This window comes from Bos indicus x Bos taurus, chromosome 8, assembly GCF_003369695.1.
Source record: "Bos indicus x Bos taurus breed Angus x Brahman F1 hybrid chromosome 8, Bos_hybrid_MaternalHap_v2.0, whole genome shotgun sequence".
Lineage (NCBI taxonomy): Eukaryota > Metazoa > Chordata > Mammalia > Artiodactyla > Bovidae > Bos > Bos indicus x Bos taurus.
In genome coordinates, this window is record NC_040083.1 from 85,445,154 (window position 1) to 85,589,332 (window position 144,179).

General features: G+C 41.1%; 2 protein-coding genes and 2 pseudogenes across 4 annotated transcripts; 2 read left to right on the forward strand and 2 right to left on the reverse strand.

Annotated features, from left to right (window-relative positions):
- The first annotated feature begins 14,920 nt into the window (after positions 1-14,920).
- On the forward strand, positions 14,921-69,686 carry ZNF169 (zinc finger protein 169). Of its 3 annotated transcripts, XM_027550348.1 has the most exons (6): positions 14,927-15,010; positions 27,474-27,559; positions 33,269-33,390; positions 50,028-50,154; positions 50,713-50,808; positions 67,663-69,686. In XM_027550348.1, the coding sequence occupies exons 3-6, from the start codon at positions 33,373-33,375 to the stop codon at positions 69,210-69,212; spliced, it is 1,791 nt and encodes a 596-aa protein (XP_027406149.1). In that variant the 5' UTR covers positions 14,927-15,010; positions 27,474-27,559; positions 33,269-33,372; the 3' UTR covers positions 69,213-69,686. The 3 variants fall into 3 exon arrangements, with proteins under 3 accessions (XP_027406148.1, XP_027406149.1, XP_027406147.1); XM_027550347.1 differs by lacking the exon at positions 33,269-33,390 and having other exon boundaries at positions 14,921-15,010; XM_027550346.1 differs by lacking the exon at positions 33,269-33,390 and having other exon boundaries at positions 67,666-69,686.
- Positions 69,687-82,012: 12,326 nt separating this feature from the next.
- On the reverse strand, positions 82,013-85,647 carry LOC113897562 (annotated as a pseudogene).
- Positions 85,648-95,545: 9,898 nt separating this feature from the next.
- LOC113897563 (spermatogenesis-associated protein 31E1-like) lies at positions 95,546-105,445 on the forward strand. The gene is made up of 3 exons (XM_027550349.1): positions 95,546-97,015; positions 97,592-97,652; positions 97,906-105,445. Exons 1-3 carry the CDS (start codon positions 96,922-96,924, stop codon positions 102,314-102,316), a joined length of 4,566 nt encoding a protein of 1,521 aa, XP_027406150.1. The 5' UTR covers positions 95,546-96,921; the 3' UTR covers positions 102,317-105,445.
- Positions 105,446-113,409: 7,964 nt separating this feature from the next.
- Positions 113,410-113,924, reverse strand: LOC113897869 (annotated as a pseudogene).
- Positions 113,925-144,179: the final 30,255 nt, after the last annotated feature.

Consider the following 144,179-nt stretch of genomic DNA (forward strand, 5'->3'; position numbering starts at 1 on the left):
AAGTCAAACAAGTGGAATCAAAATGTCGTAATTTTTTTAGCTGGGCAAAATTTCATGGAAAAAAGGTGAAAAAGTGAAAGTGTTAGTCACTCAGTCATGTTTGACTCTTTGTGACCCCATGGTTTGTAGCCTGCCAGGCTCCTCTGTCCATGGAATTCTCCAGGCAAGAATACTGGAGTGGGTTGCCATTTCCTTCTCCAGGGGATCTTCCTGACCCAGGGATTGAACCCAGTTCTCCTGCATTGCAGGCAGATTCTTCATCATCTGAGCCACCAGGCAAAAATTCATAAGTTTTCTGAAATACATGTATTATACATACTATTTACATATATATATACAAAAGATTTTCTACTCTGCTTGATAAAGGCTTGAGAACAACAAAAAAGAGAGAAATTAGAAAACATAAATGAAATGGGAGGACTGAATATGAAATAGAAAAGGTGAAAAAAGCTAGATAAAAGTAAAAGATCATCATATGGTCCAGTTGTTTCTAAACATGGCTGCTCACTAGAAACACATCTGGAGCTTTGGAGAAAAAAATACCTGGGCATTTGTATTCTTCAAAAAATTCCAAGATAATTCTGATACACATCTTGATTTTAAAGAATGATTGCATGTTTTTCTATTAAATGGTAGCTTTAGTGAAATAGAATTGTGTTATTTTTTGTTGACCAATCATGATACATTAAGTGAATAATAGTTACATAATCACAATAGTAAAAGATGTTTATCAGTTTTCACAATCAATAGCCAGACAAAAAAATAAGAGATAATTACAATTGCAAGCCACTATGGAAACATGATTAACCTAACAATGTAAATTAATTACATACAGTTTAGGGCTTAATAGAGTGATAGGGTAAGTGGGAGTGCATACATGCACATATTTTCATATGTGCCAGCCAGTCTATGTCTTTTGGTGCATTTAATCCATTTACATTTCAAGTAATTATCAGTATGTAAGATCTCCTTACCATTTTCTTAATTGTTTTGGGTTTATTTTGTGTAGGTCTTTCCCTTCTATTGTGTTTCCTTTGTAGAGAAGTTCCTCTAGTAGTTCTTGTAAAGCTGATTTGGTGGTGCTGAATTGTCTTAACTTTTGCTTGTCTGGAAAGCTTTTGATTTCTCTGTCAAATCTGAACGAGAGTCTTGCTGCATAGAGTATTCTTGGTTGTAGGCGCTTCCTTTCATCACTTTAAATATATCATGCCACATTCCCTTTTGGCTTATAGAGTTTATGTTGAGAAATCAGCTGATAACCTTATGGGGGTTCCCTTTTATTTTGTCATTTTTCCCTTGTTGCTTTTAATATTTTATATTTGTCTTTAATTGTCAGTTTTATTACTATGTGTCTTGGTGTGTTTCCCCTTTGTCTGCCTAGGACACTCTGCTTCTTGGAGCTGGTTGACTATTTCTTTTCCCATGTTAGGAAAGTTTTCAGCTATTATCTCTTCAAATATTTTTTCTCTGGTCGTTTCTCTCTTCTCATTCTGGAACCCCTATAATGCAAGTGATGGTGCATTTAATGTTGTCCCAAAGCTCTCTTGGGCTTCCCAGGTGGTGCTAGTGGTAAAGAATCCACCTGCCAATGCAGGAGACATAAGACACTTGGGTTCATTCCCTGGGTCAGGAAAATCCCCTGGAGGAGGGCATGGCAACCCACTCCAGTATCCTTGCCTGGAGAAGCCCATGGACAGAGGAGACTGATGGGCTGCAGTTGACGGGGTTGCAAAGAGTTGGGCATGACTGAAGCAACTTAGCAGGCACGCACACATTGGAGGGGGATTATGTGGAATAAATGAGATAATCATAGCACAAGGTCTGGCATGAAGCCAGCCCCCAACAAAGTCTTATTTCCTGGTCTTCTCTTGGGACAGTCTTCCCTCTAGCACTAACCATTCACAGGTAGTATGTCTGAGGACATAAGCCAGCTGTCTTCCACTTGTCCAGTGTACGGGCATCACCTGAGGGGTAGGGCACTCAGTGTTTGCCTTCAAGAACACACAGGCAATCCATGAACAGAACAGAGATGACTGGCAGTCCAGATTTCCAGTACAGTAGTGAGCATGTAGTTCCTTTTTCTTTGATGCCTCAATGTGCCCATGAGGATAGCAGTGTGACGGAGAGGAAGACGCAGTCTGCAGCCAATAGTAGTGGTGTAGTGTTAGTCGCTCAGTTGTTTCCAACTCTTTGTGACACCATGAACTGTAGCAGGCCAGGCTCCTCTGTTCATGAGTTTTCCCAGGCAAGAATACTGGAGTGGGTTGCCATTTCTTTCTTCAGAGGAGTCTGCATCTCGTTACATCTGATTACAACTCTTAAGAGTCACCAGCTGCAGGATTCAAGCAGGTCCCTCCACTTCTCTGATCCTGTTTCTTCATTGAAATTGGTTTAACATGAGGGGTCAGTGAGAGAATACAGGTGAAGGGCTGCATATTGTCTAGTACTGCTAGTGCTGGATGAGGGTTGCCTTCTCCCACATGGATTCCTTATAAGATCCAGTGGAGGGGAGAGCAGTCAGGATGGTCATAGAAGCTCCTTGTTGCTGTCAAGGCCTTACTGTGGCCTGGACCTTTGGGACTGAGTCTTCTGTGATGATGAAGCAGTTCTGTGATATCCATGTGCCGTGTGTCTCTCTGTCTTAGGGCATAGGCAGAGGCACCAGGATCTTGACTCTGTGCCACTTCTCTTGGGAGGTTTAACAGAGGGTCTAGCACAGCACTGTCCAGTAGAAATATAAATCACGTGTTAAGTTTAAATTTTCTAGTAATCACATTAAAAAGAATGAAAAATAGGAAAATTTTATTGTATTTATTTACATTAGTATACAGGAGACTTAAGAGACACAGACTCAATCCCTGGGTCGGGAGGATGCCCTGGAGGAGGAAAAGGCAACCTACTCTAGTATTCTTGCCTGAAGAATCCCATGGACAGAGGAGCTTGGTGGGCTATGGTCCATGGGGTCGCAGAGTCAGTTGGACATGACTGAAGCAACTTAGCATGCACCTAAAATATTGTTTCAACATGTAACCAATATAAAAACATTTATTAATGAGATAAATTGTTCTTTTTTCATACTAAGTCTTCAAACTGCCATGTGTATTTTACATGTACTGCTACTGCTACTGCTGCTAAGTCGCTTCAGTCGTGTCCGACTCTGTGCGACCCCATTGACAGCAGCCCACCAGGCTTCCTGTCCCTGGGATTCTCAGGGCAAGAACACTGGAGTGGGTTGCCATTTCCTTCTCCAACGCATGAAAGTGAAAAGTGAAAGTGAAGTCGCTCAGTCGTGTCCGACTCTAGCGACCCCATGGACTGCAGCCTACAAGGCTTCTCTGTCCATGGGATTCTCCAGGCAAGAGTACTGGAGTGGGGTGCCATTGCGTGTACAATAATCTTAATTAAGACTAACCACAGTCCAAGGACCCTAATATTAGGACAGATAATGGCAACCCACTCCAGTATTCTTGGCCTGGAGAATCCCAGGGATGGGGAGCCTGATGGGTTGCTGTCTATGGGGTCGCACAGAGTCGGACACGACTGAAGCAGCACCAGCAGCAGCAGCAGCAGCAGTGGGACGTGACCTCCAGGAAATAGAGCCATGCTGCCATCTCGTGGTTATGCTATCAAATAGCATCTGAGCACCCACAGGCCAGGTCTCGTGCTGGCACCAAAGGCACAGAAGTTAAATGCTTCTGGTCCTGGAGTGCCTTCATCATCCTAGTGAGAGAAAAGGCACTAACCTTCCGAGAGTCCAAAGTTCCAGAAGAGAAGGCTTTTACAATGCTCTGGGATTTGGAAACACCAGGGATGATCAGTTCAGTTCAGTCGCTCAGTCCTGACGGACTCTACAACCCCATGGACTGCAGCACGACAGGCCTCCCTGTCCATCACCAACTCCCAGAGCTTTCTCAAACCCATGTCCATTGAGTCGGTGATGCCATCCAACCATCTCATCCTCTGATCTTTTCCAATGAGTCAGTTCTTTGCATCAGGTGGCCAAAGTGTTGGAACTTCAGCTTCAACACCAGCCCTTCCAATAAATAGTCAGGACTGATTTCCTTTAGGATTGACTGGTTTGATCTCCTTGCTGTCCGTGGGACTCAAGAATTTTCTCCAACACCACAGTTCAAAAGCATCAATTCTTCGGTGCTCAGTATTCTTTATAGTCCAACTCTCACATCCATACATGACTACTGGAAAAACCATAGCTTTGACTAGATGGACATTTGTCGACAAAGTAATGTCTCTGCTTTTTAATATGCTGTCTAGGTTGGTAGATCCGTGGTAGCCCACAGCACCAGGGGTGATAGTCAGCCAGAGATGTGAGAAGCCTTTAGGGACAAGGAGGCACTTCGTTTGCTTTTTAAAAACAACTTATCTCATTGCTCAGATTTTCTATTTTTTCATTTGTTTCAAAGACTTTGTACTTGCTTCTTAAAGTGTTTATATAATCAAATTTCATTATTTGATTCATTCTGGGGTTTGATTGTCTTGGCATTTGTGGATAATTGATACTAGATAGGAGCCTCTGGATTCTATCTTCTTTTTCTTCTTTTTTTAGGAGTTGGGGTTTAAAATAAGGACCAGCTGAATGCAGCTGTTCAACTTCCCACTGGGCCCCGGAAACACTTCCTTGGCAAAATGGAGCACTTACACTGTGCCATTGCAGTGGATAGGTACCTTTCAAGCCTATGTGGGTCACCAGTTCACATCTGCTTACTGCCTCTGAGTGAAGGTTTTGGTTGGCACCACTGACACTTGGAGAAAGAGGGGCAAGCAAAGTGCTAGTTAGACCCACCACCCATCATCTTACTTTACCTCATTAATCCCAGGGGAATGGAAACTCACTTTCCCAATTGACCCACTGGTACCAGGAGAGTACTGAAGCAGAGTGATGACTACCCTCCCTAGCACCATCTTGTTCTGCCTTACTAATGCCACCTGGGGTGAAGGCTCAGGTTCCCTAGGGGTCCTCTTGATGGGGTTTTAGGGTGAGTGAACTGCTTACTAACTGTGCTTTACTCTCTGCCTGTTTAATCTCATTGCTGGCAGGTGGAGGTGGAGGTTTAGCTCCGTCTTGGACTCTGCTGATACATCGGGTGGAGTGGGGGAGAATGGATTACTCACTGGATCAGAACTGAACTGCATTGCTTTGTTCAGTGTGGATGCTGGATATGCGTGCAGACACTAGGCCTTGCTGATTGGCTGTGGGATGGGGTAGGGAGGGAGCAGGTATTAGTGTAGTGTGAGTAGCCTCATTATTGTATCTTGTCATTAAGTTTTGTTACTGTCAGGTGAGGAGGAGGTTCAAATTGCTGTAGGACTCCACTTAACACTGCTCTAGGTGTGAAGGTAAGAAAGTGGGGGGATTGGAGCACTACCTGTTTACCCTAGTGAAAGATGGAAAATCAACTCTCCACCCAGCCTACTGATACCATTTGAAGCTGGAGGGCAGCTTGTAAGGTGGAGGATGATAAGTGGAAGATCAGCCTCTGCTTGGCTCTATGAAACTATGAAGCAGGATGAAGTTTTTTCATCTGTTCTTGGTTAGAGGAGGGTGAGTATTGCCAAAAAAGTTTTCTTATGTTAAACAAATGTTTTCCTAGTCTTTGGCTAGGGGGAACAAAGTTTTCTTTTTCTTGGAGGTTTTTTGGTCCATGCCTTGTTGGGCTGTTCCTGCTTGGAGGCTTCTTAAGCAATCTGTCCCAGTATATATAAGGGGCAATAGAAACAGAGAATCCACTACTGTATGGAGCCTCACATCCCATGGCCCAATGACAGTCTTCCTTCTTCCTGTTACATTCAGATTCTGCCTATACTTGTGTTATGTCCAGTAATTTTTAGTGGTAGGAGGAAGAATGTGGGAGGAAGGTTTTGCTGAAATTCAAAATGCTTTTTTCCCTTTATTTTACTGAATCATAAATGTACAATAGCATCCTAACTCTGTGGTGGTGGTTGTTGTTTAGTCGCTAAGTCATGTCTAACTCTTTTGTGACCCCATGTGTCGGGGTCCAGCCTCAGCAGAGTCCAGGGATACCCTCAGGATGAATGGTGTCAGCAAAAGAGATGACACGGGGAGACCAAGCTTAGGTGAAGCGGGTCTGTAACTTTATTTTCAAAAGGAGCTTTTATACCCTGAGTTACACATTTCCAGAAGTGAAAGATGCAGAGTCATGCAGAAAGTACTAAATAAAGTTACATTGTTATGGAGCAAAAGTGTAGTGGGTTACAAGGAAGAAAGAACTTATTAACTCAAAGGTCTAATGTTGCTAATGCCAAAGCTATTACTTGTTTTTTCTACATTCCAACTATATCAACTAATGCACTCCCAGGCGCACAATGGGTAAGCAAGCATTGGCTCAACAATGCAGTATTCTAATAAAACTTTTTCACCGCTCGAAGGTCATGGTTGGGATGTTGCGTTAGTTGCAAGAGTATGGATAAACCTGCCAAGCAAGCTAGAATGCCAACAGAGGGATTTGAATGGAAATACTCCTTTCATGCTCAGACTCATTAACTAGAGCCCTAAGTTGATTTTCTTCAGAGAAAGGTGGTCGGGGATAGCCCCCTGTTAGTGTCAGAAGAGTTGGTGAAAGGCATAGTAAACAGTAGACAGACAGATTTTGGTTTCGGGATAGATGCTTGAGCAGGTCCAGGGAGTCCCTTGAGTCCTGATCCGCCTTGCCTGTCAGGTCTCCTCCGCATGACCTTGTCATGGGTGGGATCTCCTGTGCTGGCTCCCGGCACCCATGGGCTGTGGACTGCCAGGCTCCTTTGTCCATGGGATTTTGCAGGCAAGAATATTGGAGTGGGTTGCCATTTCCTTCCCAACCCAGGGATTGAACCTGCATCTCCTGCATTGGCAGGTGGATTCTTTTTTTTTTTTTTTCATGTAAATTTATTTTTAACTGGAGGATAATTGCTTTATAATATTGTGTTGGTTTCAGCTATATATCAACACGAACCAGTCAAAGGTATGTGCTATGCTGTGCTTAGTTGCTCAGTCATGTCTGACTCTTTGTGACCCCATAGAGTGCAGCCTGCTAGGCTCCTCTGTCCATGGGGATTCTTGAGGCAAGAATATTGAAGTGGGTTGCCATGCCCTCCTCCAGGGGATCTTCCCAACCCAGGGATCAAACCCAGGTCTCCCGAATTGCAGGTGGATTCTTTACTGTCTTAGCCACCAGGGAAGCCAATCATAGTGCTCTGTGGCAACCTAGAGGGATGGGATGGAATGGGAGGCAGGAGGGAGGTTTAAGAGGGAGGGGGACATACATATGTATACCTATGACTACCTATGACTTCCCTGGTGGCTCAGATAGTAAAGAATCTGCCTGCAATACAGGAGAACTGGGTTCAGTCCCTGGGTTGGGAGTATCCCCTGGAGGAGGACATGGCAACCTACTCCAGTATTCTTGCCTGGAGGATCCCATGGACAGAGGAGCCTGGCGGGCTATAGCCCATGGGGTCACAAAGAGTCAGACATGACTGAGTGACTAAGCACAGCACATCTATGACTACATACGTATGTCCCCCTCCCTCTTAAACCTCTCTCCTACCTCCCACTCCATCCCACCTCTAGGTTGTCACAGAGCACTGGATTTGAGCTCCCTGAATCATACAGCAAATTCCCACTGCCTGTCTATTTTACATATGGTAATATATATGTTTTAATGCTACACTCTGAATTTATCCCACCTTCTCATTCCACCCCCCACTGTGTCTACCTGTCTGTTCTCTATGTCTGTGTCTCCATTGCTGCCCTGAAGATGGGTTCATCAGTACCATCTTTCTAGATTCCATATATATGTGTTAAAATGTGATACTGGGTTTTTTCTTTCTGACTTACTTCACTCTATATAATAGACTCCAGGTTCATCCACTTTATTAGAACTGAGTCAAATGCATTCCTTTTCATGGCTGAGTAATATTCCATTATATATATATATATATATATATATATATATATATATACACACACACACACACACACACATATATATACCACAGGTTCATTATCCATACATCTGTCAATGGATATCTAGGTTACTTCCATGTCCTAGCTATTGTAAATAGAGCTGCAGTGAACTTTGGAGTACATGTGTCTTTTTAAATTTTTTGGTTTCCTCAGAGTATATAGTTAGTAGTGGGATTGTTGAGTTATATGATGGTTTTATTCCTAGTTTTCTAAGGAACCTCTATACTGTTCTCCATAGTGGCTGTATTGTCTTCAATTCCCACCAACAGTGCAAGAGAGTTCCCTTTTCTCTACACCATCTCCAGCATTTATTGTTTGTAGATTTTGATGATGTCAGTTTTCACTCCTATCCCAAAGAAAGGCAATGCCAAAGAATGCTCAAACTACCGCACAACTGCATTCATCTCACACGCTAGTAAAGTAATGCTTAAAATTCTCCAAGCTAGGCTTCAGCAATACGTGAACTGTGAACTTCCAGATGTTCAAGCTGGTTTTAGAAAAGGCAGAGGAACCAGAGATCAAACTGTCAACATCCGATGGATCATGGAAAAAGCAAGAGAGTTCCAGAAAAACATCTATTTATGCTTTATTGACTATGCCAAAGCCTTTGACTGTGTGAATCACAATAAACTGTGGAAAATTCTGAAAGAGATGGGCATACCAGACCACCTGACTTGCCTCTTGAGAAACCGGTATGCAGATCAGGAAGCAACAGTTAGAACTGGACATGGAACAACAGACTGGTTCCAAATAGGAAAAGGAGTATGTCAAGGCTGTATATTGTCACCCTGCTTTTTAAACTTATATGCAGAGTACATCATGAGAAATTCTGGGCTGGAGGAAGCACAAGCTGGAATCAAGATTGCCGGGAGAAATATCAATAACCTCAGATATGCAGATGATACCACCCTTATGGCAGAAAGTGAAGAAGAACTAAAGAGCCTCTTGATGAAAGTGAAAGTGGAGAGTGAAAAAGTTGGCTTAAAGCTCAACATTAGAAAACTAAGATCATGGCATCCAGTCCCATCACTTCATGGCAGATAAATGGGGAAACAGTGGAAGACTTTATTTTTCTGGGCTCCAAAATCACTGCAGATGGTGATTGCAGCCATGAAATTAAAAGACGCTTACTCCTTGGAAGGAAAGTTATGATCAACCTAGATAGCATATTCAAAAGCAGAGACATTACTTTGCCAACAAAGGTCCATCTAATCAAGGCTATGGTTTTTCCAGTGGTCATGTATGAATGTGAGAGTTGGACTATAAAGAAAGCTGAGAACTGAAGAATTGATGTTTTTGAGCTATGGTGTTGGAGAAGACTCTTGAGAGTCCCTTGGACTGCAAGGAGATCCAACCAGTCCATCCTAAAGGAGATCAGTCCTGGGTGTTCATTGGAAGGACTGATGTTGAAGCTGAAACTCCAATACTTTGGCCACATGATGCGAATAACTGACTCATTGGAAAAGACCCTGATGTTGGGAAAGATTGAGGGCAGGAGGAGAAGGGGACGACAGAGGATGAGATGGTTGGATGACATCGTTGACTCAATGGACATGGGTTTGGGTGGACTCCGGGAGTTGGTGATGGACAGGGAGGCCTGGCGTGCTGCGGTTCATGGGGTTGCAAAGAGTCGGACACGACTGAGCGACTGAATTGAATAATGAAGGATGCCAAGCATCTTTTCATGTGTTTATTATCCATCTGTATGTCTTCTTTGGAGAAACGTCTGTTTAGGTCTTTTCCCCACTTTTTGATTGGGTTGTTTGTTTTTCTCGTATTGAGTTGTATGGTTGTTTAGTCGCTAAGTAGTGTCTGACTCTTGCCACCCCATGGACTGTAGCCCACCAGGCTCTTCTGTCCATAGGATTTTCCAGGCAAGAATATTGGAGTGGGTTGCCATTTCCTTCTCCAGCTGAGTTGTATGAGCTGCTTGTATATTTTTGAAATTAATCCTCTGTCAGTTTTCTTTGCTATTATTTTTTCCAATTCTGAGGCTTGTGTTTTTACTTTGTTTGCAGTTTCCTTTGCTGTGCAAGAACTTTTAAGTTTAATTAGGTACCAGTTGTTTATTTTTGTTTCTGTTACTCTAGGAGGTGGGTCATAGAGGATCTTGCTGTGATTTGTGTCATAGAGTGTTCTGCCCCTTTTCCTCTAAGAGTTTTATAGTTTCTGGTCTTACCTTTGGGTCTTTAATCCATTTTGAATTTATCTTTTTTGTATGGTGTTAGGCAGTGTTCTAATTTCATCCTTTAACACATAGCTGTCCAGTTTTCCCAGCAGCACTTATTGAAGAGACTGTCTTTGCCCCATCGTGTATTCTTGCCTCCTTTGTAAAAAAATAAGGTATCCAGAGGTACATGGGTTTATCTCTGGACTTTCTATCTTGTTCTATTAGTCTATATTTCTGTTTTTGTGCCAGTACCATACTGTTTTGATGACTATAGCTTTGTAGTATAGTCTGAAGTCAGGAAGGTTGATTTCTCTAGCTTGATTCTTCTTTCTCAAGATTGTTCTGCCCACTTTTTGATTGGGTTATTTATTTTTCTGGTACTGAGCTGAATGATATGTTGTGCAGTCAAAAAATAAAAAAGAAAATAATAAACACAATGCCTCTTTTCTTTCCAAACTGCCTAACGGTAATTATCTCAAATGACATCAACTTTTCCATACTCCTTGCCGTAATCTCTAAGCTGATGTTCCTTAGTATCTTCTTTAATTCCACCAACAAACAGTCTCTTCACAGTGCCAGATTTTCCAGATTCCTCTTTGGCTATGGCGCATTATGGCTATCTCACTTGTTCATCAGTTGAATGAGATTTTGCAGCCACAGCAGGATCAACCTCAGTTATGGATGAAAAACTTACAAAACCAGATACTCTTGATCCTTTGGTGACAGGATCCCTCATACCACACAGTCTGTAAGTTTTCCCTGTGGCTTAGAGTAGCTCCTTAAATTTTCTTCTGTGGTTTCAAAGCTTGGTGGTGGTTTAGTCACTAAGTTGTGTCTGACTCTTGCGATCCTATGGACTGTAGCCTGCCAGGCTCTGTCCATGGGATTCTCCAGGTGAGGATACTGGAGTGGGTTGCCATTTCCTTCTCTAGAGGATCTTCCCGACCCAGGAATTGAATCCTGGCCTCCTTCATTGCAGACAGATTCTTTACCAACTCATCTATGAGGGAAGCCCCTTCAAAACTTAAACCACCAATAATGTTTACAGTAATGTCCTTTTCTCTCTAAACAGGAGACTTAGTCACTTCAGCTGGATTTCAGTCCAGACAGATGAGAGATATCCACCAAGGAGTATGAACATACTTGTCCTGGCACTGTTGCCTTGAAGACATTCGTTTTTTGATGGTCGCTGCTTTAGTGTAATGCATGTAAAGATCTTCCATACCACAAAATGGTTTTCAAAATAATTTACATTTCACATTAGATCTCTGATATCTCTTTTATTTTTTTCAATTTGCAAAGATTGTTTATTTTCCAATGTGCTGGTACATGGCAGTGTTTTCTCAGTGGATTTATTAATCAAGGTACTATCCAATTAAAAACTTTCTCCAAGAAGTCATCTTGGCAAAGATAATTTAACTTCGACATTTCTACTTAACCTAACCTTGCATTGTGACTTGTGAGAAGACCCTGCTAGTGAGAAAAAAAGATCATTAGTTGCTATTATTAATCACAGGAAAATAATTCAAATATGCCTTACTTTATCAATCAGTGGGTCAAAAACACATTACTGTGGGTAGATACTAAAGTTCTATTTAACAAATTTGTAACATTAATTCCCAGGTGTTAAAGCTTTGTATTTGTTTTGTGAGTTAGCTTAATTTCCCCCAAATAACTATTTTTCTCAAGCTTACCAAACTGATTTGAAATCACCTTTAAAAATTTTCTTCCCTCTCTCCCTTCCTGGTTACTTTATGACTTTCCCTTTAGTACCATTTAGCTGACTTGCATTACTGTCACATTACAGTTTAATATTAAAATGCTAATAATAGAGGAAATTGGGTTTTATTATTTACTACCATTTTTGTTCTTTTTAAAAAATTTATTTTGTTATTGAAGCATAATTGCTTTACAGAATTTTGTTTTCTGTCAAACTTCAACATGAATCAGCAGTAAGTATACATATATCCCCTCCCTTTTGAACCTCTCTCCCATCTCCCGCCCCATCCCAGCCCTTTAGATCAATACAGAGCCCCTGTTTGAGTTTCCTGAGCATACAGTAAATTCCCGTTGGCCTTCTATTTTACATATGGTAGTGTAAGTTTCCATGTTACTCTTTCCATACATCTCACCCTCTCCTCCCCTTTCCCCATGTCCATAAGTCTATTCTCTGTGTCTGTTTCTCCATTACTACTACTACTACGAAGTCACTTCAAATGTTTCTCCATTGCTGCCCTGTAAATAAATTCTTCAGTATCATTTTTCTAGATTATGTATATATGCATTAGAATACTCATATTCTAGATAATTATAAATATTTATAATATAAATAATATATTCTATTATATAATATTATAAATAATGTAATATTATAAATACATATTTATCTTTCTCTAACTCACTTCACTCTATAATAATAGGTTCTGTGTTCATCAACCTCATCAGAACTGACTTAAATATGTTCCTTTTTATGCTGAGTAATAGTCTATTGTATATATGTACCACAACTTCTTTATTCATTCATCTGTTGATGGACATCTAGGTTGCTTCCATGTTCTACCTATTGTAAATAGTGCTGCAAAGAACAATGGGATACATGTGTCTTTTTCAGTTTTGGTTTCCTCAGGGTATATTCCTAGGAGTGGGATTCCTAGGTCATATGGTGGTTTTATTCCTAATTTTTTAAGGAATCTCCATACTGTCTTCCATAGTGGCTGTATCAATTTACATTACCATCAACAGTGCAAGAGCATTCCCTTTTCTCCACACCCTCTCCAGCATTTATTGTTTGTAGACTTTTTGATGATGGCCATTCTGACTGGTATTTACCACCATTTTTAAATAAATATCATCAGTATAGTTATCCAAATAAATATTAGAATTACTTTGTGGTGTTGAAATATATGCAAATACTCTTTGAATTACTTTAAAGTTACTGCTTATTTTATGGAAAACCTTGAATTGAGCCTTCTTTGAGATTTTATTTATATAAGAATATGTATATTTCTGCTTATAGGAGTCATGTAAAAATGAAAGTGACTTTTAAGATTTTTGAAACATATTTTACATACTTCTCCCCTAAATTTAACATAAAGATTTTCTCAATCAAGCATTTTGGCCTAATTTTGCCCCTCTAATTGAGGCAAAAATACTTGTGAGTACTTTGATTCCTCGCCATGTGAATATGAAGATTTCCATTCTGTCTGGCAGGTACAGGCACTATTCCTGGCCTTATGTGTGCTCAGGCATTTTCCACTAATCTTTTTCAGTTTCTTTCCTGGGAGTTGCACTCAACTGTTGGTAGGCACTCAACTGATACTTGAGGAAGAAGTTCCTCCACTCTGAGTGCCCTTTTCTGTCCTGTTACCTGAAATTTCTTAAGGCTCACCTGGCTCCTTACCCGTTTCTCAGGGTCCATTGCTCTTCATTGTCTTATGTCCAATGTCTTCAGAAGTGTTATTTCACATATTTCATTCTTTTTAAAGTTGTTTTAGGCAAAAGGTTAAATCTGGTTCCCATTACTTCATTTTGAGTATTGAGTAAATAGGAAGTAATTTGAAAACATTTTTGTCAAATTTCTAGAAAAACAGTATGTCTATTTATAAATACTTCAAAATGTTTTTAAGCTTCCTACTCTGTTACATCTAATCAGATTTTTTGTATTAGTAAAATAATTTTAATTTTAGTTATTATAGACTTAAATGTCTTCAAGCTTAGTTTTTCTTCGTTTTCTTTTAATAATTATTATTAATAAACCAGAATTTTCCTGTTTAAAAAAGGAAAAATCCCAAGACTTTTGGCATATTTTAGAAGTACATTCATTACATGCTGTTATTAAAATATAAAAACAGTTGGGTGAATCTGTAGTATGAAGGACAGGTACACATCCAGGTGACTAAAAACTAACAGGACCCTTCGTTTAAAAAAACAAAGTTAAAAAAGGAAGATTTTAGTGCTCACTTGAACAACCCTTCTCATCTACCTGAAAGTCACTTTGACTTTAATTGTGCTAAATCGTCAGGCGAACTCTGTGCGACACTATGGCCTGCAGCCCGCCAGGCTCCTCTGTCCATGGAATTCTCCAGTCAAGAATACTGGAGTGGGTTGTCCCGTGCCCTTCTCCAGGGAATCTTCCCAACCTAGGGATGAAATGCACGCCTCTTACATCTAACCTGCACTTACAGAGGGTTCTTTACCACTAGCGCCACCTGGGAAACCCCATGAAGATGGAGGTGCCAGGGATTGAAACAGGGATCTCATAAATGCGAAACACACACTCCACCACAAAGCCATGCACCACCACCCCCACATCTTGTCTACTCTGTAAACTTACGTGCTGTGCTAAGTCGCTCAGTCGTGTCCGATTCTTGGCGACCCCATGGACCGTAGCGCGCCAAGCTCCTCTGTCCACGTAGATTCTCCAGACCAGAATACTGGAGTGGGATGCCATGCCCTTTTCCAGGCGATCTTCCCAACCCAGGAATCGAACCCAGGTCTCCCGCATTGCAGGCGGATTCTTTACCGCCTGAGCCACCAGGGAAGCTCTTGTCTAATTTTTCACAATTTCTCCAAGGGCACAAGTGACTGTAATTCTGAAACTTGAGCAAGAAAGTACTACAGTTGAAGAGTCAGGTCCAGTTGGGAGGCATGCCCTCTCCCCGGGGCATTGTGGGTAGTGTAGTCCCGCGCCCCTAGCTCACTGAGCGCGGTCTTGAGCTCTGGAGCGTTTAGGGTTGTGCGATCTCGCGCCCCGGGGAATTTTGGGTATTGTAGTACCCACCCCGAGGTGTTGTGGGTAGCGTACTTCTGAGCCGCGCTGTCGTATTTTTGGACGTGGTGACAGTTTTTCAGTGCTTGTGGTGAGCTATCCCGCCTCTGGCTGCTGAGTCCAAGAGAGAGAGGCTCCGGAAAGCCGGGAGAGGGCGGGCGGGTTTGGTACGCCCTGTCCGTGGGGTCTTTGAGGTTTGATTTTATTTTCCCCTCGGGGTCAGGCGCGGTCCACCTCAGAGGAGCTGTTGGCAGAGGTCTCGGGTCGCTCAGTGTCCAGCGGTGCTGGGTACTCAGCGCCCTTCCTGAGGGGTCAAGACTAGTGCGGGTGGCTTGGGGGACACAAGTAACCTTTGTCCGGGGCAGACATCCCCATTGCTGAGCGCGTGCCTTGGACATTCTTCCTGGGTGTTAACTGGGGGAGTGTGGCTGGATGATTCCTACCTGGCGATGGAGGCAGCGCTTGGTCCCAAGGACCTAGGTTTTGCAGGGAGGACTCGCATGGGGCAGACACTCAGACTTACCTTGACTGACAATGGTGGTGGGGGAAACTTGGGTCAGCGGCCTCGGGCCCCATGGGCTCATGGGGGAGTTGGAAGGGCCTGGTGGGAGTCAGACACCCCGGGTTTGCATGGGGCACCCTTGTGCTCACATCTGCGACTCCTCCCGAAGTTGTCTGACTCCTCTGGTGCTGGGGCTCTTCCAGCAGCTTGGAGTGGAGCCCACAGGGCAGAAAGCTTTGTTCAAGCCATAGGGGACTGGTGGGCTGACTCCCTGAAGTAATGGGGATGAGAGAATGAGAAGAGGGTGGTAAGACGTCCAGACTTAAGTTTTATTTTAAATTTTGCTTTATGAAAACGTTGTAAACATGCACAGAAGTAGCTGTGAGGTCTCCTGGATTCATCACACAGATTCACCACTTCTCAACAAGAGCCATGTTCTTTCTCCCCCAAATCTGCAACCTCAAGTGTATATCTCTTTGGGCATTTCCTCTCCCTGGGGGCCTATGTCAAGCCTGTTGTGGGAGCCCTGGCCTCGATAGGGAGAGTTCACATACAGGTCTGCCTGTATGTGAGTGTCCTTGGGCAAAGTACTGAATCTCCTGGAGCTGTTGGGAGTGTGGAAAGAGGTAAAACAGGGGTCTGGTATGTGTTAATATAGTGTTCATTCCTGTTTTTACTAACCTTTATAGGCACATAGAAGATTAATGTCATGCTGGATTATCAGCATAATGTTAGAGAAGGCTTGTTCTAAAACCCACTTCCCAATTCTGTTCCTTGTATTGTTCTTCTTTCCATGCCTGTATATGATACCTTACTTTAGAGAAGTGCTCCTCAACTGCAGGCTTGGGGGTTTCCAAGAACTGGGAGAGAACACTGAGGCTGGAACTACTTCTCTCATACCAGGTTTTGCCTTGGAGCAGTCTGCTCCCTCACATTCAGAGGCAACTGCCTGTTAGGGAGGAGAGGGTTCCTAGGGGCCTGGCCGACCTGCCTCAGATGATAGCACTTCCTTGTTATATTCTTATGGTGTCTTTGGTACTAAATGAGGGTGTGACTTTGATATCTTATGCCTAAGTCATATCTCCTCTTGGGCACAGAGCTGCAAGTGATTTCCCAGGAAGAGAGTTTTGTTTTTGATGGAGTACATTCCTGCACAGCTGTCCTAGGGCACATTCCTCTGCCCTCATCAGGTCTTTCCATCTTCGCAGTTGTTCCTGCATAGTTTCTCTCCATATCCATTCACACTGTTGTATTCTCAGGGCCTTGGAGTGGTGGCAAAACAGTGATGGTGAGAAGTACTGTTTTTAGAGCAAGAGTCCTGTGTGGTCAGTGTGCTTTCTAAGTTAGTGTTAGTTGTTCAGTTGTGTCCGACTCTTTGCGACCCCATGGACTGTAGCCCTCCAGGCTCCTCTGTCCATGGAATTCTCCAGGCAAGAATATTGGAGTGGGTAGCAGTTCCCTTCTCTAGAATCTTCCCAAACCAGGGATCAAACCCGGGTCTCCTGCATTGCAGGCAGATTCTTTACCATCTGAGCCACCAGGGAAGCCCAAGTTTTTTTTTTTTTTAGTTTAATGATTAAGTTAAAATGATTTAACTTAGTGATTATGCTTCTTTGTCTCTTTTCTACTCTGACATATTTTTTACTTCATGTATTTTTTCCAGACTGTGACTTGACTTTTTATTTTCTTGCTAGTATCTTTTACAGAACAGAATTTTAAAAATCTTAACAGAATCCAGCTTACCTTTTTTTTTTTCATGAATTGTGTTTTTGCTGTCATATGTGAAGAGACATTGCCAAGTCCCCGGTCATCTAAATTTTTTCCCATGTTATTTTCCAGGAGTTTTATAGTTTCATGCTTTGCCTTTAAGTCTGTTATCCATTTTAAGTTGATTTTTGTGGAAGACATAAGGTCTGTGTATGTGGAAGTTCAGTTGTTCCAGTACTGCCATTTAATGAAAAGACAGTCTGTTCTCCACTGATTTTTTTCTTGCTCTGTTGACTTTATTTATGCGTGTCTATTTCTGTGTGCTCTATTCTGTTCCATTGATCTGTTTGTCTATTTTTTAAAATTTATTTTTTTGCCAATACCACACATTTAATTCTTGTAGCTTTATAGTAAGTTTAGAATCTAGTCATGTCAGTCTTCTGACTTTGTTATTCTTTAGTATTGTGTTGTCTCTTCTTGGTCACTTGCCTTTCCATATACACTTTATTTATTTATTTTTTTTAAAGGCTTAAAATGTATTTTAATAAGTTCATGTTGCATTATTTCATTTCTCAGAAAAACTTCAAAGGTATTAGGGACAAATCAAACATGGTACACCAATAAAAAATGCACAGCGTAACTACCTAAGATAGGCAAAGCTAAGAGCTACTGTCTGACATTCAGCATACAGCAACCCTGTTCTCAAGATTGTACTAGGCCTATCAAGAAAGCTGTGAATGGCAACATCACAGACACAAAAGGGCCATTTCTGGGTTGTCCTTACCCAAGAAAAAGATGGAGGCAAGTTTAACACAAGATTTTTTAAAGATACACTAAATGAAAATCTCTAAGAGAAAATGTCTTCCTTGGGACATGAAAGGGTAATATACGGGACATAACAGAACCGTATGTATGTTGTCTGTGACCTCTGTGGACATGTGCCTGAATTCCCACCTGGGAGTGATTGGAACAGTGGGGCCAAGGTCATTGGGGGATGTTTGGGTTTTGTGGTATATGTGGCAGGATCTCTAGGGTAAGACAGTGCACTAAATCGTGTCTGACTCTTGCAACCCCACGGACTGTAGCCTGCCAGGCTCCTCTGTCTATGGGATTCTCCAGGCAAGAATACTGGAGTGGGTTGCAATTTCCTTCTCCTCCATATACACTTTAGAACCAGTTTGTTGATACCTTCAAAGTAACTTGCTGGAATTTTGATGGATTGAATGTATAGATCAAGTTGGAAAGAACTGACATTTTAACAATATCAAGTCTGCTGCTGCTGCTGCTAAGTCGCTTCAGTCATGTCCGACTCTGTGCGACCCCATAGATGGCAGCCCACCAGGCTCCGCCATCCCTGGGATTCTCCAGGCAAGAACACTGGAGTGGGTTGCCATTTCCTTCTCCAATGCATGAAAGTGAAAAGTGAAAGTGAAGTCGCTCAGTCGTGTCCGACTCTAGTGACCCCATGGACTGCAGCCTACCAGGCTGCTCCATCCATGGGATTCTCCAGGCAAGACTACTGGAGTGGGGTGCCATTGCCTTCTCCGAATATCAAGTCTACCTATCCATAATATGGACGATCCATTGTTTTAGACCTTTGATTTTTTTCAGCAGAGTTTTGTAGTTTTCCTCATGTATATCTTCTACAAATTTTTAAAAGACTTATATCTAAGTATTTCATTTTTCTGGGTGCTACTGTAATGTTTTTGATTTCAAATTCCATCTGTTCATGGCTGGTATATAGGAAAGCAGTTGATTTTTGTATATTAACCTTGTGTCCTGAAGCTTTTATATAATCACATGTTCTAGAAAGAAATCTTGGATTTTCTACATAGACAGTTGGACTTCCCTGGTGGCTCAGTCAGTAAAGAATCCACCTGCAATGCAGGAAACCTGGGCTTGATCCCTGGGGTCAGGAAGATCCTCTGGAGAAGGCGATTGCAACCCATTCTAGTATTCTTGCCTGGAAAATTCCATGGACAGAGGAACCTGTGGGCTATAGTACATGGGGTCACAAAGAGTCAGACATGACTTAGTGACTGAACGCCACCACCACATAGACAATCAAGTCATCTTCAGAAAAGACAGTTTTATTTCTTCTTTCCTAGTCAGTATACCTGTTATTTCCTTTTCTTGTCTTCTTACATTATCCTGGAATTCCAGCTTGATGTCGAATAGGAGTGGTGAAAGGTGACATTCTTGCCTCGATTCTGATCTTAATGGGATAGCGTATAGGTTCTCACTTTTTTTAAAAATTTTATTTTATTTTTAAACTTTACAATATTGTATTGGTTCTGCCGTATATCGAAATGAATCTGCCACAGGCATACATGTGTTCCCCATCCTGAACCCTCCTCCCTCCTCCTTCCCCATACCATCCCTCTGGGTCATCCCAGTGCACCAGCCCCAAGCATCCAGTATCGTGCATCAAGCCTGGACTGGCAACTCGTTTCATATATGATATTATACATATTTCAATGCCATTCTCCCAAATCATCTCACCCTCTCCCTCTCCCACAGAGTCCAAAAGACTATTCTATACATCAGTGTCTCTTTTGCTGTCTTGTATACAGGGTTATTGTTACCATCTTTCTAAATTCCATATATATGCGTTAGTATACTGTATTGGTGTTTTTCTTTCTGGCTTACTTCACTCTGTATAATAGGCTCCAGTTTCATCCACCTCATTAGAACCGATTCAAATGTACACTTTCAAATGCTGTTAATTGTAGATTTTAACTTTTTTAGGCACAGCAACAGTTGTGTGCAGAGAGTATCAACACAGCCTATCTTTAACCTAAGCCTAACAAAATTAACATTGATTCTTTAATGTCATCTAATATCTCATCAGTGTTCATATTTCCTTGATTGCCTCCAAAATGTCTAAATAAGGTCCACACATGGCATTTGAATATCTCTTCAGTCTCCTTTTATTCCATAAGACCTTTCTCTTTTTATACTATTAACTTGTTGAAGTCTTAACAACAACAACAAAAAAAATTGCAAATTATGTCATTTTACTCTCAGCACTTCAGCTTCATTTCTTAATAATGATTTTTCTCTGTATCCAGAATATCATGATCTTACCTAACAATATTCACAGTAATTCTCTAATGTCACCTAATACCCAGTTCATTTGAATTGGCCTTCATAGTTCCCAAAATGTTTTTCAGTTCGTTTGTGCAGATTCCTAGTGGCTCAGATGGTAAAGAATCTGCTTGCAGTGAAGGAGACTGGGTTTGATACCTGGGTTGGGAAGACTGCCTGGAGAAGGGAATGGCAACCCACTCTAGTATTCTTGCCTGGGAAATCCCATGTACAGAGGAGCCTGACGGGCTGCAGTCCATGGAGTCGCAAAGAGTCAGACACGACTGAGCCACTAACACATTCACTTTCACTTGTGCAGATTAGTCAGTTGAAGCTAATAGATGACACCTGAAGAATGATGTTTATTTCTTAAGTGGATTTGTGTTAAGGAAAATCTCCCCTCTAAAAAATTTTGTCATGAAATTGACTTGCTGAAGACCTAGGGTATTTTATGACTGTCCATTCTTACTTTCAAATATCATATTTCAAATCTTGGGTATATAAGTGGAGGGGAAGGAAGAGCCAGGTTATGGCTTCTATCCAGCTTCAGATTTCTCTCCAAATCTACATTCTGTTTGAACTGTAGTGCCCTTTCTGTTTTGAATTTCCTAGGCCTTGTCCTTAGGGCTGATGTAGATGGAGAACTTCTGTTTTTACTATGATAAGTCACCATTTCTCACCATGAATGCTCACTTGTGGGCACTATGAGACCCTTTCCTCTTAATAGAGTCCATTCAGTGACTTAATAGAGTCTTACCCAGTTGGTGGGGCTGTGGGCTTCATTTGCCAACTAGAGATTGGGGCTGAACCTGCTACTGGTCCAGCTCTGGGGGCCTTATGTACAGGACACTGGTTAAGAATGGGCAACTCTCTCTGGAGTGGGAGCACTGAGTCCAGGACACTAGACTGACAGAGAACTCCTGATCCCAGAGAGTACTAATTACTGAGAACTCCCACGAAGGCTTCCACTTCTGTCCAAGACCTGATGCCACCAAGCTGCTGGCAACATACAGTGCAGGATGCCTCACCCAAATAAGAAGCATGACGAAAACACAAACCCAGTCATCAGCAGACAGGCTTCCCACAGACACTCCCCCAAAAGGCATTTCACATAGCCCTTCCCATCAGAGGGAAAAAAAACTCACCTCCTCCCACTAGAATGTAGGTACAAGTCCCTCCAAATAAGAAGCTTATCCAAACTTCTGGACCAATCTCAACCACCAAGGGAAGAGACCAAAAGGAAGAACTATGACCCTAAAACCTGGGGAAAGGAGACTTCAAACTAGTAAATTAGAAAAAAAAAAAATGAAAAGACAGAGAAATATTACACAAATGAAGGAGCAAGTTCAAAACTCAAATAAACAAAGAGGAAATAAGCAAACTACCTGAAAAGAATTCAGAGTAATGGTAATAAAGATGATCCAAAACTTTGGAAATAGGATGGAGAAAATGCAAGAATCAGTTAACACATTCAAACAAAACAATTACTGAAATTAAAAATACTCAGGAAGGGATCAATAGCAGAATAACTGAGGCAGAACAATAGATAAGTAAATTGGAAGATAGAATGGTAGAAATAATTGCTGAAGAGCAGAGTAAAGGAAAAAGAATGAAATGAATAGAGGATAGTCTCAGAGACATCTGGTCAAATAGTAACTGCATCAACATTCAAATTATAGGGGTCCCAGAAGAAGAAGAGAAAAAGAAAGGGTCTGAGAAAATTTTTGAAATGATTATAGTTGAAAATTGTCCTAACATGGGAAAGGAAATAGTCCATCAAGTCTAAGAAGCCCAGAGAGTCCCATTGAGGCTAAACCCAAGGAGAAACATACCAAGACATATACTAATCATACTAACAAAGATTAAACACAAAAGCAACAAGGGAAAAGCAGTGAGTAACACACAAAGGAAACTCCATATGATTAACAGCTGATCTTTCAGCAGAAACTCTGCAGGCCAGAAAGGAATGACAGGATACATTTAAAGTGCTGAAAGGGAAAAATATACAACCAAGATTACTTTACCCAGCAAGGATCTCATTGAATATTGATGGAGAAATCAAAAGCTAAAGACAAGGAAAAGTTAAGAGAATTTAGCACCACCAAACTAGCTTCACAACAAATGTTAAAGGGACTTCTATAGGCAGGAAACATGAGGGAAGGAAGCCTACAAAAACAAACCCAAAACAGTTAAGAAAATGCCAACGGGAACATATATATATCAACAATTACTTTAAGTGTAAATGGTTTAAATGCTCCACTCAAAACACACAGACTGGCTAAATGGACACAAAAACAAGACTCATATGTATGCTGTCTATAGGAGACCCACTTTGGACCTGGAAACACATACAGACTGAAAGTGAGAGGATGGAAAAAGATATTTCATGCCAATGGAAATCAAAAGAAGAGTAGCAATTCTCAAATCAAATAAACCATGAAATAAAGAATATTAATAGAAGAGATAAGGAAGGACACTATATGATGATCAAGGGATCAATCCAAGAAGACATAACAATTATAAGTATTTATGCACCCAACATAGGAGCATATCAATACATAAGATGAACACTAACAGAAATTAAAAGTTGCTTACTCCTTGGAAGGTTGTTATGACCAACCTAGATAGCATATTAAACAGCAGAGATATTACTTTGCCAACAAAGGTCCGTCTAGTCAAGGCTATGGTTTTTCCAGTTGTCATGTATGGATATGAGAGTTGGACTGTGAAGAAAGCTGAGCGCCAAAGAATTGATGCTTTTGAACTGTGGTGTTGGAGAAGACTCTTGAGAGTCCCTTGGACTAAAGGAGATCCAACCAGTCCATCCTAAAGGAGACCAGTCCTGGGTGTTCATTGGAAGGACTGATGCTGAGGCTGAAACTCCAATACTTTGGCCACCTTGTGCAAAGAGTTGACTCTGGAAAAGACCCTGATGCTGGGAGGGATTGGGGGCAGGAGGAGAAGGGGATGACAGAGGATGAGATGGCTGGATGGCATCACTGACTCAATGCACATGAGTTTAGGTGAACTCCAGGAGTTGGTGATGGATAGGGAGGCCTGGCGTGCTGCGATTCATGGGGTCACAAAGAGTCGGACATGACTGAGTGACTGAACTGAACAGACATAAAAGGGGAAATTGACAGTAATACAATAATTGTAGGGGACTTTAACACCCCACTTACGCCAATGGACAGATCATCAAAACAGAAAATTAACAAGGGAATATAAGCCTTAAATGACACATTAGACCAGATGTACCTGACTGAAATCTCTAGGATGTTGTATCTACATGCAGAAGAATACACTTCTTCTCAAGTGTACATGGAACATTTTCCAGGATAGACCACATCTTGGGTCAACAATCAAGCCTTTGTAAATTTAAGAAAATTGATATAGTATCAAGCATCTTTTTTGATCACACTGCTATGAGACTAGATACTAATTACAGGGGGGAAACTGTAAAAAGCACAAATATATTCAGATTAAAGAATATATTTCTAAATAACCAACAGGTTACTGAAGAAATAAAAGGGGAAGTAAAACAATCCCTAGAAACAAATAACAACAAAGACATGACTCAAAATCTATGGTATGTAACAAAAGCAATTCTAAGAAGGAAGTTTATAGCAATACAGTCTTACCTCAAGAAATAATAAAAACATCAAATAGACAACCTAATTTACACAAAGAAGAACCAAAAACCTCCCAAGTTAGTAGAAGGAAAGAAGTCATAAAGATCAGAGCAGAAATTAATGAAAAGAAGGAAACAATAGTAAAGATTAATAAAACTAAAAGCTGATTCTTTGAGAAGATAAACGAATTTTACAAACCACAAGCCAGACTCATCAAGAAAAAAAGGGAGAAGCCTCAAATCAACAAAATTAGAAATGAGAAAGGAGAGGTTACAGCAGACAATGCAGAAATACAAAGAATTATAAGAGACTATTACAAACAGCTATATGCCAGTAAAATGGACAACCTGAAGAAATGGACAGATTCTTAGAAAAATTTAACTTTCCAAGACTGAACCAGGAAGAAATAGAAAACTATGGACAACCTATCACAAGCACTGAAATTGAGACTGTGAGAAGAATCTCCCAAAAAACAAAAGCCTAAGGCCAGATGACTTCACAAGTGAATTCTGTCAAATATTTAGAGAAGAGCTAATGCCTGTCCTTAAACTCTTCCAAAAAATTGCAGAGGAAGAAAACGTACAAACTCATTCTATGAGGCCACCAATACCTTGATACCAAAACCAGATAATGACATAATCACACAGAAAATTATAGGCCAATATCACTGATGAACATAGATAAAAAAATCCTCAACATAATAATATCCACATATGATAAACCCACAGCAAACCATTTTCACCATTATCCTCAATGGTGAAAAACTGAAAGCATTTCCTCTAAGACTAGGAACAAGACAAGGGGGCCCACTCTAGCCACTAATATTCAACATAGTTTTGGAAGTCCTAGCTGTGGCAAACAGAGAAGAAAAAGAAATGAATCTAGAATTGGAAAAGAAGTAGAACTCTTACTGTTTGAAGATGACATGATACTATACATAGAAAAGCCTAAAGATACTATCAGAAAATTGCTAGACCTAATCAGTGAAATTAGTAAATTTGCAGGATATAAAATTAAGACACAGAAGTCAGTTGTATTCCTATACACTAACAATGAAAAGTCAGAAAGAAATTAAGGAATCAATCCCATTTACATTGCAACAAAAAGAACAAAATACCTAGGAACAAACCTACCTAGGAAGACAAAAGAGCTGTATACAGAAAACTGTAGGACACTGATGAAAGAAATCAAAGATGACCTAGACAGATGGAGAGAGATGCCATGCTCCTGGATTGGAAGAATCAATATTGTGATAGTGACTATACTACCCAAAGCAATCTACAGATTCAGTGCAATTCTGATCAAACTACCAATGGCATTTTTCACAGAAGTAGAACAAAATGTCTCACAATTCATATGCAAACACAGAAGACCCTGAATAGCCAAAGCAATCTTGAGAAAGAAGAATGGAGCTGGAGGAATCAATCTTCCTGACTTCAGACTATACTACAAAGCTATAGTCATCAAGACAGTATCGTGCTGGCACAAAAACAGAAATACAGACCAATGGCACAAGATAGAAAGTCCAGAAATAAATCCATGCACCTATGGCACCCTACTCCAGTACTCTTGCCTGGAAAATCCCATGGATGGAGGAGCCTGGTGGGCTACAGTCCATGGGGTCGCTAAGAGTCAGACACGACTGAGCGACTTCACTTTCACTTTTCACTTTCATGCATTGGAGAAGGAAATGGCAACCCACTCCAGTGTTCTTGCCTGTAGAATCTCAGGGACGGCAGAGCCTGGTGGGCTGCCGTCTATGGAGTCGCACAGAGTCGGACACGACTGAAGTGACTGAGCAGCAGTAGCAGCATGGGCACCTTAATTTTGATAAAGGAGGCAAGAGTATACAGTGGAGAAGAGACAGTTTCTTCAATAAGTGGAGCTGGGAAAACTGGACAGCTATGTGTAAAAGAATGACATTAGAACACTTCCTAACACCGTACACAAAGATAAACTTGAAATGGATCAAAGATCTTAAGGTAAGACCAAAAACTATAAAACTTGAAAACATAGGCAGAATGCTCTATGATGTAAATCACAGCAAGATCCTCCATGACCCACCTTCTAGAGTAATGGAAATTAAAAGAAAAAAATAAACAAGTGGGGCCTAATTAAACTTAAAAGCTTTTCACAGCAAAGGAAACAGTAAATAAGATGAGAAGACAACCCTCAGAATGGGAGAAAATAACTGCAGATGAAGTAACTAATAAAGGATTAATCTCCAAAATGTATAAGCAGCTCAAACAGCTCAGTATTAGAAAAGCAAACAGCCCAATCAAAAAGTGGGCAGAAGACCTAAACAGACATTTCTCCAAAGAAGACAACTGGGTGGCTAATAAACACATGGAAAGATGCTCAACATCCCTCATTATTAGATGAGAAATCAAAACTATGATGAGGTATCATCTCACACTGGTCATCAAAAAAATCTTCAGTCAGTAAATGGTGGAGAGGATGTGGAGAAAAAGGAACTCTCTTGTACTGTTGATAGGAATATAAATTGATATAGCCATTATGGAGAACAATATGGAAATTGTTTTCCATATTGTTTTTCCTTAAAAACTAGGAATAAAATTACCATATGACCCAACAATCCCACTATTGGACATACAGTGTGAGAAAGCCATAGTTGAAAAAGACACATGTACCCCAATGTTCATTGAGCACTATTTACAGTAGCTTGGACATGGAAGCAAAGTAGATGTCCATTGACAGATGAATGGATAATGAAGTTGTGGTACATATATACAATGGAATATTATTCAACTGTATAAAGGAATGCATTTGAGTCAGTTCTAATGATGTGGTTGAACCTTGAACCTATTATGCAGAGTGAAGTAAGTCAGAAAGAGAAAAACAAATGTTACATATTAATGTGTGTATATGAAATCTAGAAAGATGACACTGATGTATCTGTTTGCAGGGCAGCAGTGGAGACATTGACATAAAGAACAGACTTGTGGACAGAGTGGGGGAAGGAGAGGGTGGGGCAAATTGAGAGAGTAGCACTGAAACATGCACATTACCATATATAAAATAGATACGCAGTGGGAGTTTGCAGTGTGACTCATCAAGCTCAAACATAATCTGTGACAACCTAAAAGGATGGGATGGGGTGGGATGTGGGAGGAGGTTCAAGAGAGAGGGGACATATATATACCTATGGCTGATTCATGTTGATGTATGGATGAAATCAACACAATATTGTAAAGCAATTATCCTCCAATTTAAACAAATTTAAAAAAAAAAACTGGAAAATGTAAATGTAAGAAATCTTTGATGACAAAATGCAGATCAATGGCTGTTGGGGAGGGGAGTGAAAGATTACAAAGGAGCACATTAGTCATTTTTGGAAATGACTAATAAATTTACTCTCCTCGGTGTTGTGATGTTTTCACAGGTGTATAAGTATTTCAAACTTACTAAGCTGTATACTTTAAATACGTGTATAATTGTGTGTCTAATATATGCCAATAAGATATAGTTTTTTAAATTAAAAAAAGAAGGGAGGCCTCTGATACCATCTTCAACCTGCTTTCCTTACCTCCTTCTTGCCTCTGCTAAACTGTGAGGCTGGATAGATGGGTACTCCTCCTACACATCCCTTTCTTTTCTTTCTCCAGCTCTGCCTATGCGACGAGTCTTCTCTAGGAAGAGCACTCACCAGACTAAGAACATGGCCCCAGGGCTCCTGACTACTAGGGATGAGGTGAGTCCTAAAATTTCTTCCTAGCTCTTATAGGATGGACCCATTTCTTTGGTCGTGTACTGGAGCCGCCTTGATGGTGTTAGGCTGTACCTACCTCTGATCTTGGAGGTGTGACTTGTCTTACCTGGAGCCTTTTCTTGGACTCCTCTGGTCCATTCATGAGCTATACATTCATCAAGTAGTAAATTGTCATCAGCACAGTTGAAACACAATTATGGTTATGTGCCCAGTGATTCCAGGGCCTAAAAGAGTGAAGGAAGACTTTCAAAGGAGGAGCTGCCTGAGCTGACCCTGACAGATATGGCAAGTTGAAGAGCTGAAGGAATGTATTTCTGTGAGAATGTGACTGGAAGCCTAGCACGTCTCTGAGACCAGGGGATCTGCAGGCTGTCCCTCGTCATATGGGAAGCTTGGAGCCATCCATGGCCTTTTGTTACATCAGTTTTCTCTGTGTAGAGGTGAGGATGCTGACTTGCTGTCTGCTGGTGATTCATGGGTAGCTATAATTTGGCTGGCCCCATGCTTTATATTTAAACGAGTTTTCCACACTTAAAAATTGGAAGAATACACCTAAGTCCTGAGTCCACATTCTTGGTGCATATGACAAGTAGCTGGAACCAAACAGCATCCCCATGGTGTAGTCACAGCCTCTCGTGCCCCTTGACCCCATGGCTGAAGTGCCTGCTTCATTCATTCACTACTTGCCTCGGCTCTGAAGGTTTTGCTTTTACCCACTCTGAGTCTGAATGGAGATAGTTCAACCAGAATCCTGAAATCCAGGCTGAGGAGTTTGGGCTTGAACTTGGAACAAGTTAGGTTTGAAGGATTTTGAGAAGTTTGCCATAAGTAGTAATTGAATGAATATATGTCCTAAAGGAAAGATTTTCTAATCCCTAAGACTAGGCAGCTTGTGACCTTGACATAATCAAATGGAGTTAACGTTTACTGACTGCCTAAACAGACGCCAGGTGGGATACTTCTATTGATTATTATCATTTACAAAAAATAGTGTCAGTTGGTCTCATTAAATTTTGTGTTGCCTGTCATAAAAAATATGACAAGTATAAAATTTTTTTGTTAGATCTGAACTGCTGAGCTCATATGGTAGGTATTTGCCTGTTACTGTATAAGTTAAAAATACTTGATTTTGATGTTATCAGATAACATTGAGGGCTGTATGTCCCTCAATTGTCAAATCTTTTGAGAGAAAGTGTTTATGCAGTACATGCAATTCAGAATGTTTCCTAAGGTGTTTGTGGGGGGAATTTCTTTTATAGGTTTCTCTTTACCATTACTGATATTAATAGAGAGACATTCTTGGCCAAAATGAAACATTATTTTCCTGCCCCTTCCTGTGGGATCCTTGGCACACCCTGAACTATATCCTGTCTATGACCATCATCTCTCAATATACATTTTTTCCCTTTTATTCATTAATTAAAAATTGAACCCAGGGCATGAGCATCTGAGTAGCTTTGTTTTTATTTTTTAATTTTTTTAAATTGTGAAAGTGTGATAACATATTCACAGGAGACTTGGAAAATACAGAACAATGTTACATATAGTTCCATTATAATTATTTTTTTAAGTAGAAAAGTTAAGATTTTTAGTTGGAGTTTCAAACTCTCATAAATTAATAGAATATAGAGAAGTAGAAGGGTATAGTAGACCTGAAAAGCACTGTGAATGAATTCAGCATAATTAAAATTTATACAATTTTCACACAATAGTAGGATACAAATTCTATTCAAGTTCCTATAGACTGTAAACTAGGAGACACTGGAACATATCCAGGGACATAAAACAAGGTGCCAAAATTTCATGGTCTAAAAATGTTGAAATCATGCAGTCTATTCTCTTATCACTGTGAAATTATATTAGAAATTGATATCAAAGATATTTGAAAATAGCATATTTTCAGGTGCCATGTGACATTTATCAGGATAGATCTTCGACTTAGCCATCAAGAGCCTCAATAAAGTTAGACTGAAAAAAAACACAGAGGATGATTGCAGAGAAGAAACGTTGCCTATCTCCTTCATTTGGTTGTTTTTCTGGAACTTTATCTTGTCCCTTCATCTGGGACAAAACCCTCTGCTTTTTCATCCTGGTTAACTTTCTAGCTACTAGTGGTTTTCTAGCTACTGTGGGATTGTAGTTCTTCTTGCTTCTTCTGTCTGCCCTCTGATGGAAGAGGCTGAGAGGCTTGTATAAGCTTCCTGATGGGAGAGACTGGTGGTGAGAAAAACTGGGTCTTGCTCTGGTGGGCAGAGGTATGTTTGCTGCTGCTGCTGCTAAGGTGCTTCAGTCATGTCCGACTCTGTGCGACCCCAGAGATGGCAGCCCACCAGGCTTCCCCGTCCCTGGGATTCTCCAGGCCAGAACACTGGAGTGGGTTGCCATTTCCTTCTCCAATGCATTGAAAGTGAAAAGTGAAAGTGAAGTCGCTCAGTCATGTCCAACTCCTAGCGACCCCATGGACTGCAGCCTACCAGGCTCCTCCCTCCATGGGATTTTCCAGGCAAGAGTACTGGAGTGGGGTGCTATTGCCTTCTTCATAAGAGGTATGCTTAGTAAAACTTTAATCCAATTATCTGCTGATGGGTGGGGTTTGGCCTGAGGCAGCTCAGCCCTGGGGTCTGTGGACTCTATTGTAGGGTTAATGGAGACCTCCAAGAGGACTTAGGCCAAAGAACCTCTTCCAGGACTGCTGCTGCCTTTGCCCCCATCCTTATGGTTAGCCACTGCTAACCCACACCTCCACAGCAGACCCTTCAACACAAGCAAGTCACTGCTCCTTTTCCCTGGGTTTTGGCATGTACAAGATTTTGTTTGTGTCCTCCCAGAGTGGAGTCTTTGAATCCTCCAGTCCTGTGGAAGTCCTGTAATTGAATCCCACTGACCTTCAAAATCAGATTCGCTGGGGATTCCCAGTTCCTTTGCTGGATCCCCAGGCTGGGAAGCTGGATGTGGGGCTCAGAACTGTCACAACAGTGGGAAAACTTCTTTGATAATATCATTCTCCTGATTGTTGGTTGCCCACCTAATGGGTATGGGATTTGATTTTGTGTTTGTGCTCTTCCTACCATCTAGTTGTGGCTTCTTCTTTGTCTCTGGACATGGGATATCTTTTTTGGTGAGTTCCAACATCCTCCTATTGATGGTTGTTCAACAGCTAGTTGTGATTTTGGTGCTTTGGCAGGACTGAGTAGCTTTGCTTTTAAGAAGTTTCCATACTTGCAGATATACGGTACTCATAACATACTTGTTTCATAAAGGGACAAGATCTTAACTTACTCTGAAAGAAAACAGAACAATGGATTTGTTAGGTTTGTTTGTTTTGCTGTTAGTTATTTGAGACATAGAAATTTACGTATTTTCAGTTCAGTTCAGTCGCTCAGTCATATCCGACTCTTTACGACCCCATGGACTGCAGCATGCCAAACTTCCCTGTCCATCAACAACTCTCAGAGCTTACTCAAACTCATGTCTATTGAGTTGGTGATACCATCCAACCATCTCATCCTCTTTCACCCCTTCTCCTACCTTCAATCTTTCCCAGCATCAGGGTCTTTTCCAAGGAGTCAGTTCTTTGCATCAGATGGCCAAAGTATTGGAGTGTCAGTTTCAGCATCAGTCCTTCAATGAATATTCAGGACTGATTTCCTTTAGAACTGACTGGTTTGATCTCCTTGCAGTCCAAGAGACTCTAAAGAATTTTCTTCAAAACCACAGTTCGAAAGTGTCAATTCTTTGGCACTCAGCTTTCTTTATAGTCCAACTCTCACATCCATACATGACTACTGGAAAAACCATAGCTTTGACTAGATGGACCTTTGTTGGCCAATTAATGTCTCTGCTTTTTAATATGCTGTCTAGTTTGGTCAAAACTTTTCTTCCAAGGAGCAAGTGTCTTTTAATTTCATGGCTGCAGTCACCATCTGCAGTGACTTTGGAGCCCCCCAAAATAGTCTCTCACTGTTTCCATTGTTTCCCTATCTATTTGCCATGGAGTGATGTGACTGGATGACATGATTTTGGTTTTTTGTATGTAGAGTTTTAAGCCAACTTTTTCACTCCCCTCTTTCACTTTCATCAGGAGGCTCTTTAGTTCTTCGCTGTCTGCCATAAGTGTGGTGTCATCTGCAAAACTGAGGTTACTGATATTTCTCCCAGCAATCTTGATTCCAGCTTGTGCTTCATCCATCCCAGCATTTCACATGATGTACTCTGCATATAAGTTAAATAAACAGGGTGACAATATACAGCCTTGATGTACTTCTTTCCCAATTTGGAACCAGTCTGTTGTTCCATGTCCAGTTCTAACTGTTGCTTCCTGACCTGCATATAGGTTTCTCAAGAGGCAGGTCAGGTAGTCTGGTATTCCCATCTCTTTCAGAATTTTCCACAGTTTATTGTGATCCACACAGTCAAAGGCTTTGGCATAGTCAATAAAGCAGAAGTAGATGTTTTTCTGGAACTCCCTTGCTTTTTCCATGATCCCGAGGATGTTAGTAATTTGATCTCTGGTTCCTCTGCCTTCTCTAAAACCAGCTTGAACATCTGGAAGTTCATGGTTCATGTATTGCTGAAGCCTGGCTTGGAGAATTTTGAGCATTACTTTACTAGCATGTGAGATGAGTGCAATTGTGCAGTAGTTTGAGCATTCTTTGGCATTGCCTTTCTTTGGGATTGGAATGAAAACTGACGTTTTTCAGTCCTGTGGCCACTGCTGAGTTTTCCAAATTTGCTGGCATATTGAGTGCAGCACTTTGACAGCATCATCTTTTAGGATTTGAAATAGCTCAACTGGAATTCCATCACTTCCACTAGCTTTGTTCACCACTTTCTAATTCCATAATGTTTTCAGACCCCTCCCACCCTAGAGGTGGAGAAGGAAATGGCAACTCACTCCAGTATTCTTGCCTAGAGAATCCTGTGGATGGAGGAGCCTGGTGGGCTGCTGTCCATAGGGTCACACAGAGTCAGACACAACTGAAGCGACTTAGCATGCATGCATGCATTGGAGAAGGAAATGGCAACCCACTCCAGTAGTCTTGCCTGGAGAATCCCAGGCACAGAGGAGCCTGGTGGGCTGCCATCTGTGGGGTTGCACAGGGTCAGACATGAGTGAAGTAACTTAGCAGCAGCACTCCAGAGAAATCCTGCACTCATTAGGAGTCACTCCCCATTCTCCCCTCCCCCAGCTCTTGACAACTACTAATCTATTTGTATACATTTGGTTGTTCTGGATGTTGCATATAAATGGAATCATGTAATATATGGTGTTTTGTGGCTGTTTTCTTTCACTTGGCATAATATTTTCAAGATTCATCCACACTGTAGCCCAAACCAGTAATACTTTATTCTTCTTTAAGGTTGAATAATATTCCATTGTTTGGATATAAGCCATTTTGTTTACTCATTTATCAATTGATGGATATTTCAATTATTCCTGTCACTATAATTTAATTAAGATTTTTGGTCTGTCTGTGTGCATCTGACAAGTTTTAATGATAAAATTATAGTATTTTAAAACTAGTTACTACACCACTATCATACCTTTTTTCACTTTAAAAAGTGAAAAAAATCACAAACATTTACATTCAAATCAGTAACTCTACTGGTTAAATCATTAATAGATTTTCACTATTCCATCCCGCTGTGTTTCTCAGTCATTAGAAATTTAACCTGTTCTCAATGTTTCAGAATTGTTTCTATGGGAAATTTTATTCATGAAGTGAATTTTGGACTTACCACAGAATATGGCCAAGTGAAGAAAGATGCCACCAAATATGGCCAGGTGAAGAGAGATGAGTGTTTTAGATCATGTGAGTTACAATTCTATAGTAGAGCATCTGTGGGTTTTTGTCTGCTTTTAAAACCATTGACAAGATGCTCTAACACCTTTGCTCTCTATTCTACTACCACTAGCTTTCCTTTCCCTCCTGCCAGATGTTTTTCCCTTCCCGTATCATAGGTTTTCTCCCTTTCCTTCTTATGGCATCTGTGTTCCCTTTCTCTCTACATGCCTCATCTTGATTTTTAGCCCTCTGCTTTTTTCATGTCTATTCTGAATCTTACTCATGTTTTCAATTTAATTTTTCTTTTACTTAAAAAATTTTTGTTTTGGCTGTACATGGATTTTATTGTGGTACACAGACTGTTTGGTGCATTGGCTTTCTCTAGTTGCAGAGCATGGGCTTAGTTGCCCTGAGGCTTGTGGGAGCTTAGTTCCCCAACCAGGGATCAAACTTGTGTCCCCTGCATTGGAAGGCAGATTTATAACCAGGGAAATCTCTAGATTTCTACTAGACCACCAGGGAAGTCCCTAAAGTTTAATTTTTTTTTTTTGATGTTACAAACCATAATTCACCCTGTGGATTAAATTTCCAGACAAGGACTTTAAAGTCTCTAATATTAGCTATACTCAGTGAGGAAAGGAAAATAGCATTATCAACTATCAGATAAAATCAACTGCTAGACAAAGGGAAAGAAGAACATTTTGGAATGATAAAGAGGTCACGTCATCAGGAGGACATAACAGTTAGGTGTGTATATACTTATTCAAAATAGCAAAACTTCAAAATAATTGCCAGAATTAAAGGGAAAAAAAGACTCCCCTCTGAGTAATTGATAGGACAACGAGGTAAAATTTAGTAAAGATGTAGATAATCTGAAGAAAACTAGCAACTGTGTTATCCTGGTTGATAGTTATAGAACACACCACCCTACAACTGTGGAATACACATTCTTTTCGAGTACATTTGGTATGTTCACCAAAATAGACTACATGGGGTTCTGTAAAGGAAATCTTAACAAATTTAAAAAGATGCAAAGAATACAAAGTATATATTTTGTGACTAAGAGAATTGTGTTAGAAGTCAACAGTAAAATATCTAAGTAAATTTCAAATATTGGAAATTAAACAACACAGTCCTTACTATCCTTACACCAAAGAAGAATAGGGAGGCCTGGTGGGCTGCTGTCTATGGGGCTGCACAGAGTCGGACACGACTGAAGCGACTTAGCAGCAGCAGCAGCAGAGAATATTTCAAACAGACTGATGATGGAAATACAACTTACCAAAACTTGTGGGAGGCTAACTGAGTAGTTCTGCCTTGCCAGCCTTCCAGCAGTGTCATCCATCACTCTTGGGGCTAACCCATGCCTAGTGTCCAACTTGACCCATGAAGTGTCCCTAGAGGGCCTGAGAGGAAGACAGTATTGCCGATTGGGCCCGCATATTTTCGCTTCCATTTCACTTTCTGCTCCTTATTGTGAAAGCTCAGGGTCTGTAATAAGCACTGAGGACATGCAAGTAGGCTTAGTAGTTGGGAATTTACTGAAACAAATATCCCAGAGCTATCACCTGCTTGCGTTCTTAGACTTGGATAGAGGCAGCTTATTGTAGCTACAGTGCTACCTTGCCAATTGGCTGATAAGCCACTTTGGACTTTATCTATATTTCTTGTTATCAGGCACATTGGGCCAAAACCCAAGGTCTTCTTTGCTTAATGAGGAAGATAACTTCAGGACAGAAACATCATAGGCTCTGCCTTTAATGGACTAATGTTGAATAGAAAATTCATGTATATAACATAAAACAGGAAATTCTGCAATAAAATGAAGACAAACCATCTTATTTTGTGAAAGAAGAAATCTCAGATATTGGGTTTCTTCATGGTACTGGGAATGCTCTTGCCGCATTGTCCTTGGGAGCCCGGTTTGGGGAAAGCTTGTAACACTGGCTTAGGTTGCTGCTGCTGCTGCTGCTAAGTCACTTCAGTCGAGTCTGACTCTGTGTGACCCCAGAGACTGCAGCCCACCAGGCTCCCCCGTCCCTGGGATTCTCCAGGCAAGAACACTGGAGTGGGTTGCCATTTCCTTCTCCAATGCATGAAAGTGAAAAGTGAAAGTGAAGTCGTTCAGTCGTGTCTGACTCTTCGAGACCCCATGGACTGTAGCCTACCAAGCTCTTCCATCCATGGGATTTTCCAGGCAAGAGTACTGGAGTGGGTTGCCATTGCCTTCTCCCTGGCTTAGGTTAGGTTTCTCCAATACCTTCCCTGAGAAACTAATTTATTTCTGGCAGGTGACCATGTCTCCCAAAATTCTTCAGTAACAAGAACCAAGGGATTTGATGAGTATAAGATCAGTCTAAACTCAGAATTTCCTACAAAGAGAGTGATACTTCAGGAAGAAGAACCCACATTTGTGGAAATGTGTCGTTTATGGCAGAGGCTTCAGATTCAGTTATGAGCTCAGGCAACATCAGAAAATTCATTCTGGTGAGAACCTTATATGTAGGATAATGGAAGTAAATGCTTCATTGAAAGCTCAAAACTTACTCAATATCAGAGGATTCATTCTCACTTGTAAAGAGAGAAACTTTACAAGTGTACTGAATATTTTAAAAGCATCAGTCAAAATTCTGATCTTTCACATTAGCAATTTCACACCAGAGAGAAACCCTATGGATGTCACAGTGTAGGAAAAGAAAGGATTCAAATCCATCCCAGATCTCTTTCAGCACTGGGTTGGCAGGGCCCCTTGAGCTCAGAGGGGTGACCCTGCCTCTGTGACTCTTTGAGAGCTTCTGATGTAAGCAAAGAGTGGCAGCCTTGTCCCTTGGCTTGTGGTGGAATTGGCAGCCCTGACAACTTATGAATAGCCTTTCTTTCCTTAGCCTAATGATAGCCTAATCATTCCCCATGGCTCAGACAGTAAAGTGTCTGCCTGCAATGCAGGAGATCCAGGTTTGATCCTTGGGTCGGGAAGATCCCCTGGAGAAGGAAATGGCAACCCACTCCAGTATTCTTGCCTGGAAAATTCCATGGACGGAGGAGCCTGGTGGGCTATAGTCCATGGAGTCTCAAAGAGTCGGACACAACTGAGCGACTTCACTTCACTTTCTTTCCTTGAAGGATAATGCATATTCACATTCTTCTTATCCCATCCCATTTTAAACTGCCTGCCTACTGACTATCCATGAGGAAGCCCTGGCACAAAAACTTTAAATCAAATATCTTAAATATGCATAAAGACCTAAAGGAAAATGAGGACATGGAATGAAAAGAACTAAGTCAACAATATTTGAACAAATAGAGTATCAATAAAGAGAATTTATAAAAGAGGACCATATAGAAGTCTTGGTGCTGCAAGCTCAGTAACTGAACTGAAAAATTCATTATAGGGATTCAACAACATATTTAAACAAGGAAAATTAAGTCTGTGCCACTTGGAAATACTTCAATTGAAGTTACCCATTCTGAGGAACAGAAAGAAAAGATTAGTAAAATGTGAACAGTTCTTGAAAGACCTGTGCGACACCATCAGGTTTACTTTACATACACATAATGGAAATTGCAGAAGGAAAGAAGAAAGAAAATTCCAAGAAATAATATCCAGAAACTTCCCATGTTTGATGAAAGACATAAATCTATACATCCAAGACACTCAACAAACTCCAAGTAAGATAAACTAAAAAAAAAAAATCCACATTAGGACATATTAGTCAAATTGTCAAAACCCAAAGACAGAATTTTGAAAACAGCAAGTAAGAAGTTGTTTGTTACCTGCAAAAGACCCTAAAATAGATTAACAGACAATTTTTCATCAGAGCCCATGGAGGCCACCAGTCAGTGGGATCACATATTTTAAATCTTGGAAGAAACACTGTGAACTAAGAATTCTATATCTGGCAAGTTATTCTTGAAGAATGAAGGATAAATCAAGATGTTAATTTAAACAAAACCTGAGAGAGCTCATTAATGATAGACCTGCTCTATAAAAACCCTGAACCAAAAAAACAAAACTTCAGGCTGAACTGAAAATACATTAGGTAGTTACTCTAAACCACTAGAAAGAGAAGTGAATGCTAGTGCATAAGCTAGTATAAAAGCCAATATTATTTTGCTTTTTTGTGTAGTTTATAACTTCTGCTTTTTCTATGTGGTTTCAGGCAAACACAGAAAGTATACATCTATATTAGTGAGCATACACGGTATAAAGATGTAATCTTGGACAATTAGAAAATAAGGGGAGTGGGATGGAAAAATATAGGAGCAAGAGTGCTGGTATACTATTGAAACTAAGTTAGTAGACTTTTACAAGTTAAAAATGTTAACATGTTAACCACTAAGAAACTACTTAAAAATACACAGAAAATTAAAGAAGGGGATAAAGGTGAAAAAAAACCACAAGGGAAAAAAATATTTTAAAAGGCAGCAATGGAGGAATTGAGAAACAAAAGACATACACAGAAAACAAATGGCTAAATGGCAAAGGTAAATCCTTCCTTTTCAATAAACACATTCAATGTAAGTAGTATAAAATCCCCAGTCAAAAGGCCTAGGTTAGCAGTTTGGATTTTAAAAAGAAAAACAAGATCTGTGTGTGGTTGTCTATAGGAGACTTACTTTAGATATATAGATATAAAGAGGTTGAAAGTAAGAATGGAAAGAAGTGAAAGTAAGAGTGAAAGAAAGAATGGAAAAGATGTTTCATACTAATAGTAACCAAAAAAGAGTTGAGATAGCTGTACTGAGACAAAGTAGATTTTAAATTAGGAAAAGATAACAAGATGAAGAAAGATATCATATATTGATAAAAAGCTTACTACAGAAAGAAGATATAATGATTATAATATATATCAATATATAAAAAACATATGGAATGACAATGGACAGAATTGAGAAAGAAAATAGTTATACAATAATGGTTGATGAGTTTAATACTCAGCTTTGTATACTGCATAGGGCAGCCAGATAGGAGATCAACAAGGAAAAATAGAACTTGAATCACACTATAAATCAATTGCACCTAACATGTACAGAACACACCACCCAACAACAATAAAATATATATTCCACTTAAGTGCACATCAAACATTTTCCAGGACAGACCATATCTTAGGCCACAGGTAAGTCAGTAAGTCTTAAGTTTGAAATGATTAAAATCTTACAGAGTAACTTTTCTGTTCACAGTGGAATGAAACTAGAAATGAATAACAATTTTGGAAAATTCACAAATATGTGGAAACTAAGTAGGACACTCTTAAACAACTAATGTATCAAAGAAGAAAAGTCACATAAAGAAAATACTTTGGGAAAAAAATGGAAATTAAAACATGACATACCAAAACTTATGGAATATGGTGAAAGCAGTGCTTAGAGGGAAATTTATAACTGTAAATGCACATATTAAAGGAGAACTTAATAACCTAACTGTATAACCTGTATAACTAGAAAAAGAAGCACCAAGTAAACCCAGGCTAGCAGAAGGAAGAGAAATAACAAAAGTTAGAGCAAAGACAAATAGAGAATAGAAAAATGACAGAGAAATCAAGAAAACCTAAAGTTGGTTTGTTAAAATGATCATCTAAATTGACTAACAAAAAAATAAAACTCAAGTTACTCTAATCAGAAATCAGAAATTGAAAACTTTATTATCAATTTTTTAAAGATATAAAGGATTGTAAGGGAATACTATCAACAGATATGCTGCCCAAGGTGAAATTAACACATTTTGAGGCATATACATTTCTATCTAAACTTCCTCAGTAAAGAATAGAAATTATGAATAGATCTATAATTAATGAGAATATTGGATCAGTAATTAAAAAAAAAACTCTCAACAGAGAAAAGATTACAGTGAGATGGCTTCAGTTATTAATTCTACTAAATATATAAAGAAGAGTTAAGACAAATCTTTCTCAAGCTATTTGAAAATATTGGAGAGGACACTTCCTATCTAATTCTGTGACAAATTACTCTGACTCCAGAGGTCTCAGACAAACAGTCTTCAAGAAAAGAAAACTACAAGCTAACATTCCTTATTAATATAGGGACAAAAGTCCTCACCAAGATGCTCTCAAAGTGAATCCAGCAGCATATTAGACCAATAGAGGTTTACAATGTGTTTTAGAATATTAATATCCTGTAATACTGCATTCAGAGAATAAAGTATAAAAACTGCATGAACATTTTCGTTGATGACAAAAAAGCATTTGACAAAATTCAGCATTCTTTTCATGATAAAAATATTCAGTAAACTAGGAATAGATGTAAACTTCCTCAACATGATAAAGGCCTTATATGCAAAAATCTACACTAATATTATTCTTACTGGTGAAAGACTGAAGAACAGTGCAAGATAAGGATTTCAGCTTTTGCCACTTCTGTTCATCATAGTACTGACAGTTCTAGCCATAATTAGGCAGAAAAAGAAAAGATCCAAGTTGGAAAAGAAGTAAAATTATATCTTCACTGAAGACATTATCTCAAATCTATACAACAATCCACAAAACGTTGTTAGAGCTGATAAATTAATTCAGTTTCAGGACACAAAATCAACACAAAAATGACAGTTGTATCTATTTGTTTCCAAAGACCTATTCAAACAGGAAATATATATTTTTTTAATTCCATTTGTAATGGCATCAAAAATAATGTTCTGCTATAAACTTAACCAAGGAGTCAAAATAAATGTTCACTGAGAAGTGCAAAACATTGCTAAAATTAAAGAAGACCTAAGTAAATGGAAAGACTTCCCATGCTTATGGATTGGAAGACAATATTCCTGCAAAGACAGTAATATCCAAAGTGATCTATGGATTCAGTACAGTCCCTCTCACAATATCTTTCATGTTTTATATAAATAGAAAAAAAAATCCTAAAATTCATTTGGAATCTCATAGGACCCTGAAGTCAAAAGAATCTTGAAAAAGGAAAAGAAAGTTGGAAGACTCACTCTGCTTGGTTTCAGTACTTAGTACCAAGCTACAGACAGTGACAGAAGTGTCAAACTGCCATAAGTATAAACATATAGATTAGTGGAATAGAACTGAGAGCTTAGCAAAATATCTCTTATATATGGTCGATTGATTTTTGACAAGGATGCCAAGACTATTCAGTTGAAAAAGAACAGTCTATACAAGTGGTGCTTGGACAACTGGATATCCACAACTAAAAGAACACACTTGAGATAAATGAAAAATTAAAAATCCTCTGCAAAGAAATAGAAGATACAATGAATCAGCATGTAGAAATTTCAGAACTGAGACATATGTACCTAAAAGAAAAAGCTCAATAGATTGACTTAACAGCAGGTTAGAGGTAACAGAGAAATTATTGAATTAGAAGACAGAATAATATAAATTACCCAGTCTGTGCAACAGGGAGAAAATGTAGTGGGAAAAAGATGAACAGCCTCAAGAACTGTGAGAGTATAACAAAGTATCTTAACATTTGTGTTACCACAGTTCTAGAAGAAGAAGCAAAGAAGGGCAGGGTTGAAAAAGTATTAGAATAATTAATGGCTGAAAAGTTCCTAAATTTGGCAAGGGACCTACAGATTCAAAAAGCTTAGTATATCCCAAACGTGATAAGCCCACTGAAATCCATGCCAAGACACATTATAATGAAACTGTTGAAGACTAAAAATGAAGAAAACATCTTGAAATCAACTGGAGAAAAATAACACATTTCTTACAGGGGAAGAAAACCGTTAGAATGGTAGTGAATTTCTCATCAGAAATGACAGAGGCTAGATGGAAAGTGATGCAATTTTCCAGGTGCTGAAAGAAAATAATTACAAACCCTGAATCCTATATGAAATAAAAATATTTTTCAGAAATGAAGGGAAATCAGGGCATACTTAGATAAAGGAAAACTCAGAATTTGTCTCCAGCAGATGAGGAAAGGCAATTTTATAAACAAAAAGGAAACAATAAAAGAGGGAACCTTGGAACATCTGTGTGCAGTAAAAAGTTAACATAGCAGTCTGTCCTTAGAAAGTCCTGCTGGTAAGACTATCTTTTGGCTAGAATGGGAATCTTGTATTTTAGGTGGATTGGCACCATTCCCGGAGCTAATAAGAATGGCTCTCTGTGCCTAAAACTATGCAAACAATGGGTTTATGCTTTTCTTCTAGTATCTTGAATTTTGGTATGTGCTAGGCAGAAGGTGCCTGTGTGACCAACCCACCATTTAAAAAGCTGGGCAGTGAGCTGCTAATGAGCTTCTTTGTGAAAACATTTAGCACATGTTGTTATAAATCCTTTTTGAAAGAATTAAGTGGGGTCATGTGGGGACTCCAATGGGAGAAAGAAGATTTGGGGTGTTTATTCCTGGTTTCCTCTGGATTTAATCTCTTGTATCATTTCCCTTTGCTAATTTTGCTTTGTATCATTTTGTTGTAATTATAGCCACTTGTGATAGGTTTTGTGCATCTTCCTAGTAAATATCAAACTTGGGGGTGGTCTTGATGACCCTTGGCACAATCAGGAAGAGAGTAAACATCATAATGAAAAATAAGCACTTTGCTTATGTATGAATTTTTCTAAACCTATTTTGATGGTTAAAGTAAAAATTATTACACAGCCTGAGGTGATTCTAAATGTATATAGAAGTAAACACTTAAGAAAATGACAATTTAAACAGAAAGGACAAGAGGATGTAATGGGAGGTAAAGTTTCCATACTTCAAACTGGTAAAATGACAATACAAGTAGACCAATAAGTTATGTGTGTATATATATATATATATATATATATATATATATATATATATAATGTAGCACCTAGAGCAACTACTAAAAAATCTACACAAAGAGGTACACTAAAAAACAATATAGATAAAAGAGAATGTTAAAAAAAAAATTCAAGTAACTGACAGTAAGTCAGTAATAAGAAAACATAAGCAGAGGGAACAAAATTAAAATGGTCTAAATACACCAACTAAGAGAGACTGGACTGGAAGAAACACAAGCTGGAATCAAGATTGCCGGGAGAAATATCAATAACCTCAGATATGCAGATGACACCACCCTTATGGCAGAAAGTGAAGAGGAACTAAAAAGCCTCTTGATGCAAATGAAAGTGGAGAGTGAAAAAGTTGGCTTAAAGCTCAACATTCAGAAAACGAAGATCATGGCATCCGGTCCCATCACTTCATGGGAAATAGATGGGGAAACAGTGGAAACAGTGTCAGGCTTTATTTTTTTGGGCTCCAAAATCACTGCAGATGGTGACTGCAGCCACGAAATTAAAGGACGCTTACTCCTTGGAAGGAAAGTTATGACCAACCTAGATAGCATATTGAAAAGCAGAGACATTATTTTGCCAACAAAGGTCCATCTAGTCAAGGCTATGGTTTTTCCAGTGGTCACGTATGGATGTGAGAGTTGGACTGTGAAGAAGGCTGAGTGCCGAAGAATTGATGCTTTTGAACTGTGGTGTTGGAAAAGACTCTTGAGAGTCCCTTGGACTGCAAGGAGATCCAACCAGTCCATTCTGAAGGAGATCAGCCCTGGGATTTCTTTGGAGGGAATGATGCTAAAGCTGAAACTCCAGTACTTAGGCTACCTCATGCGAAGAGTTGACTCATTGGAAAAGACTCTGATGCTGGGAGGGATTGGGGGCAGGAGGAGAAGGGGATGACAGAGGATGAGGTGGCTGGATGGCATCACTGACTCGATGGACGTGAGTCTGAGTGAACTCCGGGAGTTGGTGATGGACAGGGAGGCCTGGCGTGCTGCAATTCATGGGGTCGCAAAGAGTCGGACGCGACTGAGTGACTGAACTGAACTGAACTGAAGAGAGACTGACATCAAAAAAAGACTCTATATGCTATCTAAGTGAAGCATCAAATGTAACAGCATAGGCAGATTAGAAAAAGAAGGATTAAAAAGATTAAAAAGATTTTAATAAAGATAATGAAGATTTTAATTTTAATAAAGATTTTAAAAGATTAAAAAGAAGATGCAGACATTAGTCAAAGGAAAGCACGGGTTCCTATATTAATATAAAGTAAGATAAACTTCAAAGAAAATTCTCAGACACAAAGAACGGTAAGTGGGGTCACTTCACCAGGAAGACATAGGGGTCCTTAATGTGTGTGCATGGGCTTCCCCCATGGCTCAGTGGTAAAGAATCCACCTGCAATGCAGTGGAGATACCAGTTTGATCCCTGAGTTGGGAAGATCCCCTGGAGGAGGAAATGGCATCCCACTCCAGTATTCTTGCCTGAAACACCCCATGGGCAGAGGAGCCTGGTGGGCTATAGTCCAAGGGGTTGGAAAGAGTTGGACACAACTGAGTGACTAAGCACCAATGTATATGCATCAAATAACTGAGCTTCAAAAGACGTGAAGAGAAAACTGAAAGGAGAAATAGACAAATCAACAATAAGAGATTTCAACACTTTTCTGTCAAAGTTAGAGAATAATTAGGCCCAAATCAGTAAGAGCTCCACACTGTCAACCAATAGAATCGAATCAACATTTATAGAGCATTTCACCTTAGCACAATAGCAAAATGCATATTCATAAAGTTAACCTGGCATTTCCAAGGGTTCCATATCTGCAGATTCAACCAATTGCTGATCAAAAAGGTAAAAAAAAAAAAAAAAAAAAAATTTTGGAAAGTTCCAAAAAGCAAAATTGGAATTTTCTGTGACTAGCAACTGCTTACATAGCATTGACATTGTGTTAAGCATTAAAAGTAATCTAGAGATGACTTAAAGTATATAGGAGGATGTGTGTAGGTTACATGCAAATACCATGCTGTTTTATATTAGGGGACTTGGGCATCTGTAGATTTTGAGGGGAGTTCTGGAACCACTTCTCCATGGGTGCTGAGGGATGACTGTACCAACATAGACATTTCCTGGGCTCAAAACAACACATAAGACACAATAATTTGTTTACCTTAAGAAATTTTTAAAAATTTAAGTTGAACAAAATATGTTGTTTGACCACAATGGAATCAAATTTGACATCAATAAGAGAAAGTTAACAGAAAAATCTCTATAAACACTTAGAAAATAACAGACTTCTAAATAATCTGTTCACCAAAAATGATGTCCCAGGAGAAATCAAAACATGCATAAAAGTGAATGAAAAGGAAAATATGAGATATCAAAGTATGTGGGATGCAGCTAAAGCAGTCATGAGAGAAAAACTTGTAGCATTAAATGTATATGTGAAAAACAGGAAATCTCAAGTCAGCAATCTAGGCTTCAAAATGGCTGTCTGAGGAGGCCTTACAAATAGTTGTGAAAAGAAGAGAAGCGAAGAGCAAAGGAGAAAAGGAAAGATATACCCATTTGAATGCAGAGTTCCAAAGAATAGCAAGGAGAGATAAGAAAGCCTTCCTCAGCAATCAATGCAAAGAAATAGAGGAAAACAACAGAATGGGAAATACTAGAGATCTCTTCAAGAAAATTAGAGTTACCAAGGGAACATTTCATGCAAAGATGGGCTCGATAAAGGACAGAAATGGTATGGACCTAACAGAAGCAGAAGATATTAAGAAGAGGTGGCAAGAATACATAGAAGAACTGTACAAAAAAGATCTTCACGACCCAGATAATCACGATGGTGTGATCACTCACCTAGAGCCAGACATCCTGGAATGGGAAGTCAAGTGGGCCTTAGGAAGCATCACTATGAACAAAGCTAGTGGAGGTGATGGCATTCCAGTTGAGCTATTTCAAATCCTGAAAAATGATGCTGTGAAAGTGCTGCACTCAATATGCCAGCAAATTTGGAAAACTCAGCAGTAGCCACAGGACTGGAAAAGGTCAGTTTTCATTCCAATCCCAAAGAAAGGCAATGCCAAAGAATGCTCAATTGCACAATTGCACTCGTCTCACACGCTAGTAAAGTAGTGCTCAAAATTCTCCAAGCCAGGCTTCAGCAATATGTGAACCATGAACTTCCAGATGTTCAAGCTGGTTTTAGAAAAGGCAGAGGAACCAGAGATCAAATTGCCAACATCATCTGGATCATTGAAAAAGCAAGAGAGTTCCAGAAAAACATTTATTTCTGCTTTATTGACTATGCCAAAGCCTTTGACTGTGTGGATCACAATAAACTGTGGAAAGTTCTGAAAGGGGAATACTAGACCACCTGACCTGCCTCTTGAGAAACCTATATGCAGGTCAGGAAGCAACAGTTAGAACTAGACATGGAACAATAGACTGGTTCCAAATAAGAAAAGGAGTAAATTAAGGCTGTATATTGTCACCCTGCTTACTTAACTTATATTCAGAGTACATCATGAGAAATACTGGGCTGGATGAAGCACAAGCTGGAATCAAGATTGCCGGGAGAAATATCAATAACTTCAGATATGCAGATGACACCACCCTTGTGGCAGAAAGCGAAGAAGAACTAAAGAGCCTCTTGATGAAAGTGAAAGAGGAGAGTGAAAAAGTTGGCTTAAAGCTCAACATTCAGAAAACTAAGATCATGGCATCTGGTCCCATCACTTCATGGCAAATAGATGAGGAAACGGTGGCTGACTTTATTTTTCTGGGCTCCAAAATCACTGCAGATGGTGACTGCAGCCATGAAATTAAAAGATGCTTACTCCTTGGAAGGAAAGTTATGACCAACCTAGTTAGCATATTGAAAATCAGAGACATTACTTTGCCAACAAAGGTCCATCTAGTCAAGGCTATGGTTTTTCCAGTGGTCATGTATGGATGTGAAAGTTGGACTATAAAGAAAGCTGAGCACTGAAGAATTGATGCTTTGAACTGTGGTGTTGGAGAAGACTCTTGAGAATCCCTTGGACTGCAAGGAGATCCAACCAGTCCATCCTAAAGGAGATCAGTCCTAGGTGTTCATTGGAAGGACTGATGCTGAAGCTGAAACTCCAGTATTTTGGCCACTTGATACGAAGAGCTGACTCGTTTGAAAAGACCCTGATGCTGGGAAGGATTGAAAGCAGGAGGAGAAGGGGACGACAGAGGATGAGATGGTTAGATGGCATCACCAACTCAATGGACATGAATTTGGGTAAACTCCAGCAGTTGGTGATGGACAGGGAGGCCTGGCATGCTGCAGTTCATGGGGTCGCAAAGAGTTGGACACGACTGAACGACTGAACTGAACTGAATCTAGGCTTCTGCCTCAAGAACTTAGAAAAATGAGAGCAAAATAAACTCAGAGGAGCAAATAGAAGGAAATAATTGTGATAAAGGCAGAAATCAATGAAATTGGAAATAAAAAGAATAGAGAAAAATCAGTGAAATAAAGAGCTGATTCTTTGAAAATAATAAAATTGACAAAACTTGTAAAGAAGACTAAAGGAGTAGGCACAAAATGCCAGTATCAGAAGTGAAACAGAAGTTATTACTACATACTCTGTAGCCATCAACAGAATATCCACCCATACATTTGGCAACTTAGATGAAAAGGGACTGGTTTCCTTGAAAAACATAAACTATTGTACTTTAACTCGACCAATATGGAATAGATAATTTGAACAGGGCTATAATTATTAGCCAAACCACAGAAACAACCTAAGTTGTTGACAATCTAAATGTCCATCAATGGATGAATGGATATCCATTGATGAATATATGTATATATGTATGAATGTATGTATATGTGTACATACATACAATGAAATATTATTTTCAGCCATAAGAAATCTTGTCACTTGCAACAACATAGATGGATCTTGGGGGCATCGTGCTAAAAGAAAATAAGTCAGAGAAAGACAAATACTATATGCTGTTATATATCTTTAGAAAAGAAGAAAAGGTTACATATAGAGAACAGACAGGTGTTGGTGGTAGCAGGAGGTGGGGGGGGGGGGGAGTAAATGAGTAAGGGGGGTGAAAAGGTATAAACTTCCAGTTAGAAAATGAATGTCATGGGAATGTACTGTACATCATGGTGACTACAGTTAGTTATGTTGTATATATGAAAGTTGCTAAGAGAATAGATCTTAAAAGTTCTCATCACAAGAAAAAGAGTTTTGTAATTATGTATGGTGATGCATGTTAACTAGACTTATTGTAGTGATCATTCTGCAATGTCTACAAAGATCAAGTCACGTTGTACACCTGAAACTAATATAATGTGATATATCAGTTATACCTCAATTAAAAATATGATAAAAGAAAAAAGATAATCCAATTTATAATTTTAAAAACTCCTACAAAAGAAATTTATAGGCCCAGGTGATTTAATGCAGAATCTGCCAAATTTTCAAAGGAGTCTTAAACACAAATGCTACATGATTTTTTTTCAGAAAATAGGGAGGAACACTTCCTAATTCACTTTGTGGAGCAGATATTATGCTGGTAATAAAATCGGACAAGAACAATAGAAAAAAGAAAACTACAGTCAACATTTCTCATGAATATAGACATGAAAATCCTTAAATTATTATGCAGATTAAATTCAACAATATGTAGAAATAATTGTACACCGTTATCAAGCATGGTTTATTCCAGGGACACAAGACTGGCTCTGTATTTGTAACTTAATCAGTATAATCCCCCATATTAACAGGCTAAAGAAGAAAAAGCATGTGATTATATCAGTTGATGCATTATAGTCATTTGGCAGAATACAATAAACATTTGTGGGAAATGTAAAAAACACCTTAAGATAGAAACGGGAACTCCTTTACTTGATTAGGGACATCTACAAAAAAATCTGTAAGTAGGATTATTCTTATTTTTTTTTAATTTAATTTTATTTTTAAACTTTACATAATTGTATTAGTTTTGCCAAATATCAAAATGAATCCATCACAGGTATACATGTGCTCCCCATCCTGAACCCTCCATAAACATATACTTAATATAAAATTTTCACCATTTTAAAATGTCCAGTTCAGTGGCATTGTTTATTCACACCGTTATGCAGTCATCACCATTCATTTCCAGAACTTTTTCATCTTCCCAGGATAAAACTATCCATTATATAATAACTACCTGTTCCTAGCCCACTCCCCCTCCCAGCTCCTGGTAACCTCTGTTTTACTTTGTCTCCATGAATTTGCCTATTTCAGGTACCTGCTCTAAGTGGAATCAAACAATATTTGTCATTTGTGACTGGCTTATTTCACTTAGCATAATGTTTTTAGGGCTAATCTCTTGATTTAACATGTATCAGAATTTCTTTGCTTTTTAAGGCTGAATTATGTACAGTTATGTGTATATATGTACTGCATTTTCTTATCTGTTTGTCTGTTGGTGGACATTAGGGTTGTTTCCACCTTTGGGCTATTGTGAATAATGCTGTTATGGACATTGGTGTATGAGTCTATTGAATTCTTGCTTTTGATTCTTTGGGGGTATACACCCATGATTCAAATTGCTAGATCATATGATAAATTGAAATTTTTTTAATTGATATATTTAACTTTTTGAGGAACTGCTAAGCTCTTTCCCACAGAAACCACATCATTTACTTTTCCCACAACAATAAATAGAGGTTCTAGTTTCTCCATGTGTGTGTGCTCAGTCATGTCCGACTCTTTGTGACCCCATGGACTGTAGCCTGTCTGGCTCCTCTGTCCATGTAATTTTCCAGGCAGAAATACTGGAGTGGGTTGCCATTTCCTACTCCAATTTCTACTCCAGTTTCTCCACATCCTCCCCAAATGTTCTTTCCTGTTTCTTTGGTAATAGCTATCCTAATGAGTGTGATGTGGTATCTTTGTGGAGCAGTTTTTTTAATGCTTTGAGACATTATGTTTCCTTCTCATATCAAGTACAAGGCAAGGATGTCTGTTCTTACCACTCTTATTCATTACTGTGCTAGAGGCAAGAACAGGAAATAAAATACATATAGATTATAAGGAAAGAAATCTGCCCCTGTATGCAAATCCTCTGATTGTCTACGTAGGAAATCTTAAGGAATCTAGGAGAAAAAAAACCCCCGAGAGTTAGTGAGTTCCACCAGGTTGCCAGATTCAGGATAAGCATACAGTTTATTACTGTATCCTGGCAGTTGTTCTGTATCATGAACAATTGGTCACTGAACTAAAAATACAGTATCATTAAAATCACTAAAAAAAGAAAAACAAAAGAATTTTTAGGTATCAGTTTTTTAACAAAGCATATGTGGATTTGTATACTGAAAACCACAATAGCTGTTGAAAGAAATCAAAGAACATCTCGGTAAATAGAAAGACATCTCATCTCATGTTCATAGATTTGAAGAGTCAACATGATAAAGATGTTGGTTCTTCCTAAATTGATATACAGCTTTAATGCAAATCTTGTCCAAATTCCAGAAACATTTTTTAGTAGATACAGGTGAGATTATTCTAAAATTTTTTGTGAAAAAGCATATGGCTTAGAATAGCTAAAATAATCTTTTAAAATGAAGACTAAAGGAGGAAGAATCCATTTATCTGATTTCAAGACTTATGGTATAGCTACATTAATCAAAACAGTGTTTTCCACAGCATCATAGATTTAGAGATTGATAGAACAGAATAGAGAACCCCTGAATAGACCCCCAGCAATGTGGGAAGAGGTTTAGTAGTCTTAAATACGTGGCAAAGGATTCTGGTTGAAAGCAGGGTCTATGGATCTCACCTGATGTTCCATGCCAGCCTTATTGCTGCCTCAGCCCTGGTTGGTAACTTAGGTTAAGTTGACTGGTGAGCCTGTGTGTTTTCTGGGTGAGCAAGGATGTGTTTGTGTTATAGGCATTAATGGCCTTCAGGGATGTGGCTGTGGCCTTCACCCAGAAGGAATGGAAGCTACTGAGTCCTGCTCAGAGGACCCTGTATCGGGATGTAATGCTGGAGAACTACAGCCATATGGTGTCTCTGGGTAAGGATGACCTGTCCCATGTCTCAGACTCTGCCTGTAGGCCTCTTAAGATTTAATGGAGTAGCCACCATGCTTTTGGCTCAGAAAGAAACATGTGTTTTCTCTATACCTCAGAGAATGTCTGGATTCTGTAGAGTTGGAAATGGTGAAGTTGTGCATGTGTGTGTATTTGTGTGATATGACACTGCATTTCTAGGCCCCTTCTAAGGCCAGGCCCTCCTTAAAACATGTACAATATCATAAAAAAAAAATAACCAACCACAATAAATGTAGTCCAGTTAAATAAAATAAAATTAAAAAAAAGTGATCTTACTTCAGACGGCAGAGTATTTATATTCATTCAAGCACAGGGGAGAATCATACACTGCCTTTAGATCTGGGATTCCTCCCGCCCCTTAGTCATCTTTTCTCAGCATTCAGAGAATCTTTGTCCCCATCCATGCCCCCTGCCTGGCTTTCCTACCCGCTTCTGAGTCATTGCATTCCCTGACTGAATTCTGTGATAGCCTCTTAAGTCACTAACCGAAGGTCACCTTGATTTTTTTCCCCTGTGAGTAGGAATTGCCTTTCCTAAACCAAAACTCATTATACAACTGGAACAAGGAGACGAGCCCTGGAGAGAGGAGAGTGAATGTCTTCTGGACCTTTGTGCAGGTAAGTGGAAAACAGCAGGCAGACAAGGATCAGGGCAGTGAGGTGCTCAGCAGGTAAGGAAAGAGGAGCATTTGTAAGCTTCTGAGGAGGAAGCTCTTCCTCAGGCCTGCCTTCCATGCCATCCTACTTGGCCCAGAAAGGGCTTCCCTGGCCACCCCCTCTTTCCTTCCCAACAGAGCAACATCCACTCACTTGGTGTCCCTTGTCCAACACTTCTAAGATCTTCCCATTCTTGAACTTTTGTTAGCTGACCTGATCTTGAACATAACACTTGTCCTCTGAGACTAAGTCATCTATCCCTGCTAGATTCTGTCCAGTTTTTGTTTTTAAACTGGTAATGTTTTCATGTAGCAGTTCTACCCCATAAGTTCCCATAACTTTGTTTCTTTTATGATGTGTTATTTAAGATTATAACAGAGAGTGAAGAATTACACAATGAGTGCCAGTTTGCCTTCCATGCAGCCTAAGTGGTGGTGGTGATTTAGTCGCTAAGTCATGTCTGACTCTTGCGACTCCATGGACTGTAGCCCACCAGGCTCCTCTTTCCATGGGATTTTCCAGTCAAGAATACTGCAGTGGTGTTCTGCTGAAAGTTTTCACTTTTGTCTCAGGTTCAAAGGATTTCTTAACAAAATAAGCCATGCATTATATGCAAATAAATAATAAAAATATTTATTAGAGAATTATCTGGCTTACTTTCAATATACTAACATTGAAAGAAAAATGAAAGAGAGCAGAGAATACATCACCAGTTTGGATTTTCACCAACATTCAGACTTAAACAGTGCTAGGAAGTCCCATGTCACAGCACATCTGGAGTCCCAGTTGGGAAAAGGTCCCAGGTAGAGTGTCTGCTCTGTGGGTGAGACTTCAGAGATTGCAGTTTGGGGTTCCCGTTTATAATCCCAGGATGCAAACAGGATACTCATCATCAATCTGTGAGCAAATTGCAGGTCTGGTTTCATGTTATGCTGTTTGTTTTGTCATGTAAAACTTGGAGTGTTGTTAAGCTCAGGGCTTGGTTGGCCAGGCCCCCTCCAGGAGCTTAATAAATTCCAAGATCTGCTCCCTATAGATATCTATTGTGTTTCTCTTCTGACACTCACCGCAGGTGTGGCTGACACCCACAGCAGCAGTCAGGGCAGTGTCCAGGTAGGTCAGAAGCAAGGTCAGAGGCCCGCTCTGCTCTTTTGCCTCTGAAGCCTGGACAAGACTACTTCTGTTTTATTTCTCTAACAAGTGGGTTGCCATTTCTTTCTCTAGAGAATCTTCTTGACCCAGGGACTGAACATGGGTCTCCTGCACTGCAGGCAGATTCTTTACTGACTGAGCTACCAGGGAAGCTTGCAGACTAAGAAATATACCATTATATAAGACCAGGTGATAGCCAATACCTTTCCTGGTTGTGTCCTGCTCCTTCGCTCCGCCTCTGGGAATTCGACTTGTGCATTAGCATGCCTGTGACTGCCCTTAGCTTTTTTATCCCTTCAGTGGATCTTTTAACCATATAGAGAGTTCTTTTGCATGTTGGTAAACTTTTCTGCACATAATACCATATTGTATACCTCCTTCACCAGCTATATGTGAGATTCGTATTAAAATGTGCAAGTTTAGTTTATACTTTTAACATTTGTTATATATTGATTTCATTATATGGATATTTTAATGCAGTTGAATTATCATTTCTCTTCTTTTGGACATTTGAGTTATTTCTAATTTTTGTCTATGAAATAATGTTGCTGTATATTCATATTTCTTCTTTGGAAATGCATGCAAGGGTTTCTCTCAAGATGCATACCTAGGAGCACAGAGACTAGTTCATGGGTGTGGGTAGCCTCAACCTGATTAGGTTATACTACATGTGTTCTGAAGCTGTTCAATGCCATATTACACTCCCAGCAGCAGTGATGAGTTCTTGTTCCACATCCTCACATTTTTCACCCATCTGTTTGGTTTGTGGTGAAGTATCATAGGGATTTTGCTTTCCAGAGAGCATGAGCATCTTTTCCTGTGTTGACTTGGTCATTGGTGTTTCCTTTTCTGTGACTTGTCTGTTCAGGATATGTTCCTACTTTTGATTTGGGCTATTTCTGTTATTGAACTGTAGAAATTCAATATACATTCTGGGAATATTTAGATCTTTAATCCAGGTGGAATTAATTTTATGTGAATGTTGGGAGGTAAGGATAAATTTCTGCCTTTTTTTTCCATTCTTTTATTTTCAACATTCTTGGCATTTTATTTTTTGTTATTTATTTTTGCTTCTAAATACAACCATATATCTATAATTATACTTTATAGCAGACTCAATGCTTTTTTCTTTTAAAAAAAGAACTATTATTAAACTATAATTATAATACAATAGAAAAATATTATTATGGTATAAGGTATGATACCTTATACTAGGAGGTATAAGGTATGATGCCTTATGCTAGGAGGTATAAGGTATCATACCTTATGCTAGGAGGTATAAGGTTAAATTTGTTAAGTTTTGATATCTGCACAGTCATAAAACCATCACGATAATCCAAATTCTGAGCATACCTATCACTGCAGAGTTTCCTTGTGCCTTACTATAACTTCTGTCTCCTGCCCTTCCCTGTCCCCTCCTCCCTCCCTTACCCAGGTAGCCATTGACTGCTTTCTGTCATAGATTTGTTTGCATTTTTAGAATTCATATAATTAATCATGTTAATTCTTTCACCCAGTATAATTATTTTGAATTTTATCCATAATGTTGGGTGTGTCAACAGTTCATTTCTTTTGATTGCTGAGTAGTAATTTAGATATCACAATTATTTAGCCATTCATGGGCTAAAGAAATTTCAGTAGTCTCTAGTTTTGATGAATACAAATAAAGACTATATGAACATTCATGAAAAGTATTTGTGTAAGCATATGCTTTCATTTCTTTTGGATAAGCACCCAGGAGTGGAGTGGCTGGGATGAATGTTACAGGGGATATTTAATTTTTAACAAAACTCACCAAGTAGCTGCACTATTTCACATTCCCACCAGCAGTGTGTGAGTTCTGAATGCTTCACATATTTGTCAACACTTGGTATTATGATTTTAATTTTAGACATTTTTATAACTGTGTAATAGCATCTTATGTGGTTTTACCTGACATTTTCTTAATGACTTGTGATCTTGATAGTCTTTTCAAGTGCTTATTTGCTGTCTGTATATTTTCTTTGGTGAAATGTCATCTCAAATCTTTGGCCAATTTGAAAAGCTGGTTTCTTATGTTTTTATTGAATTTTGCAAGTTCTTCATATAGTCTGTATAGAAGTCCATTATTTGATTTGTAAGTATTTTCTTTGTGGCTTGCTTTTTATCTTCTTGGTTGTTGTTGGTTGTTTAGTCACTAAGTTGTGTCCGACTCCTGTGATGGACTGTAGCCTGCCAGGCTCCTCTGTCCATGGGATTCTCCAGGCAAGAATACTGGAGTGGGTTTCTATTTCCTTCTCCAGGGGATCTTCCCGACCCAGGGATCAAACCCAGGTCTCCTGCATTACAGGCAGATGATTTACCAACTGAGCTATTATCTTCTTAGTAGTGTTTTTCAATGAGAATTTCTTAATTTTGGTGAAGTCCAAGTGTAAATTTTTCTTTCATGAATTTCACTTTTGGTGATTTATTTAGGAAATCTTTCCAAAATGAAGGCCAAAAAAAGTTTCATATATTTTTCCTTTTAAAAGTTTTATAATTTTTACTTTTCATTTAGATCTAAGTCTTATTTTGAGTAAATTTTTTTACTTGATACCAGGTCTGGATTTAAGTACAATTTTTGTTTTTTCTTCTTCTTTTGTATACAAATATCCTATTTTTCTAGCACTATTTATTGAAAAGACAACCCTTTCTTTGAATTTCCTGTGCACCTTTGTGTAAATTAATTGTGTATGGGTCTATATCTAATATAAACTCTATTTTTTTCCACTCTTCTCTTCATCCATCTTGATGCCAGTACCACATAGTCTTGATTACTGCAGCTTTGTAAGAAGTCTGGAACTTAGTATACATCCTCAAACGTTTTTTCTTTTTTAAAGTCGTTTTACTTGTGCTGGATTCTTTGCATTTCCACATGGATTTTAGAATCAGCTTGACAGTTTTCAACAAAATGCCTGTTGGAATATTGATTAGGATTGAATTGAATCTACATCAATTTGAGGAGAATTTACATGTAAATCATATACTCTGTCATCCAGAACATGAACGCAGTCCCTCTATTTTTATGGGACTTAATATTTGTCAGCATTGTTTTGTAGTTTTTCATACAAAGGTCTTATGCATCTTATCAGATTTATCCCTCTCTGTTTCATATTTTTCATGCTATTTAAAGTACTTTAAAATTTCAATTTTTTGTTGATAGCATATAGAAATAAAATTAATTTATCTATACTGATCTTGTGTCTGGTAAACTTGCAAAACTTCATCCTAGTAGCTTTGTAGGTTCTATATGATTTTCTACACAAATGACTAATTATTTGTAAGTAAGTATACTTCACTTCTTTCCATTCTTTGTGTCTTTAATTTCGTTTTCTTGCCTCATTGCACAGGCGAGAACATGAGTGCAATGATGAATTTAAATGGTGGCGAAAGGGGACATCCTTTCCTTGCTCCTGATCTTATGGGGAATGCTTTCCTCCTAAGTGTAAGTTTTATAGCTACTCTTTATCAGCTTGACAAGCTTCCTTTCTATTCCTTGTTGATGAGTTTTTACTGGGAATGGGTGTTGGATTTTGTCATTTTTTTGTGGCATCTTTACAGATGATCATTGTGTTTTTCTTTTTTAATCTTTTATTATAATTTAGTAAATTATACATTTTTGTTGTTAAATCAGCCTTTTATTCCTGTTAATACAATGCACTGACATTCATATTTCATCAGTTTTACCTTCATTTTGTGTGTATGTGTATATTTTTTTAGTTCTTTGAAATTTTATATATGTACATTTCTGTAACTACCACTGTATTCCAAGATACAGGACAGTTCCATCACAAGAATCCCCCTTCTGCTACCCTTTTATAGTCAGAGCCTACACCCTCACTCTTCCCCTCTCTTCATCTGGCAACCACTAATCTGTTCTCTGTCTCTATAGTTTTGTCATTTCAAGAATGTTATATAAAAGAAGTCACATCATATGTTACCTTTGGAGATTGTTTTTTTTTCCTTTTGATATCCATACAAATTGTTGTATGTATTAGTATTTTATTCCTTTTATTGCTGAGTAGTAGTCCATGGTATGAATGTATCAATACTACAGTTTGTTAAACCATTCAGGAACATTAGAGTTCTTTATATTTTTGGCTATTAAGAATAAAGTTGCTGTGGACATTTGTGTGTAGGTTTTTGTGTGAATGTATGGTTTTTGTTTCTGGCATACATGCCCAAAAGTGCAAGTTGCTGGCCTATATGATAAATATAGGTTTAGTTTTATAATAAAATGCCATACTCAATTTCCAGAATGGCTATCCCATTTTATATTCCCATCAGCAGTGTTTGAGTGATCTGGTTTTTCTGCGTTTGTGTCAGGATTTGGTGTTAACACTATTTTTTTTTTTTAATTGTAGCCATCCTATCAGATATCTAGCAGTATCTCCTTAGTTGGTGGGAGTAAGAAGTTTAGTACAAGCAGTTCTTCTCTGAGGAGAGCTGAGTTGCTCAGTGTATCTGAGTAAGTTCACTGTAGCAAGGCTTTCGGAGAAGGCAATGGCACCCCACTCCAGTACTCTTGCCTGGAAAATCCCATGGGTGGAGGAGCCTGGTAGGCTGCAGTCCATGGGGTCGCTAAGAGTAGGACATGACTGAGCGACTTCACTTTCACTTTTCATTTTCATGCATTGGAGAAGGAAATGGCAACCCACTCCAGTGTTCTTGCCTGGAGAATCCCAGGGTCGGGGGAGCCTGGTGGGCTGCTGTCTATGGGGTCGCACAGAGTCGGACACGACTGAAGCGACTTAGCAGCAGCAGCAGCAGCAGCAAGGCTTTATTCTTCTTGCAAAGAGACTTGCATTCTCCACATGGATAGATTAAGAGCTTATGAGGACCTGTTCATAGGTGGTTATTGCTGTCATTTTGTGAGGTCTTCCTGGCATGTCCTTAGCATCTACTTATTCTCCTCAGACAATCATTTTCCCTGAGTGGTTGGCAGGTGTGAGTGTGTCTTAAGATCTAATCTAATCTGATCACCAAGTGGTTCGGGCAAAGACAGTCTAACAAGTGGTGAGAGGAAAGACATAGTTTCTTCCTAGGTTAGCTCATACTGGTGATGGGCAGGCAGGGACCTACAGACTCAAGTCCAGGGTGTCCACTTCAGCATCTTTGAACACTGCAGTTTTAAAAGGGCCAACTTCTGATAGTTCATTTCAGCTTGGTGGGTACCATGAAAGTTGATTGGCCCCAGGAATAATGGGTAGCATGAATATTATTAACTAGAGTTGTTTGTTTCTTTTAAGGTAGAATTTACTGGAAATGCAACATTTTAAGTATACTAGTCTGTGAATTCAAATAATGCATACATCTCTATAACACAAACTTTATCAAAATGCACATTACTGTTATCCAGATAGTTCCCTTGTGGCCCATCCCAGTAAACCCCTGCTCCCACCCCTCAGAGGTACCACTGTTTTTTGATTTTATTTCACCATAGATTAGTTTTGCCTGCTGTACAATTTTGCATAAATGGAATCATATAATACTTTCTTTTTTGTGTAAGGCTTCTTTCACTCAATATATTTTTTAAGTGTCATCCATGCTGTGGCATACATCAGTAGTCTGTTATTTCTTTAACATCAAATAAGGTACCATCATATGAATATATATATATATGACTGTTTATCCATTCTCCTTGAGAAACACCTTGATGGCTTCCAGTTTTAAGTTGTTTTGAAAAAGCTGCTGTTAATATTCTTATGGTAATTTTTTGCTTGTTTTCAACAAACTTTTGTTTTCCATTTGCTTTGGATACATACCTAGGATGAATTAGTTTCCTAGAGTTGATTTAATTAATTACCACAAACTGAGAAGCTTAAAAAAAGAAATTTATTCTTTCACAGTTCAAAATCAACTTGTTGGTGGGGTTGGTTCTTTCTGGAGGTTCTGAAAGGGAGTCTATTCTGTGCCTCTCTCTTCGCTTCTGGTGGTTGTTGGCAATCCTTAGTGTTCCTTGTCTTATAGCAGCATCAGTCTAATCTCTGCCTCTGTGGTTATACAGCATTCTTCCGTCTAAGTGTCTGTGTATCCAGATCTCCCTCTCCTTGTAAGGATACCAGTCATTGGATCAAAACTCAGTCTAATTGGAGTATAACCTCATCTTAACTTGATAACATGTGCAAAGACTCTTTCGAAATAAGGCCACATTCATATGTTCCAGGTTGACATTCATTTTGGTGGGATACTATTTAGTGCAGTACACTGAGTCATAGGGTAACTACGTGTAGTTTTATAAGAAATAACTAGACCTTTTCCAAAGTGGTTGTACGGTTTCTCATTTCCATGATCAACAGACATGTGAGAGTTCTTGTCACTTCACGTCCTCCCCAACAGTTTTCATTTTATCTTTGGTGATGGATGTGTCGAGTTATCTCATAGGGGGTTTCCATTTTGCTCATGGTTAATGACGTTGAGTCCTTCTGTGTGCTTTTTGATGTTTTATATATATCATATACTTTGTGAAGTATACATTCAAATATTTCTTCCAGTTTTTCTGCATTGATTTTTATAATTAAATTTATTTATTTTTAACTGAAGGATAATTGCTGTACAATATTGTCTTGGTTTCTGCCAAACATCAACATGAATCAGCCATTGATATACCTATGTCCCCTGTCTTGAACCTCCCTCTCACCTCCCTCCCTGTCTCACCCCTCTAGGTTGTTACAGTGCTCCATTTTGAGTTCCCTGAATCACACAACAAATTCCCATTGGCTATCTATTTTACATATGGTAATGTATTTGTTTCCATGGTACTCTCTCAATACATTCCACCTCTCCTTACCGCCCTCCACCACCCATGTTATTTTTCATTATTGAGTGTTATGAATTCTTTATTAATCCTTGATACTACTGTCATTTGTACATTTTGCAAATATCCTCTCAGTCTGAAGCTTTTGTGTTCATTTTCTTAATAATAACTTCTGATATTTTAATATCGAGGAAGTCTTTTTCTTTTCTTAAATTTTTTTGTCATCTATATTTTCTTTTAAATGCTGTTTAGTTATAGCTGCTTTTATACTTAGATTTACAGCTCATCTTGAGTTAACTTTTGTATATGGTGTGAGGCAGGAATCAAGGTTTTGTTGTGTTGTTTTTTTTCTCCCATGTGGCTACACAGTGGCTCCAGCCCCATTTGTTGAAAAGTCTTGTATTTCTCTCATTGGATTGCTTTGTTGAATATCTAATCGCTGGCTAAGATTGGGTTTATTTTACACTCTCTCTGTTCTATTCCTTTGATTAGTATGTCTATCCTTAAACCAAACCATACTGTCTGTGCTACTGTAGGATCACTGAAAATCTTGAAGTCAGGTAGTGTAAGTCTTCTCCTTTTTTTTTTCTTTTTCAAGGTTGCTTTGGATAGTCCTCTGCATTTCCACTTATATTTTAGGATCACTTTCTCATTTGCAAAAAGAAAGAAAAAAAGAAAACCTGGGTAGTGTTTATTTTGAGATTTTACTCTATATGTGGAAAATTCTGAAAGAGATGGGAATACCAGACCACCTGATCTGCCTCTTGAGAAATTTGTATGCAGGTCAGGAAGCAACAGTTAGAACTGGACATGGAACAACAGACTGGTTCCAAATAGGAAAAGGAGTACGTCAAGGCTGTATATTGTCACCCTGTTTATTTAACTTACATGCAGAGTACATCATGAAAAATGCTGGGCTGGAAGAAACACAAGCTGGAATCAAGATTGCTGGGAAAAATACCAATAACCTCAGATATGCAGATGACACCACCCTTATGGCAAAAGTGAAAAGGAACTAAAAAGCCTCTTGATGAAAGTGAAAATGGAGAGTGAAAAAGTTGGCTTAAAGCTCAACATTCAGAAAACGAAGATCATGGCATCTGGTCCCATCACTTCATGGGAAATAGATGGGGAAACAGTGGAAACAGTGTCAGGCTTTATTTTGGGGGGCTCCAGAATCACTGCAGATGGTGACTGCAGCCATGAAATTAAAAAACGCTTACTCCTTGGAAGGAAAGTTATGACCAACCTAGATAGCATATTCAAAAGCAGAGACATTACTTTGCCAACAAAGGTTCGTCTAGTCAAGGCTATGGTTTTTCCAGTGGTCATGTATGGATGTGAGAGTTGGACTATGAAGAAGGCTGAGCGCCGAAGAATTGATGCTTTTGAACTGTGGTGTTGGAAAAGACTCTTGAGAGTCCCTTGGACTGCAAGGAGATCCAACCAGTCCATTCTGAAGGAGATCAGCCCTGGGATTTCTTTGGAAGGAATGATGCTAAAGCTGAAACTCCAGTACTTTGGCCACCTCATGCGAAGAGTTGACTCATTGGAAAAGGCTCTGATGCTGGGAGGGACTGGGGGCAGGAAGAGAAGGGGACAACAGAGTATGAGATGGCTGGATGGCATCACTGACTCGATGGACGTGAGTCTGAGTGAACTCCGGGAGTTGGTGATGGACAGGGAGGCCTGGCGTGCTGCGATTCATGGGGTCACAAAGAGTCAGACACGACTGAGCGACTGATCTCATCTGATAGATAACTTGAGGTAGAAATTGCATCTTACCAATATCAACTCTTACAAGCCACTACCTAAATCTTTTCAAATTCATCTCAGCAAAATAAACATTTGTGAGATGCAGCTAAAGAGGAGTTTAGAAGGAAATTTATAGCCTTAAGTGCTTATTTTTAGAAAAGGTCTATGATCAGTGACTTAAGAAGCTAGAAAAAGAACAAAGTAAATGCAAAGTGAGTGCAAGGAATGGAATAAAGAAAATAAGAACAAAAATCTGTGAAATATAACACTTTATTAGCAGAAAAATTTGCCAAGAAAATGTTGAATGTCTGAAAAGAATATTATATATTGCTACTAAATTATATATTACTGCATAGACTAATCAAGAGAAAAAGAAGACATAAATAATTCAAGAGTGAAGGGGAAGTTACTACATCTTCTTGATACTTTAAAAGGATACTAAGGGGATATTATGAACAAGTTTATACTAACAAGTTTAACACCTTATATGAAATGAATCAATTTTTGAAAAATACTACAGATACGGAATGGGACAAAATCTGAATATAGTACATTTTTAAAGTAATTAAGGATCCCCGAACCTGCGCAACTGATAAAAACATTCCATATTTTAAAAGAATTACACACCATGCCCAAATGAAATTTATTCTACTTATGCAAAGCTCAGCATTAGAAACTCTGTACTACAGATTAGTCAATTTATGTATCCTCTGATAGAAGCTTTCTCTCCAGCTCTCTTCCTTTCTTTTTAAGTCCTCAACAAAGTCACATTTACCATCCATATTTCTACCAGCAGTCTCTTCTTGCTTTTTCTAGTATGTACCTCAACTCTTTCAGCCTCTAACTGTCATCTAGTTCCAAAGCCACTTCCCCAAATTTTAGGTACTGGCTATAGCAGCATCCCACTTTTGGTATCAAAATCAGTCTTAGGGTTATTGAGTAACAGAACCCTTTGGATGTATTTGTATACACACACACACATACACACACACAAACACAAGATGTATTATGAAGAATTGGCTCATGTGACTATGGAGGCTGAGAAGTTCCAAGATCTGCAGTTAGCAAAATGAAGACATATGAGAGCCCATGGTTCTCTCAGGCTCTCAGTCTCAACACCCAGTAAGAACTACTATATCAGATCAAGTGTGATAGCAGGAAAAACAAAAACAACTCCATCTGTCTCCTCTCCACCACCCACCCTCCCATGTCTCAGCCAGAAGGCAACTAGCCTGGAAGAATTCCCTCTTATTTTGGAGTTGTTGTTCAGTCACTAAGTCATGTCTGACTCTTTGAGACCCCATGGAATGCAGCACACCAAGCTTCCCTGTCCTTCACTATCTCCCAGAGTTTCCTCGCACTCATGTCCATTGAGTCAGTGATGCCATCCACCCATCTCATTCTCTGTCACCACCTTCTCCTGCCTTCAGCCTTTCCTACCATCAGAGTCTTTTCCAGTGGATCAGCTCTTCGCGTCAGGTGGCCAAAGTATTGGAGCTTCAGCTTCAGCATCAGTCCTTCTACTGAATATTCAGGATTGATTTCCTTTAGGATTGACTGGTTTGATCTCCTTGCTGTCCAAGGGACTCTCAAGAGTCTTCTCCAACACCACAGTTAAAAAGCATCAGTTCTTCAGTGCTCAGCCTTCTTTATGGTCCAGCTCTCACATTCGTGCACGACTACTAGAAAAACCATAGCTTTAATGTCAGCAAAATGATGTCTCTGGTTTTTAATATGCTGTCTAGGTTTGTCATTGCTTTTTTCCAAGGAGCGAGCCTCATTTAATTTTGTCACTGTCTGCAGTGATTTTGGAGCCTCCAAAATAAGATGTGTTACTATTTCCACATTTGCCCCATCTATTTGCCATAAAGTAATGGGACCGGAAGCCGTGATCTTAGTTTTTTGAATGTTGAGTTTTAAGCCTGCTTTTTCACTCTCCTCTTTCACCCTGATCAAGAGGCTCTTTAGTGCCTCTTCACTTTCTGCCATTAGAGTGGTATCTGCATATCTGAGGTTGTTGATGTTTCTTCTGGCAATCTTGATTACATCTTGTTGAGTCATCCAGTCCAGCATTTTGCATGATGTCCTCTGCATGTAAGTTAAATAAGTAGGGTGACAATATACAGCCTTGACGTACTGCTTTCTCAATTTTGAACCAGTCTGTTGTTCCATGTCTGGTTCTGACTGTTTCTTCTTGACCTACATACAGGTTTCTCAGGAGACAGGTAAGGTGGACTGGTATTTCCATCTTTTTAAGAATCTCCACAGTTCGTTGTGATCCACACAGTCAGAGGCTTTAGTGTAGTCAATGAAGCAGAGTAGATATTTTTTTTGGAATTCCTTTGCTCTTTCTATGATCCAACAGATGTTGGCAATTCGATATCTGATTCCTCTGCCTTTTCTAAGTCCAGCTTGTACATCTGGAAGTTCTCGGTTCATGTACTGCTGAAGCCTAACTTGAAGGATTTAGAGCCATTACCTTGGGAGAGAGTCAGTCTTTTGTTCTACTAAGGTCTTTTAACTGCTTTACTCAGTCTTCCTATTTAAGTGTTAAAGTCTTCCCAAAACACCCTCACAGAAACACCCAGCTGCTGCTGCTGCTGCTGCTGCTGCTAAGTTGCTTCAGTCGTGTCCGACTCTGTGCGACCCCATAGATGCCCAGAATAGTGTTTAAATGTTTGGGCAGCCTGTGGCCAGAGCAGTTAATGCATAAAATTAACTGTCACATATTTTAATATTTCTTTTATATTGTCTTAAAATCATGGAGATGGCATATTATGAAAGTTGTCTAGTTTCCAGGGATTAATTCAGATTCTTATCAAAAGAGTTCTCTTTTTTCACATGTGGACCAAGTCTTAAAATTCTTTTAATTGTTTAAAAGCAGTGAATGCCAAGCATTCTTTCTTCTATTGTATGGTATCTGTTTAACTCACTGCTATAATTTTATTCCTTACAATTACAGCTGCAGAAGGGAAAATTTCTTTAAGAAGCCATTAGGCGTGGATTTTTTTTCTGTTTCCTTCAGGATGTTTGTTGAACATCCCAATATGGACAGTTGTTGAAATACTTATTGGTCTGAAAAATCAATTGGCATGAGAATAGCTGTAGGTTATAGATGAGTTTATAAATTGATCATTTTTTTATATATCTTGGCAACTTTTATGACTAACTGAAAAGAATTACCTTGGTAAAATTTTATTTCTTCTTTTATTGAGGAACTTGGATGCTTAAAGCCACAGTGAACACTGTAACTCTTAATCATTTTTAGTTAAAATTTGTCACATTACTAGATAGCATAAAAATGATGATGAGTGAACAGCCTTAGTAGAGACTAAGGCTCCCATAAGGACAGTGTTAACTGTATTTAAATCAGTCATTGTATTTAATACAAAAGACACTGAACAGCATACCTGTAATGGAGTAGTTTACCACTGGCCTTAGACTTTTTGCCTAGCTGGGAGTAAAACAGGTCAAGGAGAAGGCAGCGGCTGCTTTTCTCTTCCTGCTTTTCTCATAGATAAGGAGACAATAATGCAATACTGAAAGCTTAGCTTTCAGAGCTTTAGAATTACAACAAAAGTATTTCTTGGAAACTGCTAGCCAGAAATGTACATGCCTGCCATGAGTTTTGAAAATGTGGATAGCCTAGCTTAACAAAATAAACTCACTCACGGTTCAATGGACTGAGCTAAAGACCAACCATGATGGGACCCTTGATGGCCAGAACTGTATACAAAGACTGAAAGGATATTCACTTTCATTGGAAGTCCAGTAGGGTCAGCAGTTGAGTGATTCAGTTCAGTTCAGTTGCTCGGTCGTGTCTGATTCTTTGCGACCCCATGAATCGCAGCATGCCAGGCCTCCCTGTCCATCACCAACTGCTGGAGATCACCCAAACTCATGTGCATCGAGTCAGTGATGCCATCCAGCCATCTCATCCTCTCTCATCCCTTTCTCCTCCTGCCCCCAAGCCCTCCCATCATCAGAGTCTTTTCTAATGGGTCAACTCTTCGCATGAAGTGGCCAAAGTATTGGAGTTTCAGCCTCAGCATCAGTCCTTCCAATGAACACCCAGGACTGGTCTCCTTTAGGATGGACTGGTTGGATCTCCTTGCAGTCCAAGGGACTCTCAAGAGTCTTCTCTAGCACCACAGTTCAAAAGCATCAATTCTTCGGCACTTAGCTTTCTTCACAGTCCAACTCTCACATCCATACATGACCACTGGAAAAACCATAGCCTTGACTAGACAAACCTTTTTGGCAAAGTAATATCTCTGCTTTTTAATATGCTATCTAGGTTGGTCATAACTTTCCTTCCAAGGAGTAAGTGTCTTTGAATTTCATGGCTGCAATCACCATCTGCAGTGATTTTGGAGCCCCCCAAAATAAAGTCTGACACTGTTCCCACTGTTTCCCTATCTATTTGCCATGAAGTGATGGGACCAGATGCCATGATCTTCATTTTCTGAATGTTGAGCTTTAAGCCAACTTTTTCACTCTCCTCTTTGAGGCTTTTTAGTTCCTCTTCACTTTCTGCCATAAGGGTGGTGTCATCTGCATATCTGAAGTTATTGATATTTCTCCCGGCAATCTTGATTCCAGCCTGTGCTTCTTCCAGCCCAGCATTTCTCATGATGTACTCTGCATAGACGTTAAATAAGCAGGGTGACAGTATACAGCCTTGACGTACTCCTTTTCCTATTTGGAACCAGTCTGTTGTTCCATGTCCAGGTCTAACTGTTGCTTCCTGACCTGCATACAGGTTTCTCAAGAGGCAGATCAGGTGGTCTGGTATTCCCATCTCTTTCAGAATTTTCCACAGTTTATTGTGATCCACACAGTCAAAGGCTTTGACATAGTCAATAAAGCAGAAATAGATGTTTTTCTAGAACTCTCTTGCTTTTTCCATGATCCAGCAGATGTTGGCAATTTGATCTCTGGTTCCTCTGCCTTTTCTAAAACCAGCTTGAACTTTTGGAAGGTCACGGTTCACATATTGCTGAAGCTGGCTTGGAGAATTTTGAGTGTTACTTTGCTAGCGTGTGAGATGAGTGCAGTTGTGTGGTAATTTGAGCATTCTTTGGCATTGCCTTTCTTTGGGATTGGAATGAAAAGTGACCTTTTCCAGTCCTGTGGCCACTGCTGAGTTTTCAAAATTTGCTGGCATATTGAGTGCAGCACTTTCACAGCATCATCTTTCAGGATTTGAAATAGCTCAACTGGAATTCCATCACCTCCACTAGCTTTGTTCATAGTGATGCTTTCTAAGGCCCACTTGACTTCACATTCCAGGATGTTTGGCTCTAGGTGAGTGATCACACCATCGTGGTTATCTGGGTCATGAAGATCTTTTTTGTATAGTTCTTCTGTGTATTCTTGCCACCTCTTCTTAATATCTTCTGCTTCTGTTAAGTACATACCATTTCTATCCTTTATCGAGCCCATCTTTGCATGAAATGTTCCCTTGGTATCTCTAATTTTCTTGAAGAGAGCTCATTAATCAGGGCTACTTCACAGGATCCTCTAGATTTAGCACCACACACACACACAATGAAGTTTACTGAATAGTTTGCTGAGGAGGAAGTTTAGGGCCTTTTAAGTGTTAGGAAGGTTTTTCATGGTAGCTATTATTGTTAGTATTAAAAGCTGGCATCTTAGACAAGACAGAATGAATAACTTCCTGTAAAAGGGTTAGATAGTAAATATTTTAGGCTTTGTAGTCTTTATGTTTTTTGTTGCAACTACTCACCTTTGCCTTTGTATATGAAAGCTGCTATAGACACAACATAAAGATTGAATGTGGCTGTGTCCAATAGACTTCTTTACAGAACACGTGTTTGGCTGTAGTTTGCTGACCAATGTTGTTGATTGTTCATAAAATACATCTCAGTTTTGATTGGTGAAGAAAGAAACATGTATGTCTGGAAAGGCCTGGTGTACTGAGTTTATTTAAGGTTCATGGTATTTTTCATCAGCTTCAGGTGGATAGAAGCAGGGTGATAGAACAAGGCATCCAAATTTGATATCTACAAGTTATTTTAGGTGGAAAGTTTCCATGTACAACAATTTGTATTAAAAAAAAAAGCAAAACACTGAGAAGAGCAGGTCTTAGATTGATTGGGGTCACTGGGAGCCAAAATCATTTAAGGGGTTGTAGGCCTAGACTATGTCTCTATGTTTCACTTGCAAACCCACACACCATGTTAGAGGACCCAGCACTTAATCCTCTAGGAAATACTTGTTTAACTTCCCACATGGATCTCTGACCTGTCCTCTGTACTGCCTCCACTAGTTAGTTCAGTTCAGTTGCTCAGTCGTGTCCGACTCTTTGCGACCCCATGGACTGCAGCACGCCAGGCTTCCCTGTCCATCACCAACTCCCGGAGCTTACTCAAACTTATGTCCATTGAGTCAGTGATGCCATCCAACCATCTTATCCTCTGTCATCCCCCTTCCCTTCCCGCCTTCAATCTTTCCCAGCATCAGGGTCTTTTCAAATGAGTCAGTTCTTTGCATCAGGTGGCCGAAGTATTGGAGTTTCAGCTTCAACATCAGTCCTTCCAATGAATATTCAGGACTGATTTCCTTTAGGATGGACTGGTTGCATCTCCTTGCTGTCCAAGAGACTCTTAAGAGTCTTCTCCAACACCACAGTTGAAAAGCATTAATTCTTTGATGCTCAGCTTTCTTTATAGTCCAACTGTAGAGGGACTCCCTTTTTTGACCCCATCTTTTCTTATAGGAAAAGTCCCTAAAGAAATTTGTAATGTTATGTATTTTAACTCTCAGTAAAAGCATGTATTTGTAGATATTGTTTACACTGGTGTTAATGTCTGTGGCTTGTAGGATAATTGTATTTGGGGCACATGTATAACTCTGATGGCAGTGATTTATAGGGCTAGAGCTGCCTGTGATGCTTTCTTAAACCTCCTTAAGCTGGGCTGATACTTAGAGCTGGCTCATTATGTGGGTTTTATGTGTTGTAAAAGGTACGCATCAATATGTCACCATGGGTTGGAACGAAGGTCTTTGAAGGAAGTCTTTGTGTGGGAGCATCTGAGGAATGAGAGCTAGACAAGTGTTAACCATCCACAAGATACCTTTGGTGATTTTGACTGACACTTTCTCTCCAGCAGAAGGAAGAAAAGAATTCCAACCCTGTCTCTCCTGCCCGGTGACTTTTTCCAGTCCACAGATCCTCCATCACTATATGCTCTGTGGTCATGCCCTTCAGATCTTCCCAGGTTCATCTGCAGAAAGCCACTTCCTACTAGATGCTCCAAGCTGCTTGAATGAAAAAGCAAAAGATGGAGAGAGAGAAGGCTCTGGCACTGTGTTTGGGAGGCTGCAGCTAAGTGGGACTTCAAGGGCATTTTTCAGCTCATCTCAAGGTCAGCCAGTAGACCAGGGAGGCAGTAGCAGTGGAAGAATAGACCAGGGGATGATCTCTGATGAGGCAGATGCAGTATTAACAGAGACAAACATCTCAGAATCTGGAGCAGTCATATGTGAAAACTATAGACTAGGATTTAGCAGAAAATCAAGCCTCTTTAGCCTCCAGAAGCATCATGTGTGCCCTGAATGTGGCAGAAACTTCTGCCAGAAGTCAGACCTCGTCAAACACCAGAGGACTCACTCGGGAGAGAAGCCGTTTAGTTGCAGAGAGTGTGGGCGAGGCTTTGGCCGCAGGTCCTCCCTCACCGTACACCAGAGGAAGCACTCAGGGGAAAAGCCCTACGTGTGCCGGGAGTGTGGGCGACACTTCAGGTACACATCCTCCTTAACTAACCACAAGAGGATACACTCCGGGGAGAGACCCTTTGTATGTCAGCAGTGTGGGAGAGGCTTTCGCCAGAAGATCGCCCTCATCCTGCACCAGAGAACACACTTGGAAGAGAAGCCCTTTGTATGTCCAGAGTGTGGAAGAGGCTTTTGCCAGAAGGCATCACTCCTTCAACACCGTAGCTTGCATTCAGGCGAGAGGCCCTTCTTGTGCCTGGAGTGTGGGCGTGGCTTCAGGCAGCAGTCTCTGCTCCTCAGTCACCAGGTCACACACTCAGGTGAGAAGCCTTATGTCTGTGCTGAGTGTGGGCACAGCTTTCGTCAGAAAGTCACCCTCATCAGACACCAGAGGACACACACAGGGGAGAAGCCTTACCTGTGCTCCGAGTGTGGGCGTGGTTTTAGCCAGAAAGTCTCCCTTATGGGCCACCAGAGGACGCACACAGGTGAGAAGCCTTATGTGTGCTCTGAGTGTGGGCGTGGCTTTGGTCAGAAGGTTACCCTCATCAGACACCAGAGGACGCACACAGGGGAGAAGCCTTTTCTGTGTCCTGAATGTGGACGTACCTTTGGCTTCAAGTCACTTCTCACCAGACACAAGAGGATACATTCAGGGGAGGAGGCTGATGTGTACAGAGTATGTGAGCAAAGACTTGGTCTGAAGATCCAACTCACCTCTGACCAGAGGACACACTCAGGAGAAAAGCCATGTGTGTGTGATGAGTGTGGACGTGGCTTTGGCTTCAAGTCAGCCCTCATCAGACACCAGCGGACACATTCAGGAGAGAAGCCATATGTGTGCAGGGACTGTGGTCGTGGCTTTAGCCAGAAGTCTCACCTCCACAGGCATAGGAAAACCAAGTCTGGCCATCACCTCCTGCCACAGGAACTGTTCTCTTGACATTTCCTTTCCTTCCCTATGAGTGTCTAGGTGGTAGAAATCACTAGGAAATGTTCCACTTCTCTTAAAATGCAGTTGAGAAAAAAAAAGTTGTATTTTTTTCAGTGATCATAAGATAGTTGATTTATGGTTTACTTCCTAACTGGCAATGTGTTTTACTTTGCCAGGGCTGCCATAACAAAATACCAGACTTGGTAGCTCAAAGAACAGAAATTTATTTTCTCATAGTTCTGGAGACTAGAGGTTCAAGATCAATGTGTAGGCAGTTTGGTTTTTATTGAAGTCTTTCCCCTTGGCTTGCAGATGATTGCATTCTTGCTGAGTCCTGAAATGGACATTTTTTCCCCCTGTGTATGTACTTTCCTGGTAACTCTCTCTCTTCTTTCTGAGGACGCCAGCCATACTGGATTAGGACTTCACCCTATGACCTTGTAAAGGCCCTGTCATCAAATAAAGTCATGACTTTATATGTTATGTTATGACTTCAGTATGTTAATTTGGGGGAACAATTCAGTCTTAACAACTCAGTCCTCTGGACCTCCTATATTCACATTCTTCAAGTACAAAATACATTCACCCCAAATTAACAGCAGCAAAAGTCTTAGCCCATTTCAACTTCATCTCTACATTCAAAATCTCACCTAAGTTTCATCTAAGTCGAGTGTGGATGAGACTAGAAGTGCATTTCATCCTTTCCAGCTGTGAACCTGTGAACCAGACAAGTTATTTGCTTCCAAAATACAGTGATGGGACAGGCAGAGAATTCACATTCCCATTCTAAAAGTGGTAAGGATTGATTGGTCCCAAGCAAGTTTAAAATGTTACAAGGCAAATTCTATTAGTTTTTAAGGCATGAGAATGATCTCTGGTTGTATCTTCTGCCCTCTGGTCTGGCTGGTGTGGTAGAGGTGTATGGGGCCCACTGAAACCATGGAAGTACCATACTGGCTCCCCAGACTTTTACTGTCTGGGCTTATTTTGGAAATGGCAGACCTGCTGGTCTCTGTTTCACCTTTGGGGTCATTCTTTCCTCTTCTTGATGGATAATGTAGTCAAATAGTTAGCTCTATTCTCCCGTCTTGTAGAATCCCAGACGTCTAACAGCCTGCCTTCATTTTGTCCCGTCTATGTCACGTTTAGTTCTACATCTGAGACGGTTGATTGCTTCCAAATTTAGCTCTTTATTAAACCATGTCTAACTACACCATAGTATTCTTTCCAGAACATGCTTCTCATTTTCTGCAAAATAGATATCTACAGGCTGAGAATTTTCCAAATCTCCAAATTCTAGTTCTCAGAATTTTGTTTAACAGTTCCTTCAATTTATCTTTCTACTCTCACATTTTACTGTAAGGAGGGAGAAACAAGGTTGCACCTGTAACATTTTGCTTATAAATCTCCTTAGCTAAAAATTTGTTGCTTATGTCACAATTTCTACTTTCCACAAACACTGAAACACAGGCCAGGTTCTTTGCCACTTTATAACAAGGATTGTCTTTCCTCCAATTTCCAGTAATATGTTCCTTATTTCTGAGACTGCACCAGAATCACTTTTAATGTCCATATTCCTACCAACAGTCTCTTTTAGACAATTAAGGCTTTTTGTAACAAGTGCCTCAAACCTCTCCCAGCCTCTGCCCATCACCCAGTTCCAAAGCTATTCCATATTTTCAGATATTACCCTCAGTACCAAAATTGTATTTGTTTGCTAAGACTGCCATTACAATACCAGAGGCTGGAATGACTAAGTGACAGAAATTTATTTTCTCAGTTATGGAGACTGCAAGTCCATAAGGTGTTGACAGGGTTGTTTTCTATTTAAGTCTCTCTCCTTGGCTTGCAGATGGCTGCCTTCTTGCTGTGTCATCATGCAGGCTTTCTTATGTACATGTGCTGGAGAGAGAAAGTGAGCTCTAGTATCTCTTACTCTTATAAGGACACCAGCCCTGTTGGATAAATACCTCATCCTATGCCACTGTTTAATCTTAATTACCTCCTTATAAGCCCTAGTCCAAATACTGGAGAGTTAGGGGTTCCCAGGCTGAGATGCTTGCACTGGCACTTCCCATCCTGAGATGCTTGTATGCACACTGACCATGGCCAGTGAGGGCTGGGTATCGAGACTTAGGCTTCAGAGGTCAGACTCCAGGGAGAAGGCTGGGGTTGACTACCTTGAAGACAGTCTGAGGGGGCTAGTACAGCACGTTTGAGGAAGTCTAGGAAAAAGCTTGGCCTGCCAGAGAGGCAAGAGATCATTGTTGTTCAGTTTAGTTCAGTCACTCCGTCGTGTCTGACTCTTTGTGACCCCATGGACTGCAGCACACCAGGCTTCCCTGTCCGTCACCAACTCCTGGAAGCTTGCTCAAACTCATATCCATTGTGTCGGTGATGCCATCCAACCATCTCATCTTCTGTCATCCTCTTCTCCTCCTGCTTTCAATCTTTCCCAGCATCAGGGTCTATTCTAATGAGTCAGCTGTTCACATCAGGCAGCCAAAGTATTGGAGAAACATGCAACAGATGAAGGAGCATGGTAAAAGCCCACCAGACCAAACAGATGAAGAGGAACTAGGCAGTCTACCTGAAAAAGAATTCAGAGTAATGATAGTAAAGATGATCCAAAGCCTTGGTATTAAAATGGAGATACTGTGATGGGTTGAAGAGATACAAGACATGTTTAGCAAGGACCTAGAAGAAATAACCCACTCCAGTGTTCTTGCCTGGAGAATCCCAGGGACGGGGGAGCCTGATGGGGTGCCGTCTATGGGGTCGCACAGAGTCAGACATGACTGAAGCGACTTAGCAGCAGCAGCAGCAGCAGAAGAAGAAATAACAGACAATCAGCAATGAACAACAAAATGACTGAAATAAAAAAATACATTAGAGGGAACCAATAGCAGAATGTGGCAAAAGAATGGTTAAGTGACCTGGAAGATAGAATGATGGAAATAACTGAAACAGAATAGGATAAAGAAAAAATAATGAAAAAAAATGAGGACAGTCTCAGAGACCTCTGGGACAACATTAAGTACACCAATATTCAAATTATAGGGGTCCCAGAAGGAGAGAAAATGAGTATGAGAAAATATTTAAGGAGATTAGAGTTGAAAACTTATCTAACATAAGAAAGGAAACAGCTAGCTTAAGTCTAGGAAACCCAGAGAGTCCTATAAAGGGTATACCCAAGAAGACACATGCCAAGACACATATTAATCAAACTAACAAAAATTAAATGCAAAAATGTTAAAAATCAGCAAGGGAAAGAACAAATAGCATACAAGGGAATGCTCAAAAGGTTAATAGCTGATATTTCAGCAGAAACTATTCAAGGCAAAAGGGGTATACTTAAAGTGATGAAACAAAAATACCTACAACCAAGATTACCCAGCAAGGATTTCGTTTGGATTTGATGGAGAAATCAAAAGCTTTACAGACAATCAAAAATTAAGAGAATTCAGCACTACAAAACCAGCTTTACAACAAATGCTAGAGGAACTTCTCTAGACGGGACACATAATAGAAAAGACCTACAAAAACAAACACAAAACAATAAAGTAAATGCTAATGGGATCATACATATCAAGAATTCCTTAAACATAAATGAATTAAATGTTCCAACCAAAAGACACAGTCTGGCTGAATGAACACAAAAACAAGACTCCTATATATGCTCTCTACAAGAGACCCATTTCAGAGCTAGGGACCCATGCAGACTGAAAGTGAGGGACTGGAAAAAGATATTCCATGCAAATGGAAGTCAAAAAAAGAGGAGAGTAGCGATACTCAGATAAAACTGACTTTAAAGATCATTACAAAAGATAATGAAGGACACTACATAATGATCAAGGGATCAATACAAGAAGATATAACAATTATATATGCACAGGAGCACCTCAAATGCTAGCAGGGGAATGCTAAAAGGGGAAATTGGCAGTAACACAATCATAGTGGGGGACTTTAACACCCTACTCACACTAACATATCATCTAGACAGAAAACTAATAAGGAAACACAAGCCTTAAATGACACATTGGTCCAGAGAACCTAATTGGTGTTTTCAGTATATTCCATCCAAAAACTGTAGAATACATTTTTTTCTCAAGTACACATTGAACATTCTCCAAGATAGATTACATCTTGGGTCACAAATCAAGCCTTGGTAAATTTAAGAAAATTGAAATTGTATCAAGCATTTTTTTCTGACCACAACAATATAAGATTAGATATCAATAATAGGGGGGGAAAGACTGTAAAAAACACAAACATATGGAGGCTAGACAATACACTTCTAAATAATCCAGTGGTCACTGAAGAAATCAAAGAGGAAATTTAAAAAGTACTGAGAAACAAATGACAATGAAAACATTACAACTCAAAACGTAAGGGATGCAGTAAAAGCAATGCTAAGAGGGACGTTTAAGCAATAAAAGCCTACCTCAGGAAATGAGAAAAATGTCGAATAGACAACCTAACTTTATACCTAAAGCAACTAGAAAAACAACAACAACAAAACCCTAAAGCAACTAGAAAAAGAAGAGCAAAAAACCCCCAAAGTTAGTATCAGGAAAGAAATCATGAATATCAGAGCAGAGATAAATGAAGAAATGAAGGAAACATTAACAAAGATCAATAAATCTAAAGACAGTTCTTTGAGATGATAAACAATATTGACAAAACATTAGCCAGACTCATCAAGGCAAAAAGGGAGAAGACAATAAAATTAGAAATGAAAAAGAAGTTACAACAGAAAAGACAGAAATACAAAGGATAATAAGAGACTGAAAAGTGAAAGTGAAGTAGCTCAGTTGTGTCCGACTCTTTGCGAGCCCATGGACTACAGCCTCCCAGGCTCCTCCGTCCATGGGATTTTCCAGGTATGAGTACTGGAGTGGGTTGCCATTGCCTTCTCCAGGGGATCTTCCCAATTTAGGGATTGAACCCAGGTCTCCTGCATTGCAGGCAGACGCTTTACCCTCTAAGCCACCAGGGAAGGCTTTAATAAGAGACTACTACAAGCAACTATATGCCAATAAAATAGACAACCTGGAAGAAATGGACAAATTCCCAGAAAGTACAACCTTCCAAGACTGAACCAGGAAGAAATGGAAAACATGAACAGACCAATCACAAGCACTGAAATTGAAACTCTGATCAAAAATCTTCCAGCAAACAAAAGTCCAGGGCCAGATGGCTTCACAGGCAAATTCTATCAAACATTTAGAGAAGAGATAACACCTATCCTGCTCAAACTGTTCCAAACATTTGCAGAGGGACAAACATTCCAAAACTCAGTCTGCGAGGCCAATATCACTCTGATTACAAAACCAGATAAAGATATCACAAAAAAAGAAAATTACAGATCAATTTCCTCCATGATGAACATAGATGCAAAAATCCTCAACAAAATACTAGGAACAAAAGCCAACAACACATTAAAAGGATCATTTACCATGATCAGATGGGGTTTATCCCAGGGATGTAAGGATACTTCAATATATGCAAATCAATCAATGTGATACACCATATTAACAAACTGGAAAAAAATAAAAAACATCATCTCTATAGATGCAGAGAAAGCACAAGACTATTATTCAATCTAATTTTGGAAGTACTAGCCACAGCAATCAGAAATGAAAAAGAAATAAAAGGCATCCAGATTAGAAAATAAGTAAACCTCTCACTGTTTGCAGATGTACTTATACTTAGAGCTAAGTAATGAATTTAGTAAAGTCTCAGGATATAAATTTAATACACAGAAATCCCTTGCAATCCTATACACTAACAATGAAAAATCAGAAAAAGAAATTAAGGAAACAATTTCATTTACCATTGCATCAAAAAGAATAAAATACCTCAGAATAAACCTGCCTAAGGAGGCAAAAGGCCTGTGTTCAGAAAACTATAAGATATTGATGAAAGAAATCAAAGATGACAAATAGGTGGAGAGATATACCATGTTCTTGGGTTAGAAGAATCAGTATTGTCAAAATGACTACACTATCCAAAGCACTCTTCAAGTACAATCCCTATCAAATTACCAATGGCATTTTTTAGCAGAATTAGAACAAAAAATTTATGATATGTAGGGAAGCACAAAAGAACCCAAAGAGCCAAAGTAATCTTGAGAAAGAAAAATTGTGCTGGAAGAATCAGGCTTCCTGCCCTCACATTATACTACCAAGCTGCAGTAATCAAAATTATTTTGTACTGGCACAAAAAACAGAAATAAATCAATGCAACAAGATAGAAAGCTCAGAGGTAAACCCACACACCTATGGTCACCTAATCTATGACAAAGGAGGCAAGCATATAAATGGGAAAAAAACAAAAAGCAGTCTCTTTAATAAATGGTGCTAGGGAAACTGGCCAGCACCATGTAAAAGAATGAAATCAGGACATTCCCTAATACCATACACAAAAGTAAAGTCAAAATGGATGAAAGATCTAAATTTAAGGCTGGATACTATGAAACTCTTAGAGGAAAACAGAGGCAGAACACTCTTTGATGTAAAGCATAGCAAGATCTTTTTTTGACCCACCTCCTAGACTAATGAAAATAAAAGCAAATGGGACTTAATTAAACTTAAAAGCCTTTATACAGCAAAGGAAACTGTAAACAAAATGAAAAGACAGCTCTCAGAATGGGAGAAAATATTTGCAAATGAAGCAACCGACAAGGGATTAATTTCCAAAAGATAACGAATAACTCATGCTGCTCAATATCAAAAATACACCCCAATCAAAAAATGGGCAAAAGATCTAAACAGATATTTCTCCAAAGATATACAGATGGTCTAAAAACACATAAAAAGATGCTCAACATCACAAATTATTAGAGAAATTCTAACTAAAACTACAATGACATACCCACCTCACACCACCCAGAATTAGACCATTATTAAAATGTCTACAAATAGCAACTTCTGGAGGTGGTGTGGAGAAAAGGGAACCCTCCTATAGTGTAGGTGGGAATGTAAGTTAGTGCAGCCACTGTGGAAAACAGTATGCCTTAACAAAGTAGAAAATACTTAATCCAAGGCCAGCAGATGGGAAAAAATAATAAATAATACAGCATACATAAGCAAAACAGAAAATAATAAAAGTCAATGAAACCAAGAGTTGGTTCTGAGAAAGTGTCAACAGGTACCTCAAGATTGTGACACAAGAGACTCTTGAATTTCCCTCCTTCCATGGATGCACTGAATTTACAGCTACACACAGATCAGTTCCCTCTGAGAGAAGTTTAGAAATTGCTTGAGTGACTCCTACACATTGGGCAACTGAGAAAATACCCACATGAAAATGTATAGTGAAGGGTGAGACACTTACTACAAACCCCACCCCAGAATAATACCTTATAATCTTTCTGAAACCATCAACTCCCAGCCCCTTCCTGATCAGTAAAGTGTTTGGGCACATTTCTAATGCCCCAGATTTTAAGCCTGTCACCTGAGGGCTGGGCCCTCAAATCTTCTAGCTCTGAGAACCAAAGGGCTTCCATTCACAAGTCCCACAGTGTTATAGCAAAGAAGCAATTGTTATTAGGTGCTTGAGCACTCCCTGTGGCTATTTCCTGAAGCTTAGGGCAGAGGGAGCAGATTGCATTTCAGCTGAATCCTCCCCAGAGCCCCGAAGAGCCAGTGGGTACTTACCTGCCCTCTCCTTCCATTTTGCTCCAACAGTGAAACAAAATCTCCTGCATGTCCCTAAAAGGAACTTTCTACATGTTTACAATCCTGACTTTTAAAACTGCCACCTGAGGGATAGATAGACTCCAAAATAACCTACCTCTGAAAGCCAATGGAGCTTACATTCATGAATCCTACAGTATTGTAGCAAAGAAACAGTTTTTGAAAGGATGCTTGAAGACTCCCTGTAGTTTATACACCCAGGCCCAGTATGGAGGGAGAAAACAAAAATGCGCATCTCCCAGTTAGTCCCTGGAAGGAATTTGTGTATTTTTCTAGCTGCTGCCTGTGGTTCTGGCTTCTAGTCAGTCTGCATGTAGGAGCTGACTGGCATCCTCCTGTAAGCCTGGTAAAGCTGGTGGGCTATCTCCCCCAGCTCCAACAGTAAGACCAAGTGTTTATTTTCACTCCTGAAAGCTGGTCCACACATCTCACACCCCGATTTTCAACTACCACCTAAGGGACTACCCACAAATCATGTAGCTCTGGGAGCTGACAGGGCTCATCATTTATGAGTCCCTGGGACCACTAAAAACAAAGGCTATTTTATTTGGACACAAAAGCACTTGCAGCAACCATTTCCCCTGGTTCAGCAAAAACTAAAGTGAAAGTGAAGTCTCTCAGCCGTGTCTGACCCTTTGCGACCCCATGGACTGTAGCCTACCAGGCTCCTCAGTCCATGGAATTTTCCAGGCAAGAGTACTGGAGTGGGTTGCCATTTACTTCTTAAAAACAAAGGCTATTTTATTTGGACACAAAAGCACTTGCAGCAACCATTTCCCCTGGTTCAGCAAAAAGTAAGTAAGCAAAAACGCCCAATTCCTGGATTCTTCTTGATAGAGGATAGACTGCATATATAATGTCCTGATTTCCCAGTTCCTGCCCCATAATTGGGCTTCCAATTAACCTGCATTGGGGAGTTAAAGGGTCCAGGAGCCTAAACAGGCATAAGAATGTTTCCCACATCTTTGGGGACACTGATGAGTATTGGCACACCCTCAGCTATGGGAAGCCACTAAGGAAAAAGACAGGATTTGATCACAAAACTTTTAGAGACAATCAGGAGCTCCAGGCCGATTATGGAGGTTCATCTCCTACACAAGGCCAATGTGTCAATACTGGGGAAAGTGTTTTATACAGAAACCAACACAGAAAATCAAGAAAAGTAAAGAAATGAGGATGTTTCAAACAAAATAACAAATCTCTAGGAACTCATCTTAATGAAGCAGATGTAAGTGTTTTACCCAATAGAGAGTTCAAAATAATGGTAATAAAGATGCTTATTGAGGTCGGGAGAATAATGCGTGAACAAGGTACAAATTTCAACAAAAAGACAGCAAATGTTTTTTAAAAGTACCAAACATAAATCATAGACATGAAAAACACAATAAATGAAGAACTCAACAGAGATGTTCATAAGTAGACCAGATCAAGTGGAAGAAAAGAATCAGACAAGGCAGTGGAAATCATCCAGTCAAAAGAGCGAAAAGAAAGAATGGAAGAAATCAAAGATAACTTAAGGGTCACTGTTTAGTGAACCAATGTAGGTATTCTAGGTCTCCAAGAAAGAAAAAGAGAGAAAGGGCAGAAAGCATATTCAAAGAAATAGTGCCTGAAAACTTACTTAATATGGAAAAAGAAAGAGATATCCAGATTAAGGAAGTCCAAAAAACTTCAAACAAGATTAATTCAAAGAGATCTACCCAGAGACACACTATAATGAAATTATCAAAAGTTAAAGATGGAGAGAATCTTAAAAGCAACAAGAGAAAAGTGACTTTATACAAGGGAATCCTCATTAAGCCTATTAGATTTTTCAGCAGGAATGTTGCAGGCCATTGGGAATGGGATGATTAAAAAAAAAAACAAAACAACTGCTAAGAATACTCTACCCAGTAAACTTGTGCTTCAGAATTGGAGAGAGGGAGAATTTTCATAAACAAACAAAAGCTGAAGGAGCTTATATGAAAGTTGTTAAAGGGAATTCTTTATTCTGAAATGAAAGCATGTAAGTTAGGAATATGAAAGTATAAAGCTCATGGGCAAATAAATAGTTAAATTCAGAATGATATTGTGATGGTGATGGTTAAATTTCTTAAAATTTTAAAGGTTGAAATACAACTAAAACTGTAATACTTTGTTAATAAATACACAATATAAAAAAGATGTAAATTGTGACATCAAAAGCATAAAAGTGTAAACATGTAGATCTTTTTTATGGATTAATTTTCAAAATTAAGCTTATCATCTTAGCCTGTCATAAATATAAGATGTTGTATGTAAGCCTCATGATAACAAAGAATCAAAAACCTTTAGTAGATACCCAAAAGACAGGGACAAGAATCAAGGCATATGACAACAAAATCATCAATTCACAAAGAAAGACAGCAATAGAAGAGTAAAAGAATTACAAAAACCCAGAAGCAATTAAAATAATGGCATAAGCCCTTACCTATCAGTAATTCCTCTGTATGCAAATAGATTAAATTCTTCCATTAAAAAATGTAGAGTTGTTTTATGAATTAAAAATCAAGACCCAACTGTACAATGATAACAAAGACTCACTTCAACTTTAATAACAGTAAAGGAATGGAAAAAGATATGCTATTGTAATGAGAAATAAAAGAAAGCAGCAATAGCTATAATTATATAGATTTGATAGCTATAATTCTATACACTTGAAGTCAAACACTGTAACAAGAGACAAAGAAAGTCATTCAGTTCAGTTCAGTCACTCAGTCATGTCCGAGAATTGCAGCACACCAGGCCTCCCTGTCCATCACCAACTCCCGGAGTTCACTCAGACTCATGTCCATCGAGTCGGTGATGCCATCCAGCCATCTCATCCTCTGTCGTCCCCTTCTCCTCCTGCCCCCAATCCCTCCCAGCATCAGAGTCTTTCTCAATGAGCCAACTCTTCGCATGAGGTGGCCAAAGCACTGGAGTTTTCAGCTTTAGCATCATTCCTTCCAAAGAAATACCAGGACTGATCTCCTTTATAATGGATTGGTTGGATCTCCTTGCAGTCCAAGGGACTCTCAAGAGTCTTCTCCAACACCATAGTTCAAAAGCATCAATTCTTTGGCGCTCAGCTTTCTTCACAGTCCAACTCTCACATCCATACATGACCACTGGAAAAACCATAGCCTTGACTAGAGGGACCTTTGTTGGCAAAGTAATGTCTCTGCTTTTGAATATGCTATCTAGGTTGGTCCTAACTTTCCATCCAAGGAGTAAGCGTCTTTTAATTTCATGGCTGCAATCACCATCTGTAGTGATTTTGGAGCCCCCCCAAATAAAGTCTGACACTGTTTCCACTGTTTCCGCATCTATTTGCTATGAAGTGATGGGACCAGATGCCATGATCTTCGTTTTCTGAATGTTGAGCTTTAAGCCAACTTTTTCACTCTCCACTTTCACTTTCATCAAGAGGCTTTTGAGTTCCTCTTCACTTTCTGCCATAAGGGTGGTGTCATCTGCATATCTGAGGTTATTGATATTTCTCCCAGCAATCTTGATTCCAGCTTGTGCTTCCTCCAGCCCAGCATTTCTCATGATGTACTCTGCATATAAGTTAAATAAGCAGGGTGACAATAGACAGCCTTGACGTACTCCTTTTCCTATTTGGAACCAGTCTGTTGTTCCATGTCCAGTTCTAACTGTTGCTTCCTGACCTGCATATAGGTTTCTCAAGAGGCAGGACAGGTGGTCTGGTATTCCCATCTCTTTCAGAATTTCCCACATTACATAATGATAAAGAATAAATTTACAAAGAGGATATATTAATAGAATTATAAATTTTTATTCATCCAACATCAGAGTACCCTAAATATAGAAAACAAATATTATTTCCTGACTTGAAGCAGGAAATAGGCAGCAATATAATACCGTGGGACTTCAATACCCAACTTTCAACAATGGAGAGAACATCCCCAAAGAAAATCAATAGAGAAATATTGGACTTAAACTACACATCAGATCAGATGAACCTAACAGAAATATGCAGAACATTTTATCCAATACCCCTGGAATACACATTCTTCTCAAGCATACATGGAATGCTCACCATGATAGTTAATGTGTTAGGTCACAAAACAAGTCTTAACAAATTTAATATAATTGAAATTACTCTAACTTTCTTTTCCAACCACAATGATATGACAGTCCATAACAGTAGGAAAGCCAGACATATCACAAATGTTTTTGTTGTTTAGTTGCTAAGTCATGTCCAACACTTGTGACCCCATGAACTGTAGCCTGGCAGGCTCCTCTGTTCATGAGATTTCTCAGGCAATAATAACTGGAGTGAGTTGCCATTTCCTTCTCAAGGGGATATTCCTGACCCAGGAATCAAATCCATGTCTTGTACATTATAGGTGGATTCTTTACTGCTGAACCACTAGGGAAGCTCATCACAGATATATGGAGATTAAGAAAACATGTTCCTGAATGACAAAAGGGTTAAAAGAGAAATCAAAAGGAAATAGGGAAGATATTTTGAGACAAATAAAAATGAAATACAACATACTAAAACTTATGAGAAGTTCTAGAAAGCAAGATTATAATGATAATAGTATACATTAAGAAAAAAGAAAGCTCTCAAATAAGCAACCTTACAACAACTAAGAACATCAAGGAACTAAACAATGAATATAAGTTGAATGTTATCAGAAAGAAAGAAATAAAAATTAGGGCAGCTATAAATGAAAAAAAAAAAAGGACTAAAAATACAAAAGGAAAGACTACTGAAACTAAGAGCTGTTTTTTTAAAATTATGGTATGTATATTGGTTTTTCAGATATAAGTCTATTGCATATTAACAGACTACAATATTGTATAAACATTTCTTTAATATGCACTGGGGAACCCAAAAATTCATGTGGAATGTTTTGTCGCAATATTCACTATATTTTTGTTGTCTGAAACCACACCTGCAATATCTCCAAGGTATGCCTGTACACAGTGGAATATTATTCAACCTTTAAAACAGCAGTGCCCAATCTTTTTGGCACCAATTTTGTGGAAGACAGTTTTTTCACAGGCTGAGTGGGGGTTGGTTTCAGGATGATTTAAACACATTACATTTACTATGCACTTTATTTCTATGATTACATTATGATATATGATGAAATAATTATACAACTCACCATAACGTAGAATCAGTGGGAGACCTGAGCTTGTTTTCCTGCAGCTAGATGATCCTATCTGGGGGTGATGGGAGACAGAGACACCTGAAAGTGTGTTGCTTATGTCCAGTCTACTGCACGATCTTGTTTTGGTCGCTGTCACTGCAGAAAGCCCTGAGTCACAAAGATAGGATGTTGGAAATGGAAGCAGACTTTTCAGTGCTTTTGTGGCAATCTCAGTATATTCTGCCTTGACTTTAATCCAAAATGTATAGAGATTTGAAGTTGTCTCAAACATAGTTTTTCCCCCCTCTGGGTTGGAAGTTTATTTAAAAAAAAAGCACCCCAGTTATCTCATTGTCTTCCTTGTCCATTATTTTTCTTAACAGAACAAGTTACAAAAAACTGGGGAGAGGGTATAAATTATCTTTGCAGACTGACATACTTGCAGAGGACTCCCAAACAATGACGATGATTCAAAAGCTCCTAGGTTTACTCCTGAATCAGGCAAAGAGCAAAGAACAACATAAGAAGGAATTTTGTTAACAGCAATCTTATAATACAACATTGATTATGACAGTCCAGTGGTTACAATTACATTCATGATAAATCACTAAAATCACCCTGTTGCTTATACACTGGAGGTATCAGTGCAAGGAGTCATCTGAAGAGTGAAAACCAGAATTGGTAAGGCTTCTCTGGCAGTGTGATTCTGAAACCAGTGGCTCCTGGCTCAGTCACCCTCACTTTGAGTCCTGGTCTTCTGTTTCATCTAAGAGGGCAGAGCAGATCCCCAGCTTTTTCAGTTCTTCCACCAGCTCCCTGGTTCTGGTGCATCTGCAGAAGAATGTCACCACCTCCCCCATGAACTTGCAGTTGAGGTACACTTGTGGGATAGGGGGCTGGTTAGAATAGTCTTTAATGCCTTGTGGGAGCTGGGGGTTGTTTAGCACATTGTAGGTTGTGGGATCTGTACCATGGCATTGCTGAAGCGGCACTGGGGCTGCTCTGGCATCCCCTTCAGGAAGACCACTACCTTGTCCTTCCCCAATGTGTCCAGGTGCTCCGATGAGCTGCTGCCACCTAAGCTCACCACCTGCACACCTGGGGCCCTACAGGCCATCATCCACACTGTGCCCCCAGAGAAGCAGAGACCTGATTGGCTCAGGGATCCTCTCATCCCCACATGCTGGCCAGAGCCCTTAACTGCCCCAAACATACTTTTAAGGCCACTGTCATTTGTGATCTCAAGCAACTAATCTTCTCCTAGCATGGCCAAAGTCAATTCACCTGGTTTATTCACAAATGGGCTGCAGATCCATTCCTTCCCAGTTTGGGGATCATCTGTGTTTGGGAAATAATGCTCAAACCCTTTTGAAAGCTGAGATAGGTGATCATGCACCATTTGGGAGAAAGAAGCTCTTGCTCAATCTCTTTCAAAATCTCTGCTAATGTTTGAAACATATTAAAAAAAAAAAAAAACCCAAACTTTTCACCCCCATAACTGCTGTTTAACTTTGAATGCAGCCACTTTATCTGCTGACTTGAACAAGTTGTCATGCTCCCCTGAAGGGACAGATTGAGTTCATTGAGCAGGTTGAATATGTCACACAAGTGAGCAAGTTTTGTGGTCCATTCTGTGTCAGTGAAACATGCTGCCAGTGGTGACCATTTTTTCTAAAAGAATTATTTCGAGAAGCTCTCATAACTCAAAAACTCTAGCCAGTGATATACCTTTAGAAAACGACCTCACATTTGTGTTTAAGAGAACACGTGTGTGCTCTGTGTCCATCTCCTCACAGAGGTGTGTGATGTGAGTTAAGAGCATGTATTTTAATATGGTTGATAATTTTAATCACATCCTGAAAAACATTGTTAAGTTCAGGTGACATTTTTCAGCTAGACAGTATTTCTTTATGCATGACACAATGCATAGGGTCACATTAAGAAGTGACCTTTTTGCCATCCAGTCATGGCAGCCACTCTGTCTGTGGCTGCATACATGAGTGCTTAGTTGGTCAGTTGTGTCCAGCTCTTTGCAATCCCATGGCCCATAGCCTGCCAGGCTTCTCTATCCATGGGATTCCCAGGCAAGAATATTGGAGTGGGTTGCCATTTTCTACTCCATCTGTTTGTGCAAATACAGACAGAAAATGACCAATTCAGTTTTCCTAATACATAATCAATCAGAGACTTGAATAGTTCTGCAGCTGTGGTGTTCATTTGTAACTAAAGGGCACATAGCATATTCTGTTGCACATTTTCCTGAGAAACTGTGCAAAAACAAATGTTCTTGCCTATTTGTTAATATCGGTAGACTTGTTAACCTGGATTGTATACCACAGTGACTCATTAACTCTCTCTAACAACTGTACCTCAATATCCTCTGCTATTTCATCAATTCATCTAGTTATGGTGCTAAACGAAGAAGAATATGTGCCACGTTTTGAACTGCAGCCTCTCCTCAAAGTTCATGACAAATGTCCTTAGCAGCAGGTATGATCAATTCTTCACCAGTAGTAAAGGGCCTCATAGCTTTAGCCACTAAGAATGATGCTCTCAGTGCAGACACATTTGATGAAGTGATGGCCTTCGATAATTGCTTCTGTTCTTCATGCTCACATTTTTTTTTCTTTTGAAAAATTGCAAAGGCTTGTCTTTTAATGCAGAGTACTCAGTCTGCATGTGGCAAAGCAATTTTGAGGGTTTCATAGCTTCTTTGGATGGCTGGCCACTATATATTATACAAAGCAGGCTTGAAGAATTTGGACTGCCTGTTGCAATGAACCTGTAATTTAAGTAGGACTCTTGGTATTTTCTTTTAAATGTAGCTTTCTTTTTGTTGGCAATTCTATTCTCTTCTGCCGTTTCATCATTGGATCTTCCCCCTTCAAAGAAACTCCCCAGAAAATTTGTTTGTTTGTTTGTTTTTTTCTCATTTTGGCTAGGGTTAGCTTCAGGGCTTATCTGGAAAAAAAAAAACTGTGACTGAGACAAGTGCGGAGTGTGGGAAAGAGGCATGGACAGAAGTGGTAAATAAAATAATAGGTGGGATCCACATGAACTAAAATCAGTGTCGGATTCTGACTTAAACCTGCCACCAGATGCAGCTGTATAACTGAAGTACATCAACTCATTTGCCACAGCTTAATTGTCTCTTGCTGCTCACTAATAGGGTTTTGGCATGAGTCTGCAAGCGATTTATTATGGCCTCTGTGCAGTCAAACCTCTCTGCTAATGATAGTCTGTGTTTGTAGCTGCTCCCCAGCACTAGCATCACCACCTCGGATCATCAGGTATTGGCTTCTCATAAGGAGCATGCGATGTAGATCCCTCGCATGTGCAGTTCACAGTAGGGTTCTCGCTCCTATGGGAATCTAATGCCGCCACTGGTCTGACAGGAGGCAGAGCTCAGGCAGTAATGTGAACAATAAGCAGCAGCTGTAAATACTGATAAAGTTTCTCTCACTCACCTGCCACTTACCTCCTGCTATGTGACTTGTTCCTAACAGGCCACAGACTGTCTGGTTTGTGGCCTGGGGGTGGGAAACCCTGCTTTAAAAAGAAGAAAATCCTGTTATTTGTGACAGCATGGATGAAACTGACACAGATTATATTAAGTGAAATAAGCCAGATACAGAAAGACAAATACAAATACTGCATCAGTTCAGTCACTCAGTCGTGTCCGACTCTTTGTGATCCCATGAATTGCAGCACGCCAGGCCTCCCTGTCCATCACCAACTCCCGGAGTTCACTCAGACTCACGTCCATCGAGTCAGTGATGCCATCCAGCCATCTCATCCTCTGTCATCCCCTTCTCCTCCTGCCCCCAATCCCTCCCAGCATCAGAGTCTTTTCCAGTGAGTCAACTCTTCGCATGAGGTGGCCAAAGTATTGGAGTTTCAGCTTCAGCATCATTCCTTCCAAAGAAATCCCAGGGCTGATCTCCTTCAGAATGGACTGGTTGGATCTCCTTGCAGTCCAAGGGACTCTCAAGAGTCTTTTCCAACACCACAGTTCAAAAGCATCAATTCTTTGGCGCTCAGCCTTCTTCACAGTCCAACTCTCACATCCATACATGACCACTGGAAAAACCATAGCCTTGACTAGAGGGAACTTTGTTGGCAAAGTAATGTCTCTGCTTTTCGATATGCTATCTAGGTTGGTCATAACTTTCCTTCCAAGGAGTAAGCGTCTTTTAATTTCATGGCTGCAGTCACCATCTGCAGTGATTTTGGGGCCCCAAAAAATAAAGTCTGACACTTTCCAATCCCATGAAGTGATGGGACCGGATGCCATGATCTTCGTTTTCTGAATGTTGAGCTTTAAGCCAACTTTTTCACTCTCCACTTTTACTTTCATCAAGAGGCTTTTTAGTTCCTCTTCACTTTCTGCCATAAGGGTGGTGTCATCTGCATATCTGAGGTTACTGATATTTCTCTGGGCAATCTTGATTCCAGCTTGTGTTTCTTCAAGTCCAGCGTTTCTCATAATGTACTCTGCATATAAGTTAAATAAGCAGGGTGACAATAGACAGCCTTGACATACTCCTTTTCCTATTTGGAACCAGTCTGTTGTTCCATGTCCAATTCTAACTGTTGCTTCCTGAACTGCATACAGATTTCTCAAGAGGCAGGTCAGGTGGCATGATATCACTTTAATATGGAATACAAAACAGTCATAGAAGTGGAGTGCAGGATGGTAGTTGACAGGAGATAGGGGGTGGCAATATGGGCAGGTATTGATCAAGAAGTACAAAGTTTTAGAAAAAAAGAATAGGTTCTAAAAATCTATTGTACAATGAATGGTAAACAATACTGTATCGTATACTTATAATTTTCTAAGACAGTAGATCTTAAATGTTTGCACCAAAAATAAAGAAAATCGTATACTTATAATTTTCTAAGACAGTAGATCTTAAATGTTTGCACCAAAAATAAAGAAAATGGTACAATGAATGGTAAACAATACTGTATCGTATACTTATAATTTTCTAAGACAGTAGATCTTAAATGTTTGCACCAAAAATAAAGAAAATAAAAGAAATGAGATTAATTGGCTTGATTGTGACAATTATTTTAAAAATGTATGTGTACATCAAAACATCAAGTTGTGTGTCTTAGATATATATATTTATTTGTCTGTTATACCTCACAACAAGTCCATTATTAAGGAGATCAGCCCTGGGATTTCTTTGGAAGGAATGATGGTAAAGCTGAAACTCCAGTACTTTGGCCACCTCATGCGAAGAGTTGACTCATTGGAAAAGACTCTGATGCTGGGAGGGATTGGGGGCAGGAAGAGAAGGGGACGACAGAGGATGAGATGGCTGGATGGTATCACTGACTCGATGGACATGAATTTGAGTGTACTCCGGGAGTTGGTGATGGACAGGGAGGCCTGGCGTGCTGTAATTCATGGGGTCACAAAGAGTCGGACACAACTGAGCAACTGAACTGAACTGAACTGAAAGATAGGAAGAAAAAAGAAATGAGGTACTGATTTATCCTGTAATATGCATGAACACTGAAAATTATGCTGGGAAAGAAGTCAGACATAAACAGTCACATACTATATAATTACATTTATTGATATATGAAATATCCAAATAGATGTATTTGCACAGACAGAAAACAGATTGGTGATTGCCCAGATGTTAGGTGAAAGAAGGAACAGAGTGTAACTGCTCCATGAGCAGGTTTCCTCTAAGGCAATAAAAATGGTTTTGAACTAGAAAAAAGTAAGGATTACACAACACTGTGAGGAGAAGGCAATGGCACCCCACTCCAGTACTCTTGCCTGGAAAATCCCATGGACGGAGGAGCCTGGTAGGTTGCAGTCCATGGGGTCGCTAAGAGTCAGGCACGACTGAGTGAGTTCACTTTCACTTTTCACTTTCATACATTGGAGAAGGAAATGGCAACCCACTCCAGTGTTCTTGCCTGGAGAATCCCAGGGACGGTGGAGCCTGATGGGCTGCCGTCTATGGGGTCGCACAGAGTCAGACACGACTGAAGCGACTTAGCAGCAGCAGTAGCACCCAACACTGTGAATGTACTTGAAGCCATTTAACAAGTTAAAATGGTTGATTTAATTAGTCAAATAATAAACCCTCTCCTCAAGTTACTTTTAGTTTACTGTGTCAGTGCAAGTTTTAGTATGAATTATATCTTTAAAGAAAAAACCAGCCTCATTTCACTCCAAATAGAAGATGGCAGAGTAGGAGGATGTGGAGTTTGTGTCTCCTCACAACTACAACATGAATGCATCGGAGCAATTCTCACAGAGCACCTATTAGGGGCTAGAGTGGGGACCTCAAGCACCTAAGGGAGTGGGAGGAATCCCTGCACAACCAGCTAGGACATGGCGGGGAAAGAGGGGGAATAAAAGTGGAAGCAAGACGGGATCGGTGCCCCTGAGTGGTGCTGGGGAGGAAGAGAGGCTCCCACACCCAGAGGGGCCTTCTCACAGCAAGGGGGTCAGCAGGGAGGGAGAGGGACTCTGGTGGAGTTGTGGGGATCAGAGCGGAACATGGAAAGTGGCTCCCCCAGACTGCTCAGGCCCCAGTGAGACTGCCAGGGTCCTGGGCCTGAGCCCCACCCCTGTCAGGGCCTCTTCTGGCCCAGAGTGAGAAAACTCACTCAGAGACCAAGGACTTGGCCAGCACTCCTATCCCAGGGGCATTATCACCACCATGCGTGGTCTTGGAGCGGTCACACTGAATGCCTACCACTTGCTCAATATCGTATTTGATTTTACAGAGAAATAATAATCACATTAACATCCCTATTGCAGAAGGTATTCTTGTGACTTTGATAGTGAGCTTGCATTTAAAGAGCATTTTTAAAGTAAATCTTCCGAAATGTGATTATGAATATGTGAATGTTTTTGATCTTGTACATTCAATAATATGAAACTACGATGACTTAAGTAGTATGATTAAGGTAGGAAAAAATATTTCCTTTCTCCCTAAAAATGTGTCAGAATAATTTGGGTTATAAAAGCCTGGAATCATAAAGGCTGATGGTAAAAAACATGTGATTGGGATAGCGCTAATTAGGTACTTTCAGAAATATTTTTCTTTCTTCTTTCTGAAGTATTTTAAGCTACAGAGAAGCTTGTTAACTATAATAGGGCTCATTGAAGGCAGATTATTCAGAAATGAGCAGGGGCCTGCCTGCCCTCAAATGCATGTGTAGGAGAGATGCTCTCAGTTCAAGCCAGGCTCTCTGTGCCCTGAAATATGGCTAAAGCTTCACAGTGCTTTGAAGACAACTTATGAGGAGAGGAGTGTGTGCAAGAAAGCAACAGAGCATGGCTCTTAGGGACGATCACATTTCAGGGGCCAAATAGTCTGGATTTGGCCTGGTCCCCAGTCCTGAGCAAGTTTGGAAACATCACAGAGTCTCTCAAATAATATGTTGTTAAGAAGTCTTTAAATTCTTATTTTATATTTATTTTTAGTTGGAGGATAATTGCTTTACAATATTATGTTGGCTTCTGTTATACAGAGTGAAGTAAGTCAAACAGAGCAAAACAAATTTCACATGTTAGCACATATATATGGAATATATAACGTAGAAAAATTGTACTGATGAACCTATATGAGGGGCTGGAATAGAGATGAGACACAGAGAACAGACTTTGGACACAGTGGGGTAAGGAGAGGGTGGGGCATATTGGGAGAGTAGCACTGACGTATTTACACTACCATGTGTAACATAGCCAGTGGGAAGTTGTTCTGTAGGCACAGGGAGCTCAACCTGGTGCTCTGTGAAGTCTTTCAATTCTATACCAGCTCTGTAATTCTTTATTTACATTGTTTAATCAGTTTGCCACAATTTATTGTGTGACCTTTTGCAATCCTCATTAGGTTTCAGCAGCTTTGAACTTTTCACTTACCTTGACATCAGAGCTCTACAAAGTTGTCTAATTAATGAAAAAGTCCATATAGTATGATAGCAGGTATCTTAAGAGACTGCCTTTCTATCTTAATGTTATTCATCGATTACTAAACTTATCTACCTGTGGTTAACCTTGTCAACGGTAGCAAATATTATTTAGCAGAAAATAATGTTTCTAATGGAGAAGGAAATGGCAACCCACTCCGGTACTCTTGCCTGGAGAATTCCATGGATGGAGGAGCCTGGTATGCTACATACAGTCCATGGGGTTGCAAAGAGTCGGACACGACTGAGCGACTTCACTTTCTTTCTTTCTATAGTTCCTTTTGGAGAAGGAAATGGCAACGCACTCCAGTGTTCTTGCCTGGAGAATCCCATGGGCAGAGGGGCCTGGTGGGCTATGGTCTATGGGGTTGCAAAGAGTTTGATACGACTGAGCAACTAACACACACACACACACAATGTTTCTAATACAGTGCTTCAAAAATTACATTAAATTTCCACATTATACCTTAAATTTATACCTTAAGGTATAATTTATACCTTAAATTAAATTAAGGTATAGTCTCCTGGTATAATTATTTAAAAGTATTTATTTATTTGGCTTTATTGGGTCTTAGTTGTGGCACACAAGATCCCTGTTACATCATGCAGGATCTTTCATTATGGTACATGGACTCTAGCTGTGGTACGAGGGCTCAGTAGTTGTGGAGCACAGGTTTAATTGCTCCTCGCATGAGGGATCTTAGATACCCAGCCAGGGGTTGACCCCAAGTCCCTGCATTGCAAGGTAAATTCTTAACCACTCGACCACCATGGAAGTCCCCTTATATATATATATATATATATATATATATATATATATATATATATATATATATTCTGTTATTATTGAGCTTGAGCAAGGCCTCATGTCCTCCACCTGCATTTTTTTTTCTGTAAAAAAAAAAAAAAGCTTGAGCTAAATAATAAGTTTAATCAGAGAAGTGAGAAAATGCAGAAACAAAGGAAAGTAATAAAAAAAAAAGGATCCAAAATAACTATAGTTATAGTTATAAAAACTAATCCAAATTAACTATAGTCAGTAACTATAGTCAGTCAAGGACCTTTAGTTTCTTCTCAAGGGCCATAGATAATACTCTGAGCCATATCCTGTGAGCTGTCTTATAAATACTGAAACCACTACCAGGTAGAAGAAGTCAGCTACATGATGACCAGACTGTGGCCATTACATAAGCTGCCACATTTCCAAGAATTGGCCTGAAGGAAACGGGAACAAACTGATGCTGTAACTGAAGATTAACTGCTCTTAAAATAATCAAGATGACTCTGGTCAGACAACCACATGACAAATTTGAAGATGACTGTCAGAGCTGACTGTGCTGCTTCTGCTTGTAGCCCCCTGCCTCTGTCTATGAAAGCTGTTGTCTACAGGTTGTCTGTGGGTGGGGATGCCAGCCTTCAGACAGGAGTCCACCTTCTCCTACCCCTCTCCCCCAACCCCCACCCTGGTTGCTGGCATCCAAAACAGAGCAAACTTTCCTTCACACTCATGTTGCACCTTTATTGGCTTTTGAATGGAGCTGGACCCCACTTTCAGTTGCATTATGTTACCAATGATAAAATGACTGCCTCAAAGTTGAAGTTGTCTTGAATGGTTGAGCACTCTCAAAAAAAAAAAAAACAAAAAAAAAAACCCATGCTTCTATATAGATTTTTTTCTTATTCGAGCACAGTATTTTTTAATGATTTGTTTTGGAATAATTGTAGATAGACAGGAAGTTGCAAAATTAGGACCGAAAGGCCCCAGGTAATCTTCATCTAGTTTTCCTAATTGGTTACATTTTATGTAACAATAAGACACTATTAAAGCTAGGAGACTGATATTGGGACAATATGTGTGTGTGGTTTATAACATGTGTATTTAATAACATGTGCAGCCACCACTATGGCTTCCCTGGTGCTCAGTGGTAAAGAATCCATCTGCCAATGTAGTAGACGTGGGTTTGATCCCTGAGTCAAAAAGATTCCCTGTAGTAGGAAATGGCATCCCGACTTCAGTGTTCTCGCTTGGGAAATCTCATGGATGGAGGAACCTGGTGGGCTACACTCCATGGTGTTGCCAAGAGTCAGGCATGACTGAGCACATGATAAAGTCAACAAATAGAGTAACTCAATGAGGAACTACAAATTATAAAAAAAGGAAACAAATATAAATTCTGGAATTCAAAACTACAAAATAATTGAAATGGAAAATTGACTAGGGGTTCAACAGTGCATTTGAGATGGTAGAATAAAGAATCCATAAATTTGAAGATGGATTAATAGAAATCAATGTAAAAAACAAAGAGAAAAGATTGAGGAAAAATGAGCTATGGGACCCATTAAGCACACTAGCAAACATGGAAACAATCTCAAAAAGCAGGGAGAGAAAGAGGAAGAAGAAAAAATACTTGGAGACATGACTGAAGTCTTACCAAATCTGATGGAAAACATTAATCTACAGACTCAATGTTTATGTCTAGTAAAATGAAAGCAAAAAGATACATCTAAGACACATCCTGGTCAAAGTGTGGAAAAACCAAGGTAAACTCTTGGAGCAAGAGAAAAACTGTTCTCCATATACAAGAGAACCACAGTAAAATTAAACACTGACAATCAGAAAGAGTAGAGGGAAGGCTGTGTGATGACATATTCAAAGAGCTGAAAGAAAAATATTGTCAACCTAGGATGGCATGTCTAGAAAATCTATCCTTCAAAAAAAGAAGGAAAAATACAAATATTCCCAGATAAAAAAGAGCTGGAGAATTCGAAGCTAGCAGTCCTACTTATAAATACTACTGAAGAAAGCTTTTTGAACTGAAAAAGAAAAAAAGAAGGTTGATTCTTAGATTTGAAAATGCTGGATTAGGCTTCCCTGATAGCTCTGGTAAAGAATCTGCCTACCAGTGCATGGGATACAGATTCGATCCCTGCTCCAGGAAGATCCCACATACCATGGATCAACTAAGCCCATGACAACCTATTAACCCTGTTCTCTAGAGCCCAGGAACCATGACTACTGAGCCCACACAATGAAACTGAAACCTGAGTGCCCTACAGCCTGTGCTCCACCACAAGAGAAGCCACCACAATGAGACACCTGTGCAATGCAACTAGAGAGCGGCCCCTACCTGCTGCAGCTAGAGAAAAGCCCACGCAGGAACAAAGACTCAGCACAGACAAAAATGAATAAGCAAGTAAAGAAAATTATTAGAAAAAAGAAAATGATAGCTTGATTTATTAAAGGATATGTGTATGTCCTTAAGGGCTTCCCTGGTGGCCCAGAGGTTAAAGCATCTGCCTGCAATGTGGGAGACCTGGGTTCGATCCCTGGGTCAGGAAGATCCCCTGGAGAAGGAAATGGCAACCCACTCCAGTATTCTTGCCTGGAGAATCCCATGGACAGAGGAGCTTGGTGGGCTACAGTCCATGGGTCGCAAAGAGTCGGACACGACTGAGCGACTTCACTTTCACTTTCACTTTGATGAAGACTGCCAGGTTTATATGTGTGTGTTTTAAAAATCTTGAAGAAGGAAATGGCAATCCACTCCAGTGTTCTTGCCTGGAGAAACCCAGGGATGGGGGAGCCTGGTGGGCTGCCGTCTATGGGGTCACACAGAGTCGGACACGACTGAAGCGACTTAGCAGCAGCACGTGTATATCAGTAGAGAATGTTCCAAAAGTTTTTGTGGACTTTATTAATTTTAGAAATAAGGATGTTGGAAATGTATGAAAAATTTATTTGAAAGCTTAACTATTTTAATTTATTTTATACTTCATAGCTTTGTAAATTTCAAGTATTTTTTTGGTTTAATTTTTAAGTTCCTGTGGCTGAATATAGTGAAGATTAAAAAAAATTTAATGTTTTCAAAATTCACACGGCTGAAGAAGTATGATTTAGATCCATACCAGAAATGGATACCAGAAGTAGAAGATATTAAGAAGAGGTGGCCAGAATACACAGAAGAACTATACAAAAAAGATCTTCATGACCCAGATAACCACAATGGTGTGATCACTCACCTAGAGCCAGATATCCTGGAATTCGAAGTCAAGTGGGCCTTAGGAAGCATCGCTATGAAGAAAGTTAGTGGAGATGATGGAATTCCAGTTGAGCTATTTCAAATCCTGAAAGATGATGCTGTGAAAGTGCTGCACTCAATATGCCAGCATATTTGGAAAACTCAGCAGTGGCCACAGGACTGGAAAAGGTCAGTTTTCTTTTTTTTTTTTTAATTTTATTTTTAAACTTTACAATATTGTATTAGTTTTGCCAAATATCGAAATGAATCTGCCACAGGTATACATGTGTTCCCCATCCTGAACCCTCCTCCCTCCTCCCTCCCCATACCATCCCTCTGGGTCGTCCCAGTGCACCAGCCCCAAGCATCCAGTATCGTGCATCGAACCTGGACTGGTGCCTCGTTTCATATATGGTATTATACACGTTTCAATGCCATTCTCCCAAATCTTCCCACCCTCTCCCTCTCCCACAGAGTCCATAAGACCAAACCCAAGGAAAGGCAATGCCAAAGAATGTTCAAACTACCACACAATTGCACTCATCTCACACACTAGCAAAGTAATGCTCAAAATTCTCCAAGCCAGGCTTCAACAGCACATGAACTGTGAACTTCCAGATGTTCAAGCTGGATTTAGGAAAGGCAAAGGAACCAGAGATCAAATTGCCAACATCCACTGGATCATGGAAAAAGCAAGAGAGTTCCAGAAAAACATCTATTTCTGCTTTATTGACTATGCCAAAACCTTTAACTGTGTGGATCACAACAAACTGGGGAAAATTCTTCAAGAGATAGGAATACCAGACCGCCTGACCTGCCCCCTGAGAAATCTGTATGCAGGTCAAGAAGCAATAGTTAGAACCAGACATGGAACAACAGACTGGTTCCAAATTGGGAAAGGAGTACGTCAAGGCTGTATATTGTCACCCTGCTTATTTAACTTATATGCAGAGTACATCATGTGAAATGCTGAGCTGGATGAAGCACAAGCTGGAATCAAGATTGCAGGGAGAAATATCAATAACCTCAGATATGCAGATGACACCACCCTTATGGTGACTGCAGCCATGAAATTAAAATACTTTTACTTCTTGGAAGAAAAATTATCACCAAACTAGACAGCATATTAAAAAGTACTGACAAAGGTCTGTCTAGTCAAAGCTATGATTTTTCCAGTAGTCATGTATGGATGTGAGAGTTGGACTATAAATATAAAGAAAGCTGAGTGCTGAAGAATTGATGCTTTTGAACTGTGTTGTTGGAGAAGACTCTTGAGAGTCCTTGGACTGCAGGGAGATCCAACCAGTCAATCCTAAAGGAAATCAGTCCTGAGTAGTCATTGGAAGGACTGATGCTGAAGCTGAAGCTCCAATACTTTGGCTACCTGATGCAAAGAACTGACTCATTTGAAAAGACCCTGATGCTTGGAAAGATTGAAGGCAGGAGGAGAAGGGGACAACAGAGGATGAGATGGTTGGATGGCATAACCAACTCGATGGACATGAGTTTGAGCAAGCTCCAGAAGTTGGTGATGGGCAGGGAAGTCTGGCATGCTGCAGTCCATGGGGTCACAAAAGTTGGACATGACTGAGCGACTGAACTGGCCTGAACTGAAAGAAGTATGATAGAAATTTAAGTTCTATGTCTGGGTTGATGCAAAGCACTAATATTACCATGTGGAAAATTTGGAGTTACAAACAAGGGCATCCTGAGAGTAAAAATATCTGGGAACCCTGTCTGAGTTCCAGATGGGATGAACTGACACTTGACTAAAATCTCTGCCTAACAGGATGAGAAGGTAGGATGGGAAGGCTCAGAGAAGGCAGATGAATAAAGCTGAAAGGCTCAATGTTTGGGGAGGGACCAGTATCCAGCCTCCTCCTCTCTCACTCCCTCCTCACCTTCAGGAGCCCTTTGTGACCAGACCACAGCTCTATGATGTGGGCCTAGGACTTAAGTCCTCAAGTGGACACCCTGTGCTCAGTTGCCTGAGGGCAGCAGTGTGATATAGATGATGGAGAATTTTCTCTTTTCTCTGAAAAGCACTTTTGATATTTGGCTGAACTCCTGTTCCACTTACTGGGTGACTGATACCATCCTTGCCTTTCTATTTGGACTGGGGCTCTTTTTCCTGTTCCTTCCCTATCTGGAAAATAATCCATCCTTTCCACCTCCCAGGAAACATGGAGACATAAAGGTAAGGAACCCTTGGCACAGCTTCACAAGCACATGGTTATCTCTCTTCTATTATTATTTTCACTTTTCTGAATCAATTAGAGAGACCCCTGAGATGGGAAAGAATATGACATCTATTCTCTAGGAAGTATACAACATCATCCCTCTAGGGACAAACCAGGCTGGGAAGGGGATACAGTGAACACTAGGATTTCTAGCTAAAAGGTCTCAGACCAGTTGCGCAGGTGTGGTAGAGGGATCCAGGGCAAGTCCCAAACACAGCGACCAGGGGCTGAGGATTGGATACTGAGTTTACTCTAAGCCAGAAGACAGACTCCTGAGCACCAGTTTATCCCCCATGAACAGATATCTTAGATGAGGGCTGATCTGAGGGCAGTGCCGAGGCCCTGAGAGCCTCAGAGAGGGGGCTGGAGTAGGGCCCTGGACTTGGGAAGCAGAGACCTACCTGATGGAGCTCAAATTCACCAGTGGGTCTGAGAATGCGTGTTTCTTGAGTAGAGGAACAGTGACAAAGGAACCACGGTGAATCTCACATTGAAAATCCTTCTTTATGTTCTTCAAAAAAATTATTCTTATTCCCTTTAAAAATGAGTAAAAGGAAAGAAAAAACAAAAAACAAAAAACCCACAAACACAAAGAAAAAACACAAACTCTGCTAGTTAAATGTATAAAGTCACATTATGTATGGACACTGAGTGTCTGATGCTGGTCTAGAAAGGGGAAAGTGAGAATGGGGTCCCAGGTCCTCACTTTTTCTGTCTCTCAGCCTCAAACTGAGCCAAGGAGAAGAAGGAGGAGTCGGAAGAAAAATGCAGCTGTGAAAGGTAGGTTATGCCATTCAGCCCTGTGTGCCCTGGGTGTTAGCCCCCACCCTCTCTGGCCCTGAGGGCCCAGCTCAATGGGTTCTGAGGAGACCAGTGGCCGGGCCTGCCCCTCAGGAAACAGAACCCCCATGGAGCTCCTGAGGAGCAGAGCAGAACACAGATCCTTCCCAGATTCCATGTGCAGAATGAAGCTGTGAGGGTCCTGAAAATGGGTGTGGCCCAGCAGGGCTGTGTGGGCTGCGTTGGACCAATAGCACCTGGATTGGGAGGTGGGACCTCCAGGTCCAAGTGTGGACATGTTAACTTTGCTCAGATTCATCTGTGAGGTGACCCCTGCCCATTCTCCTCCACTGAGGGGTTGTGAGGGCAGCAGGAGGCAATGGATGTGGAAGCACTTTGTCAATGATAAACCCTTTCCTGAGGTTCACCATCACTGTCACGGACCCTTAGACAGCCTTGGACCCTGCTGCCTGGACTCCAGTCTCCCAGTGGTGTCCCTTTAAAGGAGGGGTCAGCCTCCTTTAAGACCCCTAGGCTGGTGCCTTCACCACCATAACCCACTCTGCTGATTTTCAGCTTGCAGAGATTGCCAGAAAGAATTGGAAGAGGTCCGGGACCTGACTTCATTTCTGCAAACGTAATGACTCTTCCCCTTCTCTCCTGGGTTCTTATTCCTCCCAGATCCTAGGGTGGATCCCAGGGCTACAGGCAGCCTGGGGCTGAGCTGGGAGAGGGAGTCCTAGGGTGGGGGTTTGGCAAAAACCCTGGTGTGAGGGACAGCAGGGGCCAGGGAAGGCTGTGGGCTGCAAGCGCCCACCCTTGCCTGGCCTGCCCAGTCCTCCTGGCCCTAGGGGCTCCTGGCTGCAGCTTGTGCCTCCTGTCTCCTGCAGACACCTGGGGAGGTTCCCTGAAAAGGGCAACTTTCATCAACTCTCCTCTCAAGATGCCCCTGGGAAGGTGAGCAAAGCAGCACCTGCTGGAGCCCACCAGCCACACAGGGAAGAGACTGCTCCCACCGTGTCCCCGGCTCCTCTGACTGAGCAGCCTCTACCTCAGGCCTCCACCCTTTCTTCAGATTCAGTTCCCTCCTCATTTTCTGTTCACTCAGATTCCTCCTTGAGTGCTTCTCAAATACCAGAGCCTTTCCTTCCCCTGGACAGCCTTTCACCCCAGCCACTGGCTGTTTCTCCTACACCGCCATGCTCTCCTGATGCAGTGGCCTGCCCTGCACCTCCGACAGCCTCCTCTGTCCCACAGCCACCAGCCGCCATGCTGAATCTCAGTCAGGGTGAATCTGTGGCACTCCCATTGGGCACCGTCTCACACAGGTCATCTCTACCCTCCCCATGGAGACCAGCCATCTCAGGCCTACTCCATTCAAGCTGCCCCCTTTCAGCCCTGTCTTGGTGGCAGGGGGCTGAAGAAACCTGGAGTTCCTCAACTGTGACACACTTTGAGTCCCAGCAAGAACACCTTTCCAGTCACCCAGCGGAGGCCTCGTTTTGGGGAGACCTCACAAACAGACAGGTGGAGCCTGGTAGCCTCTCTTTTGTGAACCCAGATGTCCAGAAGCTGCTGGAGATACTAATCACCAAGAGAGTAGAATTAAAGATTTGGAAGAAGAAAGGAAAGGAGGTGGAGGCAAGCTTTTGGATCATAAAAGGCAAACCAGAACAACTGCTTGGTCCCGAGAGGGCCCCATATGCTGGCACTTTGGGGGACCATCTACAGAAGACATGCAGCCACCTCTTCTGGGGTCTCCCTTTTCTGCACAGTGAGTCTCTGGTGGCTACTGTCACAGTACCTGGGTCCCCTTTAGAGTTACACCCTATCTTATTTAACAAATGCTCTAAGACCAAACCACTCCAAATTCCAGCCAAAGCAACATCACAACTGTCATTGGCCCGGCCCTTGACCTCCACTGTGGCCCAGGTACAACCCAGACCCTTGATTCCAACCATGGCCCAGTTTCAACCACCACCTCAGGGTCACATGGAGACCCAGGCCCAACACTTACCCTTGACTTCAATCCTGCCCCAATATCAGCCACAACCTCGGGTTTACTTGGAGACTCAGACCCGACCCCTACCCTTGACTCCAACTATGCCCCATTGTCAAGCACAAACTCAGGCTCACATTCAGACCCAGGCCCAACCCCAATCCTTGTCTACAACCATACCCCAATGTCAACCATCATCTCGGGCTTACATGAAGACCAAGGTCCAACCCCTACCCTTGACTCCAACTATGCCCCATTGTCAAGCACAAACTCGGGCTCACATTCAGACCCAGGCCCAACCCCGACCCTTGTCTACAACCATACCCCAATGTCAACCATCATCTCGGGCTCGCATGGAGATTCAGACCCGACCCCTACCCTTGACTCCAACTATGCCCCATTGTCAAGCACAAACTCGGGCTCACATTAAGACCCAGGCCCAACCCCAACCCTTGTCTACAACCATACCCCAATGTCAACCATCACCTCGGGCTCACATGGAGACCCAGGTTCAACCCCTACCCTTGACTCCAATCATGCCCCAATGTCAACCGTCACCTAGGTTTCAGTTAGAGACCGCTGCTCATATCTCACCATCTCTTCCAATCCAACCATCTTCTTCTAAACCACAGATTAGGTACGGTGAAGTATCTCATGCAACAGTCCAAAGTAAGGGACAAACTTCTGTCCCAAATGCAATTCAAAACCTGGAACATCACTTTTTGATAAAGCAATTAGAAAGTAGGAAAATTATACCCTCTTTGGTTAAAAGATATCAGCATGTCTTTAGTCAAGTCACCCACAACCATTCCCAGGAGAGCAGGCCTTCCCAGGCCCACATCTCTGTCGCCACCCCTTTTGGGGATTTGATCAGGCCTGAGGTTTGGGAGAAACTGGAGCACCACCTTTCTAAAAGGTTCATGCAGCAACAGAGTGACCTGCCCTGCAGAATCCAAGCTTCTCAGAAAGTTATGCAGCTTCAGGGCGAATTCCCAAAGCTTTGTGAGGTACAGGCTAAGAAGGGGCCCTCAATACCCTCTGCAGTTCTAGACAAAAGCAGCCAGGACACACAGAAGATGAGGTCCAGATCCTCAGCAAGGATCCCACCAGAGAAGGACCTTTGCCAGGGTATAGAACAAAGTGTGGGGAAGATTGTAAAAGACCTGTACGTGATCTCAGCCAACACCACAGTGACGGTTCCAAGAGTGAAGCCTGAGTCACAAAGAGAGTTGAGCCCAGACAGGAAGCATCCAGAAGATTTGGGAGTCCTTATGGGCATGAACACTAAGCAGATTCAAGAGAGTCCAATCCCTGTGGGTGTCCATTGTTTGAGACTTGCTGCCAACCGCATCGTAGACCTTTCTGGAGAGTCAAAGACTTATCAAGAAACAGAAAATCTAGATTCCTCTCAGAATGGGGAAGCCTCCATGAACACCTTCCATGAGTCTCTTGTCCTGAGTCCTTGTGTCCGACAGGAGTTGGAAGCATATATACTAAAATTTCGGGTGACGCATATGTGGGGCTTACTCCTCAAGGTCTTCAAGTTCATACTTAGCTTGAATTTGAGAAAGGCCCACCGCATACCCCTTCCAGGATCCACCTTGAAAGCTACTTGTGAATCTGGGGACCACTCAAAAGCCCAGTCTACAAAGATCTTTGGAAAGCCTCCTCAGCCCCAAGCTGGAAAGAGAATGATAACAGCTGAGGCAGCTTCCCCTATGGTGACTGCCTTCTCCACTCCCTCATGGACCAGCGAGGAAACCCAGGGAGTCATGGGAGGACCCCTGCCTGGTGGCATCCTTAAGCCCTCAGAGGTCCCTCTGACTAGACAGGGAGACAAGCCACCTTCTCAGACACCTATGTACACCTTTGTGGGCAGAATCTGGCACAATGAATGTATCATGGGGGCTGACAAAGGCAGTCTGGAGCCTTTGAGCAGTCCAAGTCCAGCAATGGTCAGGAATGTGCCACAGGAGGAAGCTGGGGAATGGGCTTTCCCAGACTCCTACTCTAGCGTGACAGTAGTGGAACTTGATGAAAGGTCCCAATCTCCCATGGAACAAGAAGCCATAGAGGGGGACTCTGGTTGGAAAAGTACTTTTGAACCTTGTTTGCTGATCAAATCACAAAGTAATAATATGGATTTGAGGAGATCACAGTCTCAAAAATTCAATAAATGCTTCTCATTTAATACAAAGTCTGTTGCCTCAAGTCTAGATCTACACTTTGATGCACAGTTTCGTAAGCTTGAGTGCCAAGGTTTTACAGATGGGCAGAAACAGGCTCAAGGCCAGGCCGTTGGCATGCTCCTTCAAGACTGTGAAACTGGGGCCACTGGCACGCTTCTCAAAAACTGTCGCTCAGATATGTTCATTGCTGCAAACAACTTGGCTTCTCAGGAATCCCTGTCCTGTTCCCAGACCTTGTCCAGTGGAGGCACGACCAATTCCCAGATGCTCTATGATGCTTCATCAACTGGAGGGAGCAGCCAGGGGCAGCAGGAAGTCCTAAGATGGCAGCCCCAACGTACGTGCCAGAGCAAGAAGTTTGTCCCCACTGATGGGAGAGGGAATTACAGAAGGTCCAAACTAGGACAGCGTAAAAAAAGATTGGCAGAATGGAGGGCCTACCAGGCCCGCAGGATGAACCACTCTGGCCAGAAAAAGGAATCAGCAGAGTCACTAAGCAAGTCCCGCCAGTTTACCTTGAAGAAAGGACAGGTTCCTTTAGAAAGCCACTTCAGAATATGGATTAAGCAGCTTCTGCAGTGGATTTTCCCCAATAAAAGCAAAAGACCAGAAGAGCACCTGCAACAAGGCAAGCCTGCAGCAGCCACTACAGGCTACAGTAGCCACTATAGCAGCCACCAGACCCAGGAACCAGTCCAAAGTAGATTGATAACGGAGGGCAGGGCTGCTGAGGCTCAGGTTCTCATGACAGCTGTTGGAAAGATCCTAAAGGAGAAGATGGTGTTACACTATAGACCTCATGCCTCGGAGTTACATTGGTGCCAAGGAGAACTCTGGGCCCCATTCGGTCCACGTTACTGCTACCATAGGTTTTCCTCCTACAAAGAGCAAAGGAGAGTGGTGGGAGATACATCCTGCCATCACCAGGCTACCCCCATGGGCCACAGCTGTTCTAAAAACAGTGAGTGGACCAGTGCCAGGGGCATCAAATGGGCTGTCCTACCTAGGGAGCCAGGTCCCCCTCTAGGCAGAGCTTGCCAGCATAGATCAGGAGTGACAAGTGTCTCCAGCCATAGCCTCCACTGTCCAAGGCACTGTCTTTTTCAGAAATAAACCTCTTCTGGTCAATCAGAACAGGCTTGTCACAGCTTTCCTGGTAGGAAATCTCTTCTCCAAGAAAAAAAAAATGCATACCATTCAGATAAAAATTTTTTCTCTCATGTTAGCACATCATCCATGTGCTAATGGCTTCTTCCTACCACAAATTTTATTGCTTCCTGAAATAATTATTGTTTCTCATGAGAAGGGGTAGCCTGTCTATGCCATTGAGGGAAGGAAAGGGATCAGGGTCCACTCTTCCCAGGTGCCAGCTTTATCTTCCAGATGGGACAGGGACATGGAGGGAGGGTGACCCCAATGTGGATGCTCACCCTCACCCCGGTTCCCTCACTGCACCTTCAGTTTCCATAAAACCAGCATTATGGAAACAAGTGACAGCATTCAGCACATGCCAAGGTGAACGAAACCTAAAGACCTCCTCCTTCTCAGGATCCAGCTCAGTCCTCTCTCCATCTCTCTCTCTACCTTGAACTTGTGCAGCTGCAGGGGAGGGCTTGGCGGAGGCTGAAATTCCCCTCAGGCTCCAGAAAGTGTCAGAGATAAGTTCACATGTCAGAATAAGAGAGGAATTTGGGGGCAGTGCTGGCCCTGAGTCCAGGGTGTGAGAAACCTCTTCCCCATGTCATGGGGGGATAGATGACACTGCCCTGAAATCCCCTTCTTTCCTGGAAGGAGCTGGGATTGAGATTGGCCAGGAGTGTCACCCTCCCTCTGCCCTTCTTTTACCCTGGAGCTGTGGTGAGGACAAAGATCATACGTTCCCAGCTCTGAGGGAGTGTGGTGGGGAGCGTGCATGCTCCTGAGGGTTCATCCACCCCTGCCCTGGAGGAGAGGACAACCCTGCTCACAGGACCCACCTCCCCTGGGGGGAGGGAAGGAGTGTCACTGTGTGTGCAGTCACCTCACAGTCTGGGGGTGGGACACTGTGCCCCTAGGGTGGATAGAGAGGTAGGAGGCTGGTGGCAGAGATGCCCATAGTGTGCAGTGTATCGCTGATCCTGCTCACAGTGCCAATTCTTTTGCTGTTCACACTGTTTATTGAACCCAGGGTAGGCAAAGCTTGAGCTAAGAGGTTGGAAGAAGACTCGAGGAGCCATAGGGACTGCAGACACGTTTATTCTCTCCTGGCTGGAATGGAAGCCATAACACAGCCTCTCTCCTGGCAGCTGTAGTGGCAGCCATAACATAACAGTAACATTGCCATAACATAAGTTGATATAACATAACCATGATACCACTCCAGTGGAGCTCCAGTACAGCAGCATCCAGGGCTTGCAGTGAAGCTCATACTGGTGTACCACACACACCCTCATGTAACATAACCACGGTGTCACTCTAGTCTAGCCCTTGTACAGTAGCAGCCAGCGTGTTCATGGTAAAGCTCATATGAGTGTACTGCACAAAGCAGCCCATGACTAAGCAAGTACCTCATGATGTGCATGCGCAGGGCTGTAAGTGATCTCAGCCATTATATAACCATGCAAAGTCATTGTTTATAGAACATGGGGTAAGAGGGCATGAGAGCATGGGGTGAGAGAACCTGATTGGTACCATCTTGTTAATTTCCCCACATGCAGTGATCAAAGAGCCCTGGCATTCTATCACTGCCTACAGGCCCGGAGGAAAGAAGTTAGGAGCCTGGTGGCTCCTGGTGGCCCCACCCGAGTCTCCCCCTACTCTAGCTCCCGGAGCCCAGACAGAGGGAGAACATGTGGAGCTCCTCCACAGAGGGCCAGGCTCCCAGAGGCAGTGGAGCCTCCGGGAAGGGAAGCTTCACTTCTCCACAAGTATAAATTATCAGCTTTCACAAGATCGGAAGCTTGGGACAGACTCGTGGTCTGTGACCTCTCCTACATGTGTGCCCCAAGGAGGCTTCCAGGGGAGAGGTGGGACTCAACAGGCCCAGGGACCATGCAAGGGTCATAGGAAGTCTCACCTGCTATCAGCCTTGCTCACCCCAGAGCCCGGAGAGGGAAGAGGCCAGCAGACAGGATATGTCACCATTGGGTGGAAAGTGACTTGTAGGTAGAAGGGTGCCATCAGCTTACTTCCTTGGGCCTGTCCACACGGGAAAGTGGGGAGACAGGAGCAGTTCCCTAGAGCTCCTGTCATGACTGTGTCACAGTCATTCCTGCGATGGAGAGACCTGCTCCAGGAGAGGCCCCTGATCCTTGAGACAGCAGGAATGGCCCTGCACTTATGCCTGTCAGGACCCCAACATGTGGGACCTGGACCTAAGGTGTGGGGATCATTGGGAACAGGCCTACTTGTGCTCTGGTTTCTCCCAGAAGCCAGGTCCTGCCTCTGGGTCCCATCCTTTAGGGAGAGCACAGCAGTGGGGACTTAGCCAGTGCCTGAGGGAGGGGCTGGGACCCAGGCTACAGAATGCTGCTCCCAACGCTGGAGCTCAGGAGACAGTCCAGAGTTCCCCAGCATGGACCTTGTCTGGCTGCTGCTGGGTCCTCTCATGGGCACCAAAACATGAGGGCTGGGTGTTGCGGGAGCTGGACCCCCAAGGCACTTGTCCAGAGAAGTGACACAGAAGGAACACAGAAGAGCAAAAAACAACCAGGGGCAAGTCCCTTCACACTTCTGCTGTTTTAGGGGAAGAAAGGCGACCAGTGGAGGTCCCCCCACTAAGAGTCCCCACATTGACCCCACACGGGGACCTCCCACGTACCCACTCTGAGAAATCTCACCCAGAAACTTCTCAGCTCATCCCACAGAGACCTCTCTGAGGCCTCCCCCACACACCTCACAAGTGTTCTTTAGGCCCTGAGTATCCACCCCTGACAGGTCCTTCATGGTAGGTCTGATGTCACTCAACAAACTGGCAGCACAGAAGAAGGCCCATCAACTGTTCCCTGACACCCCTTCCCCAAACTCTAAGACATCCAGGCATTGTGAGCATTTCCCCAGATGGGCTTCTCTGCCTGGAGAAATCATGCTCATGACTTTTGACCTTTTGTGACCACTGCCTCTGAATAGAAAAGTTGCAGCAGACCTGCAAGTCTTTCCGCAGATCTTCATCAGCTAGAGCTCTACCCCAAGGCTTGTTGTTGTTGTTGTCTAGTCACTAAGTCATGTCCGACTCTTTGCAACCCCATGTACTACAACCTGCCAGGCTCCTCTGTCCATGGGATTTCCCAGGCAAGAATACTGGAGTGGGTTGCCATTTCCTTCTCCAGGGGATCTTCCTGATCCAGGAACTGAAACCAAGTCTCCTGCATTGACAGTCACTGAGCCACCACAGAAGCCTGCCCCACTGCTTAGTGAATCACAGATTTTAAATATGAATAAAATGCTGTCAAACTCCAATGAGAGAAAGTATCTTAGTCACTTCCAGGCAGATGGGGTCAATATATATGTATATACATATTATTTCTTGGGATATCTGAACTGAATTTGGCAGATTTCCTTACTTGGAAACAAGGTAAAGACTTGCACCAAATGGGCTCTAGGAATAAAATAAACCAACAAAGCATGTGGAGTCTCACACCTCCAAGGGGGCTGTGCGACTAACACAATATAACAGCTGTGTCAGGCTTGAGTTTTGTTGTATTTTTAAATGAAACAGGCTAAAGATTATGTGAAGATTTTTCAAATGAATTATGTATCTGGCTATATTATTTTTTTTTCCCTCTGGCAAGAATATACTTTTTTTTCCTTAAAATATGCTAATGCCCTCAGATGGAATTAGGCATATTTCCAAGATACGGCAAGGTCCTAATGTCCAGGTAACATAGATTAAACTGATGAACTATTTAGAAAGATTCATTTTTAAAAATAATTCTTTTAAAGTGTACAGTTTCCAAAAGTGAAGCAGGCACCATTTTATGTTCACTATAGGGCTAAAAAAAGATGTTTTCCTTTAAATTGTGTGGAATCTTACAAAAGGTATCATTTAATCTATGCTTGATATCTGTGTGTATGTGCTCAGTCATGTCTGACTATTTGCAACCCCATGTTCTGTAGATTGTCAGGCTCCTCTGTCCATGGGATTTTCCAGGCTAGAATACTGGAGTGGGTTGCCATTTCCTTCTACCGGGGATCTCCCCCCACACAGGGATTGAATCTGTATCTCCTGCATCTCCTGCATTGGCGAGTGGATTCTTTACCAGTGCGCCATCTGGGAATCATATGCTTGATGTATACACATGACCTGATAAAATTGCTAGAAGGGACTTCACTTCTGAATTGAAGAAAATGTACGTAAATAATCAAAGTGTGCATTATAGTAAACAAAGTGTACATAGATAATCAAAATTCTTACTTTGTATATTCAGCCCTTTCCAAAGAGAGCATGTTAGTGATAATACATACGTATTCTTGTTGCTTATAAGCAACTAGATTTCTTTGCCTTGTTAAAATCTACTTTAATGATAGCTGAAGAGCATTAGTCGTTGGTTAAGGCAGATTATCCATCAGGATGACAATATCACAATATCACAGTCCTTCCTCTAAGAGAAGCAGAGCTGACATGAGGGCTCTTTTGGCCCATTTATTTCAACAAAAATTCCCTTCTTGTATTTTCTATGATTTACAAATTTATAACTAATTTTCTATTTTACTTCCTTACTATCGCATTGAATCAGAGCACGATGGAATGTGGTTGTTGATGTCCTTTAGTATTCTACTGGGTGGTATTTTTTTTTTGTAGTGAAAATTATACAGTTAAGTTTCATAATAAAATGGGACCAATTGGAAAAAATTGCATACGGGAATTCTTACAAAGTATATTATTTCCTTTTCAAGTTGACTGTCTTAACATTATTAGACTGATTATTATTCAGTTCTTTGAATTTAAGTTGAATAAACTGAAAACTGAAAACAGATAAATGTTCATATTAAATAGTTCATTGCAATGATGTGTGAATGTGATTTCCCCCCCCTTGGTAATTCACAGTTCAATAAACTGTGCAAAACTGCAATGAACAGTTGTGCAGTAAAGAAACATTCCCATCAATAATTGCATGTACATCTGTCATATGTTGCTTTAGATGATTTGTGTGTCCGACTTCCATGGCGTCAGTTCAGTTCAGTTCAGTCACTCAGTCATGTCCGACTCTTTGCGACCCCATGAATCGCAGCACACCAGGCCTCCCTGTCCATCATCAACTCCCAGAGTTCACTCAGACTCACATCCATCGAATCAGTGATGCCATCCAGCCATCTCATCCTCTGTCGTCCCCTTCTCCTCCTGCCCCCAATCCCTCCCAGCATCAGAGTCTTTTCCAATGAGTCAACTCTTCACATGAGGTGGCCAAAGTACTGGAGTTTCAGCTTTAGCATCATTCCTTCCAAAGGAATCCCAGGGCTGATCTCCTTCAGAAGGGACTGGTTGGATCTCCTTGCAGTCCAAGGGACTCTCAAGAGTCTTCTCCAACACCACAGTTCAAAAGCATCAATTCTTCGGCGCTCAGCTTTCTTCACAGTCCAACTCTCACATCCATACATGACCACAGGAAAAACCATAGCCTTGACTAGACGGACCTTTGTTGGCAAAGTAATGTCTCTGCTTTTCAATATGCTATCTAGGTTGGTCATAATTTTCCTTCCAAGGAGTAATTGTCTTTTAATTTCATGGCTGCAGTCACCATCTGTAGTGATTTTGGAGCCCAAAAAAATAAAGTCTGACACTGTTTCCACTGTTTCCCCATCTATTTGCTATGAAGTGATGGGACCAGATGTCATGATCTTCGTTTTCTGAAAGTTGAGTTTTAAGCCAACTTTTTCACTCTCCTCTTTCACCTTCATCAAGAGGCTTTTTAGTTCCTCTTCACTTTCTGCCATAAGGGTGGTGTCATCTGCATATCTGAGGTTATTGATATTTCTCCTGGCAATCTTGATTCCAGCTTGTGCTTCTTCCAGCCCAGCATTTCTCATGATGTACTCTGCATATAAGTTAAGTAAGCAGGGTGACAATATATAGCCTTGACGTACTCCTTTTCCTATTTGGAACCAGTCTGTTGTTCCATGTCCAGTTCATAAACTGGCACATTTACCCTGGATGAAACCTTCAAGGGGATTTTATCAATTAAAAAAACTGTCAGTATTTCCAGACTTTATGGTCACCCATATTTTATTTTTAACAAGATTCACCTACAGCAAATATTATAAATGTTTTACCATTTATATATACCAAACTGAAAGCGGTGCCAAAAGGTAAGATAATGGAGAAGATAACAAGTCTTTTGTTTTCGACATTTTTCACATGAAAACATGATTTCTAATCTACAGATAAAAGGCCGTCTCCACGATATTTAGAAACTCTTAAAAGTTTGGTTTTAAAATTGATTGATATTTAAAACAATTCTCACGCTTATTATAATGAACCAGGAATTCTAGGGGGAAAAAAAAGCATGGAGGGTGGCAACTATGCGATGACTTCTTAATATTCCAAGGGGTAAATTTTTTCCCCCAAATTGGCAGAAAAGAAAAAAAAGAAAAGTAGTCAGTCTATCGTATTAACCCTGAAGAGCTCCCCTTGATTGACTGCAATGCTATTTTCAGTTTCATACTTTTATTTTATAATGAACTCCCACAAGAAGTAGTTTTGGCCATGTTTCCAAATACATACAAGCACATTTTCTGCTATACTCACACCATGGATACAATAGAGAACATCAAGTTCTGGATGATCCAGAAGCAAAAGGACTGCCTCTTTGAGGTCAGTCAGATTCATAATCTGGTGGCCTTAATCCCCAAATCCTTCTGGGTTTCCAAAATATTAATTATGTTGTGACTTTTTAGTAAGTCCTTTCTAAACACCTGACATTCAAGTTTTTCAGGTCTCCTAACTCATGCTCTCCCACCTTCCAAAAGCTGTCTACTCTTTCTCTTTTTAGTTGGCTTAGCAAGTTTCATTAACATGCAAAATTTACACATTCTTGATACTGCAATGTAAACTGGAAGTCTCTAGGGAAAAAGGAAGGAAGGGAGGAAGGAGAGAAGGAAGGAAGGGAAAGAGGGAGAGACTGAGAAAGTAGGAAAGGAAGGAGAGAAGGGAGGTGAGGGAGGGAGGGAGGGAGGGGTGGGTGAGAGACCAAAACCAGCTCTTGTCACTTTTCAAGGATCTGGTAAGTTTACAACTAAATCAATACCTTAGTTGGAAAGAGGGTTCTACAATGCTATTCCTGTCTTCTTATTATTGGTGTGTGAATCTGAAGAGAGCAGAATCTGTGATCTGAATCAAAAAGATAAAAATAAAGTTACCCATATCACTAAAATTACAAGAATTAAATTATTTCTTAAGTAAGGCCAAAAAAATTATACTTGTTAGAAACATAGTAAAACTTAAATTCTCACAGTGCTGAAAAAAATATTTTTAGTAATTTAAATCTATACTCTCAGTTTCTACAAACAAAATATAGGTATAGTTCATATACTTTACATCAATTTGGTTATTTTAAAATCTGAGCCATAGCATATAGACTGCATAAACGGAGAATATTAATCATGAACATGAATCATGAATTCAAAAGATATTTTCAGTAAATAGATATATGAACAGAATCTTCAAAAGATTCTTTCTGACTTGTGCTAGAAATGTAGTAGAAGGGATGTATGACTATAAATATGTAGAAATATATTAATTTTAGAGGGTTCAGTAAGATTTTGTGAATACTAATAATCTAAAAATAGGCTCAGGTAATTTAGATTACATTTCTTAAATTAGACTTGACAAGCATATAAGATTTAGCAGTCTATATGATATAAAATTTATATTTCCTAGGAAATAGTGGAAAACACATTTTGAAATGGAAAGAATTGGGAGCTTACAGATGTTACTGAGGAATGAAGTTTGACTGTAAATGAAGGTTCTGCACAGTTGAGCAGAGCATATAAGTATATAGACTTGAAGAATGGCAAACACCATGGAGAAAAAAATTACAAAAAGAAATTGTAGTCCTCTGTGGTTCTTTTCTCCTCCTGCCCTCAATCTTTCCCAGCATCAGGGTCTTTGATGAGTCAGCTCTTTGCATCAGGTGGCCAAAGTATTGGAGCTTCAGCTTCAGCATCAATCTCTCAAGAATCTTCTCCAGCTCTATAATTTGAAAGCATCAACTCTTTAATCAGCCTTCTTTATTATCCAACTCTCAAACCAGTACATTGACTTCTTTTGTATTCCTGCATTCCCTCCATCTGCCCTTTGGAACTCAGAGAAGGTCAAGGAGGCTAAAACTTTTTTCCCTCAAATAAGAAACAAGAGCACAGAAATGCTTTTGTATCTGGGAGGGCCCCATAGGGTTGTGCTCGGACAACCAATATTGGCAGCCACAAGGAGCCTGACACCTAAGTCATGTGCTCTGCTGAGAGCTCTCCTGGGTCTTCTCTCCCTAGCCAGCAGCCACTTCCTGCTTCTGGGAGCCCCCTCCCCGCCCCCGCCCGGCCTTCCACCCCAGCATTGATCCCTGCTGTGACCTTCCCGGCACACTTTACAGATTCCCGCCTCACACTTTCCTTATTCTGTATATGTTTTGGCTCAAATGTCAGTTTTCAGCTACTTTTGCCAAGCTGTCTACTTAGACTTCTAAGCCTCACTACATATCCACCCCTTCCTGTCTTCTTTTCTTTGTAGAACTCACCATCAACATCTGTGTGCTTTACTTATTTGTTTGCTTTTCTGTCTCCCCATGGGAAGGAATTTTGTGCTTAGTGAAGTTTTGTGTGGTCAGCAGAGTATGTGGTCATGTTTTAACTTCTCTTGGCCACCTGGCCTGGGTGGCTCCCTTTGCTCACTTTCTACCTCAGTTGCATGTTTAAAAGGTGGTTATCTGGGTGCTAGTCAGGGTGGGAATGTGTTCGCATAGTCCCACTGTGGCTGGACCCAGAAATCCCCAAACGTGGGAGTCATTCCTATTGCCAGTGAGAACTTGCTGGGGACTTCTCGACATCATCTTCAAGAGCTAGTCTCAGGGAGATCTTAGGTTGCCTAGGCAATAATTGTCAACATGGCTTTTTAAAATTCTAAGCTGTACCAAGAGTGCTAACAGCCTGTTTGCTAAGGTAAATGGGGCTATGACCATTGTAGGTCTAGTAACATCATCTTTGACATAAACAATATTTTCACTCCTAAGAGTTACAGTTAGACATATGTATACCTATGGCTGATTCATGTTGATGTTTGACAGGAAACAATAAAATTCTGTAAAGTAATTCTCCTTCAATTAAAAAAATACATTTTTAAAAATTAAATTAAATTTAAAAAAAGATCTACAGTTAGATATTATGCTCTTGGCTGCTACTCAAATGTGTTATTTCCTGGACTCTAAGCAATAGCACCGGTGGCAGCTTTAGCTCTCTTTTAATTTGGAAAAGACAACACTGCCCCATGAATATGACCCAGTAAAGCCTGAGCAGTGAAAGTGAAAGGTGCCTGACTCTTTACCACCCCATGACAATTGCAGTCCATGGAATTCTCCAGGCTAGAATACTGGAGTGGGTAGCCTTTCCTTTCTCCAGGGGATCTTCCCAATCCAGGGATTGAACCCAGGTCTCCAGGATTGCAAACAAATTCTTTACCAGCTGATCCACAAGGGAAACTGGAGTGGGTAACCCATCCCTTCTCCAGTGGATCTTCCTGACCCAGGAATTGAGCCAGGGTCTTGTGCATTGCAGGCGGATTCTTTACCAACTGAGCTACGAGGGAAGCCCAAAAGAAAGCCTGAGCAGGCATGAATGAAATACTCATTATGCAGTGCTTTTAGCAAAATTAAATTTGGACTGGGTGAAAGTGTAGGTGTGTGTGGTAATTGTTATGCTTCATGGCAAGCAAATCACTGAGTAATATCAGTTTGCAAGATAAATCAGAAGTTTATATTTCTTCTTTTTGTTATATGTTAGTGTTCACTTTGTCTCTGATACTTGGGGTTAATGATCATTGAACCACCTTAGCGATTACAACTCTAGACCCCAACCGTCTTATCCATCTGTATCTTAGACACAGTTTGCTAGGAACTCACCAAATATTTGTTGAATGAGTGAATGAATCCCACTTCAGCTTCTTGCCAGCTCTGGTCTAGTGGTCTGTGCCTTTCCTCACTGAGTCCTGCATAGACCCAGTGTCCTAGTTTGGGGCCAACAGGCCAAGTTTGGAACAGCCTCTCCCTTGTGCTTTGGAAGTCACTGTCACTCCTCGTTTATTAGGTGAACAGGCCAGGCTCAGATGCAGGACTGAGGTGGAGGGCAGCGTGGAGCATGTCGTGGGACTGAGGCAGGGAGCATCTCCAGTCTCCTCTGCCCAGCCAGGGCCTTGAGACTCACAGTGAGAAACACCAGTGTCCAGGGCGTCCTGAAATCATCACTTCCCATCTCTGTTAATACAGGAAATGCTCCTGATGGATTTGGAACCAGAAGAATAAAATTCTGCAATCTTTAAGTTTTCTGAAATGAACATGCATAGCTTTATAAACAAAAAAACAATGGTTAAAACACACCAGACACACAGCATCCTGTGAGTCTTCAGAAAGCAGAGTTGGCAGGAAGGTTAAGAGGTATTTGATTTTTTTTTCCTATGTGACTTAGTTAATGTTTTTTAAAAACCTGTCAGAATTTACCTTCAGGAAATGGAATGCTTTAGTTTGTTCAGGAATGTGAAGATTCACACATCGTAAAGTATTAAAATGTATTTGATGTGTGATGAACATATGAATATCTCAGTCCTTGTGTCTTTGGTTATGGGTTGTATATATTTGATTGTTTTAATGGTTGTTAATGATTTTTTTAAAAATTGTATTTATTTTATTTTATTTTTTTTTTTTTCAGAGAAAGTATGATTTTATTTTAGTTTTTAAGAAGTACATATATATGTATGTCTATTTGTTTCTATACAAACTGATGTACAGGAAAACTCTGGAAGTCATATACCATAATTTTAATAATTTCTGGGTGGCTGGGGTTATGCATGATCTTCACTTTCTTATTTTATTTTATTTTATTTTTTGTTGTTTTACCAAAAGCTACAAGTTTATTAACATAATATATTCTAACATATATCAGTTTCAAGTGGGTATTTTTCAATCTCAAATAAGAAATCACAATATTCAGCATTAAAAAAAAAAAAAAAAAGTGGTTTTAGTCCAAAGTGAAAATGCAGAAAACGTTTACTTTGGTGGATCTGTGTTGATGCCATATTTCTCCTTAAGGAGCTTCAACTGTTCTTCCTTCTTCTTTGTGTCCATCTTCTGAAATGCCCTGTTGGCATTATAGTACAAAACCACAAGGTATCTGTTACAAACATTGAATCCTGACAGGTGATCACATGCATTCTTGGCATCAAAGATGTCCTCATAGATCACATAAGCTGTTCCTCTAGTTTCAGGTGTGTTCCCCACTCTGATTTGACGAATAGGTCCATATTTCCCAAATATATCATACATTTCTTCAGCTGTGATTTTGTAAGGCAAATTTCTTATATACAAAATCTGATTTACTTCTGGTGGAAGTTGAATGTTCGCCCTCTTGGCCGCTTGCATCGCCATCTTGGCAGGCTGATGAAGTTACAGCAGCAAAGACTTGAATTTCTCCGCACTCCTCTGGAGCTCGCTTACTTTCGAGCGCAACAAGGCATCAGATACAGGACATCAACATCCAGACCCCGCCGGAAGCTGTTCTAACTCGACGCACTTTCTTATTTTATTTTTTTAATTTTTTTATTTTTTTAGATTTTATTTTATTTTTATTTTATTTTTTTTCACCTCTCCCCCTGTCAGAGAGAGAGAGAAAAATTCTCACCACAGTCTTCTTCTTTTTTTTTTTTTTGAAAATATGTACCATGAGGTACTTTAGTTATTTTCAGTATTCATCCCACTAGCATAATATCTAAGACAGAACTATGTCATACCATATTCTTTTTTTTTTTCTGAAAAATTTCACAATATAATGTTGATAGTTTACCATGAAGAAATTAAGAAAAGAGAATAGTTTCTAATGTTTATCCAAGTATTGACTGTTCGTAGTGCTCTTTACTCCTTCCTGTATTTCCCAGTTTTGTTTTGATATTATCATCATTCATAAAGGACTTTATCATTTTTTATAGCTCGTGCATGCTTCCTTAGCTTTCATTTCTCTGAAGGTGTTTTCACCCCCATTTCAAAAGATACTTTCAATGAATATCTATTACAGAATTGACAGTTTTAATTTTTCAGCACTTTATTATTTTTTTTTTTTTTGATAAATTTAACACCTTTTATTGCCATACCTCATTTTACTGTGCTTTGCTTTAGTGAGCTTTATAGATACATGGTTTTTTTTTTTTTTTTTTCCTTGTTAATTTTCTGTTTAGTTGATCTATCCATAAGTGTGAGTGGGGTATTAAAGTCTCCCACTATTATTGTGTTATTGTTAATTTCTCCTTTCATACTTGTTAGGATTTGTCTTACATACTGCGGTGCTCCCATGTTGGGTGGATATATATTTATAATTGTTATATCTTCTTCTTGGATTGATCCTTTGATCATTATGTAGTGACCTTCTTTGTCTCTTTTCACAGCCTTTGTTTTAAAGTCTAATTTATCTGATACGAGTATTGTGACTCCTGCTTTCTTTTGGTCCTAATTTGCATGGAAAATCTTTTTCCAGCCCTACACTTTCAGTCTGTATGTGTCCCCTGTTTTGAGGTGGGTCTCTTGTAGACAACATATGTAGGGGTCTTGTTTTTGTATCCATTCAGCCAGTCTTTGTCTTTTGGTTGGGGCATTCAACCCATTTACGTTTAAGGTAATTACTAATAAGTATAATCCCGTTGCCATTTACTTTATTGTTTTGGGTTTGAGTTTATACACCATTTTTGTGTTTCCTGTCTAGAGAATATCCTTTAGTATTTGTTGGAGAGCTGGTTTGGTGGTGCAGAATTCTCTCAGCTTTTGCTTGTCTGAAAAGCTTTTGATTTCTCCTTCATACTTGAATGAGATCCTTGCTGGGTACAATAATCTGGGCTGTAGGTTATTTTCTTTCATCATTTTAAGTATGTCTTGCCATTCCCTCCTGGCTTGAAGAGTTTCTATTGAAAGATCAGCTGTTATCCTTATGGGAATTCCCTTGTGTGTTATTTGTTGTTTTTCCCTTGCTGCTTTTAATATTTGTTCTTTGTGTTTGATCTTAGTTAATTTGATTAATATGTGTCTTGGGGTGTTTCTCCTTGGGTTTATCCTGTTTGGGACTCTCTGGGTTTCTTGGACTTGGGTGATTATTTCCTTCCCCATTTTAGGGAAGTTTTCAACTATTATCTCCTCAAGTATTTTCTCATGGTCTTTCTTTTTGTCTTCTTCTTCTGGAACCCCTATGATTCGAATGTTGTAGCGTTTAATATTGTCCTGGAGGTCTCTGAGATTGTCCTCATTTCTTTTAATTCGTTTTTCTTTTATCCTCTCTGATTCATTTATTTCTACCATTCTATCTTCTAATTCACTAATCCTATCTTCTGCCTCTGTTATTCTACTATTTGTTGGCTCCAGAGTGTTTTTAATTTCATTTATTGCATTATTCATTATATATTGACTCTTTTTTATTTCTTCTAGGTCCTTGTTAAACCTTTCTTGCATCTTCTCAATCCTTGTCTCCAGGCTATTTATCTGTGATTCCATTTTAATTTCAAGATTTTGGATCAATTTCACTATCATTATTTGGAATTCTTTATCAGGTAGATTCCCTATCTCTTCCTCTTTTGTTTGGTTTGGTGGGCATTTATCCTGTTCCTTTATCTGCTGGGTATTCCTCTGTCTCTTCATCTTGTTTAAATTGCTGAGTTTGGGAGTCCTTTCTGTATTCTGGCAGTTTGTGGAGTTCTCTTTATTGTGGCGTTTCCTCGCTGTGTGTGGGTATGTAGAGGTAGCTTATCAAGGTTTCCTGGTTAGGGAAGCTTGTGTCGGTGTTCTGGTGGGTGGAGCTGTATTTCTTCTCTTTGTTCAGTCGCGCTATGGGGAGGGAGGGAGGGATGCTGCAAACAAATGACACTGGCGTGCGCTCGCAGTGCCTCAGCCACATTGGGTCTGCCCCCGCTCACGGCGCGTGTAGCCTCCCTGCCCACACTGCTCAGGCTCTAGGTTGTTCCGCCGGGAACAATCCGAGGCTGGCCCTGGGTTGCATGCACCTCCCAGGTCCAAGCCGCTCAGGTTCAGGCACTCAGGTAGTCCTCAGAGGCGCAGACTCAGTTGGGGCTGCGTTTTGTGCTCTTCCCAGGTCCGAGCAGCTCAGGTGATGAGGTGTTTGGCGAGCGCCAATGCTGCGACTTATCGCCTCCCCGCCACTTGGTTATCTGGGTGTAAAACCGGCGCACCTTCTCAGGCAGGTGTTGACCGTCCAGACCCCCAATAAGTTTTAGTTAGCAAAGAAGCCAGTTTTATAGATAATGTCTCTCTGGGGCTGCGATTGCCCCCTTCCGGCTCTGGCTGCCTGTCACCGGAGGGGGAAGGTTTGCAGCCGGCTACCTCTGTTTAGTCCTTTGTTCCGTGCACGGGCTGGCGGTGTCTTAGGTTAGGGCTGGCTTTTCGCATGGTAGATATCCCACAGTCTGGTTTGCTAGCCCAAATTATTTCGCTCAGATAGTGCTCAGGGTATTCAGGCCAGATTCTTACTCTCAGCGATGCAGCCCGCGCCGCACCTCCCTGCCCAGCCCCCGCTTGCTAATGGTGGATGCAGGCGTCTGCGCTGCTTCTCCGCTGGAGGAGTTACCGTAGGGCTCGAAATCTGCGAGTTTTAATTGTTTATTTATTTTTTCTCCCTGTTATGTTGTCCTCTGTGCTTCCAAAGCTCGGCACGGATTCGGCAGTGAGAAGGTTTCCTGGTGTTTGGAAACTTCTCTCTTTTTAAGACTCCCTTCCCGGGACGGAACTGTCCCTCCCTCTTTTGTCTCTTTTATTGTCTTTAATATTTTTTCCTACCTCCTTTCGAGGAGTTGGGTTGCTTTTCTGGGTACCTGATGTCCTCTGCCGGCATTCAGAAGTTGTTTTGTGGAATTTACTCGACGTTTAAATGCTCTTTTGATGAATTTGTGGGGGAGAAAGTGTTTTCCCCATCCTACTCCTCCGCCATCTTGGCGCCTTCCTAAAAATTGTATTTATTTTAATTGGAGGATAGTTACTTTACAATATTGTGATGGTTTTGCCATATATCAGTATGAATCAGCCACAGGTATACATGTGTCCCCTCCATCTTGGACCCGCTTCTCACCTCCCTCCCCGCCCCATCCCTCAAGGTTGTCACAGAGCACCGATTTTGGGTGCTCTGCATCATACATCAAACTTGCACTGGTCATCTATTTTACATATCCTAAGGTATATGTTTCAATGCTATTCTTTCAAATCATCCCACCCTCTCCTTCTCCCACTGAGTCCATAAGTCTATTCTTTATGTCTGTATCTTCTTTGCCGCCCTGCACGTAAGATCATGGGTACCATCTTTCTAGATTCCATACATATGCATTAATATATGGTATTTATCTTTCCCTTTGTGACTTACTTCACTCTGTAAAATAGGCTCTAGGTTCATCCACCTCATTGGAACTGACTCAAAGTTAATGATTTTTTGAAAGATCTATGGTATGGACCTAACGGAAGCAGAAGATGTTAAGAAGAGATGGCAAGAATACACAGAAGAACTGTACAAAAAAGATCTTCACGACCCAGATAATCACGATGGTGTGATCACTGACCTAGAGCCAGACATCCTGGAATGTGAAGTCGAGTGGGCCTTAGAAAGCATCACTATGAACAAAGCTAGTGGAGGTGATGGAATTCCAGTTGAGCTATTCCAAATCCTGAAATATGATGCTGTGAAGGTGCTGCACTCAATATGTCAGCAAATTTGGAAAACTCAGCAGTGGACACAGGACTGGAAAAGGTCACTTTTCATTCCAATGCCAAAGAAAGGCAATGCCAAAGAATGCTCAAACTACCGCACAATTGCACTCATCTCACACGCTAGTAAAGTAATGCTCAAAATTCTCCAGCCAGGCTTCAGCAATATGTGAACCGTGAACTTCCTGATGTTCAAGCTGGTTTTAGAAAAGGCAGGGGAACCAGAGATCAAATTGCCAACATCCGCTGGATCATGGAAAAAGCAAGAGAGTTCCAGAAAAACATCTATTTCTGCTTTATTGACTATGCCAAAGCCTTTGACTGTGTAGATCACAATAAACTGTGGAAAATTCTGAAAGAGATGCGAATACCAGACCACCTGATCTGCCTCTTGAGAAATTTGTATGCAGGTCAGGAAGCAACAGTTAGAACTGGACATGGAACAACAGACTGGTTCCAAATAGGAAAAGGAGTACGTCAAGGCTGTATATTGTCACCCTGTTTATTTAACTTATATGCAGAGTACATCATGAGAAACACTGGACTGGAAGAAACACAAGCTGGAATCAAGATTGCCGGGAGAAATATCAATAACCTCGATGACACCACCCTTATGGCAGAAAGTGAAGAGGAACTAAACAGCCTCTTGATGAAAGTGAAAGTGGAGAGTGAAAAAGTTGGCTTAAAGCTCAACATTCAGAAAACGAAGATCATGGCATCTGGTCCCATCACTTCATGGGAAATAGATGGGGAAACAGTGGAAACAGTGTCAGACTTTATTTTTCTGGGCTCCAAAATCACTGCAGATGGTGACTGCAGCCATGAAATTAAAAGATGCTTACTCCTTGGAAGGAAAGTTATGACCAACCTAGATAGCATATTGAAAAGCAGAGACATTACTTTGCCAACAAAGGTCCGTCTAGTTAAGGCTATAGTTTTTCCTGTGGTCACGTATGGATGTGAGAGTTGGACTGTGAAGAAGGCTGAGCGCCAAAGAATTGATGCTTTTGAACTGTGGTGTTGGAGAAGACTCTTGAGAGTCCCTTGGAGTGCAAGGAGATCCAACCAGTCCATTCTGAAGGCAATCAGCCCTGGGATTTCTTTGGAAGGAATGATACTAAAGCTGAAACTCCAGTACTTTGGCCACCTCATGCAAAGAGTTGACTCATTGGAAAAGACTCTGATGCTGGGAGGGATTGGGGGCAGGAAGAGAAGGGGCCGACAGAGGATGAGATGGCTGGATGGCATCACTGACTCGATGGACATGAGTCTGAGTGAACTCTGGGAGTTGGTGATGGACAGGGAGGCCTGGCCTGCTGCGATTCATGGGGTGGCAAAGAGTCGGACACGACTGAGCGATTGATCTGATCTGATGTGGGAATTTAATTTGGGATTACTGTGTAATGAAGTATTTAGCCACAAGGTGGCGGTGTTACACAATGCAGATCTGGTCTAGGTTCTGATGAGACTGCTGCTGCTACTGCTGCTAAATCGCTTCAGTCGTGTCCGACTCTGTGCGACCCCATAGACGGCAGCCCATTAGGCTTCCCGTCCCTGGGATTCTCCAGGCAAGAACACTGGAGTGGGTTGCCATTTCCTTCTCCAATGCATGAAAGTGAAAAGTGAAAGTGAAGTCGCTCAGTCTTGCCCGACTCTTAGCGACCCCATGGACTGCAGCCTACCAGGCTCCTCCGTCCATGGGATTTTCCAGGCAAAAGTACTGGAGTGGGGTGCCATTGCCTTCTCCGTTGATGAGACTAAAAACCGAAAATCAAATTGGGATTCCGTGGAAGTGAACACCCTGGAATATGTTCATGTTAAAGCTCTACAGCAGTAAATATGAACAAAACACGCAAGACAAAAAATAAAATAAAAATAAAATATCCAAATAGGAGTTATCCATTCTTCTTTGTTAATGTTTAATATTTTTAGTTTCAAATTCCAAGTAAAGTATATATACAGTATATAAAAATTATATTAAAAGGAGGTTTCAGTACTATCCAAAATCAAAGAACACACATATATGCATACACACATAAATATATAAATCTTTCTGTTGTAGTTACAGCAGGGAACAATGACTCTTTTGCCATAAGATGGCATTTGACTTTTCCACATGTATTTATTTTTTTCTCAGCTATCAAAAAAGTAGCAATGAAGTTTATTTACTTATTTTTTTTTGTCTATACAGTTGCTAATTGCAAAATTGATAACTTGGACCTTCAAGAAAGGTAAAATTACATGTCAAAATGTCTTTTGAAAGTTGTTGTGTTAATTATAGTTCTGTTGTAATGCAAAACTTAAAAACCCTTGCTCTGAGTACATTGTGTTAGTATTTATTTGCTTGTTTATTTAAATTAAAAATAACCCTCCAAAATCATACACATTTTTTGTGGTGTTTATTTTTAAGAAAAGTGCTATCTGTGCTATATCTGTGGGAATTCAGAGCAGTTACTAAACTAGTCAGTGAAAATCAGTTTCTTAGGTGCCATTTCTCTGAATAGGGAATGAATGATGGGTGCTGTCCTTCTCTGGCTGTGAAGACAATTGATAACATTGCTCTGATATCATCTGGGGCCAGCATGGATACTTATGTGGGAAGGAATGAGTTAACTTTGCTCCTCAAACAAGGTTATTCTCACTCTGCCAGTGGGTTGCTGTAGGAAGGTTCTCTGCAAGTACCCAGGAAGCACAGGACCCGAGAATGAGCTTTTCTTCACCAAACCACTCTGTGATGATGTGCAGACTCAGAAAAGCTTTGGGAACTGGTTTTCCAGGCCCAGGGCGATGATGCCATGCCCAGCAGAGCTGGGGTGGGGCCTCCTGAGTGGTCTTGCAGAGGTCAGTGCCCATCAGGCTTGGAAGAGCTGCCCAGAGTCCTGGAGTGCTCAGAACCTTGGTCATCCGTTCCTTATCCATTCATCCAGCTGTCCCTCCGACTCACATTTACGGAGTGCCTGTGTGTTCTGTGTCTTCTGCTTACAGAGGAGGAGACCAAGCAAGGGTGTGTATGGAGGATGAGCCCAGGACTGGACTCTGGAAGGAACTTAGGCTCCGTGGTCTGTGGGAGTTGAAATATTCCTGCCTTAAGAATGAGTGAGCCATCACAAGTGTCCCTGCTGCTGAGATGTCAAGCACAAGGTGCCTGGAATCTGCCTACTGGGAATGGCATTCAAGGCTAGGGCACCGTCATAAGGGCTGTTCAGTGGAGGGGGTATATATGCATTGTGAGTGGGTGGAGTGGTGAGTGGAAGATGGGGAAGACTTTTTGACTGTGCATAGTGGGAGAGAGATGGGTGCTGCAGCAAGAAGGTGACTCAGTTTGGAAAAGGAAAGTAACTGCAGGTACCTTATGACATCCACAGTCAGCTTACACACTCGGAAAAAAGAAGGCCATCTTCCCTCACTCTAATGGAAAACTCCACGTAATACCTGGAGCTAGGATCCTGTTGTCCAAATCCACATTCACTTCCAGGAATTTTCACCTGGGCTCAGGAGAGAGATGCTAGTTCCCAGTCATGGCATTCCCCATGTTCTTGTCTACAAAATGAATATGAACTATGAAATACCAACACAAAGAAAATAAGAAAAGGGTCATTAAAGTGAAAAGAAAGTGAAGTTGCTCAGTCGTGTCCAGCTCTTTTCGACCCCGTGGACTGTAGCCTACCAGGCTCCTCCATCCATGGGATTTTCAAGGCAAGAGTACTGGAGTGGGTTGTGATTTCCTTCTCCAGGGGATCTTCCCGACCCAGGGATTGAACCCAGGTCTCCTGCATTGCAGGCAGATGCTTTACCCTCTAAGCTACCAGGGAAGCCCAAAACAGTCATTGCAAAAAAAAACAAAAACAAAAACAAAAAAAAACACCAGAAGAAAAATGAAACCAACCCAAGTAAGACAGGAATAGAGAGGATGAAACCTGATCTAAAATAATGTTTGTCCCTTGGTGCCGCTGTGTCTGATGCTTGATATTGATTATATTGGTTACACAAGTTGAGACTGTCCTTCCTGCTAGAGCAGGAGGTTTGAATTGCATCTGTCCTCTATATTCAAAATTTCCCTGGTGGCTCAGACGGTAAAGTGTCTGCCTACAATGCGGGAGACCTGGGTTCGAACCCTGTGTCGGGAAGATCCTCTGGAGAAGGAAATGGCAACCCACTCCAGTACTCTTGCCTGGAAAATCCCATGGATGGAGGAGCTTGGTTAAGCTACAGTGTATGGGGTCGCAAAGAGTCGGACACGACTGAGCGACTTCATCTTCACCTCTATACTCAAAATAGCCTGTGTTCACAGATGTATCTATTCTTTGAAAATTTAGGAACATTTCTATGGTTGCCTGGACTTTTAATACATCAGTTTCAAGAAAAGAAATGTTGAACTCCTCTAGTATTGTTTTTTTCTGAAATTTATTCATAACATAAATAAGGGAACTGAACAGAATGAAAAAATTATGACAGGACCAAACATAATGTTTAAGATGGAAAAAGACAATTGCTTAATAATCCATTGAATAAACTACTAGTAACAATGATGACCTGCAGATTTTCATAATTTTCTCCAAATAAATTCATGTACTATGAATCTGTTACTAGGTTATCTGTATGTGCTTATTTCATTCATTCAGTTCAGTTCAGTCACTCAGTTGTGTCTGACTCTTTGTGACCCCATGAACTGCAGCACACCAGGCCTCCCTGTCCATCATCAACTCCAGAGTTTACTCAAACTCATGTCCATTGAGTTGGTGATGCCATCAAACCACCTCATCCTCCATCATCCCTTCTCCTCCCGCTTTCAATCTTTCCCAGTATCAGGGTCTTTTCAAATGAGTTGGCTCTTTGCATCAGGTGGCCAAAGTACTGGAGTTTCAGTTTCAACATCAGTCCTTCCAGTGAATATTCAGGACCAATTTCCTTTAGGATGGACTGGTTGGATCTCCTTGCAGTCCAAGGGACTCTCAAGAGTCTTCTCCAATACCACAGTTCAAATACATCAAGTCTTCGGTGCTCAGCTTTCTTTGTAGTCCAACTCTTACATCCATACATGACTACTGGAAAAGCCATAGCCTTGACTAGATGAACTTTTCTTGGCAAAGAAATGTCTCTGTTTTTTAATATGCTGTCTAGCTTGGTCATAACTTTTCTTCCAAGGAATAAGAATCTTTTAATTTCATTGCTGCAGTCACCATCTGCAGTGATTTTGGAGCCACCCCCCAAAAGGTCTGTCACTGTTTCCATGTCTGTTTGCCATGAAGTGATGGGACCAGATGCCATGATCTTAGTTTTCTGAATGTTGAGCTTTAAGTCAACTTTTTCACTTTCCTCTTTCACTTTCATGAAGAGGCTTTTTAGTTCTTCTTCACTTTCTGCCATAAGAGTGGTGTCATCTGCATATCTTAGGTTATTGATGTTTCTCCTGGCCATATTGCTTCCAGCTTGTTCTTCCTCCAGCCCAGCATTTCTCATGATGTACCCTGAATATAAGTTAAATAAGCAGGGTGACAATATACAGCCTTGATGTACTCCTTTTCCTATTTGGAACCAGCATGTTTTCCCATGTCCAATTCCAACTGTTGCTTCCTGACCTGCATACAGATTTTTCAAGAGGCAGGTCAGGTGGTTTGGTATTCCCATTTCTTGAAGAATTTTCCAGTTTGTTGTGATCCACACAGTCAAAGGCTTTGGCATAGTCAATAAAGCAGAAATAGATGTTTTTCTGGAACTCTCTTGCTTTTTTGATGATCCAACAGATGTTGGTAATTTGATCTCTGGTCCCTCTGCCTTTTCTAAAACCAGCCTGAACATCTGGAAGTTCACATTCACGTATTGTTGAAGCCTGGCTCAGAGAATTTTGAGCATTACTTTACTAGTGTGTGAGATGAGTGCAATTGTGTGGTAGTTGGAGCATTCTTTGGCATTGCCCTTCTTTGGGGTTGGAATGAAAACTGACTTCAGTATTCCCTGTTTTATTGGGTTGGCAAAAAACGACATCACCAGGTGGTCAATACCGAAATCAGGTTGATTGTATTCTTTGCCAGCTGAAGATGAAGCTTTATACAGTCAGAAAAAATAAAACCTGGAGCTGTCTGTGGCTGAGATCATCAACTTATTGCAAAATCCAGACTTAAATTGAATAAAGTAGGGAAAACCCCTAGGCCTTTCAGGTATAACCTAAATTGAATCCCTTATGATTATACAGTGAAAGTGACACATAGATTCCAGGGATTAGACATGGTAGACAGAGTGCCTGGAGAACTATGGACAGAGGTTCATAACATTGTACAGGACGCAGTGACCAAGACCATTACCAAGAAAAAGAAATACAAGAAGGCAAAGTGGTTGTCTGAGGAGGCTTTACAAATAGCTGAGGAAAGAAGAGAAGTGAAAGGCAAGAGATAAAGTGAAAGATATACCCAACTGAATGTGGCTTCCAGAAGATATCAGGAGAAAAAACAAGGCCTTCTTAAGTGAACAATGCAAAGAAATAGAGGAAATGAGTAGAATGGAAAAGACCAGAAAACTCTTCAACAAAACTGGAGTTATCAAGGGAATACATCATACAAGAATGGATTTGATAAATGACAGAAGCGGTAAGGACCTAACAGAAGCAGAAGATAGTAAGAAGAGGTGGCAAGAACACACAAAAGTTCTATACAAGAAAGCCCTTCATGACCCAGATAACCACGATGGAGTGATCACTCACCTAGAGTCAGACATCCTGGAGTGTGAAGTCAAGTGGGCCTTAAGAAGCATTCCTACAAACAAAGCTAGTGGAAGTGATGAAATTCTAGCTAAGCTATTTTAAATCCTAAAAGATGATGCTCTTAAAGTGCTGCACTCAATATGTCAGCAAATTTGGAAAACTCAGCAATGGCCACAGGACTGGAAAAGGTCAGTTTCCATTCCAATGCCAAAGAGAGGCAATGCCAAAGAATGTCTTAACTACAGTACAATTGCATTCATTTCAGTGCTATTAACATTAAGCTCAAAATCCTTCAAACTAGGCTTCAGCAGTATATGAACTGAAAACTTCCAGATGTTCAAGCTGAGTTTAGAAAAGGCAGAGGAACCAGATATCAAATTGTCAACATTCATTGGATCATAGAGAAAGCAAGGGAATTCTAGAAAAGCATCTATTTCTGCTTCACTGACTATGCAAAAGCCTTTGACTATGTGGATCACAACAAACTATGGAAAATTCTTAAAGAGATGGGAATACCAGACCACCTTACCTGTCTCCTGAGAAACCTGTGAGATCAAGAAGCAACAGTTAGAACCAGGCATGGAACAACAGACTGGTTCAAAGTAGGGAAAGTAGTACGTAAAGGCTGTATATTGTCACTCTGCTTATTTAACTTATCATTACGTGAAAGGCCAGGCTGGATGAAGCACAAGCTGGAATCAAGATTGCCAGGAGAAATATCAATAACCTCAGATAACACCACCCTTATGGCAGAAAGTGAAGAGGAACTAAAGAGCCTCTTGATGAAAGTGAAAGAGGAGAGTGAAAAAGTTGGCTTAAAACTCAACATGCAAAAAACAAAGATTATGGCATCCAGTCCCATCACTTCAAGGCAAATAGAAGGGGAAAAAGTGGAATCAGGTTTTACTTTCTTAGGCTCCAAAATCACTGTGGAATGATGACTGCAGTTATGAAATTAAAAGACGCTTGGTCCTTGAAATGAAAGCTATGACAAACCTAAACAGTGTATTCAGAAGCAGAGATACTACTTTGCCACCAAATGTCTGTCTAGTCAAAGCTATGGTTTTTCCAATAGTCATGTATGGATGTGAGAGTTGGACTATAAAGAACACTGAGCACCGAAGAATTGATGCTTTTGAATTGTGATGCTGGAGAATACTCCTCAGAGTCCCTTGGACAACAAGGAGATCAAACCAGTCAATCCTAAAGGAGATCAGTCCTGAATATTCATTGGAAGGACTGATGCTGAAGCTGAAGCTCCAATACTTTGGCTACCTGATGTGAAGTGCCGACTCATTAGAAAAGACCCTCATGCTGGGGAAACTTGAAGGCAAAAGGAGACGGGAGCAGCAGAGGATAGAATGGTTAAATAGCATCACTGACTCCCCTGAGAGGAGCAGGAACAAAGGAAGAGGTTGCTGTTTTCACAATCAGAAAGCTTGTAAGAGGACCCTAAAGAGTTGAGATCCAGACCTCTGAGAAAAGGGCGTTGCTTTCTTGGTGTTGATACCACTGAATGGAATGCATTATTCTGGGAGTGAATGGAAAAAAGATAGAATCAGCTGCTGTTAGAATCCACTATTGCTACCAGGGAGAAGAGCTGATGCTGGAAAGACAGAAACAGATGAACAAGGAGGGTCTTTTGTCATTTCCTCTTGCTTGACAGCCTCACTCTGATGCCCACTAGTCACAGGACTTAACAAGGAAACAAGTGGCCAAAGGGAAAGAGTTTGCAGAGTACCAGCCCCAATCAGTGTTTCCAAGCCAGGTGTGGAAGAGTGACCTTGGAGCCCAGAAGCAATATTTAATGCCCAATCACTGTAACCAAAGAAGTAAACATTACAAATATATTTACATATCCAATTTACATGGATCTGTAAAATAGTTCAGAGAAGGAAATGGCAACCCACTCCAGTATTCTTGCCTAGAGAATCCCAGGGACAGAGGAGCCTGGTGGGCTGCTGTCTATGGGGTCGCACAGAGTCGGACACGACTGAAGTGACTTAGCAGCAGCAGTAAAATAGTTATTGTTACAGATTCAGTAAGCATGCATTCTTGTACACTACTGGTAGATGAGTAAATTAAATCCTAAAGTGTGTATAACTTTTCAATCAATAGTTTTGCTTTCAGAAATTTATCCCCAAACACACAATGAAAATTATGATGTAAGAGTTATATACAAACAATTTACTAGGGTGTTGCTCATACTAATAAAAATCTTAATAACCCAAATAAGAAATGGCTAAGTACATTAAGGAGTATAAATATTATTTTATGCAATAGTTTAAATTTGGTTTACAATGCAATTTATGGACAAAACATTTATGGTATTATGATTGAGATATCATCTTTTCACTTACTAAATTTACCACAAGCACAGTTATTACTTTTTATTTTCTTTTTGTTTTTATTTTCTCTTCTCCATTGCTATATATTGTTTCTTATAATACATTCTATTAATAATAATAAAATAATGCAAATAATAAAGTAAAAAAAATAGCATCACCGACTCAATGGACATGAATTGAGCAAACGCCAGGAGATAGTGGAGGAAAGAGGAGCCTGGTGTGCTGTAGTCCATGGGATCGCAAAGAGTCAGACAAAATTTACTGACTGAACAACAACAAAAATTCCGTTGGTTTTTAAAATAAAAATAAAAGACATTTTTCATTTTCACGAAGAACTCTTCAAATAGTATTTCAATCTCATCAAGTACAAAATTAAAAAATGTTTTACTGCTAATAGGTCTTAAGGATTAAATGATGGAATATGACATTGGCTAGCTGTGAAAAGAGCAATAGCCAGGAACATATATTGACTGATCATTATGTACCAGAAATTATCCTTGATATTTCCCCATCTATTCATGTGTTATATATAGTCAGGAGATTTGTCTTAAATACTTTCCTAAAACATGAGAGACACAAAAAGTTTAGAGAAGCTTCTTGAAATGTAAAATTATAGATGCCCTTTTATATCATTATATGAAGTGTAGTCTTTCTATTCAAAGCAACAGAGTCTGAGAGCTTTTAAGCAAGGTTATAACTGTTATCTGGAGAAGGAAATGGCAACCCACTCCAGTGTTCTTGCCTGGAGAATCCCAGGGACGGGGGAGCCTGGTGAGCTGCCATCTATGGGGTCGCACAGAGTTGGACACGACTGAAGCGACTTAGCAGCATAACTGTAATCCTATATTTTTAGAGAGTTTAGAGGAAATTCCAGTAAAAGTGGTTCAATAGATTACCACACAGATCCAAATCTTCTGTTCCCAATATGCCAATATTTTATGGATAAAATACATAAGAGAAAAGCAAAGAGAAATAAGCTCTTAAGCAAAATCCACAATACCATGGACAAGAATGGGGCGGAAAGCAGTGAGTGAGCCTGAAGTCATGAAGCTAATGCTGCCAGGTTCTGGGCATGAGGTCAACACCTGCAGGGAACAGGGGGAATGTGTTTTGCAGAACAGTGTTCAGCTCTTGAAACCAGAACCTGAAGTGGGACTTTTCACTCCTGGAATAAGAAGAAAAGTTACTGATGCCATCTGAGCCTGCAGCTTCTATGGAACCACTGATGAGAGAAGCAAGGATTCAAAGACCAGACCCCTGACCAAGATCCGAACCAAGCCAATGCTGGTCTGTGGTGTCCCCAGCATCCCCAGGGGGCAGGAGCTCTGAATCACTATAGAACCTGATCCTGGACTGAGAAGCCTAGGAGCCTGGTGGAAACAAGGACAAAACCATAAATACACCCATACACTGCACACACACATAGACACAGACACACACACACTCACACACAGTCTCTAACACCATACACACTCACACATATACAGAGACTCATTGTGTACACACTCATGCACACGTACAGACACACGCCACATAGACTCTACATACACACATCATAAACCATACATAGAGCTCACAGGCTGAAGATCCCTCTGCTCAAATGAGCCTACAAATTAAAGTTTAATTAAAATTAAGTTTAATTTTAAACTTATAAAGAAATCCAATGTTAAGAAAAACAGCAAACTTAAATTTTATGAGTATTATTTCCAAATTTTGTGAGAAAATGCTTCTCATTTTCAATGTTTCACATTTCACAATGTGCATTAATTAACCCTATGCACTTTAAGTTCTATGCATATTAAGTTCATAGCTTTCTATAATACAGAAAAAATGTGTTTGGTATTCCTTGCAACTGAATTGAGAGGATAAATCTGCAAAAGGATAATGTGCTTTCCTACTACCCTTTAGCTCTTGTGAGATATTACACTTTAAATGCATTGGTTGTCGATGGCAGTGGTGGAAAATTGTGACTAATGAAGAAAAAGATGCTTGCATAGGCCTTTGGACCAAAGGTCCCATAAAACAGGTCCTTCATTAACTCCCGAGTCTCCAGCTCAGTACAAGGAGACTTTTGCTTGGCTGTGAGTTTCTCTGTAAGTGTGGTTTCTACTCTGAGCACTTCGTTGTTGTCAGTCACTCAGTCATGTCCAACTCTTTGTGACCCCATGGACTGCAGCATGCCAGGCTTCCCTGTCCTTCACTATCTCTCAGAGTTTGCTCAAACTCATGTGCATTGAGTCAGTGATGCCATTCAACCATCTCGTCCTGTGTTGTCCCCTTTTCCTCTTGCCTTCAATCTTTCCCAGCATCAGACTCTTTTCCAATGAGTTGGCTCTTTGCATCAGGTGGCCAAAGTACTGGAGCTCCAGCTTCAGCATTAGTCCTTCTGATGAATATTTACAGTTGATTTCCTTTAGGATTGACTGGTTTGATCTCCTTGTACTACAAATAACTATAAAAATCATAAAATGTGTAATTGTGTACCTAGAGTATGTAAAGGAATCTCTTTCTTTGGTGGGGAAACTGATAACACAGAAAGATTTGAAACTCAAATGAGAAAACTGCTCCTGAAAATCAGTGAAAGAGGACAAGTCTCCCTGCACTTGAACAAAGAGCTTAATGATGGGGTCTATTATGAAGTGAGGATCTGAAGGAGGAGAAAGCACAGTTAGGTGAATGACGAAATGGTCAGTAAAACTTGTGGTACAAACCATGAGAAGACATGATACGGACAGGGACATTATTTTCATTGCTATAATTAGTGTAAAGGAGTCTTGCTATAACAGGAGTGTTTTACATAAATCATAACATCAAGTCTGGTATTAAGTAAGGCATTAAAATACATTTGCCAAGCAGACTCACAGACTTTAGAAACAAACTTACCATTACCAGAGGGGAAACATGGTAAGTTGGGATAAACTAGGAGTTCAGGATTAACAAATACACACTGCTATACATAAAATCGGAGAAGGTGATGGCACCCTACTCCAGTACTCTTGCCTGGAAAATCCCAGGGACGGAGGAGCCTGGTAGGCTGCAGTCCATGGGTCGCGAAGAGTCGGACACGACTGAGTGACTTCACTTTCACTTTCTTGCATTGGAGAAGGAAATGGCAACCCACTCCAGTGTTCTTGCCTGGATAATCCCAGGGATGGGGGAGCCTGGTGGGCTGCCGTCTATAGGGTCGCACAGAGTCGGACACGACTGAAGTGACTTAGCAGCAGCAGCAGCATATATAAAATAATCAATAAGGACCTACTATATAGCACAGAGAACTCTACTCAATACTCTGTAATAACCTATATGGGAAAAGAATCTGAAAAAGAATGGTTATATACATATGTGCAAATGAATCACTTTGGTGATTTTATAAGTCTACATGAAAAAGTCTGTTTATTGGGATGCATATTAAAGATGTAACTTTTTCTTAATATCTTTGAAAATTTGACAAATGTCCCAAATCTCTTGCATTTACTATCAATTTCTAGTTGCATTTTTTCTCCACGGTGTTTGCCATTCTTCAAGTCTATATATGTGTAAGTTCTGCTCAACTGTGTAGCATCTCCACTTACAATCTAACTTTATTTCCCAGTAATTTCTGTAAGCATCCAGTTCTTTCAATTTCAAAATATATTTTCTACTGTTGCCTAGGAAAGAAAAATTTTTTATCATAAAGACTGAAATTTTATATGCTTTTGAAGTCTAATTTAAGAAATGTGATTTAAATTACCTGAGCCTATTTTAAATTTTAGTTTTAAATTTATTTTTAATTTGAGGATAATTGCTTTACAATATTGTGTTGGTTTATGCTATATCTATATCTATATCTATATCTATATCTATATCTATATCTATCTCCCCTCTCTTTTGAACTTCCCTCCCTCCCTCCCCACACCCCTGCCACACATCTAGGCTGTCTAAGCCTATTTTTAGATCATTAGTATTAACAAAACCTTGTTGAACTCTCTGTAATTGATTTAATTATATTTATACATATTTAAAGGCATACATTTCTTCAACAATATTTATAAGACAAGTAGTTCAAAGAATCTTTTGAAGATTCTGATCATATATCTACTTATTGAAAATTTGTTTTAAATATGTTTATGATTAATATTCTCCTTTTAATGTGATCTACATGCTATGACTCAGACCTTTAAAATAGCAAAATTGAAATAAAGTGTATGAAAGATATATATAGATATATATATATACACACACACACACTTGTTTGTTTGTAGAAACTGAAAGTATAGATTTAAATTACTGAAGATATATTTTCAGCACTGTGAGGATTTTGTTTTATTATGCTTTGGTTTAACATGTATAATTTTTTTGCCTTACTCAAGAAATAATACAATTCTTATAATTTTAGTGATATGGGTAACTGGCTTGTATTTATTTTTATCTCTGTAATTCAGATCATAAAGATTCTGCTCATTTTCAGGTTCACACACCAAAAATAAAGAGAAAGGAATAGTAAGGTAGAATCTTCTTTCAAATTAAGGTACTTGGTTTAGTTATAAACTTAGCAGTTCCTTGATAAACGGCAATAAGTTGGTTTTGGTCTCTAACCCAGCTCTTCTTTCCTCCCCCTCTCTCTCCATTGCTCTCTCTCTCCTTCCTCTCTTACCTTCCTTCCTTTTTTCCTTGGAGACTTCTGATTAAACACATCATACATTTTTGCTTTCTAATGAAACTCACTAAATCAATTAGACAGAGAAGAGAGCAGACAAATAAGTCAACATAATTTTGAAGATGGAAAAGCCTGAGCAAGAAGTCAGGAGGGCTGAGAAATCTAAATGTCATGTGCTTAGATAAGACTTGCCAAAAAGTCACACTATAATTAATATTTTGGAAACCTAGAAGGATTCGGTGATGAGGGACATCAGATCATGAATCTGACTGATTTCAAAGAGGCAGAAGCAGTTATGAAGATTCTGGATCATTCAGATCTTGATGTTCCCTACTGTGTCCCTGCTGTGACTATGGCAGAAAGTGTATGCCTCTATATATGTGGGATCACTGCCAGAACACTTCCTGTGGGAGTTTGTTATTATAAAGTAAAAGTGTATGAGACTGAACACAGCATTGTAACCTATCAAGAGGAACTCTTCTTTAATTATAGCAGTCCCAGAAGAAGAAGAAAAAAAGAAAGGATGTGATCAAATATTTGAGAAAGTTATAGTCAAAACTTCCCTAACATCGAAAAGAAAATAGTCACCAAAGTCCATGAAACCTAGAGAGGTACATACATATCTCCTTGAATAAACCCAAGGAGAAATATGCCAAGATACATATTAATCAAACTAACAACTTAAACACAAAGGAAAAATTATTAAAAGAAGCAAGGGACAAGCAACACATGATGTACAAGGGGATCTCCATAAGGTTAACAGCTGGCTGATCTTTCAGCAGAAACTCTGTAGGCCAGAAGGGAGTATCAGGATATACTTGAAGTGATGAAAGGAAAGAAACCTACAAACAAGATAACTCTACCCAGCAAAAATCACATTCAGATTCCACGGAGAAATCAAAAGCATTACAAGTGTGAAGAGATAAGCAAATGTGAAGAAAATTCAGCACCACTACATCAGCTTTGTAATGAAAATGTTAAAGGAACTTCTTTAGGCAGGAAACTCATGGGAAGGATAAGATCAACAGAAACAAACTCAAAACAATAAACTAAAGGGTAATTGAATCATATGTATCGACAACTGCTTTAATTGTAAATGTATTAAATCCTCCAATGAAAAGATGCAGATTGCTGAATGAATCCAAAAACAAGACCCCTAAGTATACTGTCTAGAAAAGACCCACTTTGGGCCTAGGGACACATACAGACTGAAAGTGAGGGGCTGGAAAAAGATATTTCATGCAAATGGAAATCAAAAGGAAGCAGAAGTAATACTCATATTAGATAAAATAGATTTTAACATTAAAACTTTTATAAAAGACAAGGAAGGACACTGCATAATGATCAAGTGTTCAAGAAGAAGCTATAACAATTATATATGCATGCAATATAGGAACACCTCAGTACACGAGGCAAATGCTAACAGCTATAAAAAGGGAAATCAACAGGAACACAATAATAGTGGGGGACTTTAACACCCCACTCACATGAATGGACAGCTCATTCAGACAGAAAATTAATAAAAATCACAAGCCTTAAATGACCAGATGGCTGTAATTGCTATCTATAGGACATGCCATCTAAAATCATCAGAATACACATTTTTCTCAAGTGCACATGAAATATTTTCTAGCATAGATCACATCTCACATCACAAATCAAGCCTTGGTAATTTTTTCTCTATTTTTATTGCTTAAGCTTTCTCATTGTTTTTTTAAAAAATCCATTTCTATATATCCTTCTGTTTCCAAGTGCCAAAAAAAATTAAAGTTTTGCTTTTTGTATGTGCATTCTTAAATCAATAGGAAATGATATTTTTGCTTGCTATAAAGTAGGAATCTATCTTTTGCCACCATGATACCATGATAATTAGTTGTCCCAGTCCCATTATTGAGTAGTTCTTATATCAGAATATTAACTAAAAGTTTAAAAAATTTTTAATATTTTCCAAAATTCTCATGGCTGAAGAAGTATAAAAGAAATTTAAGTTCTATGCCTAGGTTGATGGAAGGCACAAAATCCTATGTGGAAAATTTGGAGTTACACACAAGGGCATCCTGAGAGTACAAATTCCTGGGATTAACCAAAACTACCAGGACAACTCCAGCTTTTGAAAAGGTACTGATGGGGCTTGAGCAGAGATCTCAGAGGAACCAAGCATTGTCTGAGCTCCAAGTATAAAGAATCGAAACGTGATTAATGTCTGTCTCTAACAGGATGAGAAGCTGGTGAGTAGAGCTACAGGGTTGGATGGTTGGGGAGGGGCTGTGCTGCCTTCTCTACTGTAGTCCCTGCCCACACTCAGGAGCCCTTTGTGACCAGAGCACAGCTCTATGATGGGGACCTAGGACTTTAGTCCCCCAGCATACACCCTGTGCTTAGTTGCCTGAGGACAGCAGTGTGGTTCAGATGATGGAGACTCTCCTCGGCTCTCTTAAAAGCACCTTTGGTCCTTGGCTGGACTCCGATTCCACTTCCTGGGTGACTGAAACCATCCTTGTTACTCTGTTTGGACTGGGGCTCTTTTTCCTGTTCTTTCCCTATTTCCAGAATAAACCAACTTTACCACCTCTTAGGAAACACAGAAACACCAGGAAGGTAAGGAACCCTTGGCCCTGATCAACAAACACACGATTCTCTCTTTTTTCCTATTATTTCCAATTTTCTGAATCAACTGGAGAGACACTTGAGATGGGAAAGAATAGAACATCTATTCTCAAGGAAGAATAAAACATCACCCCTCTAGGGACAAATTAGACTGGGCAGGGGACACAATGAACACTACGATTTCTATCCAAATATTTCAGACCAGTTGTCCAAGTGTGGAAGAGGGCTTCAGGAAAGGTCCCAAACACAGTGACCAGGGGATGAGGACTGGATACTCAGTTCATCTCAACTGCAGCACAGGACTCTGAGCACCGGTTCACCAGTCACAGGATAAGTGTCTTGGACGAGGGCTGAATGAGGGCAGTGCTGAAGCCCTGAGAGCCTCAGAGCAGGGGCTGGGGTGGGGCTCTGGATTGGGAAGCAGAGATCTACCGAAGGGAGATCGGATTCCCCCACACGTCTGAAAATGTACGTGTTTCTTGAGCAGTGGAAGAGTGAGAAAAGAAATCCAGGGTGAACCTCACATTGAAAATCCTACTTTATGTTCTACAAGAAGGAAAACAAAATATTTTTGTCCCCTTCAAAAAAATGAGTAAAAAGAAAGAAAAACCACAGAGCTCCGTTAGTTAAATGTAGTAAGTCTTATTATATATATGGACCCTGAGTAGCTAGCTGATGCTTGTCTAGAGAGGGGAGAATGAGAATTGGGTTCAAGGTCCTCGTTTTTTGTCCCTCAGCATCAAATGCAGCCGAGCGGGAGATGCAGGGATAGGAAGACAGATAGAGCTTTGAAAGGTAGGTTCTGATGTTTGGTCCTGTGTCTCTCAGGGCCCTGAGGACCCAGCTCTGCAGGCTCCTAGGAGGTCAGTGGTAGTTCCTGTCCCTCGGTAAACAGAACCCCCAGGGAAGCTCCTGGGAAGAGAGCAGAATGCAAATACTTCCCAGATTCCCCTGCAGAATGAAGTCCTGAGGGGCTTGGAAAAGGGTGTGGCCCAGCAGGGGTGTGTGGGCTGCATTGAATCAGTAGCCCCTGGATTAGGAGTGGGACCTCTAGTTCTGAGCCTGAACACAAGGTTTAACATCATTCAGATTCCTCTGTGAAGTGACCCCTGCCCATTCTTCCCCAAGGGCATTGTAAAGGCAGAAAAGGATCAAGGATGTGGAAGCAGTTTGTAAATGATAAACCCTTTCCTGAGCTTCACCATCATTGTCAGGCATTCTGTGGCCTTGGGTGCTGGTGCTTGGGCTCCAATCTCCCAGGGGTGTCCCCTTAAAGAGACAGTGTACTTAACCGCCTGTAAGACCCCTAGGCCCCTGTCTTCACCATCATGACCCAGTCTGCTGATTTCAAGCTTGCAGAGATTGCCTGAAAGAACTGGAAGAGGTCCGGGACTTGGCTTCCCATCTGCAAAGGTAAAGAACCTTCCCTATCTCTCCTGGGTTCCTCTTCCTCCCAGAACTTCTGGTGTTATCCCAGGGAGACAGGCAGCCTGGGGCTGAGTTGGGAGGGGGAGTTCTAGGGAGTGGGAAAGTCTAAAGCCCTGGGGTGAGGACAGCAGGAGCATTGTGAAGTTGCCTGGGGGCCAGGGAGGGCTGTGGGCTGCAGGTGCCCACCCTTGCTTGGCCTGCCCAGCCCTCCTGGCCACAGGGGCTCCTGGCTACAGCTTGTGCCTCCTGTCTCCTGCAGACACCTGGGGAGGACTACTGACAAGGGCACCATTCATCAGCTCTCCTCTCAAGAAACCCCTGGCGAGGTATACAAGCAAGCCCCTGCTGGAGCCCACTAGCCATGTAGGCAAGAGGCTGCTCCCACCATGTCCCCACCTCCGCTGACTGAGCAGCCTCCATCTCAGGCCTCCACAGTTTCTCCAAGATCAGTGACCTCAGTTTCTGTTCACTCAGATTCCTTCCTGACTCTCTCTCAGCACCAAAGCTTTTCCTTCCCCTGGACAGACTTTCACTTTGGCCACCTGCTCTTTCCCCTTCCCTGCCATGCCTTCCTGACCCAGGGGCTGCCCTGCACCTATAACAGACTCCTCTGAACCCCCTCCCCAACAGGCTCCATGATGTGTCTCACTAGGGCTACTCCTTAGCACTCCCACTGAGCACCATCTCACACAGTTCATACCCTCTCCCCTTGGAGACCAGCCATCTCAGGCCTTGTTCTTTCAAACTGTCCCCTTTCAGCCCTGTCTTGGTGGCAGGGTACTGCCAAAGCCTGAAGTTTCTCTACCTTGGCACACTTGAGTCCCAGCAAGAACACCTTCCCCGCCACCTGTCAGAGGCCTCATTTTGGGGAGACCCCACAAACAGACAGGTAGAGGCTGGTAGCCTCTCTTTTGTCAACCTGGATGTCCAGAAGCTGTTGGAGACGCTAATCACCAAGAGAGCAGAACTGAAGATTTGGAAGGAGAACGAAAAGGAGGTGCAGGCAGGCTACCATCTGACTTATTTGGAGAAGAGGATCAAGTCACTTGGTGACAAGCAGGACACGTTGGGTCGCCAACACTTCTGGAGCATAAAAGGCAAAGCAGAACAACTGCTTGGTCCTGAGAAGCCCCTGTATCCTGACATTTTGGGGGACCATCTACAGAAGACAGGCAGCCAGCTCTTCTGGGATCTCTTTCTGTACAGTGAGTCTCTGGTGGCTACTGTCACAGTTCCTGGGTCTCCTCTAGAGCTACACCCTATCTTATTCAATGAACTCTCTAGTGCTGAACCATTCCAAATTCAAGCTAAAGTAACCACAGCTGTCATTTGCCCGGCTCTTGACTCACCCTGTGACCCAGGCTCAACTTCAATCCTTGACTCAAACCATGCCCCAATGTCAACCACCACTTTGGGTTCAGTTAGAGACCCCTGACCATTTCCAACCCTATTTCCCAAACTGACCATCTCTTCTCAGCCACAGATTAGGTATTGTGAAGTATCTTGCCCTAGAGTCCAAACTAAGGCACAATCATTTGTCCAAATGCAATTCAAATCCTGGAATGTCACTTTTTTGTAAAAGCAACTAGAGAGTGGAAGAACTTTACCCTCTTTGGTTAAAAGATCTCAGCAGGTGTTTAGCCAGGTCACTCCCAACCTTCCCTAGGAGAACAGGTCTTCCCAGGCCCACAGTTCTGTCTCCATCCTTCTCGGGATTTGATCAACCTTGAGGTTTGGGAGAAACTAGAGCACTACCTTTCCAAAAGGTTCATGTAGCAACAGAGTGGGCTGCCCTACAGAATGCAAGCCTTGGATTGGATACAGCCTCAGGATCAATTCCCAAGACCTTGGCAGGTACAGGGAAAGAAGTGGCCCTCAAGGACCTCTCTAGGTCCAGGCAAAAGCAGCCAGGATGCACAGTTCAAGTGCCCAGCAAAGATCCCACCAGGGAAGGACCTTCACCAGGATATACATGAGAATTTGGGGAGGATCCTAAAAGATCTGTACATGACCTCAGCCAGCACCACAGCAAAGGTTCCAAGAGTGAGGCTCGAGTCAAAGAGAGTTGGGCTCAGGCAGGAAGCATCCAGAATAAGATTTGGGAGTCCTTATGGAAAGGAAGGCAGAGCAGATCCCTGAGTGTCCAAACCCTGTGGATGTACATTGTTCGAGACTAGATGACAACCTTGTCTCAGATTCTCCCGGACAGTCAAATGCTCCTCAGTGAACAGAAAATCCAGATTTCTCTCAGAATAGTGAGGCCTTCATGAATACCTCCCATGGTCTCTTGTCCCATATAACTCAGTCCTTATATTCAGCAGGATCTGAAGGCACATATAATAATGTTTCAGGTGAGGCACAGGTATGGGGCCTACCCTCAATGTCCTCAAGTCCATACTTAGCTTGAAGTTGACAAAGGTTCACTGAATACCCCTTCCAGGATCCAACTTGAAAGCCACCTGTGAATCTGGGGACCACTCAAAAGCCTAGTTAACCAAGGTCTTGGGAGAACCTCCTCAGCCCCTCTCAGGATAGAAAGTGATAACAACAGAGGCAGTTTTCCCCATGGAAAGTCCCCTCCCTGCCTGCTGTGGGCTGTGGGAGGGCCCCCACCTGGCAAGGTCCACAAGCCTTCAGAGGTCCCTCTGACTGGTCAAGAAGAAAGCCACCTCAGGCCCACAAACATAACTTTGTGGGCAGAATCTGGGACAATGAGTTTGTCATGGGAGCTAACAGAGGCAGCCAGTCCAAGGCCATCGATGAGCCACAGGAGGAAGCCAGGGTGGGCCTCCCCAGGCTCCTGCTCTAGTGTGACAGTACTGGATTTTGACACATGTTCCCAATCTTCCAGGGAACAAGAGGCCATGGAGGAGGACCCTGGTTGGAAAGGTACTTTTGAACCAAGTGTGCTAATAAACTCCTAAAGTATTAATATGGATTTGAGGAGATCACAGTCTCTAAGTTGCAATAAAAGCCTCTCCTCGAATACAAAGTCTGTTCCTCAGAATTGAAAGAGACAATGTTCATCACAACACTGTTTACAATAGCCAGGACATGGAAGCAACCTAGATGTCCATCAGCAGATGAATGGATAAGAAAGCTGTGGTACATATACACAATGGAATATTACTCAGCCATTAAAAAGAATGCATTTGAATCAGTTCTAATGAGGTGGATGAAACTGGAGCCTATTGTACAGAGTGAAGTGTGTCAGAAAGAAAAACACCAATACAGTATACTAATGCATATATATGGAATTTAGAAAGATGGTAACAATGACCCTACATGCAAGACAGCAAAAGAGACACAGATGTAAAGAACAGTCTTTTGGAATCTGTGGGAGAAGGTGAGGGTGGGATGATTTGAAAGGGCAGTGTTGAAATGGGTATATTATCATATGTGTAGCGGATCACCAGTCCAGGTTCTATGCATGAACACAGGGTGCTCAGGGATGGCGCACTGGGATGACCCTGGGGGATGGGATGGGGAGGGAGGTGGGAAGGGGGTTCTGGAGGGGGAACACATGTGCGCCCATGGCTGATTCATGTCGATGTTTGGCAAAACCCACTACAATACTGTAAAGTAATTAGCCTCCAATTAAAATAAATAAAATAATTTTTAAAAAAGTCTGTTTCCTCAAACAGACAATCTACATGCTGATTCACAGTGTTGTAAGCTTGAGTTTCAAGGGTTCAGAGACCAGAAGAAAAGGCTGGACCAGGGGAGTGCTCCTTCAAGACTGGGCCACTAACATACTCCTCAAAGACTATCACTCGGATATGTTAACTTCTACAAACACTTGGGATTTGCAGGAATTTCTGTCCTGTCCAGAGGAGACACTTCCAATTCCCAGATGCCCTATGACCAGTTGTTCCAGTGGAGGGAAAGAGCAGGGGCAGCTGGAGGCCCTGAAGCAGCAGCCCCAACATCAGAGCAAGAAGTTGTCCCCACTGGTCGGAGAGAGAATTACAGCATGAAAAATGTTTGGCAGAGTGGGGAGTCTACCGGGGCATTGGATGAGAAAAAAGATTAAGCAACATCTGCAGTAGATTTTCCTTAATAAAGGCAAAGGATTGGAAGAGACACTGCAAAAAGGCAAGCCTGCAACAGCCACTGCCCAGAGCCAGGGACAAGGCAAAAGCAGATTGCTTATGATACAAGAACTTCTGAGGCTCAGGCTCTCATGACAGCTGTTGGATGGATCCTAAAGGAGAAGGTGGTGCTTCACTGTGGACCTCATGCCTCAGAGTTAAGCTGGTGCAAAGGAGAATTCTGGGACCCATTAGGTCCACATTATTGCTCCCATAGGTTTCTCTCCAACTAAGAGCAAAGGAGAGTGATGGTAGATGCCTTCCATCACCAAGCTACCCCCATGGGCCACAGCTGTCCCACAAAGAGTCAGTGGACCAGTTCCAGGGAGCCAGGTCCCCCCCTAGGCAGAGGCTAGCAGCATGGATCAAGAGTGACAGGTGTTCCAGGCTATTCCCTCCACTGTCCAAGGCATTGTCTCTCTCAGAAATAAACCTCTTCTGGTTAATCAAAACACGATTGTCACAGCTTTCCTGGTGGGAAAACTTTTCTATAAGAAAAAATGCATGCCTAGCAGAGAAAAAAATTTTTTCTCTCAAGTTTAGCACATCTTCTCTGTGATAATGACTTCTTCGTACCGCAGATTTTATTGTTTCCCGAAGTGAAACTTTTTTCTCATGAAAGGTGATGGCTTCTCTGTGCCCTGCTAGGGGGAAGGGAAGGGATCAGGGTCCACTGTTCGCAGGTGCCTGCTCTGACTGTCAGATGGGACAGAGACATGGAGGGAGGTGGATCCCGATGGATACTCATCCTCACCACATCTCCTCACTGCACCTTCAGTTTCCATAAAAGCAGCATTACAGAAACAAGCAACAGCATTCAGGACATGCCAAGGTGAACTGAACCTAAAGACCTCCTCCTTCTCAGGATCCAGCTCAGTCCTCTCTCCATCTCTCTCTCTACCTTGAACTTGTGTGGCTGTGGGGAAGGGCTTTGCAGAGGCTGAAATTCCCCACAGGCTCAGAAAGTATTAGAGAGAAGTTCACATGTTGGAACAAGAAGGGGAGCTTGGGGGTATTGCTGGCCCGAGTCCAGAGGAGGGAGAAACCTCTTTCCCATGTCAAGGTGGGATTACACGACAATGCCCTCGAAGCCCCTTCTCTCCTAGAAGGAGCTGGGATTGAGATGGCCAGGAGCGTCGTCCTCCCTTCATCTTTCTCGTGCTCTGGAGCAGAGCCGAGGATGAGGCCCATTCTCTGCTCTGAGGGTGTGCAGTGTGGAGCATGGAGGCCCCCGTGGGCCGGTCCACCTCTGTCCCAGAGGAGAGGACAGCCCTGCTCACAGCACCCACCTCTCCTGGGGTAAGAGCAGGGGCATGATTGTGTGCAGTCACCTCATTGTCTGAGAGTGGGACGCTGTGCCCCTGGGTGGGATGCAGGGGAAGGAGGCAGGTGGCAGAGGTGTCCATGGATGGTGTAGTGACCAAGGAGCCCTGGCATCCCACCACAACTACAGGCCCAGAGGAAGGAAATTAGGGGCCTGGTGGCTCCTAGTGGCCCCACCCCAGAGTCTCCCCCCTACTCCAGCTCTCAGAACCCAGATTGTGTGAAGCCACCTGGAGCTCCTCCACAGAGGTCCAGGCTCCCAGAGGCAGTGGAGCCTCTGAGCAGGGAAGCTTCACTTCTCCACAGTGTAAATTATCAGCTCTCACAAGACTGGGAGCTTGGGACAGACTTGCGGTCCCTGACCTCTACCTTACACATGAGGCCCAAGGAGGCTCCCAGGGAACTCAACAGGTGGGACTCAACAGGCCCAGCGACTGTGCTCGAGTTTGGCAAGTCGCGCCTGCCCTCAGCCTTGCTCACTGCAGAGCCCAGATGGAGAAGAGACTAGCAGACTGGATGTGTCAGCCAGCGGGCAGGAAGTGACCTGTGGGGAACAAGCGTACAGTCAGCTTTCCTCCCCAGGCCTTTTCACATGAGAAAGCAGGGAGACAGGCGCGATTCCCTAGAGCAATTCAGGGCTCTGTGTCAGTCACTCCTGCTCCAGGGGGATACCCTGACCCAGGAGGCAGCAGGAATGGCCCTGCCCCCATGCCTGTCAGGACCCCACAGGTGGGACCAGGACCTGGTGGCATGTGGCAGAAGTGAGGTCTCCTCTGGGGCCAGATGGCAGGGCTGGGACCAGGTTACAGAGTGACGGCGAGAGCTCAGGAGAGCGGGGCGCGGAGCAGGAACCTCGAGCCTGGCTGCTGCCTGGGCCTCTGAGAGGCAGCGAGAGGGGAGTGCTTGGGGTGGGGGGTGGGTTCTGGCCCCACTAGGCTCCTGCCCAGAGAAGTGACACAGAAGGACACTGTACCGCTGATTCTGTTCGTGATGCCAATTGTCTTGCTGTTCACACTGTCCGTACTGTTCGTTGAACCCAGGGTCGGCAAGGCATGAGCTGAGATGCTGGAAGAAGACTCAAGGAGCTGTCGGAACTGTAGACACGTTTATTCTCTCCTGGCTGATGCAGCAGCCATAGCAGCAGCCATAGCATAACCTAACACAGCATAATCACACACAACCACCCTTCCAGGCTTTTCCAGGTGAAGCTTATTCAGATGTACTGCATAAAGTAGTCCATGACCAAGCAAGTGTCTCGTGATGGGCATACGCAGTGCTATAAACGATCTCAGCTGTTATATAGTCATTATTTACAAAATGTGGGGCGAGAGAGCCTGAACACGCAGTCTTGGCCAATTTGCTCCCTCCCCACAAACACTGACAGAACAACAAGAAACAGGAGGGAGCAAGTCCCTGAGCCCTTCGCCTGCCTTCATGGGCAGAAAGGTCAGCAATGTGGTGTCCCCCACTGTGTCCCCATGCAGAGACCCACATTGACCCCACATGGGGACCTCCCAAACACCCACTCTGAGAAATCCCACCCAGAGACCTCTCAGAGCATCCCACAGAAACCTCTCTCTGAGCCCTCCCACACACACCCCTCACAAGTGTTCTTCAGGATCTGAGTATCCCCCCACTGACAGGTCTTTCAAGGTGGGTCTGATGTCACATCATAAACCAGCAGCACAGGGGAAGGACCAGTGACGGTGCCCTGAGCCGCCCCCAGAACTCTAAGACATCCAGGCATTTTCAGCATTGCCCCAGATGGGGTTCTCTGCTTGGAGAAAGGATCATGCTCTTGTCTCTTTGTAACCATTGTACCTAAACAGAAGAATCCCAGCGTTCACCACCTGCAGGCCTGCAAAAGTCTTTCCTCCACAGATCTTCAGTAGCTTGAGCTCTGCCCCAGGGATTAGAGAGTCACAAAGTTTAAACACGAGTGAAATGCTGCCAACCTGCAATGAGAGTCAAATATTGTCTTATTTTATTCATATCTAGTCAGAGGGTGCCATATCATATTTTTAAAAACTTCTTTGGGGAAAAGATCTGATTTCAAGATGCAGATTACTTTACTTTGGAAACAAAGTAAAAAACTGCAGTAAATGGGTTTTGGGATGAAATAAAGCAGCAATAATAAGGCAGGTGGCGTCTCACTCACTTGCCAGGGGACTGTGCAACTAACACATTATTTTGGACATACAGTTTGTGTCAACTGTGTGGGTTCTGTTTTATTTTTAAGTGAAACAGGCTAAAAATATCAGAAGATTTTTCAAATGAATCATATCTAGCAATACTCCTTTTTTGTCCTCTGGCCAAAATATACATTTTTTCTTAAAATGTAGTAATGCCCTCAAATAGTATTATGCATATTTCCAAGATGTAATAAGGTTCATATGTTCAGGTAACATAGTTTAAACGAACTATACAGGAGTTTTCATTTTTAAAATAATTCTTTTAAAACATACAGTTTCCAAGATGCAGGAAAGCTCCGTTTTATGTTCATTACGGGGCTAAAAATGACACTTGGCTTCAAATAGTGTCGAATTTTATAGAAGATATCTTTTCACCTATGCTTGATATATACACATGGCCTAATAAAATTACCTGAAGGAACTTCTTCATATCAGATTGGAAGAAAATGCACATAATAATCAAAGTGTGCATTGAACGTACCCAAAATGCCCAACAGTCATCAAAATCCTCACGTTGTGTATCCAGCCCTGTCCAAAGGGGACCCTTTACTTACACCTCATAATGTTTCTCACTGCTCAGAAACAACTAGTTTTCCTTGCCTTGCTAAAATTTACATTAATCATAGCTGTTGCACATTTATCATTGTTGAGTTAGATTATCTATCAGATGACAGTATCATCCCATCATTTAGGCCCCCTTTGGGCCTAAATATTTCAACAACAGAATTTATAATTAAT

What these genes read in the sequence shown, in the direction of transcription:
- ZNF169 (XM_027550347.1), top strand. Translation starts at nt 27,482, where the DNA reads ATGCGACGAGTCTTCTCTAGGAAGAGCACTCACCAGACTAAGAACATG. An exon ending in TCCTGACTACTAGGGATGAG is followed by an intron (nt 27,560 to 50,027) that starts GTGAGTCCTAAA and finishes TTTGTGTTATAG; the next exon opens with GCATTAATGGCCTTCAGGGA. An exon ending in TCTTCTGGACCTTTGTGCAG is followed by an intron (nt 50,809 to 67,662) that starts GTAAGTGGAAAA and finishes CTTTCTCTCCAG; the next exon opens with CAGAAGGAAGAAAAGAATTC.
- LOC113897563 (XM_027550349.1), top strand. Translation starts at nt 96,922, where the DNA reads ATGGGGTCCCAGGTCCTCACTTTTTCTGTCTCTCAGCCTCAAACTGAG. An exon ending in GAAAAATGCAGCTGTGAAAG is followed by an intron (nt 97,016 to 97,591) that starts GTAGGTTATGCC and finishes GCTGATTTTCAG; the next exon opens with CTTGCAGAGATTGCCAGAAA. An exon ending in CTGACTTCATTTCTGCAAAC is followed by an intron (nt 97,653 to 97,905) that starts GTAATGACTCTT and finishes TGTCTCCTGCAG; the next exon opens with ACACCTGGGGAGGTTCCCTG.